Source organism: Psittacula echo, assembly GCF_963264785.1.
Source record: "Psittacula echo genome assembly, chromosome: 5".
Classification (NCBI taxonomy): Eukaryota; Metazoa; Chordata; class Aves; order Psittaciformes; family Psittacidae; genus Psittacula; species Psittacula echo.
Window position 1 is genome coordinate 29,354,565 of NC_137739.1, and position 144,179 is coordinate 29,498,743.

General features: G+C 38.8%; 2 protein-coding genes across 9 annotated transcripts; one reads left to right on the forward strand and one right to left on the reverse strand.

Moving 5' to 3' along the window:
* The first annotated feature begins 2,058 nt into the window (after positions 1 to 2,058).
* BTBD10 (BTB domain containing 10) lies at positions 2,059 to 35,949 on the forward strand. Of its 2 annotated transcripts, none has more exons than XM_080617767.1 (8): positions 2,059 to 2,109; positions 26,236 to 26,429; positions 27,177 to 27,462; positions 29,758 to 29,860; positions 30,572 to 30,692; positions 31,779 to 31,976; positions 33,435 to 33,545; positions 34,997 to 35,949. In XM_080617767.1, the coding sequence occupies exons 2-8, from the start codon at positions 26,276 to 26,278 to the stop codon at positions 35,305 to 35,307; spliced, it is 1,284 nt and encodes a 427-aa protein (XP_080473893.1). In that variant the 5' UTR covers positions 2,059 to 2,109; positions 26,236 to 26,275; the 3' UTR covers positions 35,308 to 35,949. The 2 variants fall into 2 exon arrangements, with proteins under 2 accessions (XP_080473893.1, XP_080473892.1); XM_080617766.1 differs by lacking the exon at positions 2,059 to 2,109 and adding an exon at positions 10,224 to 10,377.
* Positions 35,950 to 36,434: 485 nt separating this feature from the next.
* Positions 36,435 to 82,622, reverse strand: BMAL1 (basic helix-loop-helix ARNT like 1). Of its 7 annotated transcripts, none has more exons than XM_080619893.1 (19): positions 82,601 to 82,622; positions 59,925 to 60,045; positions 59,040 to 59,187; positions 55,995 to 56,015; positions 54,940 to 54,978; positions 54,563 to 54,604; positions 53,455 to 53,612; positions 52,289 to 52,368; positions 51,179 to 51,271; positions 50,121 to 50,238; positions 47,835 to 47,984; positions 46,212 to 46,458; positions 44,279 to 44,385; positions 43,828 to 43,978; positions 43,128 to 43,216; positions 41,155 to 41,263; positions 39,367 to 39,460; positions 37,684 to 37,786; positions 36,435 to 37,124 (listed from the first exon to the last, which is right to left on the reverse strand). In XM_080619893.1, the coding sequence occupies exons 3-19, from the start codon at positions 59,177 to 59,179 to the stop codon at positions 36,964 to 36,966; spliced, it is 1,902 nt and encodes a 633-aa protein (XP_080476019.1). In that variant the 5' UTR covers positions 59,180 to 59,187; positions 59,925 to 60,045; positions 82,601 to 82,622; the 3' UTR covers positions 36,435 to 36,963. The 7 variants fall into 7 exon arrangements, with proteins under 7 accessions (XP_080476019.1, XP_080476020.1, XP_080476023.1 ...); XM_080619894.1 differs by lacking the exon at positions 82,601 to 82,622 and adding an exon at positions 82,442 to 82,563 and having other exon boundaries at positions 46,212 to 46,455; XM_080619897.1 differs by lacking the exon at positions 82,601 to 82,622 and adding an exon at positions 82,442 to 82,563.
* Positions 82,623 to 144,179: the final 61,557 nt, after the last annotated feature.

Here is a 144,179-nt window from a genome sequence, read left to right on the forward strand (position 1 = left end):
CACTCATGACTCATTGCAACAGGAAGCACTAACATCAATACCCATTCTAAGGGGAAGTAAAATAGTAGCATGTGAAAAAAACACCAACCCCATTAAAAATCAGCAAGTCCAAAGTCACAAGATAAACTATAAACTGTATGATCTGTAAGTAAAACCTACTGTTGCTGATTTAACTGCAAGTGATTTGGCTTTCTTAGCTGCTTCTAACTTTGTGTATATACTGCTGTTTAATATTGCTCAGCTCCCTGTTAAGTGACATGTAACATCTGACTCCCTACCTAGTTAGCGCATGCTAACAGCTTTTGTTCGGGCTGCTTGGCTGTGATTGTTCTACTGGTGGATTTCTGGAACTGTGTGGTTTATATCTGTGGCTATAGTTAAAGGATGGAAAAGAGAATTAATTTACCAAATTTTTGTTTTGCTCTATATTGCAAAGCTTCTATCTTTTGTGGTGCATTTTGGTATAGCCAAGACTCAAATCCCTGCTTTCTCGCCCCCTTCTTTCCCTCCTCTCCCCAATGTGCATAAGGTGCACAAATTGTCTATCTAATATTCCCTGCCTGAAGCAGTCAGATCTGCTAATGCCCCATGGATGTCCAGAGGTATACACTCACTGAATCTTTAGATTAATACTTAGGTGTCTCTGAAAGAGAGAAATGCTCTGTAAGATACATAGAAGCACAAGAAGCATTGGCTATACAGTTCTGGTTTCTGGAATCTGACAGCAGATTTGTCAACTTCTTCCATAAGAGGTTAAACCCCTGCTCAAGGTGAATATACTCATCAGTAGGATATAGATCCATGTTCTCTCTTACCTGCACGTTTTCCCTGGGAAGTCTGGTCCAATAGTGGCTTAAAATAGCATTTTATGAGACTCTGAGAAGAACCCATACATGGTGGCTGATCTTCACAGTGAGGCTCCCCCAAAATATCCAGTGTGCAACTAGACTGGCTTCCCACAGTGCACAAAAAATAACAGGTAAAGATTCAAAAGTTTGGGCAAAGATTTGCTCCTTTTCCTCCTCACAAACTCTCCACTAATTCAAAATTGCTTCAATATACTTATTGTCTAGAATTCTAGAGTCCTTTCACCTGATACGGAAGTCAAGCCCAGCCTGATGCTAATACAGAATATCTTAAAAAAGAGACAAAGGTTGTCTTTAGATCTGAATACAGCCTGGGCTTGCTATCAGTTAATTCTCCCCCACAAGGAGTGCAAAGGGCCTAGTGTCATCTCAACAACTGTGACACTTCGGTACACCAAAGCTGCCTACAGTGTGGGACGTGATAATTCTGCTGGGGTACTACAGAATGAAAGCCACATCCAAAAATTATATTCCTAAACAGACTGCAGGTTATATAGACTTTATATAACCTATAGGGCTGTATGAAGCTAAAAACTTACAGTTGTAATTTAAATCAGGAATCAGTTTTAGGATGAAGATTGAGATGACGGGCATTTCAGCTTGTCTAGCTAAACTGTATTACATCTTTCTTTGAGTTTTTCTTGGGCCGGGGTAGATGGCGTACCATGGGACTATGTAAAATCGCAAAGGGTTGATCCTCACAACTCCCGTGTGTAAACATTGACAGAGCTCCAGCGGAAAGGCAGCTGCCAGGTTGTCATCCCCTCAGTGTAGCTTCATTGTGGCTCACGTGCCTCATCTTTCCCAGCACCTTTCCGTGGCGGCAAGCGGGAGCCACTCTTCCCGCCGACGGGTGGCGCTCGCTCTCCAGCACAGCCTCTCAGCCCCGCAAACCGGCAGCCTCCACCCTTCGCCTGTTTGACCCCACAGACCGCGGGGGAATCGCGATGTCTCCCCCACCCAGCACGACAGCGGCCTTCAGGCAGCCTCGGCGGGGTCCGGCTCGCCACCCTCCGGCCCCGTCATAGCAACGGCCGCCTCACGGCGCCGGCTCGTCCTTAGCAACGGCGTCGCGTGGCTCCACGCCCCTCCCCCTGCTCCGCAAGTCTCGTGATATCTCGGCGCAGCAGCCTCCTCCTCTGTTGCGCGTTGGGCTGCTCTCGCGAGAGCTGGAAACAGCGGCGGTTGCAGGGCCTGGGTGCAGCGGCCGGTGGCGGCGGGAGGTGGTGGCTTGGCAGCGGCGGTGAGTGGCGGGTGGTGACTGCGCGACTGAGAGCTAGACCTGGTGGGGCTGCGCGGGGACTGTGTGCTGGGGCTGCCGGACTGGCGGCGGGCCCATGCGGCCCGACTCTCAGCCGCGGCTCCTGGGCTGTGTCCCACTCACGGGGGGCAGCCCCTCCATGTATCTGCCGGCCACTTGCCCTGTGAAGGACCGGACCGGGCTTGAGTCACCCACCGGCGCCTCGGAGCATCTCAGCTGGCGTCCTGAGGTAGAATACCGGCCCGCGGGCCTGACGGCGGGCTTCCCCGTCGTCTCAGACGGGTTGTGTGCTGAAGCTTTTACGCTGTAAAAGCATCGTAGAGAGATTACTCGCTCCCGGCCGCTGATGCCTTGATGACTCTGTTACGTGTGTTGTCGCGAGCCGGCCGAACGCTGCTTATATTACTAGCTTTAACCATATGTTGCGTATCGGAAAAACCTGCAGTTGCTGTGAAGGCTGTACAGAAGCAGTATTATTGCTTAGGACTGGCTGACAGTGATCATGTAGTTCCTGAGCACTGATTTACCTCCTCCTATGATTTCATAATGTTTCAATATCTTTATGATACTTTTTGTTATAACTGTATTTTGTTTGCAGAAAATAATAATTGTTTTTATGATAAATCAGCCATAGTACAATTACGTGTCACAATTGCCTGTCATTACCTTTTTCCTTTAAATTTGCTTCTGCTTCTAGCTTCTGCATGCTTTTCTCTTTTATCTCTGATCCCATGAAATGTATCACTTTAGAACTCTCTTCTTTAAGAATTTGGATTCAGCTTCATCACAGACCTTTTTCCAGGTGTGTTTCTCTCGCTTGTCTGGCTTCTTTGTACAAAGGAGTCATTGCATTGTATCTTTTTGTTCTGGTATGTTTTTATTTTTTTTTAATGTTGGCTGCCTCTCACAGATTTGAGTACATGCTTAAAGCCTGGCTTCATGGTAGCCTTTTGGCTGTCATCTCCGTTCTTCTTATTTTTGTGCTTTTTTTCTTCATGAATCATCTTCAGTGATTCATTTAAAGAGCCCTTATCTCTGTTGTTGCTTCACCTTGGGTGATCCTTTCCCTGGAAGACCCTCTCTTACCCTCTTCAATTTGCTCTTGAGTTAGATGATCCATAAATACAATTCAGATTATCATCTTCACACTGCTCACAGTTCATAACCAGATAGTTCACGCTTGTTACTTTTTTCATCTCAGGTTAAAAAAAAAAAAAAAAAAAAAAAGAAAAATCTGTCTTTGCATCATTTTCTGTAGGTTACCTTGATTTTCCTATAATTTGAACACAAGTATAGTCAAAAGGATCTGGCTGGGGTTGTTTATCTTTAACTGTTTCTCTGTAGTTATTGAAAACTGTTGCACTGTGTTTGTTCTGCAGGTCTGTCAGTGTGGATTTGTCTTTGATTTTGTTTTTCTAATTTCAGGAATCTGCCAAATGTCTTTGCATATTACCTTTTTATTTGTGCCATTTCTGTCTCAAAAACTTGTTGCCATCTACTGATGATGCTCTTGGTGGCTGTTCTTGGGAGTGTTTTTCAACACGTTTTTATTTGTGCTTTTGTCCACACTTAGTTTTAACTGGGGGTTAAGAAAATAAGTTAAAGCAGCTTTAGTATCACACGCTAAATTCTTTCTCAAAGAACAGGTTTCCTTTTAGGTGTCATTGCATTTTAAAATGGTAAACAGCTGATGTGTGGGTGATAACTGCTTATTAAGTTAGTCACAAATGTCATCAGCGCTGGCTTTTTTTTTTTTTTTTTGTCACTTTGTTATAAACTGTATGCTTTCCTAGATTGCAGGCTTGAGGCTGGGGCTGTTTTTCATCTTCTATGCATTCACAAAAATCAAAATCTCATTATATGCCAATTTCTTTCAGCACAGCTTGTTTCAGCAGTGTTGTTTAAATCTTGGTTCAGTGCTGTTGCTAATCAATAAAACTATGTAATATATAATAAATTAAAATATGTATAAAATAAAGGGCTACCTTAGAATTAATTTGAAATTTGAAAAATTATATGGTATTTTCTTGCTCACTGAGATACACTGTTACTGATGGATAACAGCCATGAGTGTAGACCTTGCTTGTTTCTTCATGAAATCTACCCACTACTCTGTTTCATGCTATTCATTTTGTCACTGATGCTGAGCGTTACCAAAGCCTGTGTCTGTCTGCTTTGTGTTTTATATTGGTGGGCATCAGGGGATGGGGCTAGAAGGAGTGGCAAGCAGGTATGTTCTGCTTTTTCCTGCAGTGATAACCATGATTCTGGTTTTGTGTGGGAGAAGTTGCTCAATCAGCTGAGCTTTTTACAGGTAGACTGAGGCTGATTTTGCACAGTGAATCCTAATACAGAGGCGGAGTTGGGAATCATCTGCCTCTTGCTTTTTTTAGGATTCTCATACCAGATAGGAGTGTTATTGTCATGTTCCTTTTAAGAATTAAGTTAAAGCTTGCAAAAATACAACACTGGATTTCTGTTGTTTACAGTTATAAAATAGGAATGTCATCAGTTTCCATGACTGCTTGATTTTCTTAATTTTGTTTTTTCCCCCTCATACACATTAAGAGAAGCTTCAATCCTGACCTACTATGCTAATATTGAGACTGTAATGCAAGGGGTGGTTCTCAGCTATGCTTTAATCAGCATCAGTTTGATAACATTTTGGTGAGGGTAATTTATAAAGCTACTTTATGTGGCTGGATTGTGACTGATGCCTGTACTAATTTGCAAGAAACTCACTTGGCAGGTGTGGATTTCCGTGAGATGCAGTGTTTGCATTATGAGCATGTGTACTTTGAACTGTATTTCTTAATTAGGATGTAATGTCAGTGTGCTTGCATTCCCAGTAAATCTTACTTGTAAGTTAGTTTTTGTTGTTGCTTTTGAGCTTTGACTAGAGGCAGCAAACAGGAGACTGTCACAGAAAGTCTAAATAATCTGAATCTTGGAGTTTCTGTCACCACTAATGCCAGGTTTTATCCTAGCTGGTTACTTGTCTATTGGATCTTTCAGCTTATCCTGGTTCACCTTTACAGTGTATCTGACTGATAGAGCAGGTTAGAGCAGATGAGCTTCTGAAACCTGTTCTGCTTTAGGAAATGCGTCTGACCAAGGCTTAAAGCTGAAGTAGCTGCCTGAAGTATTACGTGTTAGTTACCTCAATGTTGTCTTCTGTACTGACAGCTGGAGCAATCAGTTCTTTGTTCCATCTGGTGAGTTCATGTCTGGAAGGTGACATCTTGGGCCTCTACCTCTAAATTTCATATTATTTTAGTAATCTTCCTTAGTAAGACTCCAGAGCTTTTCATCCTGACAAGTATTCTCAATAAATATAATGTGGCTGGCCAGCTTGAAATGTATTGACATTGGTTGAGATTAGCTTTACTTCTTTCCTGACAAATTTCCAAAGATCATTTTCATTATTTTTTTTTTTTTTTTCCCCTCACCTACGTACCTTGAGTGCAGATCCTGCATCTTACAAAAATATATGTCCATTTCTGTCCCGCATCTGGTGTTGTCTAAGCATTGCTTAATCTGCTGTGCATCTTTTGTGCATTATATTTTGTCATGACACAGAACTTTAAGTGTTATTTAACATAATCTGTTCTACGGCTATCACAAGTTAGTGTCTGATACATCCTTTCATGCGCTTTTCAAGTAGTGGTGTAAACACATTAATGGCTGGTTTTTTTAATGCCTGGAGTGGCTCTATCACATCAGCTGTTAGCTTCCCAAACCCACTGAATGTCTGTCTTTACAATTCACTTGTATTTGAGTAGTCTACAACTTTGATAAATTAGTGATGATTCTGGCTTCAAGTTGATATTAGCAAATCTGAGGTGTCTTAGCTGTCCGTCTTAAAAGCTTTGAAAATTAAAGTTTGCTTCCTGATTTCCTATTTTACCCAATTATTCCGTGTGGTATCTCTTTTGGAGTATTACCTTTCTGCAGAGGAGTGAGAAATCATTCTTTACACCTGGAGAATTGCTTAGTAGCTAATTAAATTAGAATGGCAATTAGTTTGGCCAGTATGACAGTGGTTTGTGATCTACAAAGGCTGTTTGGATTTGATTTTTTATTTCATGTGCTCCCAGTGCCTTTTTGCCTTTAGTGATGTTTCAGATGCAGTTCCTTGATTTCACAGGGGGCATGTACTTTTTGCAGATTTTCTGCTTTATGCACAAGGCCAGAACATTCTGCAAAAAGCTTTTTTTATTGCCCACAGTGTGAATCAGTGTGAATTGGCAGGCTGAGAAAGTTGGGGCTGTTCAGCCTGGAGAAGAGAATACTGCATGGAGACCTCATAGCAGCCTTCCAGTATCTGAAGGGGGCCTATAAGGATGCTGGGAAGGGACTCTTCGTTAGGGACTGTAGTGATAGGACAAGGGGTAATGGGTTCAAACTTAAACAGGGGAAGTTTAGATTAGATATAAGGAAGAAGCCCTTTACTATGAGGGTGGTGAGGCACTGGAATGGGTTGCCCACGGAAGTTGTGAATGCTCCATCCTTGGTGGTGTTCAAGGCTGGGTGGGACAGAGCCTTGGGTGACATGGTTTACTGTGAGGTGTCCCTGCCCATGGCAAGGGGTTGGAACTAGATGATCTTAAGATCCTTTCCAACCCTAACTATTCTATGATTCTGTGATTGGGGGGGGGGGGGGGGGGGGGAAGAAATAGTTTGAACCACAGTTGAAGCAAATTCTTTTCTATTGCAGAACTGTTTAAAAAATAATCAGGAGGACTACTTACTTTGAGGAATGTATACGGCAGTTACTAACTGAAAATTTTCCCTTTTTCAAGAGAGAAAATAATCAGAAAATATTCTTTGGAGTATTGTGTGCAGTTCTGGTGTCAACATACAAAGGACATGGAACTGTTGGAACAAGTCCAGAGGAGGGCCACGAGGATGATCAGGGGACTGGAGCACCTCCCGTATGAAGAGAGGCTGAGAATGTGGGGGCTCCTCAGCCTGGAGAAGAGAAGGCTGCGTGGAGACCTCGTAGCAGCCTTCCAGTATCTGAAGGGGGCCTACAAGGATGCTGGGGATGGACTCTTCATCAGGGACTGTAGTGATAGGACAATGGGTAACGGGTTCAAACTTAAATAGGGGAAGTTTAGATTGGATCTAAGGAAGAAATTCTTTACTGAGAGGGTGGTGAGGCACTGGAATGGGTTGCCCAGGGAGGTTGTGAATGCTCCATCCTTGGCGGTGTTCTAGGCCAGGTTGGATGAGGCCTTGGGTGGCATGGTTTAGTGTGGGGTGTCCCTGCCCATGGCAGGGGTGTTGGAACTAGATGATCTTAAGGTTCTTTCCAACCTTAACTATTCTATGATTTACAGGTTTGTTAAAACTTAAGGAGAAAAAGAGTCGTCTAAATTACAGCAAATTATTTCTTGGAGAAGTGTTGTTTCTTAAGATCCTGCTGAGTGGAGGATGGAGGAAAGACTGTTTCTTTTTTACCAGTGTGCCACTGGTACTTCATCAGTGACAGTGCTGAGGTTCCTTGTGTGCTTCAAGCTGGGAAAAGAGAATGCTGCTGTTCATGACGAGCAGTTCTATTTGTTTGTTTCTGTCATTCTGTGTCATCTATTGTTTGTAATGGCTTAAGCATGTAGCTGCATAGCAAAGCAGATTGAGGAACTGATCCGAGCAGATTGAAGAACTGATCTACTTAAAACAATCTTTTTATTTGAAGTGTATATGAACCTATACCCTCCTGCTGAATCTGTCAGTTTAGTTAAATGAAAGATGCGGAGAAGGCAGAAAGTGTGAGACACTTAAGAAAGTGGCTTTAAATTGTCCTTTCAGCTGCAGTTCTCGTAAGAAAACTTTTACATGTCTTTTCAGTGTGAAAGCTAAATTCGAATACTGATGTCTTACAGTAATTCAATGAAATCACAGAATCACAGAATCCCAAGGGTTGGAAGGGACCTCAAAAGATCATCTAGTCCAACCCCCCTGCAAGAGCAGGGTAACCTAGAGTACATCACACAGGAACTTGTCCAGCCAGGCCTTGAATATCTCCAATGTAGGAGACTCCACAACCCCCCTGGGCAACAGCTAGGTGCTGGCTGACAACCTGTTTCTGATGAGGCATCTGTTTTGGTTCATACCTGAGAGGTGAGGTTCATAAGTGTTATCAGGTGGCTTTAAAAGAAAGCGAATTTGTGGAAACAAGAGCTTAAAAAGGAATATGTGGTGTTAAATGAGCCCATCACTGTGGTGTGTTTCAACCGGAGTTTAAGCAGGACTCGCAGTGTTCAGTAGCTGGAAGTGATTGCAGAATGAATGGGAGCTGTGGTGTACCGCCGGGAGACTGCTGGTCTTTGCTTTTTGTTCTAAACTGTGCTGTTGCCACAAGCAGTAAAACTCATATGTATCTTGCTCAAGTGATTCAATTTAATGAACACCATTTGTTTCAATTCAGGACAAAGGTGTCTTCATATTTGTATTGTTTGTCTGTGGAAATGGTATGTCATATTGCACTTAAGTTCCGTATGGCTGCTGCTGAGGTAACTTGCAACTGGATTTATAAACCAGTCTTCCTTCCCTGTGTCTCCTTAATAATACTTTTTCTGTTCTGAAATAGGTTGTAGGTTTTCCTTGTTAAGCATCTAAACATGCCTGATTAATGTGTGGAAATCCTATAATTTTCTATGTTTGTGTAGTATTATCACCCATTGACTGTGCTTTGATAACCTGAATTTTCAGGTAATACAAAATGAAACTCTTATGGGGACTCCCCCCCCCATGAGAAGTTGGGTATTTCCTGTAATTTTACATAAAATGTTTTTTCCTTTCCTGACTCTATATGGACATCTGACCATACAAATCTTCCAATCAAAGTGTGCTTAATTATAGAAACCATAACAGGAAAAAAACCCAACCCTGTGGAGATTGTATACTTGGTGTAAAATCTGTTCTCTTTGTTAGAACTGAACATGAAGGAGGAACTCGCATGCAACTAACGTTTTTAAGAAGCTTGTTCTCTACCAAGCCCTGTAATAAAAATTTTGGGGTCTAAATTTAGCTAAGAGAATCTAAATTTGTCAGAAGAGCTTTTCTATTTTCCATGACTAGAAGGGCATTTTATTTGAGAAGCTACCTGTTTTAGAGAAGTCTAAATTCCTTTTGGACTCATTTCCAAAAAGGACAAGTTTCATTGAATGTAATAAAAGTATAATAAAGCTGGAGTGGTGATACAGTGTTTCTAAATTATTTAGCTTAAAATTGTAGAGAAACATGGCAGGCTTACATGTAATTTGATATTTTTTTTCCACATGCTGTGCAATCATCAATTGTTCACTTGCAGCTACTTGCTCATTTTTGTTACCAGGTCGTTTGTTTTCATAACCAGGTCATTTGATTTGTAATAACGTCATTCTGAACTATACAACTCTCTTGACACAAGTGTCACTTATTCCTATGACTTGAACACCAGTTATTTAAAATTTGGCTTTCTTTATTGACAGTTACGAGTGAAATTTAGTGGGAGTTGAATCTAATAATGGATCCCAGTCAAGGAAGGGTAGGGTCATAATGTCTATTTTTCTATTACTTTTTTGTGACTTTTCTGCAAAAGTCAGTAAAACTGGACTACATTGGGTGTGTCTAAGGATTGCTGTTGGTTCCATTTTGAAGTAAGGACTCAGATATCTTAACTGTTAATATTAATTCCATTTTCCTCTTGATCAGCCATTCAAATTGTAAAACTGTTGGTGTTTCTTCTACAGCTGGGATCTTTCTTTGAACTAACTTTATACATATGAAAGAAAATTATGGTATGTTTGTGTTTCATAACCAGTGCCTTTTCTGTTTGGACACAGTGAAATTAATTGTGGCAAAATTGAGTTTGTCTGCCATCATTTATAGAACTGTATTTCTTAAAATATAACCTTTTAGTGCAGGTAGCAGCAAAATGTATATATTATTGTCATGCTATTTAGAAGTTGTGCTTCAGTGTATCCTGTTTTCTACGATCTTTATTAAAAAAAAAAACAAACCTAACAGCACTAAATTCTGCATGTCTAATTCTTTTCTTTTTCTGTGTGGCATTATTTAAAAGTAAACACTGCTCTCTTAATGTAGGTTGTGAGTGCTGCATGTGTGCTTTTCAGAGCAGTAGTGTGAGGAAGCTGGCAGTGGAATGGCAGGACGGCCTCATCCTTATGACAGTAACTCCAGTGATCCAGAGAATTGGGATCGGAAATTGCATAATAGACCTCGTAAACTTTGTAAACATTCAAGGTAGGTGCTATGTACAATCTCAAAAACTACAGTAAAAGTCCATTCTAAAGGCTACTGTATCTGGTTGTGGCAAGTCCTGTCATAAATTTTTGCAGTTCTTCTTAAAAGGAATGCTTCTTAATTCCTTTAAGAGATACTTTCTAACCTAAATGATGTGTCAGCTTCCGTAATCTGTGCTTAGGTTTGTTTTGCTGTGGATGGGATTTTGGTCTTTTAAAAAACCCAACAAACCAAAACCAAAACAAAACCTTGTGTGCGTAACAAGTCACCAGTTGAGTGACTACGTGTGTGATTTTTATTTACTTTTTTTGGGGGTGCTTACTAGGAGTTACTTTGTTCATCACTTAGTTGTTGGTGCGCTCTGTTAAGTAGCATATTTAAAGTATGTGCAACTTGTTCATGATGATAACCAGTAGGTGCTTGCATGTAAGTGTCACGCTCTATAGCACTTTCTTTGTAAAGCTGTGTGTCAGATCTTGCTTTTGCCTGCATCCCTCACTGTAAGAATCTTTTTAAATGCTTCTTGATTTTGAAGACATTATGAAGCTAATTAGTGTTTTTCCAGCACATAGTGTTCTAAAATGAATTAAGCAAAGCAGTGAATCACCTAGCAAATGTATGTCAAGCAGCATGGTGCTGGAAAAATATACATATATATATATGTATATATGCATCCAAATAAGTGTGTATCTTCCAAGTACTTTGCCCTTTTAGAAGTGCTAAATATAACTAAACCATCTCTGTTAGCAAGCTAAAATTGTTAGTGATTCAAGATTTCCTACTCATAAGATGATAGGAAAAGAGCTAAGGAGCACATTCAGTACCAAGAACTTAATTTTCATTTTTGTTGCATAGATTCACATAAACTGGACTCAAGGGTTGTCCAAAGTATTCTACTAACAATTAATATTGTGGGTTATTTTCCTGTCATTAAATATTGGATAACTGTGAGGCATCCAAGAGGGCAGGAAAAAAGAATGCACCAATAATTAAAAGGCTTACAGGGAAGCCCACTTAATTATAGGCCTGTCTGTGATATGAATAATGGAGCAGTTAACACAGAACTGAAGAGGATGGCTGATGCTGCTGGTCAGTATAGGCTTATGGAATATAGCTTTGTACAATTGTTTTTATTAAGGTGGTGGTGTCTGGTAAGTGGTTGATGTGTTCTTCTTACTTATGATCCAAATCTGGCACAGTATCAGTAAATGAACAATATAGATAAAATAGGGCATTGTATGTGAGTTGAGGACTGTTCAGACTCAGGTCTCTGTGATTGTAAATGGGTGATTCATTGCTGAGTCCAGTTCATGTAGTTCATCTCTGATCCCATGTTACTTTCCATGACTGGTGATCTGGAATAAAACCTAAAACTGGTATTGATGAGATAACGTATGATGGGGAGTGTTAAATAATAAAGAAGAACTTGCTAATAGCATGTGATCTCAGTAAACTGGGTGCAAATAACCATGCAGTCTTCATATGACTAAGTACAATGTTAAATATGTAGGAGCAAAGAATGTAGACCTGTTTGTTTGTTTGTTTGTGTGGTTTTTTTTTTTTTTTTTTTTTTTAAGACTGCTACAACTCTTAATCCTTGATAGTATTAGCCCTATAGAAGACACTGTCTCATTGGGTAGTCAGTTGAACTTACGTCTCCAGTAACATCATATGGTCAAAAGGGTTAATGCGGCTGTTGGATGTTTGGTGGAATTATTTGAAGTCTGGTATCAGCAGTTGAAGGAAATTTTTGATTAGAGGGGATTCTGAAGGCATAGAGAATGAGCTAGGTGGGAAAAGACCTTTAAGGCCATCCTTACCCTAGGACTATTAAGGGCCTCATCTACACATTTTTTGAATGCTTCCTGGGACCTACCAACACTTCCAGGATTCATAGAATCATAGAATAGTTAGGGTTGGAAAGGACCTTAAGATCATCTACTTCCAACCGCCCTACCATGGGCAGGGACACCTCACACTGAACCACATCACCCAAGGCTGTCCAACTTGGCCTTGAACACTACCAGGGATGGAGCATTCACAACTTCTTCCTTGGGCAACCCATTCCAGTGCCTCACCACCCTTACAGTAAAGAGCTTCCTCCTTATATCAGTCTAAATTTCCCCTGTTTAAGTTTAACCCATTACCCCTTGTCCTATCACTACAGTCCCTAATGAAGAGTCCATCCCCAGCATCCTTATAGGCCCCCTTCAGATACTGGAAAGCTGCTATGAGGTCTCCACGCAGCCTTCTCTTCTCCAGGCTGAATAGCCCCAACTTTCTCAGCCTCTCTTCATACGGGAGGTGCTCCAGTCCCCTGATCATCCTCGTGGCCCTCCTCTGGACTTGTTCCAACAGTTCCATGTCCTTTTTATGTTGAGGACACCAGAGCTGCACACAACACTCCAAGTGAGGTTCCACGAGAGCAGAGTAGAAGGGCAGTATCACCTCCTTCGACCTGCTGGTCACGCTCCTCTTGATGCAGCCCAGGATACGGTTGGCTTTCTAGGCTGCGGGTGCTCACTGCTGGCTCATGTTAAATTTCTCATCGACCAACATCCCCAAGTCTTTGTCCGCAGGGCTGCTCTGAATCTCTTCTCTGCCCAGCCTGTAGCTGTGCCTGTGATTGCTCCGACCCAGGTGTAGGACCTTGCACTTGTCAAGGTTAAACTTCATAAGGTTGACATCAGCCCACCTCACAAGCATGTCAAAATCCCCTTGGATGGCATTCCTTCCCTCCAGCATACAAACCGAACCACACAGCTTGGTGTCATCGGCAAACTTGCTGAGGGTGCACTCAGTCCACTCCACTCTCCATGTCACCAACAAAGATGTTGAACAAGACTGGTCCTAACACCGATCCCTGAGGGACACCACTTCTTACTGGTCTCTAGCTGGATATTGAGCCATTGACCACAACTCTTTGTGTGTGGCCATCCAGCCAGTTCTTTATCCACCGAGTGGTCCACCCATCAAATTGATCTCTCTCCAGTTTACAGTATCACACAGTATGCTAGAGATTGGAAGGGACCTCAAAAGATCATCTAGTCCAATCCCCCTGCTGGAGCAGGAACACCTAGATGAGGTTACACAGGAGTGTGTCCAGGTGGGTTTTGAATGTCTCCAGAGAAGGGACTCCACAACCCCCCTGGGCAGCCTGTTCCAGTGTTCCATCACCCTCACTGAGAAGAAGATTCTTCTCAAGTTTAAGTGGAACCTCTTGTGTTCCAGTTTGTACCCATTACCCCTTGTCCTATCATAGTTTGCCACTGAGAAGAGCCTGGCTCCATCCTCGTGACACTCCCCCTTCATATATTTATATACACTTATATTGTTTAGAGACAAGGATGTCATGCGGGAGAATCGTAGAATGGTTTTGGTTGGAAAGGACCTTAAGGTCATCTAGTTCCAACCCCCTGCCATGGGCAGGGATGCCTCACACTAGACCATATCACCCAAGATCCAGCCTGGCCTCGAACACTGCCAGGGATGAAGCATTTACTACTTCTTTAGTCAACCTATTCCAGTGCCTTACCACTCTCACAGTAAAGAACTTCTTCTTTGTATCTAATCTGAACTTCCCCTGTTTAAGTTTAAACCCATTTCCCCTTGTTCTGTCACTACAGTCCCTGATGGAGAGTCCCGCTTCAGCATCCTTCTAGGCCCTCTTCAGATATTGGAAGGCTGCTATGAGGTCTCCATGCAGCCTTCTTTTCTCCAGGCTGAAGAGCCCCAACTTCCTCAGGCTGTCTTTATATGGGAGGTGTGCCAGCCCCTTTATCATTCTTGTGGCCCTTAGACTTGTTCCAACAGTTCCATATCCTCATGTTGAGGACACCAGAACTGCATGCAGTACTCCAGGTGGGGTCTCACGAGAGCAGAGGGGCAGGTTCTCTGCCTTTGCCCTGCTGGTTGATTCCACCACTTCCCTAGGAAACTTGTTCCAGTGCCTAAATATCCTTTTGATGAAGAAATTTTTATCCACACTAAACCTCCCCTGGTGCAGCTTGAGGCCGCTAGCTCTTGTCTTATTACTTGTTGCCTGGGAGAAGAGACCAGCCACCTCCTCAATCTGTCTTCCGTTTGGTAGTTGTAGATAGTGGTAAGGTCCCCCCTGAGACTTCTCTTCTCCAGACTAAGCAACCCCAGTTCCCTTAGCCATTCCTCAGCAGACCTGTGCTTCAGACCTTTCACCAGCTTTGTTGTCCTTCTCTTGACCCACTGCAGCAACTCAGTATCTTGCTTGTAGTGAGGCGCCCACAACTGAACACAGGACGTGAGGTGCAGCCTCACCAATGCTGAGTACAGGGGGGTGATCACTTCTCTGGTCCTGGTAGCCACACTATTTCTCATGCAAGCCAGGATGCTGTTGGCTGCCTTGGCTGCCTGGGCACAAGCTGGCTCCTGTTCAGCTCTGTCAGTCAGCACCCCCAGGTCCTTTTCCATGAGCAGCTTTCCAGATGCTCTTCCCTAAGCTTGTAGCATTGCAAGGGGTTGTTGTGGACTGAGTCCAGGACCCAGCACTGAGCCTTGTTGAACCTTGTACTGTTGGCCACAGCCCACTAATCCAGCCTGTCCAGATCCTTTTTTAGAGCCTTCCTACCCTCCAGCAGATTAACACTGCTGCCTAACTTGGTGTATTTAGAGGTTACTAAATATGTTTTGAGGCAGGAAAACTCAAAGGTTAAATAATGACATCTTGATTATCTGAAGAACATTGCAGAAACAGCATTATGACGATGAGTCAGTAGGCAAATTTGTAATAAAGTATAGTAGTTGGAAGCTGAAGCTAAATCCAATCCAGAGAAACCGTGCACATGTCTTACCATGTGTAGTCTGTTGTGGATTATCTGTTTGAGGGAAATGTTTAAAAAAAAAAAAAAAAAAAGGCTGTACAGCTTTCTGAAAAGGTTATTTGATGCAGATAGGAGTTAATTCTGAGTTTGTGGCCTATACTTTTCAGAAGGCTACTGTTGATCACTTTGTGGGGTCTGAATTCAAGGTTTGCACATCAGGAGATATGAAATTTGTGCCTCTAAAATAATGGCAGTTAAGTTGGATGTCTTTCTGGCAAAACACAATTTGTATTTCCAATAAAAGGTTGAGAAGCCAGTGTTTTATGGAAGCTTTTAGTGGGCGTGGTAGGAATACAGTATTCAAGATCAATTCTGACAATTTTATATATATATTTTTTTTAATAATGTAGACCTGTTTTTTAGTAATCTTTGTGAATGAGACTCCAACTAATAGTTTGAAGTCATAATAGAATAGGAATAAATTAAGGAGAAATATTTTGTTACTTTGTTCCTTTGAGATACTTGATTATTCCAGAGAATCCAATTATTGGAAGATAGTATACTCTATTCAAAAGCCTAACTAAAATAATTGGATTTTGGGTGGCTGAGTATAGACATATTACTACCATTTCTGACTTGACACTTTTTCTTCAGACAAGTAAAAATCTGTGAAAAATTCAGTGTGAGGCGGGCAAAATGCTTTTGGAGACGTTTTTTCATGATACAGCTTGAACAGAACTCTTCTGTTAAAAAGTTTGAGTACTACAGTTTTATTAGTCTTGAACATTCAAAATATGCCTTGTTATCATAAGGAAAAAAATATTCAGGTTTGAGAAGTGTAATGGTGAAGTAAGAACTTTATTATAAATCTCAACAAGAGAGTAATATTTAAGATAGATGCTTAGCTTGTCACTTCCTGGTGCATTGACGTGTTTGATCCTCCAGCCTCAACATTCATAAAATAGCTTAGATAATTTTCTAGACTCAAAGAAAACATAGTCTAAGACTGTGAGCCTTCCGTGTTTAAGGTGTACGTGGCAGCAAGGAAAGCCACAGGACTCTGCTCCCTTCACTGTGCTGTTTGCTTGAGGCAAAGGATATGTAGCAAAACTCTATGTATTAAACAGTTACTCAGGTTAGCATTTTATCTGTTTCTTTAGTTTGGCAAGTGTCCAATTTTGTTAAACCTCTGGCAAGTTGTGCCGTTGTTTTCTCTCCTCGTTTTTCTTATTTGTTCTGAGATGGGCAATGTACTGAAAAACTCAAAAAGGAGAGTTTCTGAACATAAGGACGAAAAATATAACACAAATGATCCCTGACATAAAAGTAAAGAGCTTGACAGAATGGAATTATATGGTATTAAAGCTGACTGTAGATAACAATACAGAGGGTTTTATTTGTCCAGGCCATTTCAAAAAATCTTTTGAGATGCTTTGACTTACCCAAATAAGATGAAGGATGACTTTCAGGAGCCATATGTTGACTAACCAGTGACTAAGGTTCAAGTAAATGGTCTCTGAATTTGTATTTTCATTATTAGGTATTGCTGGCTTGTATTTTCTCTTTAATTTTTTATTGGTTATTGGCTTCCCACATGGAACTTCTCTTTAGTGCTATAGTTTTTGTCATTTTTGGGAGACTTTAATTCTAATTCTGGTGTACCTGTGCCTTCACTGGAGTTGTGCTGAAAAATCTGTGGCTTAAATTTTAGTCTTCCTGAAGATTTGTCCTGGATTTAATTTTCCAAATCTGCTTCTGTTTTAGTTCCATTTGATAGTTTCTTGTTTGTTCATTCTGTTTAGGTAGTATTAGATTCAAAGTCCTGCCTGCCCTACTGTGTTGGTGAAGAAAACATGGCTGTACTATGATTCTATTGTCATGACTCTTGAACCTCTAAAATTTTGGAAAATCTTCCTCTTTGAAAAGTTTTCCATAGGTGACAAGTTATTGTGGAGATTCTGAATGCTGAGATTTATTTTTTTTTTTCCCCTAATATTTTAGCATGCTGAGAGGATGCATTTGTGGCAGGGGGGCTGGAACTAGGTGATCTTCAGGTCCTTTCCAGCCCTAAGTATTCTATGATTCATGGGTTGTGAATGGAAGTGCCACTTGCCTCAGCATTTTGTGTATATGCGAAGCATCCCTGGAAGGGTATTTATCTCTGGAATGATATCAGACTGTATAATCTGTTCTCCACTGCAGGATGGGTATTATTTCTCTTCACATAAGTTGGATTTCTGCAGTTGAACATTTTATAGCATGGGGCAGGCCTAAGCAGTGTACAATGTGAAAACAATCAGGCCTACTTTTACCATGAGCTCAAGTTATAGTCTGTGAATTACTGTGCATTGTCTGCTTTAAGTTAACTGTAAACATGCCTGCTCTTAATTGAGATCTGATATTGGCAGATCCAGATCTCTTTATCTAGATTTTATTGGCACCAGGATGTAAAGCCCTCAGAAGAAACTGAGATGGGCTGAGAAGTAGAACTGGAATTGAAATTTCTTGGAATCTAAAAAAATGGGCTGCACTCAGTGATGTCTTTCAAAAGCATCAGTCTACCAATCTCTTATAAGGTATCTGTGGTATAGTGAGTAGTCTTAAACAGTTGTGTGTTTTGTGGTGTAGTTTGTTTTGTTCCTCCCTTCCCCACCTTCCTTTTTGACATCCTTTATTTCTGAAATGGCAGCTTGTGAACTCTTCTGAGAAAGAAAACTCAGTGACTTTCTGTGCAAAAGCACACTAAATCCCCTTGAACTTCTCAGCACACAAATGACCTTTTCCAAAATATCAGTGGATATTATTTGGGTTAGACTTGGGCATCATGCAGAACTTGATCAGACCCTGACTTTAAGACACAAAGCATTTTAGAAGTGAAACAATTATGCTGCGAACTATTATGCTGTAGAATTTTTATGGACAACTTTCTTCTGAATTGCTGTTTGCTCTTTTCTGCTCTGGGAGTAGAAACTAATGGCTAAGTACAGGTTCAGTAGGTGTTTGGACCTCTTGAATTAGAACTTCTGAAGCTGGTTTTTAATACATCAAAGGTATTTTCTAGTTTGAAGGAGGATAATATGCTTCCAAGTTTCTTAAACTGAAATTTTTACTGAACATCCCATTTTGAAAATGGAATAGGAATTTGTATATAAATAAAGGCAACCAATATTCTTTTATGGAGGAACATGTATTTGGGTAGCTTGACAAAAGTCATAAGGTGTGAATGTATACCTATCTAGAGGTTAATTCCTTGCTGCTTGAAAGATCACTTTAGCAACTGAATGCTCATGGGATTTTTTTGTTGTTGTTGTTGTTGTCGTTTCTTTTCTGAAGTGGAACTGATTTACTAAGAAATATATTACTCATGGTTCAGAGCGCCCACTGAAGACCAGAATTATGTGAATATTTAAGATTTTGGAGCAGGCAAGTGTTCACAGAGTTGCTGTGTTGAGCTGAGGAAAGATCTGTAGCAGTCCCCAAATAAATCAGAGAATTCTTTCTGAGGGCTTTCTTACTGGAGATGAAGCCCAAGTTAAGCATGACTGCTGGACTGTGGTTCTGCAAGATTTTGGTGGATGCATGTCCTGGCCTGAGGGTAGTTTTATGGGAATTGAGAGCTAATCCACCCATGGCATGTTATTTGTACCTGAAATAGGAGTAAAGGAGAACAAAACATTCTTACTCAGCTATGGAGAAAAGACCCCATATGGGGAGCCAGTGCTGAAAAAAACTAGGTGCACTTTCACTTTCTTGTTGCTGGGGGATTGTTCTATTGGAGGCTAAAAAAAAAAAAAAAAAAAGAAAAAAAAAAAGAAGAAGCCTGAGAAGGGCTTTTCCAGAATGCTTTCTATATATAGCTTATCATTGCCATGTCTTCCATAGCTTGTTTTGAAGGGAATAAAAGGCTTACAAGACTGCAGTGGCTATTCTGTCCAAGGGCACGGGGTGGGTGGTTGTGTGAACCCTCACAAGACCCTAAAAATAGGAGAAAATGCATTGGCTCAAGCAATTGAAGTTGTGTGAGCAGAAATTTTCTTTCCACGTCTGAAGAGCTGACTTCAGTTTAGAATGCCACTGCTCTCCTGTCTTTTTAATCATGTCTCTTATTAACTTCCTCTTTACAACAGCAGTCTTTTGCTGAACAATACCTCTTATTCCTTCAGATGTCATCATATTTTAATTTCCTTCATTCTACCACTTATGACATCTTGATTTTTATTTATTGTAAGAGTTGCTTTTAAGCTATTTCTCCAGTGTACAGTGGCTCCTTAAAACAGCCTACAGACATTCTAAAAAGAATATTAAAAAAGCTGTAGCATAGTGCTTACTTATCCTCCCCCAAAGAAAAAAACCTTTAGAAAATTTCATTCTGACACATGCATTGTGCTCCGTGGGCTTGACTTGTCAAGCGTTTGATGACCTATTGATGTGAAGATATACTACATCAGGACTTGGTGAACTGATTTCTGATATTTATTGTCACAATGCATAGTAGATTTTTTTTTTTTTTCCTGGCTTAGACTTGCTGGAAAAGGGATGCCTGTAGTTTAAAAAATGGAGGCTGTGCTGCCTTGTTCTCAAAAGGCTATTGTTGTACCTCCTTATGAACTTTGTGCAAGGTGAATTAATTTTAAATAGTAACCCAGGCAGACTTTACAAGAACAAATTAACTGTCCTCTGAAACTTGCATGGATTTGTGTGTCTTGGATAATCATGAACACAAACAAGAGATGTGACAAGAGAAAGTTAGCAATAACCTTTTCAGATGTGGTGTTTGTGTGCTGAAACCTGACAAGCTGGCAGGAGGACTAGAAATAGCTTCGCAGATGGTACTTGGCACGATAGCGAGCAGCTCCGCTCTCGCACGCTCCCCACCCTGCCTGTCAATCGTGGTACCCAATGGCTGCTTAGAGATGGGGAAACAGCAAGTATGAATTCAGCTCACAGGAGGCTGCGAGGTCAGACGTCAGTATTGCACTACGCATGGCTGAATCAGTGACTGTGAGAAATTGAATTGAATTAATATCTAGAGGGGGTTTGCGTCTTTGAACACTTAATGGACTGTATAGCTACAATCTCTTATCCTTGAGGGGAAGATGATGGAGGAAAAAGTAAGGCTCGCTGATGGTGCAGTGAACTACTGAAGAAATTATGGAAATACCAAATATGCTGAACTTAAGTAATGCCAAAGGATGCTGATCTGGCTTTCAAAGCTGCCTTTTTGGAAGGAACAGAATTCCTTTGTGCTCTGATTTCAAAATTGTTTCCATGCTTTTGTGTTTCCTCCCTGATAGATACAAGAGGAAGGTGCGTATCTGTTAACAGGAATAATCTGTGGGCATTTTTCAGGAGAAGAATGAGGAAAAGGAAAAGCACTGTCCTTTGTGTGCACTGGTCAATTGAAATGTCTGCTGACAAAGAACAGACTTCAGGGGGAGGAAGAGGGGCATAAGCATTGTCATTGTGTAAGTCCTAGCAATTTGAGCAGAACAGATTGCTTTTCTTCTAAAGCCTTACAGCATTTTATCTGTAACTTAGTGTATAGATAAAGCTCTATATCCCTATTCTATAAAGTGCTGATTATGTGAATCATCCTAGGAAAGGATTTTGATGTAAGTTTATATTTTAAGAGGAGTTAGTTAATACAAGTTTTGGAAGATAAAGGGAGGAAAAAAAAAGAGTAAAAACCTTAGTTAATATTCCACCCCTGATTTCTTTTAATTTAGATCAGGTTTTAGGGTGGCTTTGGGAGGTAATAAGTATATTGGTTTAGCACCATAATTCTGTGTAAACAAGAGCTAGTTTTATAAAACCAGTATGTTTATTGGCAGTATTCAGTAGGATGCACAAGAAATTTTTGTATTGGAATAAATGCTAATTGTTTTGACAGTAGAATTATTTTAATTATTAGTAATCTATTCAGAGCAATATGTTGTTATGTATAAAGACAAACTGAAGCTCTCCTTCCACAGATGACTTCAAAGCGTCATTTAAATTGAAGAGCATTTACACTTTTTTTTAGGAACAGCTCTCCCCTTATTGCAAAAATAGGAAGCATACCAGTATGACAAGTGTGCCATTTTGACTGGTACTCTTTTTCCTCCTTTACATGATGTTAAATAGGTTTGCTTTAGTAAAGCCTTGAGCTTACTTGGCTTTCTTTGTGAGGCAGCTTCTTTTAAAGAAAATGCCTCTTCCCTTTACAAAGGCAGAGCTTTCTTGATCCCTGACTGAGGGGGGGGAAATAAATTCTGTCATTGGTTTAAAGTTCTTGAATGGGTGCAGTGCTAGTGTTCCTTTGGAACCAGGAAAAAATGCATATTGAATTTATGAAGATTATCAAAATATACCAGTATTCATAGGGTTGTGTTCTGGCTTGTTTTGGGTTTTTTTCCTTTCCCTCCTGAAGGAAAATAATTGATAAAGCCAGACTCTTACCTTTCCTGCATAAACTTTCAGGTACTAGATGATCTGCATATATGGGTCTTTTTTCCGGCTTTAGTGAATGAGGAAATGAGGCTGTAGGTTTAAAATGTTGGGTTTGTTTTTTCTTTCTTGAAGTTTTAAATTAAATGCAATGTGTTATTAAGCATGCAGGAGAAAATTTTGCATGTTGTACCCCAGTCAGTACCCATGACTTCCACAGTACAGTGTGCAGCTGGCAGTCATTGGCTGGGAAATTAATTGAAAGTTGACATTGCAGATACTTCTTTTCAGAGTGAGATAGAGATCTGAAACTATAATGACTTTCTTGGAGGCTTGAGGTAATGCACTGTGCAGAGCACCATTGACTGTTGTAGGCTGAAATTACAGATGAATATAGTACAGGAACCAGGTGCCGCAGGAGACCAGCGGCTTCCGGGCACTTTTCATTATCAGCAGTTCTCTGCTGTTTGAGAAGTACTGGTATTTTATCTGGTCTGTATAATGCTTCTGGGAACCACAGTATCCTCTAACAGTTTGCCTGTCTTTGCAAATGGGGCAGCTCTGCTTTTGTCAGTCACCTTTCCATTGGTGTATGTAGGTAGATGTGTCGACACAATGGGTGGAACTCCCCAGTGAATGCCAGTTGGCTTGTCTGCATCACTGGGGACAGGTTTGTAGTTCCACACGTTGCTGCTATGGAGTGAAGGTTTTTTTTTGTATTTCCCTGCAGAAACAACAGCTTGTCCCCAGTGGCTTTGTTAGAGGGGGAAAAAAATACTATTAATAAGTTCTAGCTAAAAAACTGAAAATATTTGGTAGTTCTGATGTTTTTTTTTGTTGTTGTTGGGGGTTTTGTTTATGTGGGGTTTTTTGTTTGTTTGCTTTGGTTTTGTTTTTTGGTTTTGTTTGGTTTTTTTTTTTTTTTTAACACTTGCGACTTCTTCTAAAGCCTCTGTTCAGGAAAATGTAAGCCACTGGTTGTCTTTCATTATGTACTGGCCACAGATGTAGTTCTTTCTTCAGCCTAACTCGTAAGAGTAGATCAGTGATAGAGATCTGCTAGTCAAGTATTGCAGGGTAGAGCCAGTGACTGTCTTTTCTGACATGCTAGATTCTACCTCTTTATCTTCTCTTTGTTCAGATTTAAACTAATTTTAGTTGTCTTGTTTGTTATAGAGCCAAGTTGTATTTCAGTGGAGTCATTTATCTGAGTACATGTGCTGTTGAACAAATGGAACTTCAGATTTTGTCAGGTACATATCCAACAGCTCAAAGGAAGTTGTGTTTTTTGGTGGGGTGTTTGTTTGTTTTTTTTTTTTTTTTTTTTTTGGTACACTGTGACTCAACAGTGATAAGATTTAAGATTGACATTTTAGATTGCTGTTATTAAGATGAGTGAAGATTTATGATTCAGATGGTGCTGTCTCAAGCCAAACTGCTTGAATTCTGAGAAATCTTTGCCATTTTGGCTTTCATCTTTCATCTTCTGGCTAAGAGATAATGTGCCAGTCTCACAGTTAGCATTTATCTGTATATTAAAGGGAGGAAAGTACAAAAAGCAAGCAAATGAATGGTGTGGCCAGCTGCAATCTGAACAGCTCCTTGAAATTATTTACTGATCTCTCTGCTTCAAAAAGATTGATTTAGTATGTCGGGATCCTGTCCTCCTCCAGCTGGCATCCTCAGCCTCTCTCATAGCACGATGTGCTGAATTGATGGTTCTTGTGTCAGTGCTCCAAAGGGACAGACATGGCTGGCAGTGGGAGGCACACTGCCCCTGTCCTCCCTGGCATGTTGTCTGTATGTACCAAGACAGAAGTAGCCCCAGTTCTGATACTGGGAAGGTATAGGTGAAAGAGTCGTGCCGGGCATGTTTGGTCCTTTATTCAGACATGATTAAGGAGGAAGTATGATGCCAGCTGAGTCAGTGTTACTTCCTGTAGCACCTGTTCTTCTCAACTCCTGTAAAGATATTATTAACTAGTGTTTGCCCTACTTTGTGATCTCTGAGTCACTGTTTAGAGGGTAAGGTGGCTTCAGATTTTTTTTGGGTGAAGAGTCACATTTTAATTGCCTTTTCTGATAAAAAGTAATTCAAGTCTGCTCTGCAAAATACATGATCAGCCTGCATATCCTTACAAAGGTTCACTTTCATTTTCTAGTGTTTTTCCTTATTTAAAGCAACTAGAGTGCTTTAGCTATTGAGAAATAGTGAGTCATGCATTTTGATACTACAAAATGTGGCACCTGCAAAACTCTGGTTTCTCACAGCATGGTTAGAAGTATTATCAGGGCCAGGATCAAAGTGCTGCTTTAACAAAGGCCACATCACGTGGGGTTTTATTAGGATTTACTGAGATGCATACTTTGTCACAGGACTGCTATGTGAGTACTCCAAACACATCCACACTCATCCACCCGCCTACTCTCTGTGGGATAGTTGGTTATACCATAATGCACAAATATAAATGTACAGATGGGATACGGAGGGGGGTTTATTTTGTTTTTTCTTTAAGTTTGACCATTTCTTAGGAAGTTTAGCTGTAGTAGTAATGAATATCATAATGTATAAACAGGATCAGACTTTGTCTTCAAGTTAGATTTTAGTTACAGGCTGTAATCCACATTTCCTTTTTACATTTCTGATAATTTGTAGGCATATTTTATACCTATAAAAACAGTTATGATTTTTATGCATATATATAGAAGAAAAGGTGAAAGGGTTTTCCTGTATGTTGATGTTCTTGAAAGGGAGTTATGCAGGTTTCTCTCTTGCTAACTTTTGCATATTTCACTTTGATAATACAGAACTTACCTTTCCCTAATAGAGACGTAAAACAAGTAAGGAGACGTGAGTCATGCTGAAATGCCTTATATCTCAACACCTTCACAACTGCATTGTAAGGCCTGAGGAAAATTGTATTTCCTTTTGATGAAAGGTGTTGGCTCATCTTTATTCTTGGACTCTGAATCTGAGTGTTTCCAGCCATTAGCAGGGCTTGCAGTTCTTATACCGTATTCCATGGAACTTTGGCTGACTTCACATCCCAAAGATGCATGTCTTATTGCAGTATATTTTAAGCTTGGCAGGAAACAATATTGCAGTAGATTGTCTCTGCACCATACTTCTGCTTTATAGGATACACTGTCCTTCCCTTGTTCAGATGGGGTGGGGGGAAGCTTGTTTTCTGTAGCTAAGAGGTATATTTCTTACTCTTTGCATTGTGCTAATACTCATTTTATGCCAATGTAAACTGCATAAGATCTATCATAGTCTTTTTGTTCTGATTTAAGCTCCTCTTCTCATCGGTTCCAGAAGCGTGAAGCTGCAACCTATCATGGTGTTCACTTTTCTGGATAGTCATGATTTATTTTTTTTCATTACTTCTAAGAGGACATTCTGCTCAACTTGATTGTACAGGTTTTAATAATTTGTTGTGCTTTTCTTAGGTCATTATTCTTACTTCTTTGTGTTCTGAAATCCTAGAGCATACCAAACAGTCGTATTTAAGGTCTCTTGGTATAAACTGTGGGATTTGCAAGCTGCAAGCAAGTAGGGCATTGAGGCTCCTGTGGGAAATTCTGTCCCCTCTTTGTCTGTCAGACCTTGTAGCTGTGCAGGTGTCTGTCTCAGTTATCCAGTACCTGAGTCTTTTGGAAAGTTCTTCAGTTAAACCCATAGGTAAGGAGCGTTGTCATGCACACCACTGAAGGTCATTGAATAGCAAAGGAACTGATTTAGCAATTCCAGTGGAGGTGCAAGGACACAGATATATGCCTGTGCTGTCCTGAATCAAAAATTTCTGTTTTAAAGAATAAAAATAAGAGGTGGAAGTATTTATTTTTGTAAAAATTCAACAGTAGCTATTACAAGTTGATATTTAATTTTTACATAGTTTGAGAGCACTGGATCTTCCTGGTTATGTTGGTGGTTTTAATAATTAATTGCAAAATGTAATCAGTAGCTTGATTTAAGCAATGTAATATAACAGTCTAAAAGAAATATCTGAAACTTATGTTAAGATTTGCTAGTTCAGAACAAGTGTCCTAATTGTTACTTGAGCGCTGTAGGTCTTGACTTTAGTAATATAGTTCGTATGCTTGCACTCTAGGTTGTGGTGCTTTACTGTTGCTCCTCCTAAGAGTAACTGAAAATGTAAAAGAGAATGTGCAGAAATAAACCCTTAGTTGTTGTGTCTTGATGTATCAACTAGTTTAAGGCTGGCCGCTTCTGTAAAGGGCAGGTTGCGAAATAAGGCAGATCAGTACTAAAAGCCTGTCCTCTGAGAAGGGTTTTCCAAAAGGAGTTTCATTGGGGAAATTGACCCCCAACTTTTGATTTCATGGTTTAATTAGATCCTTTAATTTAACAGAATCAAAATAAAATGCTCAGTTGTGCAGGTTCAGCAGATCAGGCAGTGTCTCTGTAGATCACACAGCTATAACAGTTCTTGCTACTTAATGTTCCAAATCATTGTTCATGTTTGTAAATATAAACAAAAGTACAGCAAAGAAAATGGTGGTGGATAATATTAATCTTCAAAGTATGTACATGGAGTGTGAATGTCTTTAAAATTTTCAGGTATAATGTTTCTAAAATTTTTAAATGCTGAACACTTCTCCTCTATGTTTTCAGCACCTCATCTCGTATTGCTAAAGGAATAGACTATACAAAAATGAGCCTCCATGGTGCAAGTGGTGGACATGAGAGATCAAGGGACAGACGCAGATCAAGTGACAGATCTCGTGACTCATCCCATGAAAGAGCAGAATCTCAGCTCACTCCATGCATCAGGAATGTTACTTCACCAACAAGACAATATCATTCTGGTGTGTTCAGATCTATAGCATTTTGGGATTAAAATTCTTAAACTTGACTAATGGTTTGTTAAAAGAATAGAATGAAGAACATTATTTGTTGAGGACACAATAAAAAGATTTTTTTTTTATGTGTGCCCTGGGCTGGGACTACCCCTCTTTGATAGGTCATAACTTTTTCTTCATCTGCAGTGTGTATTCCTACATGATGATTTTGGTTCAAGTCACAGGAGCTTGCTAGTTTCTCTAAGAAGATAATTGACTAAGGACTTCCCCTTTACTTAGTAGGGTTTAGGTGGTTGGAAATATAGGAAGCACTTCACTTGTTTTTGTTTTTGGTTTTTTCTGTTTGTTTGGTTTTTTGTTTGTGTTTTTTGTTTGTTTGGTTTTTTTGTTTTGGTTTTTTTTTTGTTTTTTTTGGTGACAAAAGTTGGTTTGTTTCTTTGAACTAGCACCAACTGCAGTGCATAGCTTCTGTATAATGCTGAGTTGCTTTTTCAGTGCTAGAATGCTATTTTTTTTCTGATAAAGGCTTTGGGGAGGTGAGGTGGCTTTGTCTAAATGGTAGAAACTTCAGGTTCTCATATATGGGCAGTTATCTCTGAAGGTTTCTTTAACTAGGATAGATATAATTGAAAGAACTTGTACTTACCAAGTTGCCACATTTTATGCCTAGAAAGCTATAAAGTGTATAAAGCTTATATAAATCTATAATTTTATTTCCTGTTTTTTCTCCTTCCCACGTCATTCACACTTAAGATCGAGAAAAGGATCACAGTTCATCGCAGCCAAGCAGCCCTCGTCCTCAGAAGACTTCCCCTAACGGTTCTGTTGTTAGCATGGGGAACAGCAGCAGAAACAGTAGCCAGTCAAGTTCAGATGGGAGCTGCAAGACTGGTGGGGAAATGGTGTTTGTGTACGAAAATGGAAAAGAAGGAGCTCGGAATCTAAGAACTTCTGAACGAGTAACACTCATAGTGGATAACACCAGATTTGTTGTAGATCCTTCTATCTTTACTGCACAACCTAATACAATGTTGGGCAGGTTTGTATCTTTTTCTAACCTTTGGTCTCTAACTGTAAAAAAGAGCCATAAGTGCTTTGTAGATAATAACACTGTTTAAATAGCTGTTGAAGTCATTGCTACAGCTGATCTGCGAATGCCTAATGTTACCAGTTTGCAAAGGTCTGTAAGTAAAAATCGGGTATTAGTTCTCTGTATTTGGCAGATATACCAATAGATGTCTATTACCAAGAGACAAAAGAGTTCATAAGTAAATTAACATTTCCTGATGTACTCATTTCCTTCTGCCTTGCTGGGCTTTGCTTTGGTATTCAGTCTGCCTCAATCCATTCCTTGTTTTTCAAGCTAGTTGCTTTATAAAACAAAGTAGTGAGTATAGATAGTTTGTTTCAAAATAGCAAGGAGGAAAACTTTGAAGAAATTTATTTTGCTTAATATGCCTACCCTGATAACACTCAAGCTTAGGACATTTATCTTCTGACATGTTTTTTGGACAGGGAAATGTCAAATAGTATAACAGATCAGAATGTCTCAGCAAAGATACGTAACACTCAAAATGATTGGTAGTTGAATGAAAGTCCACAATATGTAATATGTTCTGTAGAAACTATAATGAGCAGCATATTTAACATGTTTACTTGGTGGGAAGAGATTCCTTGATTTACTTGCTCAAATACTGGCTGGTTTTGCTTTGTCCAAATGTAGAGAGCACTACTTGCAAACTTGTGGCAAGGAAGAAATGAAGGTTTATGTCTGTGTCACTTTGGATTTGGCTTTTTCTTTAAAATGTGGCTGTTTCTCACTCCATAACAATATAATAATTAAAATGCACATATATAAAGCTATTTGCCAAGGTACAGGTAACAAATATGATTAAACAGTTTCTGCTTTATTTCAGTCACCACTGTGTGGGACAAGTAGTACCTTGGTTCCCTGTTTTGTGAAAAGTCAGGGAAGAGTTACAGAGAAAGCAAAAAATGCTTTTCTGTGTAAACTGTAAAGGGAAATAAGTAGAAGTAATTATCAGTAGAATTAAATCAGTGACTTGAGGCATTTATATATGTGTAGTACATGGATATATGTAAATGGTCAGGCTACCTAACTGGGAGGGTATTAGTGTGAAGTTATGTGGCAAAATAGTTTTCTTTTCCATGCCCAGCCTCGGAGTAAATGGTGCTGCCTAATGCACTAGATTTATTTGTGTGTGTGTGTGTGTGCACGCGTATGCGCAGTGCTGAGTTATTCTCCCTGTGGGATTGGTTCAAGGAACAAGCTTTTTTTATCTTCTGCTAATTCAAAAGTAGGTTAATAAAGTTATGAAAATACAGTTCTTAAAAGGCTAGTTATTTATAAACCTACTTTCCCCCAATGTCAGTTCACAGGACACTAAACAGGAACAACTTAGCTGGTATATTCTGGAAGGTAAAAGTAACTATAATAAGGATGTATTATTTGCCTTAAGCCTATATATAGACTGTTTTTCCTAAATATTACTTCTTGTCATGAAGAGTGGTCAGAAAACACATGTCAAATCATTCGGTGAAAAAAGTTACTTTGTCCATTATAAATGGACACGGTACACCAGCTCTTGTTTCTCTGGGTTTTGTGTGTGAAACCAAAGCTTTGCCATTGGGCTGTATTTGTAATTAAAAACAAGAATAGGTGGCAGTACTTTTTGTAAGCATGTGGTGTAATTCTGCGTCAGAGGTGTTTTAAAAAGTTTGGGAAATTTCTGGGAAATACTTGTAGTTTTCCCTTAGTGTAACTTCATTTTCATCCTAGCAGGGAGAAACACATGCTACCAGTAAGTATGGGTATCTTCTTTCAGAATGTTTATTTTAGTTTTTGAATTAACTAAATCTTATAAATGAAATTGAAGCAAGTTGCATGGACCTTTAACCTAAATTCTGTTTCCTAAACTACCTTGAATGTCTTTAAATAATGATAGTTCAACAACAGGAAAACCCTTTTTCCTGCTACTTTACCCTACAAATGCCAAAGATCACTTGTTTTGGGTTTCCCCCACCTTTGGCACTGGCAAGAAGTGCCTGATCTAACTTTTGTTTTGATTAAAAGATATTAGCAAGTTAAGGTTGAAGAATAAAACTGGTTTCCTGAGTTACACTATCCTGCTTTCTATTTTCTAGAAGTCTTGCTAAACGTAAACCAAACTGAGCAGTGTACATATATATGAGCTAGAATAGACTGGGTTTTCCTTGCCATTTCAGTACAGTTTTTCAGACTTTACTTTCCAGATTAAAAAAAGAGAAAAAAATAGTAAGGAAATCTAACCACATTACTTTTATTCTTGAGCAGGATGTTTGGATCAGGCAGAGAACATAACTTTACACGTCCTAATGAAAAAGGAGAGTATGAGGTTGCTGAAGGAATTGGTTCCACTGTGTTTCGTGCTATTCTGGTGAGTTTTTGATACTGTTTAGGACAAGCACTAGGAGTATTAAGAGGTATAACCTCTTGATTTAGGAGTACTTGCATATCTGGACTTTGTGGATGGAATAAATACTGTTCTTCTCTATTCTCTAGAGAAGAAATGATGTTTGATATGAAAACACCCCTAGGTTTTCTGGACATGTGCATGTGAAAGCCAGGGAGAGAGAAAGCATGCAGGAAATGAGCCAAAAAAACTACTGTCTGCCATAAATTTATCTTCTTATGCGTCTAGTTCAGATATATTCAGCCCTTTTGATGCTGAAATTAGATCAAATGAGTACTGGAAGTTAATTTACTGCAGGTAACAGGAAAAAGGCAAACTTCAGTCTTAAAAGAAAATGTGTCATGTCTACACAAAGAAGTAGAGCTGCCGTAGTGCTTTGTCAGCAGAATCAGAATAGCAATAGCCACGTGAATTACAGCTAAAAGACAGTATACATGCACCAAAATGATCAGTATTAATAGTTGTCACTTAAATAACAATTTTAACCAGAACTCACTGCTCTCGAAAGCAGCTCAGAAAATTGATACATTTGAGGACAGTATAATTCGCCAAGTTTAACATATGTTGCTGCTTTACATTTTATGGGGTTTGCTTATGTAGAAAGCATTATAAATGAAATGACAAAATGTTTGTCAGTGAATTTTGAAGTGTTCTTTGTTTACTTCATTACTGTAGGATTACTACAAGACTGGAGTGATACGCTGTCCTGATGGGATATCTATTCCCGAATTGAGAGAAGCATGTGACTATCTCTGTATTTCTTTTGAGTATAGTACTATTAAATGCAGAGATCTCAGTAAGTACAGAATTTATTAAAATAATTTGAATTATATAGACTAACTTAAGCAAATATGCAGGGGTGGGGTGTTAATTCCAAATAGTGTCCTTTATTGAGGTAAGGAACATGGCTGACACTACATGAGCAAAATCCATCCTTTTTTCTCTCTTATACAATAAAGACCTAGAGACAGTGGGCGTACTCCTTTTGAAAAATAATGTTTCTGATATTTCAGGATCTGATATTCAGGTATTTTTCTGCTGTGGTCAGCTCTGTGGGATGCTTAAACTCTGCTGATGCATTTTCAGTACAGATACAGAAACATTAAGTAATATCTTTTTTGCAGATGACAGGATAATTTATTCAGCTCACAGCTTAAGTGAGTTGAGCTGTGTTGCCAGCAAAAGCAGGAGAGCTTTGCTGATGGTGTAGGGTTCACCATGGTTCCCAGTGTGTAGTATTTCTTCAGCTTGTTCCTGCCCTGAGCACAGACAAAGCTTTGGCCAGTGTTTAAGTGACCTGGCCTGCCTCTGGTTGCTATGATCTCATGTTTGCGCAGCGCAGAGCCCAGGGCCAAGCTGTGGCATTCCATCCGTGAGATCCGTGTGGGGCACCTGTGCCATCACCGTAGTGCTGCGGGCTGTCAGCGTGCCACCTGCAGAGTCATGCACTCCATGTACTTTGTCCTGAGCAGAAGGATTTAGCAGCTCATGCTGTGAGGGTTTTGAGAGGCTTTGTTTTTAGCTACCACTTATGAAAAGTGGGTTGCATGCTCTACTGTATCAGCAACTGGCTTAAATCGTGTTTCTTTGGGGAAGCCTGGGAGGAGTCTTATACAATCGACAAATGTTTAGCAGTAGTAAAACATGAAAGAGGTCTCCTCAAAGTCACTCCTCTGTCTGCCCAACATTATGTTAGTATCTGCAGGACAGCTCTATTAGTTTGAACTTCTGGTAAGCATTTGGAAAAAGTTCTGATCTTATACAAACTAATAGTCTAAGTGTCTTTACAGCAGTCTGCAGTGAATCCTGCTAAATAAACACAACTGCTTTCAGTTTTTTTACCAAGCTTTCAAATGTGCCTATGCTTAAAATGTCATTCCAGGTGCTCTCATGCATGAATTGTCAAATGATGGTGCTCGCAAACAATTTGAGTTTTATCTAGAAGAAATGATTCTCCCATTAATGGTAGCCAGTGCCCAAAGTGGTGAGAGGGAGTGCCACATTGTTGTGCTGACAGATGATGATGTTGTTGACTGGGATGAAGAGTATCCCCCACAAATGGGAGAGGAGTATTCACAAAGTAAGTTTGCTTTTATTGTTTCCCCCAAGCCACGCTGTGGTAGAGGTAGCAGTAAATGTGCTGAGTTAACTGTTTTGTACGTAACTGCTGTTAGAAAAGTCTTTACAACATCCTAATGACTCACAAAAAAAAAAAAAAATCCCCTTAGTTTAGGTAGTTCTGCTGAACATTCTGCTTCAGAGGCATATCCTGTGTGTTAAGGTTCAAATCTTAATTAAAATAGAAGCTAATATTTATTATTAAGGTTTTGTTCGCCAATGAGGGGGAAGGAGATATTTTTATACAGAACTTTATGAGAAAAATGGATAGGAGCCGTGTTTACCATTGGAGAACAACTAGAAGGGTATTTTGAGGGGGGTATGGGGAGGGGAGGTGTCTGTTAACTGTTAATATTTGGGTACATAGATTAGTTAAAGCACCTGTGAATGGAGTGCCCTGCCTTGCATCAGTGCTGTCCTTGTAGCTGAAGAAGTGCCTTCAGTGTGAAAACTTGAAATTTGAGGGTTTTGTGGGGGCACGTGGGAGTTGGAGATATTCCTTATACTCCAGCCATACCAAATCTTCTTAGAAGTCTCTTCAAAATATTACAGTTTTTCTTGTTGGGTGGGTTTGGGATATTTTGGTGGTGGTTTTTTGTGTTGTATTGTGGTTTTCTTTTTTTTTTTTTTGTGTGTGTGTGTGTGCATGGGTTTGGCTTTTGGGTTTGTTTTTTAAACACTAATTGAAAAAAACAACCCTTACATTTTTGGAGGGTACAAACATGCAGCCCTTTCTAAAGAAAGGAGGATGAATGTGAATATCGATCAGATGTGGCTGTTCTAATGTAGTAACGTAATCGGCTCAGGTTTGTAGGATCTTTATGTCTCAAAGACATAAACACATAATTAATCCTACCCATAGTTAGTTAGACACCTCTTACATTTATACTTTTCAGTCCCTTCTTTTAAGGTGCTATAATTTAAACGTTGAAGGTGTCCCTCTTGTTCTGCTTCACAAGTCTGGGTTTTCTGAAAGCGATTTGCAGATCTCTCACATAATGGCAAGCAGAATGGAAAGGGGCTTTTTTAATGTCTGCAGGAATTCCAGAAAAAAAGAAAAAAAAAAATTTTTTTTTGTGGAAGGTGGGATTGGGAATACTCTCACTGTGGTTTGCTCTGTGAATTGTCCTATTACATTCCTAAATCTAACATCAGAATCCCCAAACCCACCCCTCAAAAAAATCCCAAACCAAACTTAAGTCTGTAAACCAGACTAAATAGACAGGGGGAAAGACTTGTGCAACTGACCCATTTCACAGTGTCCTCGGCCATTTTTCTCAAGTTCTTAAGTCTTTCTCCTTATTCTGAAATAGAAATATGAGAGTAAAGCAGAACAGTGAAAAAGATAAACTTTTGTGGTTTTAAAACTACAAGTTTAATCTTTGAATAAATTTTCTTTCTCATTAAAATGTGTTTTTAGTTATTTACAGCACAAAGTTGTATAGATTCTTCAAATATATTGAAAATAGAGATGTGGCCAAATCAGTTCTGAAGGAAAGGGGGCTCAAGAAGATCCGACTGGGCATTGAAGGTAAGAAGAGCATTGCTTGCACACAGCTCTTTGGGGAAGGGGGTCTGCAGCACCTCTCCAATTTGATTGTCTCTGCAGTTGAAAACAATAAGGGCTGGTGTTGTCCTCGATATTGTATTTAGGTGATAAAATGTCCAGAGGGGAGTGGTACCAGTAACAACCGGTCCAGCTATAGAAAACCTGATTACAGGCTTGTCTGCAAGATTACAGGCAGGTCTACAAGATGTGCCTAGCTGCTAGGCTGTTTGCAGAGACTTAGCTGCTTTCTGCTGACTTACAGCTTGCAGCTTGTGCCATTTGCCCTCTAGTTTTCACGCAAAATCTCCTCTACTTTATTTGAAGTAGTGATGCATTTTTACAGCTCTGTGTATTCTGTTCTTAGTCTAGTGTCCTTTCCAGGGCTGGAAATGTGTGTTAAGTAAATATTTTCTTTCAGGAAATGTGAAACTATCAAATGGACCATTGAAGTGCAAAGAAATACTAATCTGAAATAAACGTCTTGTAAATTATTGTAAATCTTGTGAAATCTCAAGCTCTGGCTTTGCAAAAGACAGCTACATTAAGTAGTCTTAGATTTCTTTTTTTTTTAACTGGATTTCTTTGCATTTCATTTTACTTCTGAGTGTTGACCCAAATATTTTAAAATCTACCATTTGCAAGGTTTCTTATCATTCACTCACTAAGTTGTCATAGTTACATTTGTGATTTGACAACCAAAAGCAAATGTTTTTAACCACTTGTGATTTCAAAAATAAGTAAGTTCATTCAAACAGACGGACATGCTGTTCAGCTGAGAGAGCTGGTGGTATGTGTAATGCTGGCTAATAGCAGATTTCTGCTGGCATTCCTTGTTTTAGATGAAGAACAACTGCTTGACTAAACTATAGCGCTAGTGCCCCATAATAATATGTAACTTTCTAGTAATGAAAATTACTGCTTAAGCAGAGGAGGGTGATGACTTGATCACAGACAGCATAACCAGAATCCAGTAGTTGATATAAAACAACGCACTTCTATCATTTGGGAAAGCTGGAAGGAATGTGATAGGGTTGTGCTAGGGAACTTAAACTAGTTGGAGTAATGCTGTCTCTACTTCTGAGATCTCATTTCCTGCTTTCCAGATCACAGTGTTTTAGAAACAGCCAGCTGCTTTTGGCTTCAGGAAGGAGCAAGTAGCTTTGCCTGTGAAGTTTGGAAGAGTTGCTTGATGACAGTGTATTCACTGTTGATAGCACTGTAGCCTCTTCCCTTACAATTGGATAGCTGAACTGCTGACTGTGTTCTCCTTGCATAGACAGTATTAAGAACACATAGCGTCTGTTTCCATTCAGGGTGGTGATGGTGACAACTGCTTATCTTCACTGTGCCTCCACACATTGCCTTTTTGTGAAAGAACCCCCTGACCTGAGCAGTGCAGAAGATGTTAATGTCTGCTGTGCTTGGTTCCTTAGGTTACCCCACGTACAAAGAGAAGGTGAAAAAGCGACCAGGCGGAAGGCCAGAGGTGATTTACAACTATGTCCAAAGACCGTTCATTCGGATGTCATGGGAGAAGGAGGAAGGGAAGAGTCGGCATGTTGACTTCCAGTGCGTGAAGAGCAAATCTATTACAAATCTAGCTGCAGCAGCTGCAGATATACCCCAGGACCAGCTTGTGGTAATGCATCCTACCCCCCAAGTAGATGAGCTGGATATTCTGCCTATTCATCCTCCACCTAGTAACAGTGAGGTGGATCCTGAGGGACAAAACCCACTGCTCTGATCTAGACTCTTAGTAAAACAAAAGCATGCTACTTTAAAGCAACTCTGTACTTGACTCACACTACACTGCAATTCCAGTTTTTTTTCCATTGTGTAACAGTGTTTAGGATATTGCAGTGCGGACCTTTGAAAAGACCAAAGGGAGTGCCCAATTGTTTTTGAAAGAGTACAGATCAAACATCCTGGGGTTACAGTTACATACATGTATGTGTTTACCAGTAGGTTTGTGACATTGGTGATTTGTATGCTGGACTGTCCTCACTCTGAAGCCCATCAGAAGCAATGGGATGCCAGTGGCTGTTGTTACACAGGGTTAGGATGTGGAATTGGAATGGATAGTAGCACTTTATAAATGGTTGATAAATGGAATTTGAAGCCATTTTTTATAAATGTGTTGCACAATACTAAAAGTGCTTCTATCGAAAGTATTAACTGTAAATAGTTTTGCTCTGAATAGGTTGACCCTTTTAAAGTTATTTTAAATGGTTGAGCACAAAACTACTTACTATTGGGTTTTTGGATTGAGGACATGATTCAATTACCCATGTAACATCTTGTTAAACTCAAAGTTCTTCAGTGAATTTTTTCACTTGTTTGCAGCGTGAGCCATGTTCAGAACTTGTGAACAATGGATAGGGGCTTTATCTTAAATTTTGCCTTACCTTAATCTGTTCACAAATATTTATTTAATACATTTTTCATAAGCGTCATGAAATAGGGAAATGCAGATGGTTCATTCTTCATTTATTAATGATTGTAAACAAGTTTTTCATGCAAATAAAGTTTCCATTATTTTAATGGGTTTGAATTATCTGTGATTGAGATGAAGTATACAGATGAATTCTGAAAGTAGCTGCTTTTCCTTCCTTGGAGAAGGGTGGTCAGTATTAAGTTAAATATTTGTTTTTCAGGAGGAATCTGGTCATGTCAGGCTATCTTAACCTACCTTACTGTTGTGTTTTTCCGAGTACAAATTTGAACCTAGGGAGTAGGTAACAATAGCTCCTCTTGAAACGTACTGTTGTGGCAAAAATGGTGTCAGTGTATATAAGGGATTGGTTGTCTTCCTTCTTCCCCCAAAGCTAAAGAAATCATAAATACCAACTGCTTCTAGCATGCACCTTCAGCAGAGTTTTATCAAATTTATTTATCAAAGTAAATGCTCCATCTTAGAACAAGGGAAACATTTATTTTAAAAATATTTAACTGTCTAATACATTACACTTTAACAATATTTATAGTAAAGGATTCTTACAAGAAAGAATAAACAGCTTTATGGTACAATTAGTATAAGAAATATCCACATGGGGACTGTTTTGCAGTGTAAAAACACACCATACATCTGAAATGGTCATTTGCATATAAAAGCTACCACTGATGCCAGTGAGTTGCACAGTGATTTAAAAAAAATTTCAAACAACAGAATCCAAAATATACAAGTATTGCAAGCTATACACGGCTAACCAAATCAACACAGAACACTGGAGCAGGTTATTCCACTTTGTCTGAAGTTACACATGGTAGGATGAGTTGCATTCTGATACAGCTTTTATGAAATTCACACATAAAAGCTGCTCAGTCAAACAAGTTTCACAGACTGTAGAACTCCACCAGTAAATGCACTTTGATATTTGGATTTTGGAGCCAGGTGCATCATTTACAAGGGCCATGGCAAGTCACTGAAGTCCACAGGGCCACCAAGGCCTGCGTCTGCTTCAAGAAGGCTCATGATTACTGCCATTGCTGCTTCGTCATTGCTAGGGCTGCTTGATCCTTGATCATTGTCAATCATATCAATGCCTATATGAGAGTTCTCCCCTGGAAGCATAAATACAGTAAGTTACCACAAGTTCAGGGTTATTCACTTGCTGCAGGCACTTGCCATATGACTTGAGGTAAGAGTATCTGAACAGGTTCAGCTATATTGGGAGTACTAATCTGTTTGATATCCAGGCTGCCAGAGTTCTAAGGATACCACTGATACCTGGGTGCCAGAGGACAGAGGCTGATCAGAAATGATCAGTACATGGATGACCTCAGGTGCTATACCTCAAAATTCAATCTAGATCAGCCTCTAGGTTTTGGCTTAGCCTGTCTCCTAGTCTTCAGTTGTTTAAAAGCAGTCATAAAACCAGGTAAGGAGTTTAGTTAATTCACACTGATTCAGCAAGAGAAGAGAGGCTTGTAAGTACTGACTTAAACCAAATTACAACATAAATTAAGCAGCAAAACAGACTGCCAGGCAGACAGTGGTATGTTATGGGCTTTATGCCTCAGCTATAAGCTGGCAGGTAGCAAAAGCAAGTTATTGCTAAAAACCACCATGTTTTTATGTTTCACTGGTATTGAGGCACCTCAGTGTGTGACTTGCACTTACCAAGAATAGAGGAGTTGTCAGAATATGGGTAACCAGAATTATCTTGGATTTGCCCAGACAGTAGCCCAGCTGAAGAAATGTCTGGAGTGCCACCGTTCAAGATCTTGAAAGGAAAAACAGAAGCCACAAAACAGCATGAAATATTGCATTAAGTCTAAATTGCCCTGTATTGGTATTTTTAATATAGGGAAGATGGGCTTCCTGACACAACACCTACAGCCCAGCTAATCAAACTTGTAAACCAGGAGCTACTTCTTCTGTGTGATGCCCATCAAGCAGATATCAGATGGACTGTACCCCAATTAGAAAGGAAATCAAGTTGGTACTATGTGCTAAACTTCTGAAAAGGTCATAGAAAATGTCCTCAGGGGATTTCTGTGGGTCATCTTTGTAAATGTTCCATCTGCAAGTAATCGTAATTACACTATCTACAGAAATACTTCTGAATTTACAAATATGGTGTATGTGAAGTCCTGTCAACTAAGATCCTTGATTTTAGGAGTAAAATCCTCCCAGACAGACTGCATGAGCTGAGCATTGCTCCTGGCTGGCAAGTCTAACCATGTTTTGGTATGCAGCAGCATGGCTCCAGAGCACCAGAGTTCAACAGAAACAGAAGAACCTTCTCCGGGATTCTTAGATAACAAGGGAATAGCAGAACCTGAGCCATAGTTTTGTACCACTCAGAGGTGTGTGCACTGGAAGGTAAGTACTTGGGAGCTGTTAATGGCAGCGTCAGATAGAACTTGTGTTGTTTCTAGCAAATACAGTCTTCTGACTAAGGTGATAGATGGAGGGGGTGGGTCCCCTCTTGGAAATACCCAGCTCTCCATGGGTATTTGCCTTTATTCCATTACAGCAGCCCCTCCTCTATGCAGGTGTTGTATTACTGTAGAGCAGAAGGATAAGAGTAACTGTTCCTAGAATTACATACGACTCAGTTTGTTCCAACTGCAAGTTTTATTTCAAAGAACAAAGAGAGCCAGAAATAGACAGAAATAATTGCTTCTGTTATATACTCCAGTACAAGCAATTCCTATGTAGAGTCATAAGTTCTGGGGGGAAAAGGTAAGTCTGAGGCAGTGTTTGAATGCACAGAATAAGGATCTGGGTAAGTGCTCTTCTTGCCTTGAACGTAACTACCATAAACAGCAATTTGCAAGACTTAAGTGCAGTCAGTACTAGCCTTCAGGTTGTTATGTATTGGCAATGGTATGTAAGTGCTACTCAAGCAGTCTTAGAACAAGGCATGCTATGTGGTATTGACTTAAGCTGTCAGTGCACAGTAAAGCATCTCATTGTCATATTTTGTGCTACAGCAGTACAGTAAAACTGCTGAGATTTCATTTGAGCACTGTGCTCAAACGACAGCACTTCCAGTGTTTGCCAGTACGTGGTGTTAGAGAGTTTTTGGAGGATCAAGAGGAGAGCTGTTGCAGCTCTGTTAAAATAGAAACATCTACAGAGCAGGGGGGTTCTAGAGCTGCCAGTGTTTAAGAACGAGTGGTCTCTGCACTTCAGGGAGTACTGTCCAGCCATTTCTACCACCAGGATACTCTGACTTGCTGCCAGGCTTTTTCAACCAAGCAGCCAAGAGGAGCCCAACATCATGTGTATTTTTACACACGATCTTGTGTTGCTTCCCACCACTGCTACAAGACTGGTTGTAAAGCTTGCTCTTACCTTCTTGCCTCCTGGGGAGGATGTGTCGGGTGGTGGTGTGCTAGTAATGTTCAGTGGACTTGAACCGCAGCTAGAAGGTGATGATCCTCTTATCCTAAAAAATGCGTAACACAGGGAATGAATTTGCCAGCAACTTTGCAACTCAGGCACTAGAGACCTGGAGTTCGAATGCTGACTTTATTGTCAGGTGGCATAAGGTGTTAAAAGCATGACCTTCATTTCTGTGATTTTTCTCCTTTTTTCATTGTCACTCAAATCAGCAGTAGCAATGTTTTTATTTGCAGTTTGATAAACAGCTGGGTGTCAATTGTCCAGCTTGCTCCTTGCTCTGCAAGCCTCACCTCCTCCCACCCCTTTGCTTGCCCTTGTACAGCCTTCACAGGGAGTCAGAAGGAAAAGGTCCTGGGTACTGAGGAAAGCCTCATCTTTTGTATTTTACCTCAATTTAGACCAGCTAAGGATTTGAGCTGCCTCAGTCCCAGTAACCTGGGCTCCTTAAGTGAGCTACTACTGCAGAAATACATTGGACATTTGACAGAGTTAATATTAAACTGCTCAAAGCAGTTTTTTTCACTTCAGTTTTCCATAGCTTGATCAAATATAATTTTGCTATTAATGAATAATGTATTAACTGTAGAACCAACAAGGAGGAGGAGCAGTTATGGAGAAAAGCAATGGAAATGGGAATCTTATCCTTGGCAGAGCTCCCCTGGGAAAGCTGAACAGAAGGCAGCTTTGGAAAATAGTAACAGCTGCTGAAAAAGGACTGGAAGTAACCCAGGGTCTTGAAATGAAATGAAAACATGGGCGGTGAGCGATACTACTACACTCACTTGAGGCTAAGTGTGTTACAGCTACTGAAAGGGATGGTTAAGTTTCAAAGTACTGGTTTGGTCTTGGTTTATCTGGGTTTTTTAAATTTCTATTGGTCCCTTAAACAATGATGCAAGTAGTCTCTGGTCTGCAGGAGAAGCAAAAGTATGGGAAATGGAATGAATGTTTTCCCAACTTGCAGCTCAGTATGGCTGAATTACTGCCGCTAAACATCTGCTGGATTAAGACCACTTTTACAGGAAAGAGAACAATTCCAAAGAGGAAGTTCATGAAGAATAGGGACTGTTAGCCAGTAGAAATAAAGTGATACCCACTGGAAGTACGTCTCACCTGTGTGAGGTGGCTGTTCTGAGGTGCAGCTCTATGTTACTACAGTCCCTTACTGAAGGGTGCTACAAGACTCGTTTAAATCGAGATGTACGTCTTGGCTCTTAGAGCGCCCCTGGGAAGGCAGAGCCAGCTTAATCCTTGTGTCCTTGCTTCAAAGGGCTCTGGCAGGGCAGCACAAGCTGAACCTACGCATCTACCAACAGTAAAAGCATCTGAGCAAAGTGAAAACAAACTATGTGCTTTTTTGGCACAGAGTCAATAGCTTTGGCAGTTGGAGGTTGTGCCACTCACACCCTTAAGTCACTGCAAAAAGAATAGCCCGGAAAGGAACTTGTTTCTAGTTAGCTGTTCTTTTTAACTACTGTTTCTGGTAAACAGGTAATTGTCACCATTGCAAAAAAAGTTCCAGGATTAGTCTGTTACAGCAGAAAGCTGGAAGGCTGTAACTTTTTCATTCCTTCACTATAGGCTTTTTGACTGCCTCAGGTGCTCTGAGTCACCTGTAGCTGTCTACTGATAGAATACAATTGTATCATTCTGTACTCTGCTTCAAGAAAGCCTTCCTTAATTTTCTCCTGGAGAACAACACTCATTTTCCTCTAACTTCATACCATTTCCTCTCACCTGTGAATCTCCATGATTTCTTCAGCAATCATCCTCCCTATTTTACCTGCCCCGGCTCTCGTTCCACCTGGAATTCCAGGCACAGTAGGATGGGTCCTTTTTGGGCCACCTGTGATAAGTAGAAAACTTCAGGTCAGGTAAAAGCTTGCAAACCTTTTCCAAAAATCATCTGCATTTAGATGTGTTTTGACAAGCTGCAGGACCTTCTGACCCCCATTTATTTACAATTCCACCAACTGGTGAGTACCTTCAAATGTATGGAAAGCCGCAACTCACACTGAGCCATGCTATGTCTCTCAAACAACCCTCTGCTCCAGCAGGGACGTGTCATGCAACACATCCTGACTCTTACTGGAATCTGGGCATTTCAAGCATCTGGTAGCACTTCTTGTGCAGAGGTGGTACACAATAGCTTGTCAGACCAGCTTCATTCTGTGCCTTGAATAGGCTCACCTCCGAACATATTCTATTCTATGATTCTATGATTCTGTGTCTTTCTTTCTTTGTGTAAAGAACTTGCCAGCAGATACTCCATTCAGTAGGGGATAAACCCAAGCTACCCGATGAATATAAGCCCCCTGAAGGTATCTGCAAGTATCTAAAAATGGAGGAAAAACATGAGGTCTGAACAGTCAGAAGGTCACTGCTACTTTAGCATGATTTGATACTTGCACAACACTTGAGAGGCAGGGAGGAAGGAGCCTGATATACTCAAAAGCGTAGCAAAGAAAAATCATGTACTGAAAGGGAAAGAAAGCCCCTAGCATTGCTTATCCATAATGGGTACTTGTCACCTTTTAGAAATTCAGACTCACCAGGAAGTGATAAGGTTCACGTAAAAGGTCATCAGATACTTAGCAGAGCCAGAACCACTTGTAATTAAACTGCACTTAATTCACTTTTCTAGGACAAGAATTGTCAGTATGACAATATTCTGCATCTGTTTCCTTTTCAAAGGCTACATTGTAAGAAAAAATCCTTATCCTATTAGAGAACAGTTCTCTATTTTTCCCATTCTCAGGAGGCCCCGACACCATGTTATTGCTGTTACTCTACCTTCCATTACTAACCATCATGCCTACCAGCAGCTTCTCTTCCTCTGCTCTCAGCTGTCTCATGCTTTGCCATCTTTACTTCTCCACAGCTCCACTTTCTGAACCTCATCTTTCACAAGGAAATGTAACTGAAAAGCTGAAGTCTTGCACTCTAAGTGTATCGCATACAACTTATAATGTAATTCCAGACATGTGTAACATCCTTGCTCTACAGTTACAAAGGCATACCTGACAAGTACTATCTCCTGAACAAGGTCTTTAAAAGCAATGGGTCCCGACTCTTCGGCCAGGATCTCGGTATTATCACCATCTTTCATCCATAGGCTGTCACCACATCTTTCTATTCTACCTCACTTTCACCCAGCTCCAGTAACACTTCATTATTAAGGTGTGCTCTGCATTATGCTGCACACCACCTGTTATACAAGATGGTTCGGTGACCTGCAGCATCCATAACCAGCCCGTGATGATTACCAGAGGTCAGTCTTCATGTCTTGACAAAAAGTCAAATCCAGGGCAGGTGAGGAGTGATAAGCCAAATGACCAACCTGTATTTATGATACATTCCCCCTCAGAGGAGTCATCTGCACTGACCATGGAACCTCAAGTCACTGTTGGGTGATGCACAAATAGCACTAGCCATGATGCAAACATTTGTCCTTTATGTCAATCCTCCAACCCCATTTATACTTGTTTCTTCTAACTAGCTCATTTGCGTGTCTCTGACCAGCTTACATCCAAAGCTGGTATTTAAGTTCAACAGGACAAGCACTACATTTGCACTTTTTTGCCCCCCCAATTATTTTTCTTTAGGACATTAACAAATTCTCAGCGCAAAAGTGCAGCAGATTTGTGCATGCAGGATTAGCTGCTAACAAGGCATGACTGCCAATGATTTCCTCACTGTACAGTGGTTACCTTCTCCAGCCTGAAGCACACTGTCCATGCTGTGTGGAGAAGCCGCAAGCTGGGGAAAGGCCGAGTCTCCACTATCAAGTACGTTGGCACTGTGGATATCAAAAATTAAAAGAATCAGTGACAGAAAACCCCTGTGTAACAGTCTCTCTGCCAGTGTGGCAGAATGGAATGCTTCAGGGTGTAAGCAATTTGTGAGTCACTATCACCTCTGTGAAAGCAACACCATGACTGACACCAAGGCTAGATAAACAACCAAAATAAACCTCCATGTTATGATTCAAAGTGTGCAACGCAGAACCAAACTGCTTCTCTCCTAAGAGAGTTCCTCTACAGCAGCTATTCTACTGCAAAGCCACTGTACCTGTACAGAACCCACAAGGAAAAAGAAGAGCAGAGGGGAAGCCATACGAAAGCAAAGAAATGCACCTTCTGTAAGTCCCTACGAAGACTGGAACCGCAGCTTTTCCCAAAGAAAGAAATTGTTTGGATTTCTGCAGGCTTTAAAATAAACACATCTCATACTAAACTATTGTAATTATTAAACTAATTCCCTTCTCCCCAAGGATGCAGTTCTGGGTGTTATCTGGAGAAGACCCCTATTGTGATACAGAAGACATGCACATATTTAGGTCAAAGCGCATCTGAACACAGGGTAAAGCATTCAGCATGTACCTGCAGCTGCTAAGAGAAGAATACTCACGAAACGACTGTGTTTGTTGAGACAATGTATTCTACTTCTTTGGTCCAAGGGTTCATGAAACTGAACCAGCGACTCCGCAATGTAATAAAAGAGCCATCTTTTATTTTGAACTTGTAGCAGTTAGTCGTTATTTTTTCTCTTGTCTGCAAAACTAAAGACAGGCAGCAAGGAACCTTTCGTCAAAGAGGCACCACAAGTACATGAACAGAGCACTTATCTTCTTTCACCCCTGAACTAGACTGCTATTTCTGCAGACACCCCTCTCACCCAACCAGAACCTCACGTATTCACTAAACATCCATGGAAGTTGAAGATAATCCTATTGTTTGGCACAGGCTGCACAATGTTCTTGACTAAAGCGTTTGCAAACAGAGAGATATCCACATCTGAATACGCAATTGTTCCTGGTAGGATTTACAACATTTCTTCACTAAACTATTAATAACCGTACCTTGCCTATGACATTCTGCAAGATGTCCTATGTCATCTTGATGAAAATATTCGTAACATGAAGTACCTAGAAGTTCCTGGGGTAAGTATGCCAGAATGGCTGTTGCCCTTGGGAAAAGAAAGGAGAGGGAAAGAAAATAAGAGGAAATCATTAATTTCAAGTTGACGGCATCATTACTGAGAGATTACTTAAACTCACACTGACACTGGGTAAGACTTAGACTAATGTGGAAATGTGTTTTCAGCTTAGAAGGTAAAAAAAAACCCCAAATCATTAATATTCTTTTTAATTCGCAGGTAATTAAAAAAGTAGGAAACACCAGCAGCCCTCAGGTATTACATTTGAACTACCACCACTGGAAGGGATGTAAGACTTTCTAAATAGCTTTGGAGGTACACTGTAATGTTGAGAATTTAAACCTGAAGAGGAAAAGGCAAAGCAGCACTGTAGGTAAGTGACAGTGAGCTATACAACAGCATAGCATGAACTGAAAGGGTCACTCTTGAGGAATGTAAACAACAGCTGGAAAACCATTAAATAAGAGTCTATGTGTTTAAATCCAACATTTTGAGTCTTACTATTTTAGAAATTCTTCAGAATTATCCACCTGCAGAATACTTCTGATCTTTTGAAAGTGAGACTCATTCACAAACTGCCATACCTTGGCATGACAGAACAGCACACTCTGAGCAACAGAAAGGCTAGGAATGCTCTCACAGTTCCCTCCATGACCACCAGCTCTAAGCACTGCTGCTGAAGAGCTGGTACGTTAAAAAACTTTCCTTCAAATTAAAAACAAAACCCTCCAAACAGCTCAACCAAAACCTGCAACCCCCCAAACCCAACCACCCAGACAGCATTCAGATAGATTCTCCTTACTGCACTTCCTCCCAAGACTCGCTCTATTTCCTCCCAAGACTCGCTCTATTTCCTCCCAAGACTCGCTCTATTTCCTCCCAAGACTCGCTCTATTTCCTCCCAAAGTCCACAATCTCAGCTGACAGACCAGACACATCCCTAAACAAATTCCAGAAGGCAGATTCTGTCAGCATTTGGAGCCTGGGCTTTTCTATGCTGTAAGCAACTAAAATTAAGCCACAGTCAACCTGAAACAGCCTCATCTGAGCAGTCTCAATCCATCTTGACAAGGCAGGAAACGAAACAAGCCCTCTCCAACCAACCCTATATAACTTCTCCATTAGCATCCTTCATCCACCTTTTTTCCCTTAACAATGCCAGCTATTTTGAAGGAAGACACAGGTCATATGTCTCTGCTATTTAAGAAAATTCAAGCAATTTCTTTTAAAAAAGATAAAAATTAGCCTTTTAAATAACAAAAAAATTATGTTTGAAAGAAGATACCACACTGGTACAAGTTCTCAAGCCTTTTCCCCTAAGTAAAGCTTACAAAAAGCTTGTTTTCTAAGAACTACAAAGGATCACATACAGAAGTACTAATTTAGCAGAATGCATCCAAGTATATAGTTAAATAAAGGTATATGCTACCAAAGCCTAATGCAGCCTGTATAACTACTGAACTACGTAGTGTTCGCCAAAGTTTTCAAACCACAAGAAAATTAGTAATCACAGTCCTGTTTCAAGATAGGACGGCAGATTCTTCTGAAGATTATATGCGTACATTCCAAATGGGATTCCACTTAACAAATGGGCAGAAATGATCCCTAGATTATTCTAATAAACAATATTTTGGGAAGTTTGGGGTTTTTTTAATTGAATCAGCAATACTGTATAAATACACAGTAATAGCTTTGAACTTGGTCTCAAAAACCAAAATAACCTGCAGTGAGGATTTAGTAAAAAGCTGAAAAGAACAGCTATTTCATATTCCAATAGTATTTGCACTGCTTCAAAGCAGCCAGTAAAGCAGTGTTAGACACTGACTTATTGTGGAAGATATTACAAATATTCTTACCTCTGATCTACAAAAACAAATTTCCCATCTATTGCGTGTCGAGAAACATACTCTGTGGGTTTCACCCTGATCTCACCGTTGACTGGCTGGGGTACTACGTGAGGATGCAGCCGTCCAATTGCAACAAGACAGCTTAAATTACAACCCTCATTATCCGGTTCATTATCTTCATCCAGTCCCATTTTTGTTGGAGGCCAGCTTTTTAAATATCCTGTACTATGAATAGTGCAAAAGCTTTTGCGGTCTGCTGCAAAAAGAAAATAGAAAAAAAACAAAACAACAAAACCCAAAAAGAGCAGTTAGGTCATGGATACTGTTTTAGAGAACTTCCTCACAGTTCTGCTGATAATGCATCTCCTCTCTTATCCAGGAAATTTGGGACACTGTTCACTAAGGGATTTTTCAGCACTCCTGCTTCAACGCAGCTAATCTGAGATAATCTGATATACAATTTATCTCTGCAAAACCATGGTTGGTACCGAAACACCACACAGTTGGGACCAAGGTTGCTTTTGATAATCTTTAAGTAGAAATTGCATAATGTTTTATTATTTCAGCAAAGGATGCAAACAATCTCAAGGATTGTTTGAAGAAATTAGTATACTAAATAGATAAACAGGATGCCTCTTGCAGCTTAACATCAGGCTCCTACAAAAAACAAGAGCAATTTATTTGCCAGAATAGACACTGTTTGGGGTATAGAGGGGGATAGCTCTGCACATAGAGGGGAGGATAAAGATTCACAATGACAAGTAATACAAGAGGAGAATTCATATTCCTCAGCACTGACCAGGCCTTAAAACTGCAAGGAAGAAGACTTTCCTAGAGAATCAAAGGTGTATGCCTAACTGCATAAAGTGTTTTCCTCAGGGTTGTGCACAAAAGCATGATCTAAGATTGAATCTGTATCTGAAACCAGCAGGAAGTACTTGGGGCAGCTGTCACATCATGAGACAAAACACTGCAGTTAACTTCTGTTCTCTCGTTGACACTTTCCACCTTAATACTAAATGTATTATCCAAGGTACTCAAAGAAGAAACTTTCAAATGTGGTCTAAACATATATTCCAACATGTCCAGAATAATATGCCGCAAAACAAGAAAATACTATCAACTTTGATAATGTTATGACCGAATAATTCTGGTGCAGATACGCTGTTTCCAGTACTCAGAATGTACCAAAACCACAGATGAACTCAGAATAAACTAATTTTTTAAGTTGGATATCCATCCAAACATCACTTGTCAAAGATGGAGCAGAGAAAGAGAGTAACAGCTCCCCTTTGTTGCAGGCATTCACTAGAAGGTCAGTATTCAGTATGATATGATCAATGTCTGAAGAAGATGCAATAACCACACCAGAATTGTCAGCACAAAGTGCTTGCAAAAATGTCAAGAAAGCAGAGAGGAGAATTTGGCTTTATATGCTAATACAGTGTGTAACAGCTACTGGGAGGTGGGTGGGGTATGAAGAAGTAACAGACCTAGACAGAGTTCAATATATTAATAGGAAACATTGACAGTGTTCAATAAATGTAAAACATTTAAGCACTGCAAATGAGCAATTGTATAAAAAAAAGGCTGACAGCCATTACATTTGGCAATAAAATGCACAATTTTTACCTTTCTTCTTTGAACAGGTTGAAGGAAAATCCTTTTCTTCTACTTTCACAGAAGGTCTGTTGCACTTCATCCTACAAAAGAAGGACCGTCTTGCTCCAGAACACAGTCGTGATGGCCCAGGCGTTATATCTGTTTTAACTGGGAGTCCAGCTGTAACAAAGAGAGAAGTGAGGAAGCCTTCTTCATCAGGTACAACATTAACCATATGAAGGATTGTATCATACTGCCCAACTGTACAAAGTTTCAACTTTGCCGGGACTTGCACAGAAGTCCTTTTACATCCTTCTTCAGAAACAGAAGTCCCATCTTGGAGATTTTCATGGAATTAGAGTATGTGCAGGACACAGATGACCACATCAACATTATAATTTGTGATTAGACTTTCTAGTGTGAAAACAATGATGCAAGATGGAGAACACAGGGTTCTAAATGCAAAGATTAGCAAAAGATTGTACAAACCCACATGAGTTTTGCAATAAATTGTGATTTCTTTGAACACTAATCAACTGATCAAAATAGAGATTATTTAGCCATAACCAGGGCAGTACTCCATACATGGTCACTCAATAGGCTCTTGTCCCTTCCGACTGAAAGGCTTTTCTATCACAACACCCATTCAGAGATCACATATACATGTATAGAGCAGAAACAGCACAGTGCCATTTCAGGTCCATTTCCCTGGTATGATTTTAGACATCAGTTTTCACTGTTATGACAGCAGGTTGAAAAAAGGCAGCGGTGACCTACACAGGTGCTGCAAATCCCCAAGACCACTGGTTATATGTCTGAAGTCTCTCCAGCCTCAAAGCAATAAATGCATATGACCATGCCCTAGCAGTTAAGTCCTGACCTTTATCATATTCTTGCAGGAGATTCTTGGATTCACTTCTGTTCTGTGGAAAGTAACTGGAGACACAAAGTACCAAAACACACATCAACTCTGGCAGCCAACAGCAGGGTGCTGGTACAAACCAAGCTCCAGGAAGATGCCTGGCATGCATCAAGAACACAGGTATCTGCAACGCCAGTGATGAAGCTGGACCTCCAGGGGACAGTGCTCCAAGAGCCAATGGAGGATTTAAATCACATAGCAACTTTTGCTATCCACTTCAACCATTTCTGCATGGGGATATGTATAAACAAACAGCTACAAACACGTACAAAAACTTCTAGGGCCCTGAAGGCATTTAATGTAAGGAGAAAAACAACTATGCCAAAGTGTAAAGTGTGCCTCCCTTAAACTTAGAATTGACTGAGGTCACATGAAGGAGCTCAGACTGTCCTGCAACCACATGCACTCGAAACTGCTGTTCAGTAGTGAGAGTACAAGCTGTGCCTGAGTCACTCATGCCAACATAAAAATAAATACATACGTACATATTAGTACTCTTTAAGGATATGGGCTCTTGAAATTCTACCAATCAGTCTACCATAGCAGATGGGAAGACTGTAATTCACAGTATTTATTTTTGCCATAACTTTGTCAGAGGCACACAAAAAAAAAGGAGCCAGCACTGGATATACATGCTTGACAACCAGACAAAACCAGGAGCCAGAAAAACTTCAGCTGATCCAGCTGGAGCCTCTAGGCTCTCCGCCCTGGAATGATCTCTCTTGGCTTCAGTTTCTGAAAATGAGCTGGTGGCTTCTTGAAGATGACATCCTAGAGGTCTGTGTTCCTGACAAGCATGAGACTTAATGACCTGGAAATCTGGAGTTGTAAAATACCACCTTCTACTCAAGCAATGCAGACTCCTGCTAAGAAAGTGAATTAAACACCCACTCACCTCAAAAGCAGCAGAGATACAGAACAACTTTAAAATACCAGAGTGGAACAGAGCTAAGAGATGGAGTAGGAAATTATTCCAAGGACCAGTGTAAAAAACTTTAAAGAGAAAGGTTAGGTCATTCATGGAAGTGGCAATAAAAAAAAAAATAAACAAACCAAGAGAATCCTCTACCTTGAAAATATCCAAAATAATACTGAAGTGTACTCTGCCATTGAGAATGATGGATTAGAACAAATGCTTCATAAATTTTAATGGGAAAAACTAAACCTCTGATGCCTGGAAAAAAAAGAGGATACCTCACAGGTGAAGCCAGTTAAACTAATGCATCTATTCTGCAGCACACACCAAGCCTACTAGTTTTGACATAGCTAAAACTTCCTTGGCATGACACATAAACCAAACATCACACCACACACACACTTTTGACATTAGGCAAATATTCAGCAGCAGTGAATCTGGATACACGACACAGTTTTTCAAAGGTGGCAATACTTACTTTTTGCATCTATAAGCCTTTCTCGTGGTGCAGTGTCAGAAGAAGAGAGCTGCTCCTTCACTTTGGCAATATCTTTAGGATGAAGGTAATCAAATAAACTTTGACCAATCAGATCATTCTGTAGAGATTGAATATTTAGTAAGAAAAGTAATTGTTCAGTATATTTCCTCAACTTTAGCACCTACTGTAAGCAATCCTTTTACACATAGGTCTAACCAAGGATCATTAAGCATCCGAGATTCAGGATTTAATGCAAGGTATGCTTATGTTTTCTCTGTATATTTAAGTTATGACTACATTATATAGTAATTTATTTCACTATTTTCAGTAAGAGCTTAGCAGCAACAGCAGGGTCAATCCACCACCACCAAACACTCCAGTTTCCCTTCCACGTTTCTTCATGTGCCGCACATTTGAACGAAAAAAAATAATCATAATTGCCAACGTTCTCTTCCAGTATCTACAATGTGAGTAGGTACTCAGCATATACCTAACACCAAAGACTTCCTGAAGAAAACTTTTGAAGCTAATACAGTTTTCAAATTTGGCAACAAGGGCAGATGACAGAACGAATGAAGAATCTTATTTACACAATATATGGTGCAAGTTAAGCCTCCCGTTAAGCATGTATTAAAATCTTGGCTTTGGTATAATTGCTTCCCAGTTCCCATCAGTAAGTATTCTAGCAAAACCAGAACAGATAAAAGAAAATCAAGTAGAAAAATTCATGTGAAGCAATTGGAAGAACCTGAGTGCTTTTTCAATATTTGCTTATGCTTCCAATTAGATAATGATTTTGCAAGCCTGAGGGTAAATGCCTGATCAGAATGCACCAATCAGTGAGGTAAATTTAGTTCCTTTTCACCTTCTTGGCTTGAAGGGAAACCAGAAACAATCTTCTCTAATGACATGGCAAAGAAAAACCTCTTTCTTTGCAAGAAATCTCAGCTTTCAAGACAGACTATTTACATAAATACCCCTCCATATAAGCACATAATCATAAAGAAAAGCTTTTCAATCTTTTAAGGCCTAACAGTACCTAAAATAGAAAAGAATACCTGACTGTAGTTGAGGATCTTGAAGACAGATTCTGAAACAAACAGTATTTTCCCTCTGTCACAGCCCACAACAAAAAGAAATCCATCTGCCGCCTAATTGGGGAGGGGGAGAAAGTTACTAAGTTATAAATCCTCACTGCGTCATTATAACCTTTAAAACCACTTTGAATACAGTAAAATTTCTACACTAGGAGAGCTGTCTTAACATTTTGAGATAACTGAGTCAACAGGCAAGATACTAAATTACAATAAAGTTTTTTTAGCATCTACAAACGTTTTCTGCATAATTCTGGGCATCATGCCCAGAATGTAAAATCACTTTTACAGGAAGAAAGAATCCATGTCTTGTCCAATAATATTATGATTATGTTTCAAATTCCTTCAAATTATAATATTATTTTAATTGTATTTATTCTATAGTTTCTCTTTTAGAAACCAAATGTAACCTGGGTATTTACTTATGTGCCTGTAGGCAAGTAATTCCCATTGTGACTCTTTCAGTCACATATAAGCATGCAGGATTAGGCCCTAATTTTATAGCTTCAGAGTCACAATACTGCACAAATCACATTCTGCATATGCTGCATCTGGACATTAGAGTGCACAAGTTACACAAGCTACCAGAAAAGCTTAACTACTGACAAACGATAGATACTCTTCACTCTGTAAAAGAAGGATACAGCGAGCAGCCAAACATACTAAATCATGTTACACCAATGACCTCAAGAAAGGTGTTTGTTATATCATTGTTCATCGAAAATCATGTCAAGGTAGCCAATGACAGAAAGTCTGCAAGGAAACTATGTAATTTTGCTTCAGTCCATGAAACAGCTGGAGATTCTGATGGTTACCATCAAAATACCAGAGTTTCTTCAGCTCTTCCTCTTAAATCTTCCTGCTTAAATTAAGAGATGCTAGTCATTGTTAAAACCCACTGACTTTATGCAGAAATTATGCAGAATTATGCAGAAATCTTGTAGATTTCTTCATCATCCTTTATAATCAGAACATTCTTAAGCTGAGACAAAAGGCAGAAAAACACTGGTGTTTTGCTTTGGAAAAGTTATATTCACAGCCATTAATATCTCTTTATTAAAAGTTTAAACATACCCTGAGAATAAGATGTTTTAACTCATCGTCTGATAGAAAAGAAGGCTTATAGTTTGCTTCTGTATAAGGGTTTGTAGCACCTAAAAAAAACAAACAAACAAACAATCTCCATATCACAAACTTAACAACACACACTTAAAAGAGCAATTTTCCTTTGGCTCCTTCTTATACTGTTATTCATTACAGGTGTTCTTTAAAATAGAAGTTGCTTTTTGATTTTGATTTACTATCAACATGAGCTCTGTTGATATTAACTTAAAAAAGGATGAAGCTTTTTTGCTAGACCACAGACACTGCATTATGTAGTAATGCAAATTAAATGTCTTCTGAGATATAAAAGTGTTCCTTGACATACTTTTTAACTCAAATGCTGTACTATGAAGTACTCATATAATCAAATGACAGCTGCAGAAGTTAAACTTTCCAAAACGCTAGGATAAATACGCCTGGAAGACACCAGGTCTCCTAGAAATTGGAACAGTCGTTCTTCCCTTAAATTAGCTGCATCACTGTTTTCTCATGGGCATATTTCTTGAAAGCTCTTTCAAGATCATCACTGATTTCTTATATGAAGCTTTTAGACATACAGAAATTTGCAACAACCCCAACTCTTCCAAACCTGTGTGTTTCCCTTCAGGTGCTCGCAACAGAAACCCGTTAAAAAGAATAAAATTGAGCATTAAAAGTATTCTACATTATTTCACACACAGCTGGAAATATGAACACAAAATCTCAGAAGTCCTGTAGGAATATTCCTTACAGCTAAAACCTAACTTCTTTATCCAAAAAGTTTTGCACACTACCTGCTTAAGAGCACTGCACAAGATTCAACTGTGCACTGCCACTTAAGCCCTTCCCCCAACCTGCCTCAGCTGCCTTCCTTTTGTTGAATCAGCCGATGGTGACCAATCGGGTCAAATGATAGAAGATTATTCTTTCTCATCCACAAATTTCCCAGTTGGATCAGGATATTGGACCATGAACAAATAAGCTATAAATGAATGCACAGCATCAAATGCTAAAAGTGAGAAGCTGACCCAAAACATATTAACTTACCCCTTTAGGCAAAGGGATAGTGAGAGAAAAAGTAGGGCTTTAGGGAAAATCCCATTTTGCCATCCTCCTCTAGCCCTGTCCATGCACCCCCTTTACCCCAATCAACTCACCACGTAATGTTTTCATGTGCTGGACTGCCATTCTCAATACAGTGAGTTTATCTAGCTTCCGAGACATAGCGTTGCACGTTGGTACCAAAGATGCCAGTTCATCTATAAAACTGTTCATTTTATCTCTACGCCTTTTCTCAATTTGACTGTGAGCCTCCCTAAACAGGGAAGGTGGTGAGGAAAAACAGAAAAGCATGAGAAAATAAATCATGTTAAAAAATCCAGTATAACACAAGCAAACAACCTCCTCCTCATAATTAAGTCACCTTCTTAACCTCATGCAGAGGACATCCACATACAGCATTCTTCAGACATTTTATGTTCATTATTTGGATGAGTAACAGTTATAAGCAACAGGTAAGGCTGCAGCACATGGTTCTAGTTTACCAGAAAACACAGATAATGTTGGCCACACAGGACACTGAATCTGTTCTGAAACAACTCCCTAAACAGTACAAAATCATGTGGAGATTTCTACTGCTGTACACTATTTCTGTTCTTAGTACGTACACTGAAACATAACTGGAATCATAAAGGTCATGGATAAGCAAATTTATAAATATCTAAATATTTATAAATATCTAAATATTTAATAAATCATTCAATTATGAATTTGAAATCGGTATACTACATGAACGTACTAAGTATTTAAAACTACCTTTTGCTGTGGCAATATAAGTCTTCTACTCATCCTATAGCTTTCCACTTCAAGTACTTGAGATACCTCTGAACTAAACTCTTCCTAATCAAGAAAAATTGTGATAAATACTAAGTAAGTTAATTTTTATGTTTTCCCATATTAAGGAGTCACTGTTAATACATTCACAACCCACTACTGAGTTTGAAAGAAACAAGATGAAAGAATATAACATTGTCAGAAACACAAATCACAGACTTCAAATTTCAATGTTAATGAAGTAAAACCAAGTTACCTACCAAATGAGTATAAGCAGTTTACACATGAAAAATGTTAACAGTGCAAAGATATGGAAAAATAAGAGGTCAAAGCTAGAAAAAATTGTTTTCAGGATAAGATAACATGTGCAAATATTTCACGTATAGGAAAAGGCAAGAGAATTCTTTTTTATATATTTGTTCAGAGTATTACCTTGCATTTTTTATTCTGCCTTGTTGGTCTGTATACTCCAGTCTGTTGAGAAACGGTATCACAAAGACAGTATTGAAAACACCAAACCAAATTATTTTAATGCATCTTATATACCTACTGATCCTCATTAACATCTGTTTTAAAAACTTTGAATATTTATTTAACCTTTCTTCTGAAAAGATCATTATTTATAGTATTGTGGCACAAAGTGTTAGGGTTTTTTGTCTGTTTTAATTTGTTCAGTGATCTTAAGCCTTTGTGCCAGCAAAGAAACATTTGAGACCCATGACCACAGTGACACCCAAAACAGGTATCTACACATAGGATCCTATGTCAGTACCATGGAACTACCATTTTAGTGACTGTATCAATAGTACCTTCCATGTTGGTCATCTTTATCTGTATCCATACCTTCCCTGCAGAAACAGAATAAAGCAATATATCACAAATTAAGCAGGATTAGCAAAACTGTTATCAAAGTATCATAAAATTAGACTAAAGTATTCCTGTCCTCTTTAAATCACAAACTTAAAAGTAAGAATATAAAAGTGAAAACCTGGAAGGGCTAAAGAAGCTGTGTGGTTTTTACAACATTAAAACATTTTCTTAAATTAGTTGTTTCTCCTTTCGAGCGAACAAAATGGCACAGCTTGATGTGTTTGACAGTAAAACATGCTGCGGTTCAAAGATATCATCTGTTATAAAAACGTTTTTCAGTTAACTAGAGGGGAAAAAAGGACAAATCACAGCAGATACTTTTCGTGCCTTCATCAGATAGGGCTACTAACTTGCATTTACTACAGTTAAAAGTTCCACTGGAGGCAGTTATCAAAGTGCCTAGCATAAAATTCACAAATTGCCCTTAATTACTCTGTGCTTGTGTGTTCTGCATGTTAGTTTGCCTTATGGTAGTTCATTTTGGGGTAGGAGATGATAATAATCTAGACCAGTGAACTACTAGAGATGGTCAAATGCACAACAGAATGAGGGACTGTATGAAACTGACCAGGAACATTTTAAATTAGTTCACCTTTCGGTGTAGATACACGGTTTACTTTTGTCTCAACGTGAAAAAACTCAAAAACAAAAAGAATGAGGAATGTAGAATAAAAGGGATTTGCCCTTATTACATTGTAATATTAAAACCATATGTACAGAAATAATGGGAGGAAAGCGTAAGTTTTCATAGCCATATCTGATAAAAAAATTTGAATGCCTACGATTACAGCCCTGTTAGACAAAAGAATTAAGAAAACCCTGTTTTGATATACTGAAATCTGTACAACCGTGCTTAAATGGACACTCTGAGGCCTGGCTTATGCTGGTTTAATTTTTTACCTGCAAATTTTAAGTAAATGGGAGGGAAAGGCAGGGAAAAACACCAAGCATCTCTCTTTCAAGTGAAACCAATTATTAAAATATTTATACTTACTCAAAAGGAAAGCCATCAAGTCTGAAAAGAAAGAAAAATAAAGAACACCATATATAGGAAATAAGAATTGTGTCTTACATTTTCTGTTGAAATTCTCAAGCTAATTTATATTCTATTTGAAATGAAAGGTACAATGAAATAAGACAATAGCAGTGAATGTATTCTAAGGCAATAAGCTAGTTCAAATCAATCTACTTTCTGAAAGAATAGTTCTGCTTTCTAAGAAAAGCTAGCATAGTTCATTATACTTAACATGAAAGACTAGTAAAACAACTAACCTAAATTGTGTTATGCAAATCATTGAAATATCGTTTCATCTTCAGAAAGCAAAGATCCGTGCTTTATGTGTGTTTCCTTTGTGGTTACATAAATAGGATTTATTTCAGAGGACTCTAAGGCCAGAAATTAAAAGCAATTTTTAAGAAAAATACCGCAAGTTTCTCAGGTTGTGATTCTGCCCAGCAGGACAGATAAACTTTTTCTTATAGTCAGTACTAAAGTCCTAATTCTGAACTTTATACAGACTTTATCGTACCATAAGGAAATTAAACAGAGTTTCTACATGCAAGCTAACTGCTGGCATCACTTCAAGATTGTAAAATGATCTGAAATACCACTGAACTTTAACACGTTAAGAGCCTATGTTTTCTAAAAGCCTTATGAAAAATCTCATATTAGCCATTAACATAGTAGTTATGCCTGTTCAACACTGGGCATTAACCTTCTTAAAAAATAAACATGGCAGTCATTCATATATTCTCCACTGCATTTTTTGATCAATTATCTTTGTGATTAGATTTTAAAAGAAGTTCAAATAATGCTAAAGGTTTACTTTATCTCTCCATTTGCACATCTGAGTTACTGTCTAAGTCAATGGCTCAAAGCACTTTTGAGGCTCACAAAGAACGAGCATGCAGATCTAGAATAGGACTTAGAAACAGAAACGAGGCATCAGTTTTCCACTTGCAATGCCATCTTTAGCTACAGGATGCTTATTGTGACAACATTCGTTTTAGAAAAAATCCACAGAAAGTAAAATTTCAAAGAGGTACAAGGTAAGCTAGAAATTCTTCTGGATAGTTTCCTTATTATAACCGAAAACACTACTCCCAAGAAAAGAAATTAACTGTTTATAGGCCTGTGCATGAAATCTTGGGTTCCAGCATTTGACTATAACAGATCGTAGTGGAGAACAGACAACCTTTGCTGAAGGGATAGCAATAGGCTGGACAGGAATTTTCCTGGAGGAATGGAAGGAGAAAAAAATTGAAAAGAAGCTGCTGTAGAGAGCTGAAAGCGCAGCTGATCAATACATTTGCTTGTACTTGAGAGGTGAGCAAAGAACCATACTAAACCAGTCAGGTTCTGCCTTTGTTATTGCCTGGCTTCAGTGGTAAATGAAGCATAAAACTGGACACTTGTTCATGGGCAGCAAAAGCTGAACAGGCGCATTTCTGAACATTTACCAATACATACATACAGAAGGAGGGATCAAGGAAATCTACCTTAAATTCTATTTTCAAATAGGAATATTTACTAGCCACCATTTACTCTGAAACACAACACAAATTGTGGTATAACAGCTGTTGTAAACTTATTTTGCTTGGGATTCAAGGAAACAGTGTCTTCACTTTTTTTTTTTTTTAAAGGCACACACAAACTAAAGGGTGGAATTATAACCTAGAAGAGCAAGCTGCTTCTGGAAAAAAGGGCTTGAGCAATGCTTCCTACCCAGGAGAATAAAGATGGAGAAATCGTTTCTACAGAAGAGGAAGCTGGTAAGATTGAGGCTGTTCACTGACTTTTGTACTAGTCAATTCAACTAGAGGGAGTAATGAACTTCTTAGGAACACTAAACGCATGTAAGAGAAGGTACATATGCTGTATGTTTGTGGTCTTTCAATAGTGCTTAAAGTTTCGTGGATAAGTTCTCCTAAAAGGAAGTCCTAAGCACAGGGATCCTAATTCTTAATTGTTTTGCTCAATATGGTTTAAAAATCCTACCCCTCCCTGTAAAAAAGAACTGCCAGCAATCCAAAGGCCCAGAAGGAAAAAATTTGTGATGTTACATAAAAATGAGTAGGCAGCTGTATTAATAATGGATGGGACCCATTCACAAGTTACCCTGCAGGTAGACTTTGTAAAGTTACAATACATATGAGGTTCACACAGTGATTTAGGAGTAAGTAGGTTGGTCTTGGTGTACCTAGCACAGAAGACATTACACATCTGAAAATCTGGCAAGCTTTACTACAACCTTTACTATTCTAAAGCAGAGCTGGTGTGATTTCTATTTCAAATACCTGCCCCAGGACAGAAGCTATGGCTTGGACAGTGCTTCCAAGCACTGTCATTAGGAAGCTTCCCTTGAAGAGAAGCAGCTTTCTTGAAACAAAACTACCTATCTACTACCGATTTAGAAGAAACCTGGTTTTTATTTTGTCAGGAATAATAGCCTACAGTTGTGGGCCAATACAAGATTAAGTCAGTTGATTGAATGAAAGGTAGTTCTACTGCCTCAAACTAGGGACTATTCAGATTCATATTCAACTGGGAGACCAAAATAGCTGCATCAGGTGAAGGCTGGCAGCCCACTCATATGAAGTAACTAGAAAGGCAAAAAAATAGGTGAAGAAAATGAACTATCCCCAGTTCTGCTTTTTAATGAATTTATTAGCTTCCTTCCCATTGCTCTGACATTCTATTTCCTATGTAAACAGTCAACATAATCAACCTTCACACTTTACGTTTCATTGGTATCAGTTTTCTTTCCCCACTTATCAGCCAAAATTTTCTCTCCTCAGCCATAACGCACCTGATAGCCCCCAATTCTAGCTGCATCGAGATGAAGACTTTATTTTTATTATTAAATAATGGACTTTGCTGTTAGTGCACAGTAGCTTTTTTCTTTATAAAACCTTTACAACAGGTTGTCAGGAAAAGGTTATTTAAAAATAGCTGTAAATATTACTATCATCTCCCCCACTGTATTGTTGTGTTACCACCTCTTTTTAGCAGTGTTGAATCAAGAGAAATACAACTTACTGATAATCAGTAGAGCTTCCCTTTCTTTTCCTATTACAATCCATTCCTGAAGTGCTAAGGGAACTGGAGATCAAATCAGCTGGGTCTGGTGACATAAAGTCACTAATTGTAGAAGATATGTCCATCCTTTGGTCTGCCATTGGATTGTCTAACACCAGGAAAACAGACAAAAAAGTAAATGAAAACCATCAACCGAAATACCACTCCATTGATAAAAGCAGAAACTTGCATGTTTTTAACAAAAAAACCAAACAAACCCAAAACCAACCCCAGATCTCAAAATCAGCATTCTTTAAAACTGCAAAAATCACAGTTTTTATTATTTCCTTTTGCGATTTCTCCTTTTCCAGTTACTGGTGTATTGAGCATTGCACACAATCCACAACCATTCTCAAAACTCATTACCTAATTATTTTCAAATAATTGTCAATGTGATCTTTAACTAAACCAGGTTTACTCTTACGTTAACTGGCCAGCCAACTGCTTCTACATTACATAAGTAAAGGGTAAGTTCTGTCTGCCTCTTGCTGACTGGGAACACTAACTTTGGTGTCTCTCTCCATTTGAAGATCATATTATCAAAGTTCATAAGCTTTGAGAGTTCTAATTCCACTGAATTTCATGGAAAAGAATTAATATTTCCATTAAAATAAGAGGTTAAATAAACACCTTCACCACAGCAGACCCCATAAATAAAAAGCTAAATAACCCAATGATGGTTTAAGATTACTAGTTAAAGGTACAAATGAATCTAATTCACTTTTTCATCCAAAATATACACATTTTAATCCTCTAAACTGCAAATAACTATATAGTTGGAAGAAACCCTGTGAGAAGTTGATTCATTACTAAATGCGATCAACCGTCAAACAGAAGAGTTTTTACCTGAAAGCTTGTCTTGAAAGCCTAGATCCTCCTGGGGAAAGATTATGTTCAGCTTGAAGCAGCTGATCACCTTAAAACTCTTCCATGCCTCATATTCTGCTAGTCAAGTACTTCCAAAAATCTGAGTAGGAAGAAAACCAGCAAGCTTTAAAAATACTTTTTAAAACAAGTTTGTTTAGAACAATTGTTTTAGACACAGTTTACAACACCAAATAAATGTTTCCTACACAAGGGTCGAATTTAAATTTCTTTATAAAGTGTAGAAGCTTTATCCATCATCAAAAAGGTTAAATGTTGGGATGTGTATCTCAAATGACGCAAACTTTAGACCAGAAGGAATCTCTTCAGCATCACTTCCTTTTGGGCTGTGCTTATCCTTCTTTGGTCTTTACATAAAAGCCCTCGTCTCACAAACAGCGGTTAGATCTGCACACATTTATTGTCAGATGCTATCAGAATGAGTCAAACTGCTGTTACAGTGTGAAAGACAGACTTACCCTTCACTCCTGGCTGCCTCACTTTTAAGGTGGACATAGCTGTAAGACAGCTTGGGCTTGGCTTACTATTTTATTTTCCCTTGAAAGCACAGTTGGCATTTTCAAAGGAAACGGGGTTAAACACTCTTCTATTCTGCAGGCTTCAAGTTTTAAATAAAATTCACACCCTGTACCATAACTCAAGTCCTCAACTGTGTCTCCCAACTACACTGTAAACTTAGTGGCAGGTCTGCATATGGATGTCCTTTTCCAGACTACCATCACAAAACAAGTTTTCCAGCAAAACTTACTATGCAAGACTTAAAAACCTGTTCTTAATCCGCCTCCTGCAAAAAGCTTTGAAAGTCTTTGGGATACACTGTTTTCTGGTTAAAGCATCTGTGAACATCGTGACTGTCTTTCCAACCTGTGATGACAGCAGCATTTCCCAAGTACACAGATCAGCAAGTTCCCATGACACCCTCAGAAGTTTACAAGGCAAACAACCCATATTCTGTCAACATGACATTACAACCAATTCCACTGAATCACATGTATCGACACATCAAAAGTTATAAGCCAACAGAAACCTCATAAAATCCAAAGTCAGTGGTACAATTTTCTTCAGTTCTGCAAAAATAGCAAGTTCATAATTTATTTCAGAATTTTAAATTACCTAAATCATTTTAGTTGTTTAGTTTGTTTAGACTGTTACAGTAATAACAGTCAGGATCACAGCTCTTAAATCTAAGGTCAAGGCAAGTCACTGCCTTAACACCACCAACTTTTCAACAGAGGATCACCACTGTTCTAGAAGCAGAGCTTCCAAACTGCTACTGACAGCCCACTGTCCATCTCACCCGACACCTTCCCTGTGATCCTTTCCCAAAAATGGAAGAGCCATCAGGCTATTTGCAAATGTATGGAAATACTGATAAGGGCGAGTGAAGAGGCCACCTCACACCAAACAGTCACTGACAAAAGCTAAATCATTACAAATTTAAGTTAAATTATAAATTGAATCTATAACCACAGATTATTTTACAAGGCTTTAATTCACACAAATACAGTTACTTGTAGATCAGGCCTTACTTTCTTCCTATATCAGCCTTTTCCTAGTTGCTTCCTTTGTCTCTCTCACTCAAAGTAGTCCAACAACAATAAACGCGATTATGTTACTGTGGTTTATGAGATTACTGCAGCTTAATTTATAAGCCACCAGTTAAACCACAGTTCCGAACCATTTCTCTTTGATTGATACAAACACAAAACCATTATCTTCAACCTCATCTGATATGCAGAAGTCAGTTAAAGCTAAATTTAGTGTGGCCTGTGGCTAAGGCCTATGAATCCAGTGATAAGTCTGTTGCATCAAACTACCTACAATACCTCTTTTTCTAATGCCAGTTACTGTGCATCTGTGACTCAGCCTTGGAACCCAAGCACTCCATAATGCACACACCAGAAACAAGTATGTTTCTAAAATTTCTGTCCTAGACACCCACAATTAACTTTCAAACGTTCCTGAACATCTCTACATGTAAGCATACTTGTTGAACTCACATTTTAATGCTTAGTATAATTTCATGGACCACTTATGATGACCTCAGATAGAAGACTGTGATGAGCTGGAATTAAAATAAAAAAACGGAGAAAAAAAGGGTTTGTAAGTTTAACACAGTCCTTTCCCTTTAAGAATACCTGCAACAGTCAGCATCTTAGCTTAATAATCCGAACACTGCACAAGTCACTGGTTTACTTTGATGGGAAAATAAAAACTGCTTTGTTGTTCATCTCAAAACAAAAACTTCAAAGCTGTTTTATAGAAAAAAAATCTTGAAATCAAGTACCCATTCAACTGCGCTGCTGTTTTAAATTATAACCAAGTATCTATATTTGATAGCTACAAAGCACTCTTTTAAGTATTTTGACCATTTAAGCAGAATATGGAATTCTCAATTTCTTTTCTTTCTCCACCGTGTCCCAGATGCTCATCTCAGTTCTAACAACCACAGCCCTCCATTTTAGCATGTCTCTTGAAATGAGGTTTAAAGTTAAGAAAATGTCAAAGCAGTGATGAGAGCAAATATCAGCATGCCCCACTATAATAAACAGTGAACAGCTCAGTGTTTTGTTGCAAGACTCCTACAGTTCTGAAAAACTGAGTACTTTGCTACCTTTTCAGCCTCCAGCTGCTAGTTGTTCAATGACTCAAAAAACTCCTCATTGAGAAGGAACACAAAAGTTACCCACATATATCAGCAAAGTTCAAATCTTCCCTTTATGAATACCCAGCCTGTTGCTAAAGTACTCCAAGGACCTACTTGAAAAAATGCCATGTAGTCTCCTCTCTGATTAAGTTCTCCTGTACATAAGAACTGAATGATATCTTGTCATTGTATTGCATGACAGTGTGTCTCCACAGCCTGTTTGGGACTACTTCCTTCAGGATTCTCCTCCCTTGCATTCAGTCTTTCTCCAGGCCCCTCTAACAAGGCCAATGAGAGAGTAAAAACAAATCTCACTGCTCATCCCTTAAAAAAAAAATAAAAAATTAAAAAAAAAATAATAAAAAAAAAAAGTTGGAAACCACGTGACTGGCTTAATCATGCAGCAAAGCTGATCACGAGTACATAAACACCTCTGAGCAAATCAAGGTCAGAGCTAAAGTAGGTCAACTATGTCTGCCAAGCACCCATACAGGAGTCAAGACCTCTTTACAGAAGCACCACCAGTTCCAGTTACCCTTAGGCAGGAGTCAACTATCTCCAACACACACATATACTTATTCTAGAAGAAATGCAGTTTATAGCTTTATGAATCAGAAGTGCCTCATATCTTAAAAGCACTATTTTGCAATGACAGAGGAAAACTGTGCTGTGGTTTCCTTAAGAAGTAATTGAAAAGATATTCATTGTCACTGTGCGTAACAACTGAACCAAAAACAGCTACAAAAAGGAAATCATCTGCTTCCCTTCACAGCAATATACCACCTTCAAAGTTAAACTGTCACAGTACAAACTAGTAAGAAATAGAATAGGATTATTTATCTTCACTATGTATTTCCTCAAGAGGTGTATGTATACTCCAGATGTGCATGCACTCAGTAACGGTGGGAGATTTCTGCTCAGCAAAGGACTGCAAGTATCCCCATGATGATTTCAATACACATGCTGGCACACTTGGATATGGCTGCAGCAAGTAACAAGCAGTTCATACATCAGAGTCTTTATCGTGAAATACTCTGCAGGAATTGAAGGAAGATCTTTAAAATAAAGCAGTGGTATTTTCCTTTTCTTTCAATACTTAAGGAGCAGCTGTCAGAATACTTCGTATTTGCCTAATACATTGGTGGTGTTTCGTTCCAATGGCACATTTGTGCTCCTTGAACCCCCTAATATTACCCGCAAGAACACTCTGTACTCCCAGACCGTAAAAAGCCCTGTGGCTTCCTCTCACATCCAGGTGCATCTCACCACACCCTCTGGAGCAAAGAAGAGATTTTGCCCTGTTTGCTTGTTGAGGTCATCTTGTACCCCTCATTCATCAGCATGTTCGCCAACTCGTGACAGCCTACAATCCACATCTGAGCTTTGGAACTCTTCCCGACCCAAGCTCTTAATGACACCAGTAGCTCATGTTTCGACCCAATCCTTAACCACACACACACACGCAGCAACAGCAATCCTCCTGCACCTCTTGGGTTAGCAGTTGCTGCTACCCAGCCCCTCACAACAGGGCACAAGTATCCCTTGCTCTGCTGAATGCAGAGGCACTTGAACTGCTCAAGAGACTTACTGTTTCATAGATGCTCCCCATCTTTCCAAAGCAAAAAGTAGCTGAAGGGAAGCAGCCATGAATCTAAACCAGTCACAAAGCTACAAGATGAATCATTTGACATACAGGTGTCTCCAATAAACAGAAGAAAAACACTTGCACAAAGAACGTCTTTCAGCTCTAGGAAGTTAACATAAAGGCAGTTTCTCAACAGATCAATATACTGTTCACATGCATTCCCTTGCCAAATAAGTCTGTTCATCACTAGCATCTCTGAGGAAAGATAGAACGAGCCATCTCGTGGCATGACACCCCAGGAGTTTTCCAGACTGTCCGAGTGGCAATGGAGACACAGGACAATATTCTGAATTCTACTTTGTTCACAGAACACTTAGACTTTTAGTTCAAGGGAGGCCTCAGATCCCATCTCTTCTTGCTTAAAAGGGGAAGTACTTAAAACTTTAACTTCCAGCTATTTTAACAAAGGACTTCTCTGTTGCTCCAAACCCTGGAATAAGTGGTAAGTAAAATCACTTTCTCTTGCATGGAAGGGCTTAGAACTAGATCCAAGAACACAGAAGTTTCTCACCAGTGCTCAGTAAACATGAAGGATCACTTCCCTCAGCCTGCTGGCAACACTACTCCTAGCACAATCCAGGAAGCTGCTGGCCTCTGCTGCAAGGGCACCATTGCTGGCTCACAGACCCTCAGCCAAGCTCTTATCCAGCTGGTCAGCCCCTTGTCTGTACTGGGGCATGGGGTTTTTCCTCTCCACATGCAGGACTTGACATTCCTCTTCACTGAACTTCAAAAGGTATTTGACAAGGTTCTTGTCAACCCTTTTTACTGGTCCGTGGAGATCCCTCTGATTGGTAGCACACCTATGCAACATATCAGTCATTCCTTCCTGTTTTGTATTGTCTGCATCTCTAAAGTATGAAGCTTCAAACAGCATGGAAAGACAGGAAAAAGGCTGGATCTTAAAAGAGAACCAAACAGATGTAACAAGCCTCAAAATCCTAGCTCATGTTCTTCTCTCAGTGAAGCAGATAAATTTTCGCTTCAAGGCTGGTGCTGTCCCATGAGAAGGCCTTACGGATGGAGACATGGACAACAAAAACTGGAATAAAACCAAAACCAACCTGTGCCACTTCCAGGAATCAAATCTGTTCAGGCTGAAAGGGATCTGTCTATGCTATGGATGAAGTTATTCCCCTGTCTAGTAGAGGACTGGTACGTACCTCTAGCGACAGAACTAAAAGTCTAATATACAACTCTACAGAATAGCCACTGGGTCTGGAGACAGTACCATCACCAGAAGAGCATCCTGAGTAACCAGCTGACTCTCAGACACAGTAAATTTCATTTCCTCTTACGTCTTAAGACCATTTGCCTCTCTACCTATTCAGTGAAACTCAGCTAAGACAGTGTTTCAACAAAGCTTGTTAGTTTGAGATCATTATACAAAGCTTGATCTAGTAGAAGCTTCTTGTCCGCCAAGATTAGACTCTTTGAGCTCTTACTCTTTGAGGTAAGCTTTTCTGGATGTTTCATTTTGGGCAGCCACCAAAAGCAAACAAAGGAACTAATCAAGCCCTTGTTAAAAGGTGATGATGCACACTCTTGAAAATCAGTACTAACATGCTGCTGTTACAATAATAAATCCTTTAGTACACATACATCTTAGGTTTCCAGAAACCACTTCTGCAGGGAAAACAAAATGGACACGCCTTTCCTGGATGACCAGGTTTCGAGGGACTTCTGCAGCACACCTACCAAATACGGCTATTACCTGCACATGAAGCAAACTGTATCCTCTCCACAGCCTTCTGGAACCAACAAGTATTGATCTTCATATCATTAGATACTGAGCAGAAATACCGGTACTAAAGTCATTCCTAAGCTCAGACACAGTGGCCAGAATGAGATTGACCAGTTCAGATGTCTCTACTCAGAGCAGGAACTAGTGAATTCTGTCCAGAGCTGTGCAAACATTTTACTGGGTGCCTTATGACATTTTACAGACACACCAATACCCCCAACAGGTATATAAATTGTATTTTCAGATCTCATCTTGAATGTCAAGAAGATGGATATTTCAAGGAGACTTTTGCAAAAAAAAAAAAGAAAAAACCAAACGTATAGTGCTCATACAAAATATACAAGATAAAAGCCAATCTCCTATACAGAGGAAGAAAAAATTACACTAAAAATTACACCCAGATATAACTATCAACACAAGATCCACTCTCAGTTAGCACACTCCTTCATGACTTTGGATACCTTATGACAACAGGTCCTGCTGATCAAAAACATACAGTTTGCTTTCACTGGAAATGGATACAACCAAAATGGAATAAAAATCAGTTACTCTGAGAACAGCTGCTTGTAGGAAAAGGACTAAACGCAATATCATAAGTGGTTTAATGATTAAAAACCAACCCAAACAAATCAACAAACTTACTGTAAGACAATTGCACAGGCGTTTCTGTGGAATAAGTTACAGAACAAAATAATTATCATTTACGTTTTAAAAAAGGGTCCACCGATGTTAAATGCTGGTAAAGTTCACAAATCTATGTTAAACCATGGTACTTAATATTCATTTATTCCAGTCCTTCAGAAGACTGTGCATGTGTGGGAAGGAACAAAGTATTATATTTTCAGTATTGGGGAGGGTGGGAAGTCTTAAAATTAATAGACAACAAAGACTAAGTCCTTTGGGCCAGATATCTACTTCTACTAATTTAACATCAAAATCATCTATTCTTTTAGTAATGACAGACTCATTCACAGTTAAAGTAAACAACAATCTACTCTCTCAACTACTGAAATATAAACTTAGCTGAAGTTCTTAAACTGAGTTTCCAAGCCAGGTCCAGCTTCCAATGTGTGAGGGACGCACTGTTTTACAACCACCAAACGCAATCTTGGCTCATCAGCCCTAAGCTATCCACAGGATTTGGAGGGGGAAATGGGAGATGAAGGGGGTGAGTGAAAGACAGAGGGAAATCCATCCTACCACGTGAGTAAATCAATTACCCAGCATTAATATGCTTAAATAAAAACATAATCAAAGTTAATGCTGACTTTAGTAGCTATGTACTTCCAGCATGCTTTGATCAGAAACCTTAAAAAACCCAAACCAACCAACAAACTACACACACACAAAAACCCTATCCAATGACAAAACCCCAAACCTACCAAAAAAACCCTAAACCACAAAACCACAAAAACTCTCTCAATTGAGGTAGTGGCTTTGTGAAGTCCCCCAAGCTGTACACATTGCTTCTGATCTGCCAGCAAACTAAGATGTCTTATGTGGTGCACTGTACAGTCAACTTCAAAGCAAAAATTTTTTGAAAATTAGGAATTTCTCCTTAAGAGGACTGTACACAACCTGGACTGACATTTCCAGAGCAGGAGAAACATACAAGGTAAGAAGTAGGCAAGCTACTTAATTCACTCCTCATGCTTATACAGACAGTGGGAATTTACAAATCAGCACATTTTTAACTCTTAGCTGGGAATGCCTATTTCTTGCACTTGCAGTCCAAAAGATAACAGCTTTCTGTTTCAAGATTTCATCTGACTCCTAAATATGAACACTAGTTTGTAGCAGACAGATGCTTTAGGTACAAGTTTTAAGGATATCTTACTCAATTACTCAAACTGAACAAGCTAAGTTTTATGCAGTCAAATATACATCTTCTAATTTAGAGCTCACAAACTGAAGTCCAATAGTTCATTGTAAGTATTATTATCACTGTAATATGCTCTGGGCAAGTTTAATTTCCTTACTGCAGCTCAGCGAAGCTCCTGTATCCTCACAATTCGGCAGAGATTCTTCCTGTAGTCCTAAAACTCCAAAGCTGCCTTTCAAAGGCAGGAAGGCAAAATCGTCTCACAAGCAGTTCTAAGGAGCACATTTTCTAGAAGGTATCCATCTGAAATACCAGTCTAGCAAAAGAATTCCTCTGTATGCTATATCCTACACTAATACTTAACCAGTCCAAGCGGTCATTTGGCACACCAAGCAACTCATTCTAGGATTTCTTCTTCAAGCTTTTAACTTCAGCTTGTGCTTTAATATAACTTGCAATAGGATGTTCTTACTTGAAATCTTCAAATCAAGAGAAGCTTTAACTGAAGCCACTCTTCCCACTGGTAAAGCACTATTTTAGAACTCCACTACTTATTTCACCTCCCAGTCACCAGATCCTTCTGTGCTTTTGTCAAGTTTTCGTTTTTGTCTCCCCTCCTCATACTGGAGCCTTGTAGGCATCAAAACTAGACAATACATTCAGGCTCTGGCATGACTAATACTACCCAAGTAATATTTCCTCAGTTGACTTTTAAAGTTTACCCGATTAGGGGTGTTAGCCACTTTTTCAGCTTAATAGTTTGAACCACAACTCACTTTTAGTCTCTTAAGTGCATTTATTAAGGTGACATATCTAGTTGATTCTGATTTTGTGGTTGTAGACTACAGTTGATTCTGTTTTCCAGTCACATTATCACTACAACAAACCCAAACACATTTGGCATTTGTGAAGCCTTCCATTTGGAGATTGACTGCCAAGCAAACTACAACTAAAGACTTTGTATCTTCGGGGAACAAAAGCATAGAAACAAAAGGGCAAAATATCACAAAAAGAAGTGTAGACGCAGGTGGTTCTGTTTATACCTTATACTTCGATTTCCAGTTTTTGCACACTCCCTCTGGTCCTGTTAAATTCCATCTCTGGCTAGAAGAAGCCGTCCCTGCTCTCACCACTCTGCCAGCATGACAAAGAAAAGTCAACAGGCTGTCAGTTTCACTTCGATCCTAAAATAAGCCTTAGGAAAAGGAACATATTCTCAGCCTGTCTGGAACCAAGCTGGGGTATTCCCCACTCAGCTGCCTCTCTACTGTTTCCTCCAGCACACGTATCCCTGACAGGTTCATTTTTCCCCACTGGTTTCTTAAAAGCTTTTTTGGACTTAACTTTACACAAAATTAGATGCCAAATGCATATGCATGACACCCACATGAATATTAATAATTCTTTCTTCAGAATATTTCAGTACTGTATCAGAGGTTCTACTTAAGTTCCGTTCTCCCACTACATCACAGTTCTTCGGATAGGAAGGCATCACAGCATTTTGTTAAGCGTATGAGTAGGTAGTCTGCCAAAAAAAAGGCTGCAGAACAGCATACAATGATGGCATAGCTACTCTATGTGTTAAGTTAGCAAAGTTTATGTGTGCGAATTGAGAAACTTAGAATTATTTACAAATGTCCTGGTTTAAGAAAATAATCCCTCCCCACACACACTCATTCATATAGCCTCAGCTACCTGTCTCTGCACCCAGAATCCTTTTGGTATACGTGGAGCAACAAGAAACACTAACATAAATAAGCTCAGCAGTTTGATTTCCTGAAGTCACACATTATTTGCCAGTTAAATCCAAATCAAACTTAGTGAAAACTGATACACTGCAACAATTCAGCTCCTGCATGTTTTCTGTAAAACATGCAGAGACACAAACATCAAAAAAAGACAGACATGACATTTTCAGTCTTGTTCAATGGTTCAGATGTAATAACCTCCCCCATTCCTGAAATCCTAGGGTTTTTAAATGAGCGATCTGCTGCTAACACTGAGAACGCAACATTTCAGAGTTCTGACAGCTCATACTGTGGCATTATCTGATGCTCTGCTCCTCAGACAGATTCACATGAAGTAGTTAGGAACCGCAGCAACAGCAAACATTGAGAAGTAGGGCAAGTTCCCAACACCCCGCTATGGCCAGCACTAATACTCATAATGTGCTTTTTGAGCAGAATGCCACAGCTGAAGACTACCCATTCAGCACTCAACCAAGAGCATGACTAAAAGTCATCTTTTAACAGGACATTAGAAGTAAAGTTAGATGTGTCATCATAGCATACCCTGAATGTGTAAGTGATATCCTCTTGGCTGCTTCTGCCATAGCACTAGCTACTTTTTATGCTCCCTTCTGTCTTACTTGGATAAAGTGGAATTTCTGTGCAATGTGACACATCTCCAAGGTGAGTCCCAAATATCCTACAACGTGCACTTCACTAAAGCCAACATCTAAGAAATTTTTGCTTCTGAGGCTTTATAAATCACAGCATTCAAAGACACAATTTGTGGAGCAAATCCAAGTGATAATTTAGGGAGAAACCATGCAGGATATTTCCTGTCTTTCACATTCATGGCCAGAGTGGTAAGTACCTCACTAACAGCTTTATGGGTTGGAAAAGTTGTATTTGTCCAGCTCAGGGTAAGCATGAGAGGTTGTTGAAAATCTCACAGCAAAGTTCCACAGAACAGCTGATAAAATACCTTACTGCCATCAAAGAGGTAGCTTCACACCCTTTTTTCTTCTCTTCCTTGTCACTCTTCCCCCAGATTTCACTTTCAGTACTCCAGCACACTTTACACACTCCTGTCTGTACAGTGTGTCAAATTCATCAGGCTGTCATTTTGTGAATGACAAGTTATGAATATACAGGCACAGTAGAGGAGTATTCCTATCCACTCTCTATTCATTGCTTCAGGGGGAATATATGCCTTATTTTCTTGAGAAGGCCTACAGCAGTAGGAAAGCCCCTTTCCAGAAATGGCTGATAAAATATATTAATTTTATTTTTGTCTATACATTAATGCTGATGTTGAGAATCACCAAATTTCCAAACCTGTGACATTCAGCTGCCAGAGGTACATTTGGATGCAAGCCTCAGACTTGTATTTTTCCAGACAGGCTTTTAAACCTATGATTTCTAATTTAAATCAACAGTCAAGTTTGAATGCTCTTACATTACAACTGAAACTGAAGAAGTGTTTTAAAATTGCTGTTGCATTTAGAACAAAGGCGCACATTACCAAATCATGACAGCCCTTAATAAAGGCAGAGAAATGATTCAGGAAACACCAGCAATTCTATACTACGCAGGCATCTTGACTGTTACAAAAAGGAAATACAACTAGTGGGGAAGAACAGCGTCATCCTCACATATCAAAAAAACCCCAAAACACACAGATTAAAAATCCTGCCAAGACCAAACATGGGCAAAAAGGAAAACTTGTTCAGAAACACAAAACCTCAAACCACACAATAAAACACAGCCACACACACCACAAAAGGGCTATTGGTAAAACTGGAGGCTGTATTTTTTTAATTATTGCTTTTGCTTGGATCACAGATCCACCCATGCAGCAACCCCCTCCCCATCCAAATGGAAAGTAGACACAGCACAGAGCACGGGGACATCTGACTAACAGTTGCAAGCAGAAGTTCTTCCAACTCATTGTTTTATTCCAAAAGAGAACATTCCACGACCTACGCAGTCTGATCCCAAAGGACCTAGGAAGGATCATTAGACAGTTCACATTCCTCCACAGAAAAGTTTAAGTAGGTTTCAATGATCTTATTTCCGCAAGTACCAGACTTGTGCCAAATAATAACAATGCAGTCCCTTAGTTACCACTTACAAACCCTCATAATTATTTACAGCTCCTGAACAGTACAGAGGACAATCTGGATATCATCCAACACATCCACAGCAATAAGATTTATTAGAAAACGGAAAACTTTCTAGTTTTACTCGGTGGAACAAGACAGCCAATGAGTTCTGCATAAGGAATAATGAAATTAGCTAGTACTCTTCAGCTTACAAAATTGAGGAGACCAAGGTTTAGAAAATCATCAAATGTCACAGGGACATCAAACAAAGCTTGGCTGAAAGGTTGAAAACAACACACCTCTTCACACATGAGGTGGCAGGCTGTGGCAACTTTCTGCCAAATATTGGGAAGGCTAGAGGTTCATGTGGTTTCCAAAGAGAGGTAGGACCAGTTAATGGAAAGGAATTACATTAATTGGCCTCGAGGGTTAGCAACCACATCTGGCTTGTGAAGTCCCCGAGCTGAAAATAGCTGCAGGCCAGTATCAGAGGACACATGGTTGTCCTAATCTTCCTCTTCACTAGGCAGCCACTCAGCCACTGCTCCAGACGAGACTCTACAAGAACCAGGCCTTCATTATGGCATGCAACAGTCACTCTTGCCTTCTTTAAGTACTAGCAAAACAACATTATCTCTTAGTATCCAGAGAAAACTTCAACTTCCAAGTATGACATACATGAAATACCCACAGTGACAGTGTACAACATCCTCAAAAGACCCCTGTGGGTTACCTCTGGTTTAAGTCAACGAATCTGCAGTTATCACCATAACATCACTGAACATAACACCAGGTGAAAGATTCAAATTCAATCAGTACACATTGCATTAATTTAGCAAGGCAAATGTAAAACCTTAGCTTATCAGAAAAAATCCTCTAATATAGGAAACAAGATTTACATGCTCGGTATCTGCTTTCGTAAGTGGAATTTCAGACTCATTTTAACTAGATTTCTATGCAGTGCTCAGAAACAATAGCACTGAGCAGGGAACCATGTAAAAGTTGGCAGGCACAAACCACCTGAACCAAACACTCAGAATGGCAGTTCCATGCTTCACCTTGCTAAGCACTTCAATTCTCCACTCACTTGAAGTCTTGCCTATAGTATGAAATTAAATTTCAAATCAACAAGTAGAGCTCACAATTCCCTTTTAAAGAGGCCAAAGGAGCCAGCAAAGTAGGGAAACTGTTACTGATAACACATGGGGAAAATCCCAACCAGACAAACATGCTTAGACTAGAACAGAAAAGAAAGCATCACATATTTCAGGGGATCATATGCCAGGTACAAACATTTCTGGCATTTTTCCTCTTTTTTTTCCCCAACGTTCACTTCAGATCATGGTCTAGAGTCTCACGCACTATTTTGCTCTGACTAATAGAGAAATACATATCCTTTCTGTATAAGTTTTTGCCTCCATCCCTCACCATCCTTGGAAGCGTTCAAAAACCATGTAGATGAGGCTCTTAGTGACATGGTTTAGTGGTGGACTTGGCAGTCCTAGGGTAAAGGTTAGACATGATGACCTTTCAGATCTTGTCCATGACCTTCCTGTTAAATCACTACATCTTTGTTTTCCTGAATAGGGATATAGCTCCTCAAGTTTCTCCCCGCCTCTGCCTCCATCAAGTACCAGTGCTTGAACTTCTGCTCTTGAACAACCCAATACTCTTATTTCAAAAATACATAAATGTTGCCTTTTATTCCTTCTAATTACAAAGATTACAGACCAAAAGCGAGGTTTGTTTTGCTTTTTAGTACTGCTGTGCAAATCTCTTAGGTATTGCATTTTATCTATGCCTTACAGAATAACAATATGAGAATCCCCAATAGTATTTTTAACCTTTTAAATTGTTTTGAAGAAAGGTTGCAAGAGTTTTTCTAGATCTGTGCCCTCTCTCTGCTACAAGTCCCTCTGGCCCTGCCTCTCCTTCACAGACTGGTTAAAGCTGTACGTCCTTCAGCTTCCTTCTGCTTAAGCACATAGTAGCATAGAGATAAGTACGTAAGTTTTATCTTAATATGGATACCAGAATCATTCAGATTTGTTCCCTCATATAATCCTGTATTTGTATCTCTTCTGCAATGGAAGGCAACCTCATCTACTATTCTATGCAACAAACTGATATGCTGTAATTCAGGCCAAAGTTTATTTTAGAAAGATATCCTGGATGAACTGATCTGTTACAAGAATTTACTCGCCTTCTCTTTTCTGTTCCAGAGCTTAGTTCCTCTTGTTCAAAACTTTCAACTTTTCTAGTCTGAATTTGAGTTGGCTACCTATCAGCTCCTAAATCTCATTTCATTTTCTCCTACCAGGTAACCTTATCAGGTCATTAACTGAAAGATGAATCCAGTGAATTGCTTTCTCTTCCTTTAAGTTCAGTTATGTTTCTCGGATCTCACCCTGTAAGGTTATGTTTGCAAAACACAGTTCATTCCTTAAACTCTTTTCAGTTTTCTACCAACACTTTATGAAGTCTGGGAAAGTATTAAAGTTGTGACATAATTAACACATGGATCAAATTACCTTTGAATCCAGCTTGATGTCCTTGTTTCCCAAACCAAACGTTCATTTATCCACATCTCTGTAACACTGCACTGGGAACTGCCAGTCAATAAAGTCCTCCCACCCTCAGACACTTCAAACCTTCATCTTGTGTGATACAGAGACAAACAACTGTTTGGCAACTACTTGGAAGTGGTACATACATTTCTTAAGCAAGCTGTTAGCAAGCCACATAGACTGTTGGAGTGGTAACAGACCAACCTGCACCACTTGGCTCTCTCACCCGCCAAGAGTCTCCTCTGTCACCATGTAACAGGTACAGATCCTCACTCATGTAACAGCAGGGACAATGCCAAGTAGAAATTGCCAGAAACAACACTACTGACTAATCCTAGATCACAAACAGTAACTGTATGAATCAGTTAGCTAGTTTATCTAATATGGGGCTACGTGGATTTTTACACTGCAGCACAGACCTCTCATTGGGAGAGTCGGGTGACACAATTCTCCTTTTTTTTAAGATGAGAAGTTGTAAATCTAAACATTAACCCTTTATAACTGAAGAATTACTGCAGGAGTTGTTAACCTCCTAGCTTCACCTTTCAGCTGTGCACTCCCATACAACGCTAGCACTCACCTAACCCCACAGTGAACTGTTCAGAGATTCAAAACAGATTAAAACTAATCCTACCAAGAAAATATTTTTTTTTTAAAAAAAGCTACAAATCTGTGTAAATGACAGCAAGGTGATTCAGGGAGTTAAACAAGTACCAGCATTGTACACGGGGGGAGAGATGATGAGCTCAACAGTGACTGTATATGTAACTTGCCTAAGCAAACACACACCTGAACATGAGAACACACAGGTTAACTTCTACAGGGTTACTACAGCAAGAATAAGCCTACAAAGCCTCCAGTGTAACAGACGTATTCAAGAAACTGTCTGTCAAGTGGTATTTATGTTGTGAGCTGCTGCTTTGAATAAATTTACTCCTTTCATAAAAGGCTTTTTTTATCAAGACCTGAGTTAAATCAATCTCCAATACACAGGAGCATAGTCAAGACAGAACTTGTATGAAAGCTATTCAACATCCAGGTAAGCCAAGTTTAAGACAACATTGTTCTGTATTAGAATGGCACATAAATGACTGATGTTTACAGACTGAAAAGTAGGAATGTGAAAACTAGGAAGATAAGCATAACACAGTACAGGAAGCCAGCAGGAACTGACTGCCCCTTTTAAGAGTGGAAGACAATGATTAGCTGACATGTGGAAATGATTCTGATGAGTACACTTTTGGAAGGATGCATGGAAAATACAGAACTACACCATAAAGAATGGCTGAAGAGAAACTTAGGTACTGTTGCCAAACAAAGACTCAGCCAAATTACATCACAGGGAGGAGTTAAAGGGGATATGCAGTGTTGTATTTGAACGTGGAAAATTATGGCACTTCACCACAACATGCAATTAGTTTTGCTAGAAGGAGCAATTAAAGTTAACTGTATTTATTCCTAATGTTTTTTCTTTAAGTAGAAACCTGCTAGTCGACCAAGATTCCTGCAGGAAGGCCAGGAAGTTCCTTTTTCTGCTTCCCAAAAGTCTCCGAAATCCACTCAGCAGCCACTCCTACAGACAAACCTAAGAACTTGCACCAATCGCATCCTCTGACCTGGTTGCCAACACAGCATCATTCCAAAACATCGCCACTGCCACACACACTAAAAGCACACACACTAAAAGCAAACAAAGCATTCACAGAACTGAGACAAAAGGATAACAGAAAGCCACACACAAGCAACTTCAAGTTGTGTAAGTAAAGTCAAAGACCAGTTAAGAGACCAGGTTTTCTTATCACCAAAAATAAAAATAAATAAAAAAAAAATCAGCAGAAAAAAAAAGAAAAAAAAGGCTTCATCGACAAAACCCAGAAACCAGTACTTTTGCAGGTTTGTCAAGGAACACCATCATTCCCATATGTTTAGGGTTACCGGGAACTACAAGCCACAGAAATACCCTAAAACTGCAAGCCAAATTTGTTGATTGACAAAATATTTGTTTTTAAAAATAAGAAGTATGCATCTGAAAGCCATACCAAAGGAAGTAGATTACACAAGTTTTACAGCACATCATGAATGAATCCATGGAGGCTTACCTACTTGCCTGAGCAAATCCTGTTATAAAAGGCATATTAATTTTCTCTAAAAAGCACCCAGAACTCCCTTAGACTTATCTATGTATTTAAAGGTACTTCAAAAGTCTTGTAAGGTTGAATGGCCAGTTCACCTAGAGACAAAAGGCTGTCGTTATGCTACAACACTATCAAGGTCTCTAATGAGGTATCAGTAGGCACTTTTTCCTGGATTTTTTTATTACAGGGAGGATTTTTTTTTCATCCTGCTTCTTTCTGAGATGTGCAACTAATTGGCCCTGACTAGTGTTCATCTGCTCTAGGGAAAGAAGAAGTCAGTAATCCATTTTAAGCAGAAGGTACAAATTCTCCTCTTATCTGCTAACTTAAACCTTTTCCTGCTTTCCATTTATACTCCAAATTAAGATCAAGAGTTTTACTAAACCTTTTCTTATTTTTTAAAAAAGGCCCACATTACTATCATACAGAAAACAGATTTTCATGTCACAGAACACAAGAACAGTTCTCCTATGGCTCTTAGATAAGAATACCAAGAACAAACTAAGGTGCCAATATTTCTCTAAAGGGAAGCCCAAGTAGGTTTTAGGGAGTTCTGCTTCCAGAAAACAGAACATGCAGACAAACTGACAGCAAGATGAGATCTATGCAAGTCAGGAAATCATTCTTAGACAGTAATTCAAGATTATATATATATAAAAAAAAATATAAGTATATATATATTTTTTTCTTTTTTGTGAACAGACAGCTTTACTTCCCCAAAGGGGAAAATTGGTGGACTCAGGTCCAAAGGGTGTATTGTCTTGGTGGAAAAGAAGCTCTTCCTTCCAGTCTCCTTCCTATACTCGACTTCTTCCAGATTTCCTGGCAAGCCAAACTGGAGACATTGCTGGGTCTCTGCAATTTTTCAGTAAATTATCAGTTTGACAACATCTTGGACGTGTAAGTGTCTAGCTCCGGTACAGTCAGGTGATGGTGGTAAATGAGCTCCTGAGAGATCTGCATATCTGAAACACTTCTATATTTGTTCAGCTGGAAACCCAGAAACACATGGACCAGTAAGGAGAAAGGGAACAGAGTCAGAGATGCAGCTGAGTTATTCTTTCTTGTTATCAAAAAGATTTTTTTTTTCCTCTTTTTTAGTGGCACAAAAAATAGTTAAAAGCTCTAGTACAGTTACACAGTTCAAAAGAAGCTAGAACTGTACTAGAAAAGCTCCAGTACAGTTCTAGAGAAGAAAGTAAAAAGTTGCTTTTTTTTCTGACTTCTGGATATCAGCATCAAAACCAGATTTTTAATCAAATTCTTATGTAGATTTATGAACGAAATGACCAAACACAGCTTAATCCAAAAATACTCTGCCACGGCTCCTTTCCTCTTGCTGTCCCAACTATAAATGAACACATGAAACATGAAGGATAAAAGTTTCATTACTTTTCAAATTGGAACAGAAGTCCTAAATTTCATAAGGTTCCAAGAAAAATCCATAGACAACAATGAAAAATCCATTCATAACTCAAAACAAAAAAACCCCAAAAAAATCCAAAACAAAGAAACAAACAAAAGCCCCAAAAGACAAAAAGTCTATTAGTTTTATTTTCTCTCTCTTTTTTTTTTTTTTTCCCTAGGAAGTAACTTTCCTTTCTCACTTCACTCCATTACTGTTCTGCAGTACAGCATTATTTAGCAATTTTTACCAAATTCTGCACAAGGTGCCTCTAAATTGCCTTGTACCTGCGTAAAAAAGAGCCTACTAACATTTGCAAGAAAAATACTGCCAAAATAAACAGGAAAACTATAACCCTCTTCCTGACTGCGTACTTTCACATGAATGGGTTTCTTTAAAGTCAGTAGAGAACATCAACATCTTAGACCACAAGAAATACGGCTTGTTATTGCACCATTCTAAAATCCTGCCAACAATATTTCTTGCTCTATAAGTAGCCTACTGGCACCATTCCCACAGAAGACCAACCTACTAAACTACAGCATGGCTTCAGCTCAGGGTCACAAGTTGTTCTGACACCAGCAGCTGACCTAGAAGCATGTCTGACATCAGAGACATTGAATAACAGCTGCTCAAATGGCAAGAGACTGAAAAGGTTACAAATCCTGTGAGCACTGGCTAAGAAATAGCTTTTTGCAGCTGCAAAGGAGAAAACATTATCTGAACATAGAGAAGAGGGATGAACTCTTGCAGACAAGCAAAGGGCAGGGAACACAAACAATCCTGCACTATACACATGATGATGACATTATCAGCCAGTTCTTGAATTAAATTATACAACTATTACAGGAATTTTAGGAACAGATAAAACAAACTTGAAATAATATCAAATGCAAGAGAAACTATCAATTCGATCTTCTCTGGAACAAAGACTGAAATGTCAGACTATTTTTTTTTTTTTAGTTAATGAATATTCCAGACTAACAAAGCCTGAAGATGCTGTTTTGATCAGTGTTCTTCTGCTGAATGGATTAAAGAAGAAATTACATTTCTCAACATCTGGTGAAAGATCATGTTTCCAAGGAGATGAAGTCTGGGCCTTGGATAAGTAGCCTTTCTGCATTATTCCAACAAATTGAGGTAAAACAAGGCAGGTGCAATATGCTGTTCATGCCAGTGAGCTATTCACCTCGATGTCCACCTCACTGAATGTAAAGGTCAATTAGATACACACCACAGGTCATCTGACAATATTCAAAGTTACTAAAACCAGATAAAAATAATTTGATAATTACAACTGGGATCTCCTCCTATTACAATAAAAAATAAATAAATATTGCAAGCAAAACTTACATGTGCTTTATCAATATCTCAATACACTAACTCTTAAAAACACTCTCATCCTGTAAGTGCATCATTTTCTGTTCTGTTTCAAGTGTCTTGACCGTCCCCTACATAACACCACAGGAGTATGCAAAAATTGCCAGTCTGTATTTGATCTAAATAAGCTTGGAACACATTTACTACTGCAATGCAAGACTACCACACAAACATATATATACACGTGTATATATTTATATACACACAAGCACATACCGCAGGCAGAGTATACCTCTGCTTTACTTTAGCCCATCAACAGCCCATTATCTAAAATCTATTTATAGCAACTTAACAAAACCAAAAATCCCAGATTGAAAGCTCTTGCACTGCTTTTGAAAATGCCATAGAATGCCTTATTTGCATCTTCAAACACCTCCAAAACATAGACACTAATTTCTCCAGGCTGATCAAGCAGAGCCTTCACCAACCTTACTGAGTGTAAAAGTTAATGCTGCGCTCCAGTCAGTATCAACTCAGCAGCTACATTTATCAAAACCAATTGTTTTAGTCTGAAGTCTTCCAAGTACACCGCCACCCAAAAATTAAAGTTTCAAACCATATTTAATGTATTAAAGGAAACAGTGAAACTTTTAATATTCTTTGAGTTCTGTAAACTTACTGAGAACAAGGAAGCTACGCAAGCTTAGAAATATTTATTTTGGGCTTTTCTTTGCAGTCATTTGCATATTATATGCCTTTAGACATCCTTTACTGAAGACAGCTAACTTCAGAGAACTGTCTATTAATTGGGGATATAGGTAGCTGCTTTTTAGTACTTTTCTGCCCTCTTTCAAGATCAGAACTATGGAGAAAACTGAAGACAAAGGTTAAAAAAAGAAAGTCACAAAGGGATGCACCAAAATCCCTCTGTTTTTCTCAACAACAATGTATTTCCTCAGGTTTCCTTGTACCTCCTGTCAAAGTGCAACCACACAGACAACTGGCTCTGTGCTGAAAATAGCTTTAAATATTGAATTTGAGCATAAAAACAGCACTTCCGTACTCATCTAAGCTAACTGACCTACATGTTTCTTGGTGTTTCCAGACCCCTTGTTATGAAGTCATTTTGAAAAAGGGTCTTATTCATATGGAGCACTCAGGCTGCAGCTATCACATAAGGTCTCAGCTTTACCATCATAGTCTTGCATACTGTTAAGGAACTGTTTGCAACTTTAAGCTCTGCCAAATAAATCCAATGAATGTTCACTTCTTCCTACTACTGGTTTCCCAAAAGAATCATCAAGAGCAGGTATCTGAAGGAAAAAACAACTCTCTAATAAACTCCCCAATACAACCATCACCTTCCTAATACATCCTTAGCAATGGCCCCTGACTTCAGCTCTGGTTTTGTAGAATCCCAACTACAGCTAAGTTAGTTTACTGACACACCTGTGTCCCCCTAAAAGGGCCTTGCAGGAAATAACAAAACCAAGTAGCTATCCGTAAGATCTCTGTGGTATTTCTTTCTGCTCTAGGCAGTTTCCCAACACACTACTTTTACAGGTCTGGAGTCTACATGGCATCATACACCACAGCTGTTGTGCAGATGGACAATGTAAACAAGCAGTGTGGGAGATAATATGCGATAAAACCAGCATATTAATCTGTAACCACTGTATTTTATTGAGTTATTTTACACACTCCATTTCTACAAGTAGGCATAAAACCTCCATAAATGGTCATGAGAAGTATACCACCACAAAACCCAGTAGTAAAGACTTTCTCCTTAGCAGGCAACTGCTTTAGAATATTCAGATGAGGGGTCTATAGCTTCTGACTCTACAAATAGCTATTTGCATTTGCATGTTCCTACAGCATACAAAACATACATTGTTTTGAGGGCGGAGTTTAACCTCGGCCTTCCACAAGATCATGTACAGAGACTGTTGGCCAGTATTAATAGTTAATTAAAACAACCAGACTTTCAATTTACCCCTACAAACTTAGCAGCAGCTTGTGTATTTATTATTGGTTGGTCCCATTTAAAAAACATTTTTGATAAAAGATACAGTAAACAGGCAAGACAGGTACTTTAATACTAACGTATTAAGAAAAATGAAAATGTAGTTTCATTTTGAATGTCCGAGGACCAGCGTTTTGGAAAAAAAAAAACCCAAAATAATCTACATGAAGACTGAATTAATTTTGTAAAGAGATTACGTTCAAAATTGTTTAGAAAGATGATCACTTTCTGCAGTTGACCCTTTTTAGCTCAGAAACTAGGAAAATACTTAAAGACTGCTGCAAGCATATTTGCTTCAGAAGCAAGAAAACACGCCCACTTGTTTCCTCACCGTTATTTTCAAGTACTAAAATCTTTCTAACGCTGTTATAATTGAGGCACTGGAGTAACAGAAACCTCAGCAATTAAAGATGCAAACCGATTCCCCTGCCTCCCCAGGCGCAAAATGCTGATCTTGGGAAGCCACCTTACCGTTCCCTGCGGTACAGTCGCTGTTGAGGAGAGCCGTTTATCCTCCTTTTGACAGCAGCAGAGATGCACACGCAGCTGTCAGAGACAGCCCGCGAAGGAGCGGCACCACGGAGGGTTGCCTCAGGACCTCCGGCTGCACCACAAAGCCTTCAGGAGACAACTGAGCTGCGCTGTCAGGCTGCGAAGAACCCACAGCTGCGGGACTGGCGAGTTCACTCCAGCTACTACAGCTAGACAGGCCACCGGGCAACAGTCTCAAAACCCACAGCAATCTCCTAGTGCTACCATCATTGAGGGGTTTAACACACACTCTCCTCGGGCCTCACGTAGAGCGGACGGGATATACTGACAGATCCACGGTATCAGCTACGAGACAGGTCCAAGGGACCCACTCCTGGTGCAGGGGAAGGGGCACCATCACCTATGCTCGGTGACTTACCCCAGCCTCCACAAACCCGGCAGGAGGAACAAGCCTGGCACCGACCTCCAGACACCCGGGTTCGTCGCCGTGCCCCCACCCCACCGAGCCGAGGACGCATCGACGGCAGCGCCCCCAGCCCCAGCATTGCCCTGGGGGTCCGACGAAGCCGCCGTGTCGGCAGCGGGCCCAGGGCCGGGTGCGAACGGCCGCTACTCGCGTCCGCCCCGTCACCTCCGGGTCCTGTCACACCGCCGAGACAGCCCGCCGGGGCAGCCGGAGCCCCCAGCCCCTCCCGGGGTAGGCAGCTCCCCGCGGCCTGCCGGAAGGCGGCGGCCACTCACCTGCCTCCCTCCGCTCCGGGGGGCCGCGGTCTCCTCAGCCGCCGTCGTGGTCGGCCCTCAGCCCCCACGCCCCCCTCCCCGTTCGCCTCCCGCCCGCTCTGGGCTCACCGTGAGCTTCGCACGTCCCCTTTCCGCGCCGCGCCGCGGCTGCCGGGGGTCGCGGTGCCTGGGCAGCGCGCGGCACGCGCGGAGCGGCGCCCGGCGCAGGCAGCCCCCGTCCCTGACCTACTTTCCGCCTGGCTTGCCACCCAGCGGCGCACCACTAACCTACTTTCCAGCCAATGGCACCCTCCTCCGGACCCACACCGGACGCGCCCGGCCGCCAACCGGCGAGCGGCTCCCCGGCGGCCTTGGCCAATAGCCGACCGGCAAGCGGGCAACGCCCGCCCTCCTGCTAATCCCCGGGCACCCTTAGAGCCAGAGCTAATCAGAAAGGCTGCTGGGGAGTGTTGATCCCGCCTCCCGGCCGAGAGAGGAGCTGATTGGTTGGAGGGCGGGGCGCTTGCGCGGGTAGGGGGGGGCGGCCATTAGTCGTAGGAAGGGACCCGGATGTGGCGGTGTTTTGGCCGTGGCGTCCTTTGGCGGGCGGAGCGTTATCGGCTGCGCTCTGCGGCTCCCGTCCCTGCCTCCATGCCTCCGCTTCAGGCGTGTGACACCGGCTTGGACCGTGGCGTCACCGTGTGAGGTGTTCAGGTCAGCACAGCAGCCGTGTAGGCCGTAATTGGCTGCATGTGCCCGGACCTCGCTTCAGCCCTCAGTGGCAGAAACGGGGCTGCAGCCCGCTGAGCTTCCCTGGTCACGTCAGGGAGCGCTGGGGCTGCTTCACGCCGGACGGGAGGACCTGTCGGCTGGTATTCCTGTGTTGGCATGGGCTCTCCGTTCTCGCTTTGCCCCGCTGCGAAGTCACCATCGCTTTGTGATGGCGGTGCATGTCTTCTAGCCCACCGCTGCCTCAGCTGCATCCGCAGGCACGGGATGCAGCGTGGCTCCTGACGTTGACAACCAGCTTTGGCAAATCAAGCCTGTGTGTGCCTCACAGAACACACAGTGTGTGCCTGTACACAATGCCACGTCGGTAAGTTGTAGCACTGCACGCCCTCTTTTGCAAGTCCTCACACTGTGGCTTTCTACACCTTTCAGAATGTCTCAGAAGCACGTCTATGATCCTGCCAGTAGATTCACCACCATAAATTTATATAAATAAATAAATGGGCCTGTACTGACAGGACAAGGGGGAATGGCTTTAAACTGACAGAGGAGAGATTGAGATGAGACCTTAGGCAGAAGTTCTTCCCTGTGAGGGTGTTGTGGTGCAGAGGTTGCCCAGAGAAGCTGTGGCTGCCCCATCCCTGACAGTGTTCAAGGCCAGGTTGGACAGGGCTTGGAGTAACCTGGTCTAGTGGAAGGTGCCTTGTCCATGGCGGGGTGTTGGAATTAGATGAGTTTTAAGGTCCTTTCCAACCCAAACCAGTCTGTGATTCTGTAAATGCTTCATCATCTCCCAATGTGATCATATAATGCCAATGGAGTACGCAGCAGTAGCTTTATTCAGCATGTGCAAAAGGCCAGTGATGGAATATAGATAGTAAAGCTATCTATGTTGCCATGTTATAGTCTAAATTTAGACAATCCACGCAACAGTGCTGGCGGGTAAAGGGAATGTGTTGCAAGAACATAATCACAGCATAGCTGCTTTCAAATGCAAACATTTGCTAAATGTGATTCTATTATTGCTACATAAGATTATCATTGCCACATTATAATTGTCTTAACATTTCCTGTCCTGTGATGTCACACAGGACAGGAAATGTGCATCACAAGTGTTTGGCTTACATTCACTAGTGTAACATCGCTTGAGTAGCTTGTATTGCAGTGTTATCACAGCGTGGTTGTGGTTATTCCAATCCACTATGGCAGAACATGAACTCGGCCTGTGACAGAGTTAAGGTTTGGTTTCCACCTAGTTGAATTAGGACTAAACACAGGCAACAAGTGGCCCGTGGTGAATGCCAACTTCCTGTTCACATCACGATATCCCTACTTAAGGAGAAACCCTCCAGCAGAACAAGTTAAATAAAATACCGTAGATTACCAAGATGGAAATATCTACCATGAAGAGCAAGGAGGAAATGCATCCTTTTTTTTTTTTCCCCAGCAATGTTTTTAATCTGGTTTAGTGCACAGAAGTTATGGAGGTGGTGAAGTCTCCTTGACTACTTTTTTCTCACAACTCTTTGTAGTTTTCATCGTTGTTTCTACCCATCTGTAGAAATAATCTTCCTTATGGACTCAATCACACACTGTCTGTTTTAATGGGGCCAGTGACTGTTGTAGGGAATGATGCCAGGAGTAATGATCTTTAGCTATTTCTGTAGGAAAGCAGCTTAACAGGCCATATGTCATATTTCCCAGTAAATGATTGTTTTGAATTGTTTTTATACTGTCGTTTCCATTAATGAAATATTACAGAAAATAACATCTGGTTAATCAAATTCTGATTTTTAACATACGATAATATATATCAATTCTATTCTGTGAGTTTCTTTAAAATAGGTTTAAGTTCAGCGTAGGGAATTTCTCTCTGCAGGTTAGTAAGGCATCTGTTATATTGACTGTTATTCTTCAAAGTTTTAAGAGTGCAAAAGAGCTAAGAAATGATAGTTTGAGGTTTAATAAGACCTGAGTTCAGCTATTGTTGCCAGAAAAGATTTGGCATCACCCTTCTATCCACATTTTAAACACAAAAAGCAAACAGAAGAGGTAAGGCTTGAGCAAAGGTAGAATACTTTCCCTTCAAGAGTAGTACTTGAAGGAGCACTTGAACCTGAGATCACACCACAAATTTTGGAACCTGCTGGAAAGACCGGCTCTGTTGTGTGCTCTGCTTGGGGCACTGTGCACAGGTGTGTCTGATACAACAGCAAAAGCATTTCCTCATCTAATCAACTCTGACCTGATTAATTTTCAGATTTTATGCTTCTTTTAAAGCAGGTAGTAACTTAGATCTAAAGCAGGAGTTTAGCTTCCTCCTTAACTTTGTCAATATGTCAGTGGTTACACCATACTTAAACATCAGAATTTGGAGAAATTTCTGTCTTAAAATTATGATTTAAAATCAGGAGGAGAGTGTGCTGTTAGTGACTCTGCTGAAAATTGTGTTTTATTAATAGATTATTGGAACAACTAGCCCATGTTCAAACTGGTATTTTCTCTGCCTTATTCACATTTGAATGCTAAAGTAACCACTTCCCTGATCTTAAGATTTTGACTTTGTGTCAAGAAGGGTAACAGGTATGATCTTCATTAAATGTAGCCTACCTAATGTATAATAAGGTAATGCATCAGTGGTTTCACTTTAGAATCTGTGATTTGTCTTATATATATATATTTTTATTCTAGCTCTCTAGTTGCAAGCACAAAAAGGAATCTAGTTTCTTAAATGATAACAACTGATAGGGGTTTTGTTTATTTGTGTGGGTTTTTTGGGCAAGGGTTGCCTTCAGACAGTCTCTAATATATCTCTGGAACAGTAACAGATGTTCAGAAGTAACCTGCCAAATTGGTCCTTTGATGTTTTAATTGCATTTTCTCTGAAACATGATTCATGACCCCGATCAGAGATAAAAGAGGGACACAGATCTCTAGGTCTTTGGAGTGTGAGTTTTTGTAAAATATTTTTGCGATAGTATTTTACATCTTTACTTTTTAATGTCTTCCAAAATATGTCCAAGATATGCTGTGTATTTTAGCACCTAACTGTGGATTCAGCTGCTTTACAGCATTTCAAACTGCTGCTTTTTGTTTATAGGTTTCCAGACATGCAATATTAACTTGCCTGTCTTACACTTTTATCCAATGTCTTCCTCCATTTGACTCTTGTTACATGAGCTTTGATGTTATCTGCAGTGAGAAAAATTATAGCTTATAGAAAATAAGCAAGACTTTATACCTGAATACCTGGATTTCTTGTTCTGTCTATGCTTTAATAAACCCAGAGACATACTGACCCATATTTCTCAACATTACACAAAGCTGCTGCCATGGTTCAACCCAGTTACAAGAGCAGAAGAAACTAGAAGCTATGGCTTGGCCTGTTTGCAGATTTATGCAAAAAAACTCACAGTCGTGGCCTGTTTACTAAAGTCTGTCACAGCTCATGTGGCTGGCTGAAACACCTCTAAAACCAAAGTTTTGTATTAATAAGCTATTGCTTACTCATTCTTTTCATTGTTCTCCAAATTCTTGAGTTGTTTCAACCCCTAAGCCCTGAGAGTAGTTTTTCTGCCCTTGTTTGTATAAACACTTGTTACTTTAAAGAGTGTATCTCCAACCACAGTATTTCCAAATTCCAGCATTAAAAATCATAAATATAAAGCAATAAATGTTGACTTTTTCACATGCCTGCTTCCTTCTGAGCTCTTTAAAATCCATTCTTCTTTTTCCCAACCTTTGTCATAATTTCAAGGGCTAGAAGCTTCTTTCAAAAAAAAAAAAAAAAAAGAGAAGATTCTTATACAATCCATTGATTTCAGCCCTGTGGTCTCTAAGAACATCGATTAATATTCTCAGGCTCAATAGGAACTCACAAGAGTTTGCAATCCAATATCTGGCAGCATAACAAAAACAGGAAGAAGAATCTAATGAGGAAATGAGGCTAAAGCCAGGGAGTTAACAAATTCTATGTACTTCTTTGCAGTATTTTTTCAATTGTTATGGAAGGCTCAGGACAAAGAACTTCTATCTTTCTCTGGATTCAAACTTCATGGAGGTCAGAGCACTTTGAGAGTTTTTGCTTCGTTAAAAATATATGCAGTTGATTTTTCAGGGACTGGAAGTCTGAAGTTGAAGCAGAGATGGTAATTTTTGAATATGTTAATTAAATTTTAGTGAATAAAATATTTTAAGTTCTAAATCTTGAAGGCTACAACCTTTTCAAATAACATTTTTCCATTAGGGGCTTTCTTCCTACTTTTTTTTTTTGCATTTTTCTAAAATTTTATGAAAATGTTCACTAAAGTTTTAGTTACCATTTTGGTTGATAAAAAAATATATGTGTCAATTCTTGGAATAATTTTGATACAACACCATATTAATTTCTGTATTTTTTATGCAGAGTGCAAAAACCTAGAGTTGGTTGGTATGAGATTCTTCCCTCCCATCACACACACAAAAAAATAAAATAGTATCTATAAGCCATTTTGTTAGAAACAAATTAGACCAAAAACACTCCTGAAATTGCTGGCTGCATTTCAAGATTTGTTGCAGGTACTAAGATTCAGGATAGAGTTTTACTGCCTTTTCTTGGTAGAGGGTATTAAAATTTTGTATTGTCCTTTGGCAACTACATCTTTGAATAGGACTAATCTGTTTCTTACTAGCAAGAAAAGCTATAGCCTTTATAGCCCTTTATTTTCTTTTTTCCTTACCTGTCTTGCATCCTTCTAAGAGTGGTAGAAGCTTCACTTGAACAGTGCTATGAGAAAGATAATTTTTCTCTTAGTACACTGAAAAAAGATGTGCATTTCCAAGGGGTCACAACACTCCACTGTGGTAGGGTGAAGCTTAATTTATTACTGGAATAAAGCTTCATTTCATGGTAGCAAGATCTATCAATTCTGTAAGCTAAGTTTCACAGAATAGCTGGAGCAAGGCAGTGCATATGCAGCTTTAACTTGAAATGAGGGTAAGAATCAGTGAGGAAAAAAGGGAACAAGAAGTCTTTTTCTCTTGGTAATGAAATGAAGAGAGAAAGCTTTTCAACCAGCCTTCATCTACTTTAAGGGTAAATGAGAAGCAAAATCAGTTGAACAGAAAGGAATAGCTGGAATTTTGAGTCTCCTTCTCTGGAGACATTCAAAACCCGCCTGGACACATTCCTATGTAACCTTATCTAGGTGTTCCTGCTCTGGCAGGGGGATTGGACTAGATGATCTTTTGAGGTCCCTTCCAATCTCTAACATACTGTGATACTGTGATACTGTGAATTTTAAATGTCAGTTAATATTTGAAGAGTTTGGGTTTTTTCTTAAATCATTATCAGCCACAGACTGTACTAATTAAATAAGTTTAATATTCTCCCTTTTCCAGATTGGGAAAACAGGCCAGGAGATTAAATGAGTTGGCCAGGGCTACACCCGCATACTAAGGCAGATGCAAAGCCACAATTAGAAGTGGAGCACCTCACTAGCAGCCTTCTAAAGAATTTGGTAAGCCACTCAGCACCTCTGGTGATTTTTTCATATCAGTTAGACAAAACATTTTAGCTGTATTCCAAATACAAGGAAAACATGATGCTTCGGGCACATATTCTGAAAAGAAGCGATGAAATATTTAAACACTAGGGGTTTGTTGCTATTTGCACTTAGTGCTGATAACTTTAATAAAAGCTTAACTATCCATGGCTTTAGTAGAGGATGGCATAATTTGAATTCATTCTTTTAGGATTTCCAGATTGACGGGCTGTAATATGACAATAGGACAGTGATTTTATTTTTTGGTGTTTCATCTTTTGAATATACTAGACCTTATTGTGAAGTTTTTACTTAATTCTTACACAGTCAAAATTCAGCATTGACTTCATGGTAATTCCGTTAGGCATTTGGAGTAAGGCCTGCAAGGTTAAGCACATGACATAGTGTAGTTTTCCTCAACATTACATGTTTCTGGACTCTTTACAGTGTTTTAAGGTAACATGCTTTATAAATTTAGCTATAGACAAGAACCATCTTTTAAAGAGAAAGAGCAATTCATCTTCTATGTTCACAGTGAGCTATGATTTCTCCACTGTCAGCAGACAATTAGTTTAGTAGTCTATTAATGTTGCTTTGATACATATTAATGTTAGACAAACAATATTTTTTTTCCTAGAGAAAATGCATGCTATTTAAGAACAGAGCAAAAGCAGACTGTTTCTGAGGCTTATGAGAATATCAGCCAGTAGGTGTTCCTGGCATGTTGTATATGGGAAAGGTGGGAAGATTCTGTCTTGTTATTAGTACATGTAGAAAGACAGGAAGTACTTAGGGAAGGTTTCCCTCTTGTTCTGAGTTCCAGGAATGTTAATCAGCCAAACATATGAATCACAAAGCAGACCAGGAGGGAGTTTTTGTGTGGCATGAAAATAACTGCATTTTAAAGCTTGAAAAGTTGAAGAATTTGGTACTTTTGTTCTGCTGTGGGTTTTTCATGGAAAATAACAAACCCAGGAATATTTGACAGTGAAAAGTCTTAGTGCATGAAATGTGAAGTTTATATAAGAGACGCCATCTTACTCATCAGCTGCTCTATTTTAAGCCCTGTACAGCATGGGGACTTTTGTGATCTATTTGGACAGCAGCTGGTACATTAGTTTTAGCTGACATCTTTGCAATCTACAGGATATTTAACATAATCCTGTAAAATCTATTCTCCTAATTGTGCTCAGTCACTCATATTCCATCTTAGTGTGTTGTCTTTTCCCATATACATTTTCTGTTAATTTTATGTTAACAAAAAGGTCAGTGTGTCTACAACATTGAAGTTAGACCACAGTAATGATTTGCTGTGATGTGATCAAAAGATATATATATATATATATATATATACAGCATATGTCATAAAATGGATGTGCTGTTTCAGTGACTGAAAAAGGCAACAAAAAGGAATCCTAGTAACATATGTTGGGGATAAATTCCACTGACTAGCACGAATCACAGAAAAGACAGTACGTGTTAATTATGTACTAAGAAAACCTACATATATGATTTGGATTCACTTGGAAATATTTACATTGTGTAAGCATGAAATGGATGCCAAGTTGCAACCTAATCCCAAAATCTAGCAATTACCAAGTGGTTTTCATGTTGCCATAAAGTTCTAGGACTAGGACTTCATCTATGCGATCATGCTAAGAGGAAAGTTTTGTCCATCTTTGTGGATTTTAAATCCCAGTCAGCTCTAAACAAAGGACAAAATAGCCTTGAGAGAAGCTAAAGACTTCCTGAAGATGCTTGGGAAAAGATTGATGAGAAGATAAAACAAAGTATAGGCACTGTTGAGGTATGGCTGGCATTGGACCCTTGTACACAACATGAAATGGAGCTACCTGTCCAGCCAGCTTGCAATGCTTTTCCTTGTCTTGCCACATCTTCATAGACCATCCGTGGTTCCCACCAGCCCTTGAGCCCTGATGTCCTCGCTAATCTACATGCTCAGGGGCTATGCACTAGAGTATGTGAAGAGTGGAAACTGAAGCTGGGAGGTACCAGTATGTCACACTGATGAGTTCAGGTGCTGTAAGAGTAATTTGACTCTTTTCTCAGCAGCAGAACTCGGCTAGTTAATGTGGAAAGCTACTTCGCACATTTTAGTTCACTCATGAGTGAACTGGCATCCATTGTGTTTTGTATGTTTAGCTGACCTTGGTTGTTGAAATCTTATGCACCAGTGTCATACTAAATGAATTCTCACCAGGACTGTTGCTACAACTTCTTGGGTTTTAATGGGAGGGATTTAATAAAGAAAAACAGGGGGACTTCAATCTGCACTTCTTCACCATTAGTGATAGCCAGGAGGTTCTGAATCCTGTGACTCATAGTGCATTCACACAGTCATTCATGTGGACTTGCATTGGCCACTTGTTTCTCCTGCAGCTGCCTGAACTACAGTCCCCAAACAATCTGGACTGACTGATGTTGAAGGCAGAGCCCAGAGTTCCACCTTCATCCTGCTTTTTACTGTGTGTAGTATGTGCTTCTGAGTCTGCAAGTTATTTGAAGTGAAGTTTGCTGTGAGTCCTGACCTTGTTACACTGCAGTAAATTTATACTGAAGCAACACTACCACATCTGATACAGGTCCCACCCTCTCCACACCCACTTTAGTGACTTCATAAATCTGATTATTAATTATGTGCATGTCACTGGGAGTGGCATAAATTTTAACTCTTACTGCATATTGCACTTCTGTGGTATCCATCTGATGTTCATATTTCCATAGGTGGCCACGAGCCTGATAATTAGTGCCTTTATAGAATGATTTCTACTAATATAAATTATTTTTCTATTTTTTGTGAGCAGTTACGTTTTTCTCTTCTGAAACAAACCCACTATTTCTCAGGCAGCCTGAAGAGCAAAAAGGTATTCTTCAACACTGTAGGATCAGAAAGATCATGAAAGTGACCTGATATGCTGTTCATCTTTGACATAGCATAGACCTACCCAGTCATCCGTAAGCATGTGTTTGGAGACAAGCAAAGACAGGAAAAGGAGGACTAGTCTGGATGATATTCATCCTGTTCTTAAGGGAGCCCTGATGCAGTTTCTTGAAAGTGTGAAAATGCAGCTTGAACATGGAGTGAGTGGAGGGAGCACGACTGAAATGTTCATTGTTGCCAGATAAATCAGGGGCCAGGAGGCTGCCTCATGGGCCAAGAGCAGTGCAGGTGTCACAGTCTAAGCAGATGGTTATGGCTTGCTCTGAGTGCAACAGGTTTCTTGAGGGTATGTTAATCAACACATTTAAATAAACAAAAACCTGCTATGCTTTTTGTTAAAAAATGCCTGTGCTTAGTTGCACTTCTTGTCAAGTATTACTTCAGTGATTTTCACATAGAGCTAATAGAATTTAAGATACTCTTCCTATTTATTTACTATGTTTATTTCCATCCAGCAGTTCTTTGCTTGCTTGGATGAATGAGAAATTGTCTCTATTTATTTAAAAGGTTTGTCTTCTTCAGGTGTCCTATGGGTCAACATATGTACCAGAGATTGGGAAGCAATGCATGAAATTAAAGGGGTCTCTTAACAACTTAATGACAGACAAACTTGCAACTCCCAACAAAATAAAGTCCTATTCGGTGGTTCTTCAGATGCTCCTCCTGCAGGCTGTTTCTGTCAGAGAGCTGAGCCAAGCTGTGTCTGCCTCTGTGTCAAAGTTCGTATGATACCTATGACTCTTTTCCTTCTATAAAAAGAAATTCCATGCTAGAAGTCTTCTCGGACTTTTTAGGAGAGTAATCATCCTTTTAGGTGTGTGGTTTTCTACTGTTATTTTAGACTTGATCTTTTAATTAATTCAAACTCCAAGTTGGAAATACAGCTTGGGGTAGCCAATTATTTTGATATTCTTTTGGTTTGCTCCCCTAATCCTTACGTTGTGCCTTAATTACATTGATGGCATAAAGTACTGTGCAGTTTTTCCTACATAGCTCTTTTAATTTTGTCGTGAAAAATGCTAAGCCTGTCATAATTAAGACCTATATCATCCCTATTATAATTTTACTTAAATATAATACAACCACTAACAGTACAGTTTCATTAGGCTGCTTTTACTCCAGATTTTTAATTACAGTTCTCTAGGGTAGTGTTTATGGTTTAATACCGGCTATTGGTTACATGACTACAAAATTTGTGAAAAAAAAAAAAAGATATGCTGCGTGCATAAATGCCAGGCATGAAAGGATTACTGAACATAGATGGAAGATATTCATTGCAGCATACACTTTACTGAAATCAGGACTTGAATGTCTGCTTTTCAGAAATCTGATCTACATCTCATTAAGTAATTGAAAGACTCCCCTAAGTGATCTTTGGATAGGGTCTCTGGTGACAGAAGGAAAGGTTCTTGCGTGTTTCTTTCAGATTATGTGTTGTATTGAGAACTGGATGCAAAGCTGCTGTTCAAGCCAAAGACAGTGCCTGTAAATATGCAGGTCAGGTTACTAGTGGGTAATGAAACGCACACAAAAAGAGCCAAAAGATTGCCAGTGTTCATAGCTTATCACTGCACAATTAGGCTCCTCTTGTATTTTTAGTAGGACATACCTATTTAATAAACAAGTATTTGCTACCCATGCTAATGGGTAGCAACTGCTAGAAGTTGTAGGGTGATCTCATGCCTTGGACACAGAAGAGATCCACAGATTCTTTCTTTTCAAAGCAAATTACTTAAACATTTCTGAATCTAGTTTTCTGACCTTTGGTTTAGTTGTAGTTAGATGGGTCCAATATTACTTTACTTTGGGCATTGCTTCAAAGCACCCTTTTAAATGTTTTTAAAGTCTCTCACAATCCTCCGCTGGGATACGAGATAAAAATGCAAATTGTCGTCATGCTCTTTGTGCCAGGGTTCTGTTGTGGTACACCTAATTCTTTTTTCATGTTGCCTTTTTGTTTGTGATATTAGGTACAAGCTTGAGGTTCAGAGGATAAAAGGCTAAAACGCCACAAATAATAATTTAGCATAATCAGCAATTATATTAACTAGCCAATATGAAGGTTTTGCCACTAATGAAAAAAACCCCAAACTTCTGTTATGTGGCCTCTGTTCAAATATTTCTACCTCTTGTATTTGGTATTTCTCATGAATATTGAATCAGCAAGTTCCCAAATGCTAAAAGAAAATAATAATTTATCATATACAAAACTGAAATATGAAGTGTAGCCGAGGTTCTCTTGGAACACTAGAAACTCATTCTGCTGTAAGTTACATCTCATGTAACCCTATGGAATCCATTTGGATTTTGTAATAAACCACATTTTTGTGTAATATTTGTGAGATGCTACTGCTATTGCAGGAATTAGTATAGTGCAGTAGTAACTCTTATTAGGAGTGGGTTCTAGTATGCCAGATACTGCACCAGCAAAGTAGATAGAAAGGTAATATTTTTTGGAAGTGTTTAAGCAGCATAGGAACCCATTCCAATTTAAAAAGCCCCAGACTTTAGGCACTTGGAAACCACCATTTTGTTGAAAGCCCATAATGCATAGTATTTTATGTCTACAGTTCATTTCAAGAATGGAACAATGGGATTTCTTCAAATTTCATCTTGGTTAAAATGTTACAGTTTAATATGGAATTTGGAGATTTCCATAGACTTAATAATGAAATTTTTAAGAATTAATGTAATTAATATACCTTTAAGTAAGAGATCTACAAAGGTACGCAAGGCAGCTCTGAAACTGAAGATTTAAGTAAGATGACAAATTGCTAGAACACATTGTCCTGATAATATCTTTTATTTTTCATGGTGTTAACCTGATCCGAGATTAAAAATTTCATGAAAACTTGAAATAAAATTGTGGTAAATGGGGAAAACAGATAGTAGTATGGTGAAGCAGATAATACATGTGAGAAATGGTGAATGTGCATTTCACTCAGCTAACACAGGCTGAGAAGATCTCTTCATTTTTGGCATACTATTAGTCCTAATCATGTGTTGAGTTATAACTTGGTGTCTGGGATTCCCAGCATCTTATCTAAGGCATTTTATAAATATTTTTTTGCAAGTACAACTACCAGTAGAATTGTATTCAAATTGATATCTCAACTATTTACAACCCTGGTGAGCACAGGCGTGCTGACAGAAATCTGCAGTATATTTATGACCTAAGGGTCCGTGCTTTGCTTCCATAGAAAACAAACAGACAAATGGACAAAGAAGACAAGGACATTGTGTTAATCATTAAAGTCTGCAGAATTCATCTATCATTCTTTTTGTGTCCCTGGGAAAGTAAAGCTGACAGACACATCTTAGATACTATATGGAATTCTGTGGGCCTACAGAAAAGAAAGGGCAAAGCAGGTTTTCCTTAAGGATGTTGAGCCTTGTGGATCCATATGCCTTCATTGCATGATTTTAAGCTTATATACAAGTCTCTGCTGGGCTTATTTTAGGAAGTGTGGTATTGTCATTTGCATCATCTGTGCCTCAGAGATACTGCTGTCTTGGAGGTGAGCTTGGCCTTCCTGAAGCCAGACAGGGGACTGGAAGAGAGTTCTGATTCTGTAGTTATGACTCTGCTAAAAAAAAAGAAAAAGGGCAAAGAGGGAGCTCTGATCAGTTTGTCTAGTGATGCTAATGCTATAAGAGTGAGAGTACCTGCTTGATCATGCTAACACAATTTGGTTCTTTTGGGTCATTGCACACCTGTGTAATGTAAGTATTGTGCACTTATGTTGTATTTTTTCGCTGTGTATATTCATCATTCTATTTTCCAAGTAGATGTAATTTATTGAAATGTATTACTGGAAAGATTTTTCTTCTGCTGTTGCTTAGTATAGCAAGGAATATATGTTTTTCTTTTTTCCAAAGGTGTCTCTTTTTGAGGATGGCTGTGCCACAGGATTATAAGTGTGGCTGGTTAAATGATGATCTGTGGGTTTGGCATGTCACAGAGAAGGCTATTAAAAATGCACTTGCCTTGTAATTTTAAGGCAAATAGTTTGGTCAATAAATCATCAGCTGGGTGATTGCTTGTCTTAAGTATTTCTATGTCCGTTAAATTTGGGGCTTTCTCCAGATAATGACAAAATATTCTTGATGATGCTTGGTACAGGCTAACTCAGATGTCACTGGCCATTAGTTGCATAATCTCCATAACTGCAATCTTAGCTTAAGAAAGCCCTTCTTCAACAGGGCCTTTTTTAGTCTTTCCATGCATATGGTTGCTGTTCCTGTTCACATAGTAACTATTTCTGCCTCATTTTGTCTTTGCTTTTAAACTAGTTCAGATGCACTCAGTGCTTTAAAAACAAACCTTTAAAGGCATTTCCTTTATTTTCAGTGGGAAGCCATAGTAAATGCTACATGCTTTTAAGCATTCAGAAGACTTTGTAGACTTTGCTTTCTATGTTGTTAATGCAGTTGATACAGATTTGGCCAGCTTTCATGTGTAGCAAATTCATCATATATCTATTTTCTGTCTCTCAGCACCTCTGTTAGTTTGATGTTGGGCTCTGACTAGCTCTTCATATTTCCATGGTTACAAGTAGTCACAAGGGTTCTGTTAACCCCTAAAGGCAGAGTGATTATGTCTTTTTTTGTTATAAAATGCATAAAATTAGAAAATTAGACTGTATATACATATGAAAGATTGTTTTAAGCACTGCAATAAAACCTCTTAAAGTTCATCTTCATTCACTCAAAAAGCGTTCAAGTCTTTTTCCGCTATTATCACTATGTCACACATTTTGTAAAGATGAGTTTCAATTCAGAAACCTGGAGGATCTTTTTTTCTCTCCCTTTTCATTTTAATTGAAATTTGCAGTAGATTTTGAAGGCAGTGCATTTAGCACAAAAATACAGGTTCAGACCTGTCCGTTGATTAATCACTGACAAGCATTTATCAGTAGTCTGTGTGCTAAAGATGGAAAAAATGGGGGTAAGAATCACACTGACTTGCAGAATAACACAGATGCAGACACATCCAAATCAGGCTAAGAATTTCAGATCTCAAAATGCTGTATTTCTTTCTAGCAAAAGATTGACAGGAAGGCCTTTCTGACTTTCAGACCTCATCTCTGCTCAAAGCCTAGGTTCTTCCCAATAAATTAAGTGCAGATAGTTGCACTGTCTATGAGCAGATAAGAGATGTTATAGAAGCTTAATAGGAGAAGGCTGCTGGAAGGAACATTGTTTTTCTGAGAGGCTTTCTTTAAGTAAGATTAAAGCAGTAGCAAGTCTGAGGATTTTTGTAAAGAATAGACTTATGTAGCTGTGCTTTGTTAGAGTCTTTTGCAATGAAGAGCTTTGAATCAAGGAGAGGTTTCTGGATCTTCCCTGGCTAGAATAGATAGTGAGTTGCTGAGGACAGAGAGGTGAGAGAGAGTGATAAAAGAAAGCTGAAGAAAAGTCTCTAATAGGAAGAGAAAATCTTGTGTACTAAAAAGGTTTTGTAGAGCAGTGGAAGCATTGAGATATTACAGAAAATTACCCTGCCAAATAGTGAAACAAAGCTCTACCAGGGAGACTCTGTCATCACCTATGTAGAGTTACTGCATCAATGCATACACTAGAATCTTCCTAACTGAAGAGGAAAAAACTCCCTTTTTTCCTTTTCTTTCCACAATTTTCTTTTTAGTTGGAGATATTAAAATTGCTGAGTTGCCAAGTCAGTAGAGGCATAAGCTGCTTCCCTGGTTAAATAACTAGTAATTCTGTAAAATAGCTAGTTGTTTAAACAGTACAGCCATAGGAGAAAGAAGTATATTAATGGGGCAAATGGACCAGAAAGCATGTATCATATGATATCTATTCATTTAAAAGATAGATAATAGTAATGACACAACATTACTTATGATCAAAGTGTATTATGAATATTAACAAATATTCAGACTCCCAGTGGAGTGAATGTACACACTGGTTATATTTAGATACAGCATATAAGAGGAGATACATATATTATTATACAATGTATCTAAACACTTTCGAGCATAAACATAGTCCAAGTACAGATATGAGCAATCGCTGTAAAAATGGAACAATAAAACTCTTAGCATGATAATTGTGCTGACTACTCCCCATTGGTCAAGAGTGTAACTGTTATATCCTTCAGATGTAGATTGTTAGATAATGTGTGTAAGTCTTAGATGCTTTACATGGCAGCAGTGATTCCTCACATGTGTGGAACAATAATAATTATGTATAGCAAATGTCAAGACCAGTCAGTTCAGGTGTGAGTACAGGGAGCAGGATTTGATGTATCTGAACCTGACTGACTAGGTTGGGGCAGGATGCTGCAAATGCCACAAAGCATTTAAAAGGAAGCATAATAGTGGCAAATAACAGAGTTTACTGATGGGACTTTTTAACAGCCTCTTTCAGATCAACCAGTGACTTTAACAGCATGTTTTGTTGAATTTAATGCCAAGAAGTGGCATCTCTAGGATCTCAGGATTTTGTTTCTGATAGGTTCAAAGTTCTTACAACTGTGGATATAATTAGATTGCTCCCAAAAAAAAGTTTGGGTGTTTTTTAACCAAGGGTTGCATATCTTAAAGTCAGTGGCTACTATTCCCTTCATTGTTGAGTTTTCTTCTAGTAGTGCACTTCCAAGAGAGGTGAAAATGTGCCCCCACTTTTCTGTGACTGTATTTTTATTGAAATCGGAGCAGTCTGAGTACATCTGTGAGAACAGCAGCCTGTAAAAACAGGATATTCAGAATGTTCCAGTCAGTAATTGCTTGGATAAAACAGAAAAGCAAGGTATTTGGTAGATGTGTAATTAGCATGGAATGATTCTGGAATCCTTTAAATTGGCATGATAAATTATAATAGGGTATGGTGAAACTGATTTCTTCTGGCTTCAGGGTGAGAAAATGATATCTCTTTGGAATTTAAATGGATCTTGAAAATGAATTAATTCTAATCTTACTATATGCTAATGTTTGATTAAGATATTCTAGTATTTCTAACATTTCATTGCATCAGTGTGAAGTGCTTCTAAAGTGATTAGTATTGTTCAGTTCTACATCTGACTGCAGTAGAACTTGTGAGTAGCTTGTGAATCTATATGTATAAATATGAATTTCCCCACTCAGAGCAGTAGCTTTGCTATTTGCCTGGAAAAGATCCTTGACCTCTCTTTATGGCAAAAAACATTTTCTAAAACTGTAGTTTTCCAGGAGATGAAAGAAGTGATACCTCTCTCTATTTCCATCATAGCCTGTGCTAGCAAAAGTCCTGACAAAGATAAGACAAAGACTGTTTTCTTTAAAAGCAAGGGGAGATACTGTTCTTAGGGGAGGTTACAGCTGATCTTTCTGCGTGTGATTCAGAAGATAGTGAGACTTGGAGTTTCTGACTCTTCTTCCAGTTTTGGAGTAAGTCAGTCTTTGGCATAACTCTTGACCATACTATAAATATGACTATATGACTACCTGCTTAGTTGTTTATAAGCCTTTTACTAGAATATTTACTTTTCAAAGTGGAAGAATTTTGTTCTTTGGTGCCCACAAGAACATTTGTTTGTTCTAACCTCTCCTCGTTTGTGTTTTTCTTGTGTTTAGAAATATTCTTTTCTACCATAAACACTTAAGGAGTGATATATCAAATTCCAGAGAAGTGATTGTAAGACAGTTGAGTGCCCTGTAACCTCCAGCAAATTAGCCTATGATCAGTCTTGCTGTACTCTTAAATCAGTTTTGTGATGTCTCTTGCATATGTTGAACAGACCAGGAGGGGGCAGAACTGCCTAAGTGTAGTCGCTTGCGTGTGACTTGCAGGCATTTGTGTTATGTGTTTAAATGAAAATAAGTGAGGAACTGATTTATGAAAAGATTTGGTGATAATTGTAGTTCAATTTTCACCTAAAATAAATAATTCAGATTTCAGAAACTACTTATATGTATTTTCTACATAAGTCTGTCACTGCTGCTATGCTGTCAATGACCATTTCTAAAGTTAATGCTTTCTGGGTTTTAATAGCACTGCTAGGGGAACTCAAACATTTAACCAGCCTATTCAGTGTACACTTGAAACAGAGTTGTCATTTCCAGTATGAAAGGTTACTGTGAATCTTGTTTATTTTTGCCCTCTTTTTCCCTTTTAATTGTAGTCTGGTTTCTCTTATGGTTTCTAAAACAATTAGTTTGGTAATTTTTTTTTTTTTTTTTTGCCTTTTCAGGTTTAGATTAAAATGTTTAAAACCAAAGCATCTGTTTTTAATATGTAGTAAAATATTAGCCACGTTAGTTATAAACCAGATTAGAATCAGTATTTTTCTTGAAAACTTTAATGGAATGGATGGAATGGAATGCATCAGTCATTTTTATTTTCTGGACCTGATTAAAGGCCATTCACTAAGAGTGATTTAAATCGATCAATGTACTTTGGGTAAACTGAGCTGTTGATCCAGTGGAGTTGGTTTCATAATGACAGCTAAGCTTCTTCCCAGTTTGCAGTTTGAGTAAATAGAAGGGATGGCAGTCACAGAGCAGGTCTTAGGGCAAAGGGGAATGAGTGGGTGAAGGACAGATGTGAAGACAGTGAGATTCACTGGTTGTTTTGATACATTTTTTTCTTTATTACTGTAGGCTCTTTCTAGCAATAGGGCCTACTTCTTTTCTTCCTATGAATTAGATTGAAACATGTAATGAAAGAGTGCTAATATTAATGCTCCAATAAAAATTATTCAAGCTAATGGTAAGTAGGTTCTGCTGTACTAAACCTTATTGTAAAAGAAATCTGCAAGTATTGGGTTTGAGCCTTTCGGTGACTGTTTATTCTAAAAAATAGCAGGAGCGTGCTAAAGGAAGTTCTTGAGATCTACAGAGTAACATAGTTGGCTTAATATATTATCAAAATGAAGTGGCTAAAATGGTGACCTTCATAGGCTGTAAGAGTAGGCCGAAAGATTCTGGAGCTATTTAAATCGCTCACAGTAAAAGCAAAACAATCTTCTGGAGGCAAATAATAGCCATATTATGCTATTATGTTGTAGAAGTGCTATTTTAGGAATGATAAATAGTCAATATTGACCTCTATCCAAGCAAAGAGGGAATTATTTGGTTTTTGTTTAAATTTGTGGATCAGGAATGCAATCTTTGATATGAAACATGCTTTGCAGATCATATGGGAGCTGTCTAAACCTAACAGCTGTCTCTTCAGCAAGCTGGAAGATAGTTTGGTCTTCCAGAATCTCTGTTCCAAAAGTGTTGTCAGTTCAGATCTTTGCATCTGAGCTTATTGAACCAGTATTATATCATCTGTATAGTCTGTTTTTACTGTATTGCTGTTTTACTATATAATTTCTACTAACTTGAAATTTTATTACTGCCATAATTCCTTAAAGTTACTTTTTTTCATGAGCAATAAGAATATTACTAGCATTGTGATGTGTCGTTCAAAGGGCAAATGACTTTTTATGTGCTATGTTACCTCTGTTTTTAAAATTCATGTGATAAACTCAGAAAGTTGCGCAGTATTTTTATACCAACCCCATTGCAGTACATTTGTATCTGTGAGATGTAAAACCAACACCTATCTGATATGAAACAATTAAGATCCATAATATAGTGCAGGCACAGAATGCACATTTTCCTGTAGAACCATGCAACAGGATCCAGGTGGTTATTTTAATGGTGTTGTTATGTGAGAGGACAAATCTGGAAAGCCTGAACTGAATTGATGCAACTTGTGTTCTTGCGTTTGCGAGTCAACATTTGGAAAGGGCATCTTCCTTTGGCTTTCAGGTTGTGAATTTGGCAACCCAAGCTAGACTATTCCTATTCCTATATTCATTTTCACTTCAAATCACTTTAGCAAAAGCATCCAGCCAAAGTTTAAAAATGCTTCTAATATGGAGGCCCTTCTTTGGCAAATTCACCTGTCAGAACTTCCAACTTCCTGTTTAAAATTTTCAGAAGGGAGTTGTAGTCTGAAGTCCAAAATAACACTATGCTAAAATTTATGTATAGGATCCAAATAAATATAGCATCTTGAGCTAATTTTTAGTTGTTTGAAATGCAAATCAACACAAGCTTTACTAGTCAGTGTGTAAACTTGCCGGATGATTCAGATGAACAGACAAAGCTGAGGCTATAATTTTCTGAAAACATTATTTTGATAATTGAATCTGATTAATGTTTTAAAAGCCTTTTCTTCGACAGACCTAGGACAGTATTTGCCTTTGTGTGTAAGTGTATTCATTGCAAGGATCTTAACAGGTTTAGATACAAAGTGCATTATTAAACTTTTTGAAGTAAAAAATTGCTAAAATTAATTTATCAAGCCCCCAAAGTGAATTCTTGTATTTGAATCTCATTCACTGCAGGCTTTTAATACTAGAGTAATATGGTTCCTGTTTTGTGACATATTTGCATGAAAGAAAGTAAAACATACCATAACTGGCAATTATGAAAGCTTGCGTTTTCCCCCTCAATTAAAATCATGGCTTATTTCGCGTGTCATCTGTGTAGTGAAACAGTACTTAGATTTACAAAAATGGTGCTTCATGTCAGGTATTGTATATAGAAAATTATTGAGCAATGATTTCTGCTCAGATTTATCTGCTGTCAGGATCTGTAACTCCTTGCAGATGAGGTGGAAACTCATTAAGTGACAGTGGAGTTATTGATCTTATCTCATGGTAGATGTGGTCAGTATTATCAGAATACTAGTAAGAAGGTTGAGCAAAACCTCAGTAAACATGGAAAAACTGGTTTCTTCCTAGGAGCTTTGGCTTCTTCAGAGAAACAAGATGGTTTATGCTCTTTCTAGACTTCATGTAGCCGAGAATGATGAGAGTGCTTTTTCCATAACTTACTTTCTTAATCTCAAAAATTTGGTGACAGGTTCTCATTATTTCAGATTAGATGTTCATGATTTGTATCCTGCTTCAGAAGAAGCAAGTTTTCTTTCCTTAGTGAGAAAATTACAAGATATGAATTTCTCTTTGTTCCTTAGTTTGCCTCTTCCAGTTTGACTGTAATTTTAGTAGCATAATAATTAAGTAAAGTTACCCTTATGTAAATATATTTTTTGGTTCATGAATTCTAATTCAAAATGTTCTAATGTAAATTATTAGTGAATGAATAATGTTCGAAGCCATGAATAATTATAGTTGATTTATTCAACTTACTTTCACCTGTATTCTGGCATATTTTGTATTACCTGTTTGGAATTTTAAAACTGCCTCAAGCATTTCCTCTCATGTTCTCTTTGGCAGATAAATTGCCTTGTAAACTAATGAACTTCAGAGAAATTAGCTTGCTGAGATCCTGTTTATTTCACAATTCCCAAGATTTGTGCTACAATTTTTACTACCTTGGTCTCTCCACCAGGGTAAAAACTTCATTACTACCTACTATCAATGTCCTAGCCAATTTTCAGTCACTTTTTCAAATTAACTTAACCTGGAAATGTTTCTTGAATGAGTGAAAATTGCAGGGTCTATTCTCAAATACAATGATTTTGTTGTATACCACATCAAACCTAATACAAGTTATCTTTAGAGTGAATTTTTCTGCTTGAATTTCCATAAGTGACTTCTCAAATGTTCATTTAAAGACATGAACAACAGACAGTAGCTGGTTTGTCCTTTGTCATAAGAAAATGTCAATTATTTTCTTCTTTTGGAAGATGAGAGTGTTTCTCTAAATTCTTTAATCTTGTATCTTAAAAACAAATGGATGTCCTACTGCTAGAGGTCAATATTATTGCATCACCCGGTTCTAGAACTTCTAGCATGTTTAAATTCTACCTGCATATTTCTGCTATTTCTAAAAGCAATAGTTTGTTCCCTTGGTGTTATAGAACATACTTATTTTATTCTGAACATAAACATAGATACACATAAAAGATGTGTATCTATGAATCTATGTAATATCATACTTTGCTTCTTCAAGTCTTACCTTTTTGACATGAAGTGGGAGCTTATTTTAATCTTAATTATGTGGATAGTACTTAGCCTTGCTTTTAAAAGGCAAGATGCCTTCTTCGGCTTCTGACTTTTGAAGAGTTGCAAGGATAAACATTTCCTAAGAGTTTAAATGAATTGTAAAACCTTTAGGTGTTTCAGAATGTCACCTTCTGTCATCCTTTGTTCATAACTATCTGTAGTTTTGCCCAGTATCATTTTGAAGTATCATCTCACACATTTTCTACTCAGCCACACCTCCTCTCCGTCTGAGATCAGATATTCTGTTTCCCAAGCTGGCATTTTTGAGGGGTAAGCTGCTTAGAGGTTTTCTGGTTTAGGGCAGCTCAGGAAACACAAGGAAAGGATCGTGCCCAACTAGCAGTGCTTTACCAGCTGGGTAAGAAACCCCCAACAAACAGAAACCACACCAACAAAAAAAAGAAAAGAAAAAAACAAACTCACAAAAAAACCCAACCAAACAAAACCCAAACAAGCAACCATAGAAACAACAAAAATAACCTCCCCCCAAAAAAACCCAATAAAACCAAGCCACAGGGGTTTTTGGAGTTTCCACTTTAATTTGCATTAAGGAGATGAAGTCCAGGATGGAGAATTCTGTTGGTCTGCTAAGGCACAGGAAGGGAGTTCACTCTCTTTCCTTCCTCATTTAGCTTTTGCTTCAACTTTCTCCATTCTTGCTGCCTTCCCCCACGCCTTTCATTGTTAGTACATGCTCTCTCCTCTGCTTTTTACTACATACTCTAAATACTAAATACTCTGTAGTATTTGTCCATTTCTGGGCAAGGCCATCAGGAGCTTATGGATAGGGTGAAATGTTGAGATGTCAACCTAAAATGGGGCTATTCTTTAAGATGCACTTTCTATTATTTATGGAAAATAAGGTGAAATTTAAGTTGGTCAATTCTACTTCAACATTCATTCTTCTGCTGTTGCTTCAGCTTGTGTGGAATATTGCATGAAGCCAGATAACAAAATGGAAAATGACAAACAGAACTTTGCATGAGATAAATGAAAGCTTATAGGGAGAATGTTGCATTACATGAGATATTCCTGCTTTAGGAAAAAGGGTTGGCAGCTTGACTAACCCTGTTTTTTATTCTCTGACGAAGTAACTTACGACTTTGCAATCTGGTTATTGTGCTCAGTTTCAGAACAGTATCTAAATACTTGAAATGTTGATTTCAATTTTGAAAAACTACGAACTGTTGTTCTTTTTTGTAAACAACAGACGCTAAATCTTTTTGGTTTTAATCTAGTTGTTTCTGTGAATGATGTTTATGCTAACTGCTTACTAGCAGTATGTCTTAATTTTGGCCTCTGTCCACCTGAATACTGGCTAGTTACTTTGTTTTCAAACACTGCACAGCAATGCCGAAATCTGTAATTGGCACTATAGCATTATATATTAATTTCTCCAGTGCTGAATAATTATTTTCCCTCTTCATTTCCTTTCAGCCTTCTCATTTTTGTGCTCTAATGCTATAGTCATTAGTTTCTTCTGTTCCCTTTCTTTTTGATGCAAACTACCCCTGGCCTTGTGTGTGTGTACATGCCTGCTACCTTTACTGGGAAAAAATGATAGTACTTAGAAAGTTGTCCAGCATCACTGTCTTAATGGTATAGTCTGTTTTGAGACTGATAAACTGAAATACTATGAGATCTTTGTATTTTACACAGAGACAGGAGGTTAGAATTTAATTTCATGCCTAAGTTTTATGAAATAGAATTGTATGAAATTGTATAGAAATTTTCTACCTTTCCAATTAAGCTTACCTCATTAATGGTGGAGATTTTTGCTCCTAAGTCACTCAATTTGTTTTGAAAATCGAACCTGCTAGTATTTGAAGAATTAAGCTTCATGTAACTACGTTCAGGTTGTTCTTTTAGGCAGTTCTTAATCTTTGAAAGTATAGGCATTCAAACTAGGAGTAAAACAATAGAATCAGATTGTGTTATCATCTGACTGGGGGGATTCCTAAACTATATAATAGTTGTATAATATTTTTCAGTTATTTAGAATATTCCCTGTAAATCTATTAATATTTATAGTAATATTTAAGCATTCTGTTGAAGCCTATGAAAAAAAGAAAAACTGGAACTCAATTATGTAATATATACATTATATTATATTATATTATATTATATTATATTATATTATATTATATTAATATTATATTATATGTAAATCATTTGTCCTAGAAATAGGAAATAGTTTTTCTAAATTAAATGTTTTAATGAAGATAAATAATTTCATTAATTTCTTATGATTAAGTCTTTATCTGGATAATCTAGCATTTTTATTCCAATTGATATCTACTCTTAAAAAAATAAAATGTAATCATTGCTTTTAGTATGGCTTGTGCGTTGTATGGATGCTGGATTCCAAACTGCCAAAGATACTTCCTCATCTCCAATTTTACTCATTCAAATATGTCTGAAAATTAATAACCTTACTTTTGCTTTTTGATAATTTGATACAAATTTGATAATTTGTATTTTTAAAGTTAATCAAAATTTTGTTTACATTTTAATTTTTATATTTTATCTTGAAAGATTGTAGTCTGTGATAATAAGAAATTTTTTTTTCACTCTGGGAATGTTCAAGTCTTTCTACTCTAATGATTGGAGGGAAATCTTTGATTGCTTTTAATGGTTTCTGAATGTAAGCATTTTGTATGGAATTTTGTTATGCTGAAGTGTCTGTGTTTGCATGTACAACTGTTTAATATTTGATTTTATCTCAAGAAATATGAATAGCGGCTTTTTCATTGGGTTTGTGAAATCAGGAGTTTGTAGTTGGCCTTTCCATCTGACTCCACTGCCAGATGCAGTCCTTTCAAAGGCAGCAAATTTTCTAAGTCTGACACTTATAGTACCATTACTATGAGATATAGTGATTTAGTGTCAGTAAAAGAGAATTAGTCAGATCTTTAATATTGTCACACATATTCCTGATTAGTAATATTTACTGAAAAATACTTAATCTGGGATTATTTTAAGACATTTCACTGGAAAGGTATTATTCCAAATATTTTTGTTACAGAAAATTAAAAATATGAATCATAATAAAATCATTTGTGTTTTGCCGTAATAATTATTTATATATTTTATGCTTGAAATCTGTTTATATCTTATTTTCTTTCTTGGTTTACTGTCATTAGTATTTCCAATTTTTTTTTGCCTTTTCATTTGAATGCATTTATCTGCTGCTAATAGGGTTACTAAATTTTACTGTATCACATGGTTATAGCTGGCATCACAAATAGATGTCCTATTTAGCAGTCATAACAGCTGTGCAGTTTTATAGTGGTTTACATGTGTGATTATTAAGTACACAATTTTAAAGACAAATGCAGGCTCTGACACTGATTTGGACTTACTGGTGTGGTCTTATTTCACAAGAATTGGTAGGTTTTTAGGCGACTTCTGTGGAAACTTTGTCTCAGCATGCTCACTATCATAAAAATGAGAGCAGCACAGATCTGCTATTCTGCCCCTGTGAATGACATAGGGCCTACTGCAGCATCAGTGGTGGCAAAACTCCTCTCTGCCCTGTCCGTGCACTGCCCAAAACTTTGATCACTAATGTTCTTGAAATTTAACAGTGTGTTTTGCCACATTCTCAGGTTTTACATGCACACAAGCCTAAAAATTAAAAAGCACTGCTTGACTTGTGCTTTGTTCCAAACATACTTGCTGCAATGAAGGCGCCCCATTTCCTATCTCTGTAAGCTAAGAAAAGTCACTAGGATTTTCTAGGTACCAAGCATGGCCCAGTGCCACCACATCATTATGCAGATTCAGGGCTTAGAGCAATCTTGATAAATGGCATGTTATGTACATGTAAATAGTCAACAGTTTTACTTCCTCTTTTTGCATTTTGGAAGTTAACTCCCTTGTGAGCATCCCAGAAATGGCCAGTGGGTTCTTGATACCTCCAAGCAACACTTTGTCTTCAGTCATTTATATCCTTAATTTAATGGCTTCTGACAATAAACTATTTTGGAACCCCTTTCCCAATGGGTGGAAATACATGTCATTTGTAAAAGTGTTAGGCTATCAGCTGTGCCAGGAAATTCTCTGGCAAGCAACTAATTATGTCCACAGATAGAATCTGACAAAAAAATTGCTTCAAGCCACAAGTCAGAGGCTTAACCACTGTTTGTGTTGAGTTACTTTACAGCTTGTGATTTCGGCTGGTTGGGTGGGAATGTGGCTGTGAAGCAGTGTTCTTTGTTTGAGACACAGGCCCTCGCTTTAGCCAGCTTATAGAGCCATATGTAAAATGGCCTCTTTGCTTTCACTTAACAGGACGCCGTTCACCTTTCTGCTCTGCTGAGCACCATTTCATGACTTCACAGCCCAGGAATTAAACCCAACACACAAAGCAGCTTTACCAGTAATTGTCTGCAGATTAAATTAAAGGCTGTTCTTATACAGTGTATCTGAATTGTATCAGAGCCACTGCTCAGTTTACACACTTGTTCTTGTCAGTAAGAGGCAGCTACTGAAAAATGTTGCAGTTCTTACGAGTCTGTCTCTTTAGTGATTAGATGAAAGTACTGGGGATTTTGTGTGTTCAACATGATGTTAATTCTATTGTGTGTCATAAAGACAAAAAATAGCTTAGTCTGCTGGTATAACATCAGTGCAGTTTACTGATGGTAGCTACTGCCGGTAGCTCTGGTTTATGCTGCAACTTCCAAATTCCCACTGTCAGAGCATTTGGCAGTTGGAAATTTAAGGTTTATCTTTGTTCAGAATTTTGAGGAATGAATAAAATTCAGATTTAAAAAAGTTAGATAAATTTGCATAAAATAATCTTGACTAGTTTAATTAAGGTATGCTTTTTTCCTTTCATTTTTGTGCATTATGTTTTTATATGTGGAAAGCATAAAGCTATTAATTTCAGGAAGAAAACATTTAAACAAAACAAAATTAAAGTGCCAGTCAGTTTCTGCTGAAGTGGATTTATGTATTTCTTCTATTTTTGTTTTCTCATGATTGTTTACTGTATAACCGGATTGTGCAACTGTTCCAGAGATTCTTGACGTAGAATGTGCTGCAACCTGCCTTTTACTTTAAAAATATCTCTCTCTCCTACTGTCCAGCTGGTGCAGCTGATGAATAAGAGTTTGGGGTTTATCATCTTTTTATAAATTTCACAACCTCGAATTTCTCATTAACAGTATGCTTTATGATTGCCAAACTTAACCCCCCCCAATCTTTCAAAGGCCAGCAAATGATCACATTACTCAATATAATGGTTGCATAGTTTCTGTAATGATGTTATATGTGAAAGTCATCTCAAAACTTGAGTTTGGGACCATATTTAGTAAAGATGCAAAGGGAATATGTACTCACCTTCCCATTTCTTAATGCAGGGGACTATGGTGAAAAGTTGACCCTAATTCATTCAACCTCAGTCAGATTTTACAAATGTGATAGTTTTGTTCAGAAAAAATGCCAAAGATGACTTTTTTCAGAAGAGTGTACTCTGTAATGAGCAGACAATCTTTGCAGTGAGCTCTTTTTTTAACTTTAAGGTTTTAATTCCCTCAATTCTCAACATGTTCTTGTGAAACAGTTAATTGAAGGGACAACATTGAGTCATTTTAAGAGTGATGCAAATTAAGGTACTTTTTGAATTGTACACTGCTTTCTAGTCAGATAAGGAGATAGAATAGACTTTTGAAAATGAAATGAAGGCTAATTGTTTTCTACTAATATTTTGGTTTTTTTAATAAAAAGATTAAGCTTTTTTAGTTGCATAGAATATAAAACTACTTGCTGAAGCAAAAGAACTTATAATTTTTTTTAATCTTTAAATTGATTGTAAAGATTTCATGGATATCATGCCAGGAGTCTTATGTGTTACCATTAGAAAAAAAGACTTATAGTAAATGAAGTAGTTTATTTATTGCTGTACAGTCCTTTTCAGGACTTTTCACTTTTCTTGCCTTTGTTTTAACTGATACATCTGGAAATGACTGGTGAGTAGATGGGAACACAAGATCCTCTATGAGGGCTACTGCAATTCAATATTTTGGCGAAAGGTCTTTCTTTTACTCCAAAATTATGACAAGTTTTTACAAAACGGTTCTAAAGTGAGAGAATATTGATGTAGCCTTTCTTGAATGAAATGCCAGGATGTATCAGATGAGTATCTACACACTTTAAATCATGGGTTTGTCAGAATTTGGAGAGGAAAACTGCAATATAGGACTGTCTCCATCAGCATAGTGGTGGACGTATTTTTGTCAGCAACACAAGAAGGACTTCAAGAAAGAAAAGGAAAATATGAAGGCTATATTTGTACCAGGACATCGAAGTACTTTCTTGGGAAACACCTGGGGATGTATGCCTTGTGTCTGCAGAACCAGCTGCATAGCCTCCTTCCAGCACATCGTTTGTATTTTCAGCCTGGCTTTGCCAAAGGTATCTAGTTAGCAGGCTGAAAGTACCAGCAAAACAAGAACCCAGTCTAAAATGTTGTTACCTTAAATGCCAGGCTATCAGGTTGTACACGATCACACATGCTATTCCATGCTAGACTTCATCTCATTGCCTTTTACTTAGATTTACTTCTTCCTACTCAATCTCAGTCTGATTCAGCCTTTGTTCTCCATTCACATGACCAGAACTCTCACTCAGGCCCTTATCATTTCATGTCTTGACAGCTCCAGTCATCTTCATTCTAGTCTTAACAAATACTGACTTGCAACTTGTGTATCTTTTAAAATATTTTTCTTGTTCTTTTGATGTTCCATTGTTCCCTCTCTTGTACTGTGGGATTATTTTCTTTAACTTTTTAGGCCGCACCTTACCATCTCTTACACTCTTGAATTGCTGACTGTATGGCACCTGCAATGACAGCCTTTACTTTTACGTGTTTACAACACTTATCTTTAAGTTTCCCCCTATGCTATTTAATGCATGGTATTAACTAAAAATCCTTAGTGCTATTTCATTGTCCTTTTGTTCCTCCCTAACTGGGACCTCTAAATTCCACTGCAGTTTTACTATATAATAATAGTACCTGCCTACTGTAATACTTTACAAAGCACGTAGCAATTCTTGACTACTACCAAATGACATTCTAGGACTAAATTCAACCAGTACTAAAGTCAGCATGACTATTACTAAATACACTGTAGTCACATGCCTGAAGTACAAAGCTTACCAGGAGAATGTTATAACTGAGTGTCTCATCCATATCAGTCCCTCTAATGCACTTTTCTTGATAGTAAGTTGATAGTAAGAATGTATTTGTGTGCGTGTGTGTGTGTGTGTTAACAGGTAAGTTTATTCGTATACGGCTATGGTCTTTTACCTTATGCATGCCAGTATAGCATAAGGATCTGCATTGCAGTTTAGATACCTCAGGCTAACATTAGATTCTTCTGATATCCTCAAAACTACTGCTTACCCACAGTTTTAAAACAATAGGCACCCAAATTCCCTGAATATTATCTATTCTTTTGCATACCAAGTTAGCTAAAAAGTTTGCCATGCACAATGATCCCCTGAGCAGCATGCTGATACAGAGCTTGGCAGCGAAGCCCCCTGCAGGTTTCAATGCAGTGTTCAACTGTCTCATTACCTCCTGGTAGAGTTCTGTCTGCCAGCACAAAGGATGGTGACTTTTGAGGCTGATGTGCTACATGCTTGCCTTGTTCTGGTTGGGTTTTGGTTTGAGTTTTGTAACTGTGAATTATGACTTGGTTCAGGTTCTTGATGCTGAGAGGATTTTCATCTTGGACACAAGTAAACTAGTGATGGAGCAGGATATGAACTGTCAAGTTATATTCTCCAATGTTTTTTCTAATGACTGGCAGAGTTAAGTTTTTCACTTTACTTTCTGTCCTTGATGATCTCTTTGTAAGGTGCTTCACTTTGCCCAGGCGTTTTTTGCAGGTCCTGGGTGCCTGCCTTAGAGTGCCGATTTCCATTATGTCACAGGACACTCACAGTTAGGCACTGCAGTGTTGAATGGAACAACACCGAAGCCCTTTTGTGGATTCTGGTATAAATCTCTTCTGAGAATGAGAATTAGGGTAATTTTTGCAAGTATCTAGAGATATCTAGTGATGACTCATAGAATCATAGAATAGTTAGGGTTGGAAAGGACCTTGAGATCATCCAGTTCCAACCCCCCTGCCATGGGCAGGGACACCCCACACTAAACCAGGTCACCCAAGGCCTCATCCAACCTGGCCTTGAACACCGCCAAGGATGGAGCATTCACAACCTCCCTGGGCAACCCATTCCAGTGCCTCAACACCCTCTCAGTAAAGAATTTCTTTCTTAGATCCAATCTAAACTTCCCCTGTTTAAGTTTGAACCTGTTACCCCTTGTCCTCTCACTACAGTCCCTGATGAATAGTCCCTCCCCAGCATCCTCATAGGCCCCCTTCAGATACTGGAAGGCTGCTATGAGGTCTCCACGCAGCCTTCTCTTCTCCAGGCTGAGGAGCCCCCGCATTCTCACCCTGTCTTCATACGGGAGGTGCTCCAGTCCCCTGATCATCCTCGTGGCCCTCCTCTGGACTTGTTCTAACAGTTCCATGTCCTTTTTATGATGAGGACACCAGAACTGCACACAATACTCCAAGTGAGGTCTCACGAGAGCAGAGGAGAGGGGCAGGATCACCACCTTCGACCTGCTGGTCACGTTCCTCTTGATGCAGCCGAGGATACGGTTGGCTTTCTGGGCTGCGAGCACACACTGAAGCTGGCTCATGTTCATTTTCTCATCGACCAACACCCCCAAGTCCTTCTCTGCAGGGCTGCTCTGAATCTCTTCTCTGCCCAACCTGTAGCTGTGCCTGGGATTGCTCCGACCCAGGTGTAGGACCTTGCACTTGGCATGGTTAAACTTCATAAGGTTGGCATCAGCCCACCTCACAAGCGTGTCGAGGTCCCTCTGGATGGCATCCCTTCTCTCTGGCATATCAACCGAACCACACAGCTTGGTGTCATCGGCAAACTTGCTGAGGGCGCCCTCAATCCCACTGTCCATGTCACCAACAAAGATGTTGAACAAGACAGATCCCATCATAAAATGTCTTGGGTTGCAAGGGACCTTAAAGCTCATCTGTTTCCAACCATCTGTCATGGGCAGGAACACCTTCCACTAGACCAGGTTGCTCCAAGCCCCATCGAGCCTGGCCTTGAACACTGCTGGGGGTGGGGCAGCCACAGCTTCTCTGGGCAACCTCTGCCACTGCCTCACCACCCTCATTGTGAAGAATTTTTTCCTAAGATCTAACCTAAATCTCCCCTCTGTCAGGTTAAAGCCATTCCCCCTTGTTCTGTCACTACAGGCACTTGTCAAAAGCCCCTCTACAGATTTCTCAAAGATAGCCAATTAATGATATTTCCAACAAAGTATAAGCAGCTTATATTGTTTTTACATAATTTGCTATTTTCACAATTTGCTAGGGCCTTCGCTCCAATTTCTGCCTGCCTGTGAAATCGCACAATTTTGTAAGAGGCAAAATATTTGAGCAATGAGCAAGTGGAAAGGAAACTTAATTACAGTTATCTACTTATGTATCACAGTGGCTTTGAGCTACTTCATTATGTGTTCATTAGTTCATGTTACAGTTGATACCAAGTTAATCCTATTAGTATTTAGTATGTTACACAGCTTTGGAAGTGATAATATGTGAGACTTCTGGGAAGAAATCATTTGTAGCCTTAGATAGCTGTGAAAGACTTCTTTTTATCTTTGTTCCAAGCTGGGAGAAGGCAACCATGGGCAAAGACTCTTAGGGATCATGAAGGAGATTACATTATTACAGAAAACAGTGATATCTTTATTAGAAGCAAATGAACTATAAGCTACCACAAAATAGTAATGTATTGAACTAGTACAAGTAAATTTCCAAAAGAGGGCAATGGCAACTTTGTAAGTACTTATTTCTCTTTAATCAATGATAGCATGATCCAAGAAGCTGTTTTCCAGATGCAGTAATTCTTGGCTTTCACTTTTGATTTAATTTTGAAGAGTGAATTGTATTGAACATCTCTTAAGTAATTTAGTTAAGATTTCTGTTTAGCCTGGACAAGATAATCATAGAAGCTAAGTTTAGAATATCAGGGTTAATCACTGCTGTGGCTGAGGAGAAGAAAAAGTAGAATTTCAAAGTCAGCAAATTTTAATGTGTTTAATTTGCAAATGTATAACAGTACTATACGTCAGTGATTTCTGGGAACTTGTAATTGTGAAAAGGCCTGTGGGAAAGTCTTCTGAAATTAAAATACACAGGTAAGTATTGGACCAAGAAGTAGTGTAGGCTTGTACAAAAAGTAGAAAGTAAGGAAAACATGGCAATAAAAAATGGTGGGATAAAGGCTTTCTATAAACTTTTCTATAAACATAGACATTCCATGTCTGTAATCATTAACAAATGCAGTCTTTGAAATCTGCAAAGTTTTTATTGTATCCTAAGACTGGGCAAAACTTCATTAGAAAGTGTTTAGGTAAAAAATTTAGCATATTTAAAGAAACATTCCATAAAGAATATTCGGGATTGAAGACTACATTTGTAGACAATATGATAAATGCAAGAGGGATGTCTTGTGAAATGGACCTTTATTAAGTTTTAGTACTTCAAAATAAAAATCCAATTAAGGCATTGAAAAGATAAAGAAAGACCATCTGTGGGGGACTTTGCCACAGATCTAATGGTAAGCTAATTTTTCAGATAAAGTGGGTACTGTACTTTGCAGGGGATGAAGTAGAGAAGTTAGAAATAATTTTAGATTGATTTTTTTGCCAGGAATATGAAAAAATTGGATAAAAGCAGTAGAAACCACGCTTGTAGGTCATTTAAACACAAGGTTATAAACACATTGTTTCTTTCTAAGCGGGACGTTGCATTCCACCCTGTTTCTAAAAATGCTTGAGGCAATGCTGTGGGAAACGTGTTTCTTACCCTGAGACGTCTTACCTGATGTCTGAAAGCCAGCAGTGACCGTATGCACTAAATTTCATTTTGTCCCAAAGATTACATTAGTGTGCATGGGATAATGAGTTTCATGAAGATGGAGCAGACGTAGCTTTTGTATTGCTTAACTCAAGACTGTTTTCCACAAACAGACTGGTTCTTGGTTGATTTTATATAAACAGAGGAAGATAAAGTCTGGTTGGGTTCTTTTTAATTTATTTATTTATTTTTTTTTTTTTAACAGATGAATTTTCAGGTTCTTGTAAACAAATCTATTAACCAAGAAAAAGAGATTGTATATGTGTAACTTCATAGAGAGCTAATTAGTAAGCAAGGTTGAGTGGTGATTAGAGTGTTTCACGTGGCCTGGTCAAGGTTAGTATACTTGTCATCATGACCTGCTTTGTTGCTCTCACTGCACAAAAGGGGTTGCTGAGAAAAACTGAGACATTTGCTTAGAGCTTAGCCTAGATTAGATGAAGGTATGGTATTGTAGGTGCTTTCTCAACTGCTGAACTTTGCCTGTCCAGATTCATAAGTTGTGTAAATGAGAGTTTGATTTGTAGGTGAAAAACTTTCAAAATTGTCCTTTTGGTGAAAGTAGGAGATTTTCTTATAATAAGACCCTGTCATGGGATTTAGGAAGACAAAATATATTCTACAAGGAATGTAAGTATGATAATAATCACTGAGATATATTTTTAATCTCTGAATATAAAATCAGCTCCCTTCTGATCACATCATTCTACTTCTTAATAGTGTTAAGCCTACATATATAACATTTTTGTAGTTCTATATTGGTAATATTATTTCAAGGGTGTCTCTAAATATGTCTCAGTCTTTGTAATTGGCTTCTTTATTTTATTCAAGCTTTTTAGGTATATTTAAATATGTTTCCTATGACAGTCAAAACCACAGGTGCCACCTGCCATGGCAGGACTCATAACTAATCCAGTATTTGTTGGTCAAGTAAGAAAATGTAGTGTTGCTGTAAAGTAAGCTGCTTAAGTACTTTGCTGTGTCCATCTGGTCTTTTTTTTTTTTTCTTTTCTTTTCAACATACAGGCACTTCCATACCACAGCTACTTTTGATCCTGTCAGCTATTGTTTTTGTTTAACAGAGAGATATGTTGCATGATTTCATTGCCCAAAGTGTATCTATTTATTTTAGTATGTGTTTGTTTTGAGTTTCTCTTACCTTCTTAATACCATGGCAGTAGCTTTAGCACAACCTATTGCAGAGTGTCTCTGCTCACATTAGTGAAATCAAGAGGCAGTGCAGGAGACTCTTTCAGATAAAGCTTGCAGAATTAGTCTCTGGAGCTCTTTTACCCCAGATATTTTGCTTGAAGCTGTTTTTAGGTGTAAAATGATTCTATGATTCTATGATAAAGCCTCAGTTCTGACCTTTGTGAGGAAATAATGAACGGTAGAGAGTTAAAGGCCAAATGCCAACCATATTTGTCACCTTTTGCAATACTGCTTAAGTAAATTAAGTTTGCAAGAGCCCTAAACCAGCTCTTAATTCAGAGGTGACTGTATTCAGACATTGTGCCATCTTTCCTAGCAATTTTGGTTTGTGGTTGGCCCATCTGTGTGCCACAGTAATCAGACTGAATCCAAAAGAATTATTGTGGATTATGTTAATGTCACTAAGTTCAGAGGCTGGACCTGAAGTACATGTATGCATGTATCTCTGTTCTTTCTTTTTTACATTTTTCCTATATAAAAGTTTGGCCTAATATATTCACTTACTTTCTGCCCTTTTACAGTTCTCAGTGATTATAATAACTATGCAAGCCTTAAGACACACTGTGTAATACATGCAGTATTTTTCTATTCTTAACATGCCTGATTTATTTTATGTCAAGCCATTGGCTTCTATCTACCAAAGCATTTACGGGATTCTATAATATAAAACCAGTGGACACTTTGTTGGCATTTAACTAGTGTCACTACTGTATTTATGTAAAATTAAAACTGAGAAAAAAGAAGAAGTATTTTGAGCTGTGCATACATAGTTTTGATAGCCCAACAAATTCTTCTCTTTAAGAGCAATTGTCTTAGATATGACAAATGAGATACATTTTTCAGTTTGGACACAGTTCTTGGTCATTGAAGAGAAAATAGAAGGGATTTGCTGATAACTGCTCCTATCTATCAAAAGGTGAATAAAAATATAGGAGCTACATTCCTGCACCAATAGAAACTGGTATAAGATATTATTATTATATAGAAGCCTCTCTGATTTTTTGTGTTGGTCTCAAAGATGCCTAGCTCAAAACTTGATGTCAGTAAGCCTACTGGCATTTTACAAGCAAAGATGATCCCTACCAATTTCAGATAATACACTTAAATCCATAGTCCCAAAGAAACACTTATTTTTTAATAGTAGTAATCCTTTAATTGACTGGGTGTGGAAACACCACAGGGCCTTTCTGGGTTCCCTGGTGAGAGGCTTTCTGCATATAATCTGTTACAGATGTTTAAAAAAATTTTAAAAAGCCCTGTTATAATGCTCAGTGAGTTTTTAATCTTTTCACTGAATATTTGTAAAGCTGCTATGTCCAATACATTTGATGATACAAATATGCTTTATGCAATGAATATGGAGATGTAGAGTAAGTATTGGATGAATAAAAGAGTTAAATGGAAGTGTTTTGGGAGAGTCCATTGGGAGAAACACTGTTTTAGAACTGTATATAAAGAAAATATAAATTATCTTGGAAAGAGGAATAGAAGGTAAGAATGTAGGCTTCATTTTTATTCACATTTGTCACTTCAGAGGAAGTTTAGAGAAATCATAAAGGCATAGCAGTGGATTTGTGTCTTTTAGGCACAAAAACTTGTCCTTTCATTGGGCTCCAAACTCTTTTCAGGTGTCCTGCAAACAAGTGTGACATATTTGTAATATTAAAAAATTTACTAATAATCTTGTTTGCTATACTATCTTTTTGAGCTGTCTTTTTTTGAGTTAAAGCACTCTAGGAATAACCAGCAACATTTTTTGGCACACAGTAGGTTGGACCAATAGAATGATAAAATCATCCTGGCTATCAAGAACTGGAAACTTTAGATTAGCTTAGAAAACCTTATGCAATATCTGCCAAGTGCATGATCACTTTACAGTACATACAAGTGCACTGAAATGTACCTTACTTCATGTAAAGTTCACTAAATACCTTTCTTAGAAGTTTTTTGCATTGCAAGGTATTTACAGGTAGTGAAAGTATTCTTTCTTCATACTCTGGGAGTTTAAAAGCTCATTTTAATTGACAATTTTTTATTTCAACTGGAACTTCCATAACAAGCTTGGAGTAGCACTGGCTAGAGCTAATTTTAAGAGTGAAAAAAAAGTACTTTAAGCAGAAAAGATTATTGGTAAAATAGGGCAAACATTTAAGGAAAAAAAAAGCTACCACCAAAAATTTAATTTTAATCCTTTTTGTAACTAAATTTCTGCATTTGTAGCTAACTCCTGCATTGTAGAAAAAAAATCAGTATCTTTTTCTTTCTGTTCATCTTTTAAAATATAATTTAAATAAATTGTCTAAATTGGAGAGGCATAAATTTGACTGATGGACCACTTGGTGGATAAGGAATTGGCTGGATTGTCACATGCAGAGTTGTGGTCAACAGCTTGATGTCCAAGTGGAGACCAGTGATGAGTGGTGTTCCTCATGGGTCAGTGCTGGAACCAGCATTGTTCAAGATCTTTGTTGGTGACGTGAACAGTGGGATTGATGCACCCTCAGCAAGTTTGCAGACAACACCAAGCTGTGTCGTGTGTCAGCAAGTTTGCAGACAACACCAAGCTGTGTCGTGTGGTCAACACACTGGAGGGAAGGGATGGGATCCAGAGGTACTTGGGCAGGCTGGAGAGGTGCAAACCTCATGAAGTTCAACAAAGCCAAGTGCAAAGTGCTGCACCCGAGTCAGGGCAATCCTAAGCACAAATACAGGCTGAGTGCAAAATGGATTGAGAGCAGCCCGTGGGAGAAGGACTTTGGAGACTGGCTGATGGATGGTCAGTGTGACCCGTCAACATGCCTGTATGCTGGGTTGCATCAAAAGGAGCGTGACTAACAGTTCAAGGAAGGAGATTCTCCCACTCTACTCCACTCTGGTGAGATTATTCTGCCTGGAGTACTGCGTTCAGTTCTGAGGGCAGCAACACAAGAGGGACATGGACCTGTGGGAGCAAGTCCAGATGAGGCCATGAAGATGCTCCGAGGGCAGGTGCACCTCTGCTATGGTGACACTCAGAGAGTTGTGCTGTTTCAGCCTAGAGAAGAGAAGGTTTCATGGAGACCTTAGAGCAGCTTCCAGTACCTAAAGGGGGCCTACAAGAAATCTGGAGAGGGGCTTTTTACAAGGGCACATAGGAATATGATAAGGTGTAATGGTTTTAAACTGAACAAGAATAGATTTAGATTAGACATTAGGAAGAAATTCTTTACTATGAATTCTTTACGGTTGTGGCTGCCCCATCTCTGGCAGTGTTCAAAGCCAAGTTTGGATGGGGCTTTGAGCAACCTGCTCTAGTGGAAGGTGTCCCTGCCCATGGCAGGTGGTTGGAACCAGATAAGCTTTAAAGTCCCTTCCAACCCAAAACATTTTATGATTTAATGATTTTATAAAATCAAATATTGTAATTTCTCTCAATGTAAATCAAGTGAGAGTATATATATTCAAAAGCTTCGTATATATATATATATTCAAAACTTTTCATCCTCCATACCTCTTTCCTCCTTATTTCTTTTCACGCACTTAGGGTTTTTAGTTTTGATAAGTCTCACAATTCTGCATAGAAATTTCTTTTTCATTTTTCTTCATTTGTCCCACTATGAAGACTATTTTTCCTTTCCAAACCAAGTAATCATAATGTCTTAAAGTCCAACCTAGTGTGCTGGCTGAATCATTAAACCATTAAATCCTGAAAATACCTTTTAACAGCTGAAATCTTCAACACAAAGAATAATTTTAAACTTCTTTGCATCTTTTTGTTGTGATATTTGATGATCTTTTTGTCCAGATATTTGATGATCTTTTTGTCCAATACTATGTTTAATTTTGCTTTAATACTGTTTTTCTGGAATTAGAGATTAATTCCCTGTTTAACATCCCTTATCTGTTCAAGACACTTCTGCCAAGATGAAATATTTTGAGAGAAGAGAATATGATTTCATCCTCGATTTTATATACTAAGCCATTGCAAAGAGACAATATCTTTATACTGTAATAAATATTTGAGAGATGTACCTATTTCAAAAGCTATTGATGCTACATGAATATCAGTGGTTTACAAGTCTCATTTGGGGAAAAGCTGCGATCATGTCAAAGAACTACCAGGAAAATCCTTATATGAATGTTATGTGCACCTTAATTCAGTTCCAAACAACATTATGCCCTAGCTACCACTGAAGTTGGTGTTAGCAAAGACTAACAACTTGCCATGATGGAAGAAAAGCTAAAATACAATTAAATGCACTGTGCCAATATTCAGCGCTGTAGTAAGGACCTGAAAGACATTGAAGGCTGTCCAGGATAGCATTCTGCTTGCAGAATAACTGAAAAAATGTATATGCAGTAATTTGAATCCTGCTTGGGGCTATATCAATGACTTCCTAATTCCTCTAAGCAGTTTTAAAGATAACGTTAAACAAATTTTTAATGAAACTAAATATCTAATTGCAGTTTTATTAAAACTAGCACTGGAAGTAGAAGTTCCCTGATGACATTGAGTGACATAACTGACAATGATTAGGAATTTCATGCTATATTCTTTCTTTTTACATTTTTGAGAAGTTTGATCTATATAGATTCTGAAGTGATTTAGAATTTAATCAAAAGACCAGGCTCAGGGTTTTTTTTTCTGATGCATGCAAACATAAAATCCATGGACTTTCTTGTTCAGCTTCCTGATCGGTGGAATGGGAATAATACTGTGCTGTGATTTTTTTAGAGTTGAAGTTTCTGAGAGGCTTTGAAGATTATGTACAAAGTGTTACATTCATAAGCAAAATAGGAGTAAAACATGCCTGAGGGAGAAAATGCTTCTCTTGGGCACATGTGGTACTGCTATTTATGTACAGAGATGGGGCATCATTCTTGGTTGTGTTACTGAGTGCAGGACTGAAGAGTTACAGGTGCAGTAGTTTGGTATTTGGAGCCCAGGGTAAATGAAATCCAGGTTTTACTTTTTGAGTGGCTTTCTGTTTCAGTCCCCCAAGACTGCTGCTTCATCTGCACTGGATATACAACTCTTCAGATGTTGGGCATAGCCCTTCTAAGTTTTCATATCCCTCAAGTTACACTCTAAGAGCGGTTATTCAGTTGAACGCTATCAGGGCTCTGAGAGGCTCTGGCTGCCCTAAACAGCCAGTAAGAATCCATCTTTGTAATTTTCTTCTGCAACCTCTTTTCACCATCCCAAGTGTCTAGATGCCTGTGTTTGAAGTCAGCTGCTGTGACCTTTCATCAGACTGCTGGGAAACAGTCCAGTTGTGAGAAAGAGCTGTGAGAAGCCTCACCTGGGGTCTCCAACCTTACACCTCTGCCCACTGACGTAGGAGCTGCATTTAAACTTGGGGCCTTGGCTTCCTGGCTTGAATGAATGAGCACCTGCCTCATTGCTACACGTTTGTCTCGCAGTCTGGACTCTTGCCCAACTCTGTTACCACCACTGGATTTGCTTTGCTGTTCTTGTTTGGGCAGTGGGGGACTGTACACTGTGTCAGTGAGGTCACTGCCCTCCCTGCTGTGTTATCACTCTCGATGCCTGGTTTGCCTTCCCTGATGGAGCAAGGACAACTGGAAATGTGAGATCACCAGGCAGTATTTATTTTGAAGCTGAGAAAATACTAGAAAGATTTCTGACTGCTTTTATCTTAAACCAACCTCGTTTATTTAGGTAGCATGCTGGTTTGCCTACTGTTCTATATGCTGCTCAGGTGGGGTAGTAAGATTCAGTATATTCTACTTCTTTCGAATCTAAAGAGACAGTCCTGGTCTGCATTTTTTTAAGCCAACAAATACACAAATAGTTAGATGGACCTGGATGTTTTTGTAATATAAATAGAAGCCCACCTGAAATACAGGTAGACACAGAAAAGCATAAAGCCAAAGGTATGTTCTACCATATGTTACATAGGAAAAATTAAATTTCACGTAGAGAGTAACCGTTCCCCTTTGTGCTGCCTTAGTGCAATGATCTCAGAAGTCTAAGTGAACAGGAGCTACTAGTTTGGATGTTTCTCATTCCTATTTACTGATTTTTGGGGAAATTCCATATAAATCAGCATTTTAATTAAATTGTTCAGGTAAATCTTTCTAATATAAGCATAGCTGATTTAATATAGATTATATCTTGTGCATGTATTTTCAGATTAATCATAAATTTATTTTCTGAAAGTTGGAATTCTACATGTTAAAACATGAACTTTTGTTTGCATGCCAGAAAAGTGAATTTTTGAACTATGCTGCTGTTTGTAGCTGCTAGAGAAGCAAAGTGACAAAGCAGACACATGCATGTTTATGAATATACATATTGCTTTGAGGAAATGCGTGTATTAATTTCAAATTCCTTGTGAAATATTTCTGTGATTGGTACTGTGGTTCTACCCTTAAGTACATAGCTACTCTGCTCATGTTTTATTATTAAACACTAGAACCTGTAATAATAAGACCAATACTTAAGGTCATTTTATTTTACTGGATGTTTCATTTTCTCTGTTTAACCTTAAATGGAGTAATGTGGTAACATAGATTCACTTCACAAGACTGACCAGATGATGTATGACAGGGCCTAAATTTGCTATTACATTGGTGTTTGTCAATCTCGGGAAAAGGAAAAGAGAATGCCCATCCTTAATTAAAAAAGGTTGTATCTTATCTCACATGTCTCTAAGCAAAGTACCATTTGTCCTCTTTTCAATTTTTTGCCTCTGTCTACAGACTCTAGTTGTGCTTTTGCATTTGGTCAATCAGCACAGAGGATCTCCTTTCTCATTATGCATAAAAGTTTCTCTTCACCCCGGTTTAGTGAAGCATTGCTTCTCTAGGGTCGTAGTAGCTGGCCTTACTCCCATCAGCACTGCACGCTCACTACCTCTTTCCTAAATCCTTTACCACCTCCATGCTGTCAGCATCTGACATTTTTTCTGTTGCTCAGCCTTTTCTGCTGACTAGTGTTAACTCCACTGACAGTGGCGCTTTGACTAACTGACCTGCTGGGCCTTCAGCTCTAGGTTTCTTCTCAGCCTTGAATCCTGTACAGCTCCTGCTTTGCATTAATGCACTGCTTCTGTGCCAGCTTATAGGTTCCTTTATTGTCTATTTGCCATACTCCCACTCTTGGCTTGAGTCACAAAGCTGCATTGATTTTCTCACTTTTTCACTTGTTTTTCTGCTTCCATGTCTCACTGATCCCTCTCCTGCTCCCTTCTTTCTGTCTTAACTTTTCTTCTGTCTCTATGTCCATCTGTCTTCCATCTGTCCATCCATCTTCCTACTATCAGGAATATTCTTGCTCCTAGGTCCTTATCCATTGCCAGCCAATCTCCTTTATTTCTTTCCTCTATACATAATTTCTGGCCAATATGCCATATCCAACTGCCCTTTTTCTTTCCTTCTTTTTGGTAATCATATTGACTTGTGCCTAATCTTAAATTATTGAGTTAAAAGGTGAAAAATCTGAAATGAATATGAAACATTATGTTTGGGAAGCACATTATTCATGGAACACCAATATGACTTGAATGGTATTTCAGTCAGCAATAAATCATCTGCTGATGTGGATAGGGGAAGTTGTATGCTTCGCATTACCCTAAAGCATGTATTTATATCATGCACTGTTCAGCTGTGGGACTCTTTCTTTGTGTTAGACACAGAAAAGCAAGTGAGACCTGGTCTGCAGTCCTACGAATTGAGAAGAACACATCTGCCCTGATGTTTAATAACTTCCGTCATATACTTTACAGTCTGTAAATGTTTTCCAAGACCGGAATCAATTACCTTTTAAAAAACAGATTGATAGATTACAGAATAGATGTTGCTATGAATTCTTGACATTCTGAAAAAACATGTGTAACCAATAAAACTGCTATGTGTTCCTCTAAATGTTAAGGCAGAATTTTTAATTCTCATCATAAGTTTACCCTAAGTTTTAAATACTTCAGAAGAGATAGCGTAGTTCTATGAACATCTACCAAAAAAACCCTCAGTTTGTGCTCTTGGATATGATTATTTTTATGCAGCCCATGCAATAAAAACAGCAGTTAACTGATACATTGTTGCTTACTTGTATGCATATACCTTTTGCAGTACTTTTGTGACTCATGGCCTTGTTCTAGGATAAGTTCCCAGTGAACCATTCCCTTTCATTTTGTAAATGTGTGATAGTCCAGATTCTATTTTAGAAAAGCAACTTTTTTAAAGGCCCTCTGTCAACACGGCATGTTGATTTCAGATTACAATTTTCACGTGAAAGTTCTTTTTAACTAGCAGCTCTGCAAGCTTGTTCTGGTTACTTGAAGTCAAGGTTGTGATGCATCAGGCAGAATGTAGGTACCAGTCACAGAAATTGCTTCACAACCACTTATAGACTTGGGACACTAATTAACAGCTCTGTTAATGATACATGAGACAAAGGAGCTATGTAAATAGATAAGGCTAAATGCGTGAGAGCAGAAGTTTATGGTGGGAATGTACTATTTTCATAGAAATACTTCTCTGACTACATTTCCATTTTAGTCTTATTAGTTTAATTAAGAATGACAAATTGTCCAACTTAAAATATGCCTTATAGAAAATGAGTAGGGGTGGGAAGTACCTTACAAAAGGAGAGGGCAGGAGAAAGGCAGAGCAGGGGCACAGGTATTCCCTAGCAGATGCTTTTTGTATACACAGCATGAGTCAGTACCAACTGGGGCCTTTAGTCTTCTGAATCCCCCCACTCCTGGTAATTCTACTGCTTAAGTGTGTGGGCAGCAGCAAGTAAGAAACTTTCCTGTTGAAGAAGAGGAGAGAAAAATCTGCTGGGCTTTACTCAGAGCCACATTAAGAGAAAAAGAGCTTGCTTCCTTGTGACATTACTTGTCACTGTCTAAGCATGTTATCCTTAGTGTATGCTAAATCATTTGCTTTCCATGAGTCATGGCTCTGAAGCATGGGAAATAATATAAAAACTGGTATTACAGTCTTAATATATGAGGAGTTTCTGACAATTAGTTGAACTGGCATGGATTTCTTTTTCTAGCAGACATCATCACACCGAGGCCTGAAACTAGTTAGGAAAGAAAATAGGATCACAGTTTATTTTTCTCACAGGTTTCTACTAGGTGATATAGCTCAGCTGCTGGCATTCCATTACATCAGCATATTTTGGCTTTTGTGTTTAACATAGTCTGTGCCATATGGGATCCCAACTACCGTGACTTTGGAAAATATCTGTAAGTCTTGCATATCAACAGGCTATCAACACATCTCATTCTGTACCTGTCAAGGTGCTCAGAAATCATGTATTGTATTTCTGCAAACATTTCTGCACTGTTGAAGAAGTATAATGCCTGTTTGAAATGACATTGAAGGTATTTCAAGTAGACCTACTGTTTACATCACAGCTGGTTAGAGAAGGATCCCTGTACATCTGCCAAAGAAGATAATGTGTTTCATAACTGACATTTCTCATTAATATTGTAGGCAGCAAACATTGCAGATAGGGCAGGAAACAGGAATAGGACTCATGATCTGATCCTGTCTCTGATGGTGTTTTTTGCAACCCTAGGAAAAACGCATAAGCTGTCTGGACTACTGACTTCTTACCTTGTATAATCAGAAACATTTTGTACCTCTTTGTCATTTTCTGGTGGCAAAAAAAGCTGCATGTCTTTATTTAAAACATGCTGTGATGAAAATCTACCTATGAAATGAAATAATGCTCTTGTAGAAAAATTCAGCTGCATCTTTGAAATTTTCGAATAAAGTAAACGACGCTTATGACAAGGGAAGAAAGGGAACTTGATGATACTGCTGCTTATCCTTTAGTTCCTGTCATAATTAACAATGAAGTTGACTGTGATCCTCAGGCTGCTTTTATGGTCGGTCAGCATCTCTGAGCTCTATAAGCTAGCAGAGAACAAAACAAAACTTAGGTCACTCCCTTCCTTGCAGACTCTCCAGTAACTGTTGTCACAGTCCCTCTTCCCTCAAACAGCAAGGCTTTCCCACAGAATTTGCAGAGACCAGAGAATTGCTTTACATTAGTTAGTTTTTAGACTGTGGTTCAAGGCTTTGAGATTTGTCATCTTGCACTGATGCTATCTCTTTGTAGCTCATTAAGCTCTGTAACCCAAATGAGAGACCAAAGGATTTGTCCGAGAAGCAAATGCACACTTGCTTCTTGCTGTGGTGTTACAGTGCATCTAATGCTGTGTGGTTGCGTTGAATGATAACATATTTGGCAGAGAGAAGAAAATAACTCTGTGGAGATAGTGGAGAGAGGGGTTTTCAATCTGAACTCATGTCACCCTTCTTTTTGTAGCTTTTTGTCTGTTGATGGATTTTAAAGAGGCCCTTAAGGATTTGGCACAGAATAAAAGCGTTATGCTAGCTTCTCAAGTCAGACTATCCCTTTACCTTACTGCACACCCAAACCTGGTTTGTGTTGCTTGTTTTTCTCTTAGCTGGACTAAGGAAGGAACTTACATGAAGAAGAGTGAACTGGAAATTGTTATTAGTATCATTCTGAGAATCACTTTTTTTATGAAATTCTGATTTAAGATGTTTCTGTAAAACTCTCTCCATAGCAACTAAGGTAAGATTTTGTAATTGGTGCCACAAGCAGCTAAAGTGGTTTTCCAGCATTGTAGTACCTCATGCAGACTGATCTTCAGAAGCAATCAGTTTGTTCTGATAGAATTAGACATACCTATGATGAGTAGGAAGCAGGCTGGACCAGTTTCAGTCTCAGCATTGCTGAAGTTTTCTCGTCAAACTGAGAGTGCTCTGCCTCTTTTCTATGTATCACATTTAGTAAGTACGTAATCTGTACATGGGAGTATTGTTGATTTATATTATCAACTTAGAAGAGAAATTTTTGCATCTATTTTTCACCTGTGTTTTAAATTCTGATATAGCAAAGGCTGTTTTCCTTCAGTGCCTAATCCTGTAGGTACCTAAACCTGTCTTATTTGCTTTTCCACAGCTGATAACTTTACTGTCACTTGTTACACTCCATTTTTATCAGGAAACCTAGTGTAAAAGATATTCACTAACTATTTAACATCCATAGCAGATCTACAGTAGCTGTAGTTTTAGCAGTAGTTATCAATACATTTTCATATATTTAGGATACATTAAACCCTCAATAGCTGCCTTTGATAGTTCTGGCATTGAGTATTATGTGGCAGGGAGGGCTAAGAACATATGTAGCAAGAAGGATGAATACAAAGTGGAATTCCTACTTAGAGCAGGCACCTCACACCATACAGGCTATAACACTACTATTACCAAAGACTCCTTATCTTTAATGCAGACAATCCATTAACCAGACAACTCAGTAACACCATTTCGACTGTTCTTTCCAGTTTTCCTTCCCAGCTGTGGGCCCTTATGACCCCCTGGCATAGCTCAGGGAAAGCGCCTTTCTTGCTGTCATAGCTGAGGCTGATGAGAACTGATACTCAATGGAAAGCTGGTGGGCAGTCAGAGAAAGCTGCTTTTCCTTTAGCCCAAGTGGAAGTTTGGGTTGATGTTATTTTATGCACTGGCTGATCTCCAGGGTTACCTATATTAGAAATGTAGACATTTATTGGACTTCACAAAGACAACAGCAGAGTTTTTTAGGTAAGGATGTGTTGACTGGGTTCTTGTTCTTCAGGTAGTAGGGTACAGAATGCAGCTGGGAACAACTAAAAATGGTAGGATTTTGTTTTTCTGAGTTGGCAAGCAAATAGTTTGGTATCTTAAGGACGTATATTAAATACTTTTGGATTGTTTAATGTTCTAAGTTTTGTCTATCCTTGAGAAGACATGAAGGTATTCAGTATCTCTGGGAAGTGCTGAGGTATTTCAGAGCTAGTCCTTAGTATCTATGTTGGCATATTTATCTCTGCTCTATTAAAATGGCCTTGGTGTTATAGACTGTGGTAGCTTAAGTGCAAGCACAGATGTGTTGCTATGTTAACTGTTAAGGGATAGATTGGTATCTTTAGCTCAATGTGTATTAGGTAGATACTCTTTGGAATAATTACTTGCATTATGTTAAAATAAGAGATGGGCCAGAAAATGAAACAGTTTGTGAGAGACCAGTAGCTGTGATTGTTCAGGTAAATTTTAGAACAGTCTCTGGGCTCTAATGAATTCAAAACAAACTCTAAAAGCTGCTGTGCAGGAAACAGTAGTGCTAAAAAACTTATGTGGGCTAATGAGTCCTGACTTTTTTCCAGAGATTTCTGCAGGGTTTGTTCATATGCCATTGAAATATGCGTCTCTGGAGACTTTACCTGTTTAGGCTGTTATACCCCTTCAATCTCTTCAGCTTTCCAGACATGTAATAACTTTCTATTAGCATTTTTTATGTTTCTCTTTGCAGTGGTAGCTAGAATATAGGGACATCTTTGTCTTGGTGTTACAACTTTACTGCTAGGCTTTGAAAACAGTACCATTTTCTGGAAGGCTGATCTCCCCTTCTACCATACCCACATACTCCTCAATTTTTTTACATCCTTTGGATTTAGAGACTTACAACTGGGAAGGCCTGAATTGCTGGTTTATTTGATCTTGTTCTAATGCAGTGCAGGGGTTACACTGGTGGAAAAACTGCAGTGATATGCCTGGGGTTTTCGTCACCTGACTGAAAAAAATGAATGTATTTTGATTCACTGTTACTCCTTGAGCAATATTATGTCCCTAAATTTCTTTGAAGCACAAAAAGATTCTCCAGCATGAACAAGTTCTTGTAAAAACATTACTAGAAAAATTTTCCAAGACTTGACACATGGTGGAGTTTACCAAATTACCAATACCCTATTAATCCTCTTGGAACATGACAATTGCCACTTTTAACATCCATAAATGTGGAGTATGTTCATAAGGGTTTATCATCTCTCCCTCTTTCTCTTCCTTGTTTGAGTAGGGGAGGCACAAAGAAAATGCCATTAGCTATTGAGCAGGAATAAAGTGGAATTCCTGTTCTTGCAGCAGTTGCTGGTGGCAGGGAGTGAAAAACAGGTGGTGGCTCTAGGTCTGGGCTGGCTGCTGTTTCACAGAAAAACAAAGCCTTGTGTATTCCCTCAGACACACACAAATACTGCATTTACCTAATCATCCCATGCCACTTGAAACTGCAGAAGTCTACAGAGTAACTCAAATACCTGACATTTAAAAAACCAACCCCCCAAACCTGTTTTCCTTGAAACTCCATCCATAATGAATTGTGTTATGTTTTGTTGTGTGAGGATTTTGATGGGCTTTTTTTTTTTTTTTATTTTATTTTTTATTTTAAGGGGCAGTAAAGTTATAAAATTTTTCTCCTACTTCACATTTTTCATGTGATAGGATTTAACATGAAATTCTGGTTTGTTTTACCCTTTGATAGCCCGTCCGAGTGATTTATAAAAACTTTTACAGAGGCACCACCATCCTTCATGCTTTGTTGGGAAGCCAAATCCCTCCAGGTGGCTTAGACAGATGCTAGCACCTTGACTACGCCCTAGTTTGTATACTGTTTTAATAGTTACTAATTACCTATTCAATGTCATTACCATGTTTCTGGTTTTGGCTCAAAATTACAGAGCAAGTTACAACAGCCACGCAGAAAGATCAGTTCGTTTGCTGCCAACAGTAGAAAATAAGAATTGTTAGGGTGCTTGCAAGGTATGTTGAAAAGTTAGTGTGTGTACTTAGCTTTTAGAACGTGTGTTTATTTTGGATTCTATATGATTTGTTCCTTAACTGGAATTGAAGAACCTGAACAATTACTTCTTTTTAAGTGCTAGAGAGCAAACCTACTTTGGAGAAACAGGATAGATTTTACAGTTTGGAATTACTTGGTGAACAAAATAAAATCTCCTCAGACACTCTCCAGAAATCTTTGAATTCTCAAAAGGTGTAGTGCTGAATACTAGTCTAAGATTGACATTATTAAAGCAAAAAAAACCTTAAAATACTCACAAACCAAACAACCCAAAACCAGTCACTTATATTTTTAGAAAATATCCTATGTTGTAAATTATATCTTATTTTACTATGGAAGTAAAAAATCCTTAACAAGATATAAAGTAAAATAAGATCTCTCTTCATTTACAGCACCCATCTCACCCCCAACCCTGCTGTGTATATGGGACCCATTTCATAGCAAAGGTTTTAAACCCTGTTAATTCCCTTGTTCATACCCCTTTCTGAAATGTGTTTCCTGGTGGACGTTCTGTAGAAGGGAGATGGTTTCAGTAGGGCTAATTATTTGGGGCAGATCACCATGTTAAGGCAGAGGCTTCTACTTTTTTGTTTGCCACTGCCCTGTGGGTATGTGCCCGTGCTGCACTGCACAGAGTAACCACACATGGAACACCTTTCACTGCATCTTGGGTAGAACTTCTGATCTCATTAATTGTATGTCTACAGCAGGAAGTTTTCCTGGCATAAGGAGGATGATTAGTGGTGTGATTTGTTTTGGAATCATTACTCTGCTGATAACAGACTGTTTTATTTTTACAAAATGCTCAGTGGAAACACTAAGAGGGTTTTGGCTTGCTTAGTTAAAGAGAAAAATATTTTAGTGAGAAGTCAACCAACCCCCTTCTAGTAAGATCTTATCTGGAGTGGAATACTTAATTTTTATGTTTAAATTGCTGTTTAGCTTTCAGAGTTCACTTCCACATGAAAGTTACAATTAATAATTACCAAAAGTATTGTCTGGACTGTCTTTAAAGGAAAAATCTTCGTGCTTGAATTTATCAACTTGTAGGCAGTTCACATTTTGAAAAGTAGCTTTTGCATCTCCGTGATCTATTGAGTTTTTAATTCCTCTGTCCTTGGTTTATGAACAACACCTGGAAAAACTATAGTAGTGTTCAGTGTGAATAAGAGTAAAGGAATTGGGCCCATCATGTATAAAAGAAAGTATAGATTCTGGATCACAGAACTTGAACCTAGCCGTTTCCCTTTACTGCTGCCAGAGGGGAGCAATATGCCTCAGTCAGCCCTCAAGGCTGTAGGAAGCTTTCCCTTATGAAGACTTTTCTGCTGTTCATTTTATGAACCTGTTCCTTCTGATTTCTCATTGGTGCTTTGTCTTGAATTCTAAACAAAAAAATAATTAAAAGCTTGCAAAATTGGGGAGAGGGATTTTGTGTTACTCCTACAGTCACTATCTGACAGTATGTTTGCAGTGCAGGCTTGATTTGGGGTACAGCTTGCCATAAGTCTGGGTTCAGGGTTTTTGGTGGTTTGGCAGATTAAAAGTTTGTTGCTTATTCCCACAAATTCATTGCTTTTTGCTTTCCTGTAATTTCTCCACCTGTTTTCTGGAGCTGCCTCATAAGCTGAACTAGTGTAATAATTACCCTCTGTCAAGTGCAAGCTGTGGATCTCTGTGAGGGAGGGAGTGGAGAGCTTCAGCTGAAGGCTGTGGTATGGTCTCCCAAAGGTATGGGAGACACCAGGGTGCTGTGAGCTGGCTCCTCCACCTGCAGGGAGGAAGGTAGAAGTAGCTGCCAGTCCTATGTCTTCATCATCATAGTGCAGAGATGTAATTGAGTTACTGTGTCTTCAGTGTGCTCCTGTGTGTATCATTGGTTCTTCTGGAAATACATCTCTCTTTTTTTTTTTTTTTTTTTTTTTGGGGGGGGGCATGGAATATCGAAGTTACCTTGTGGGTTTTTTCACAATGAATTGTGGGGAAAGTTTGTCTCCTTCTAAGTAAATCGGGAAAATTATGTGGGAGGTCAAGTAACAGCAATGTTTAGCCTTAGGCCCACAGTCCTTTTAAATATGAAAGGAAAAATTTTTTTATTTGTGGGTGAGAAAGGGCAGCAGCCAAATCGGAGCCTTGGGTAACTGCATTGAAAGCGTATCCTCGGGGTAACACTGCCAAGAACACAGCATACACTATTCTTATACTGTGCTTATTTTCGAACTGAGTCTTCTGATTTATGGGCTGGTATTCACTATAGGGCTAAATCAGAATGGAAAGTTAAAGTATTCTGAAATAAGAATATATGAAACTCAACTTGCAGGCTAAATAACAAATTGTACTGACTTTGTTAAATTCTTCTTTTTGGCTTCTCTTAGAAGAAATTTGCTTAAAACTTTATTTCTATATTTTTATAGTTATTGCTGAAGCAGCGTTCATTTCTTGGCAAAGTTAAGGCCATGCAGGCATAGTTAGAATGTTTACTGCCTTTAATGGTAGTAGGAGTTAGAAGCACTTGGAGCCGGTACGTTTGTTGTGTTCCAGTTAAGGAAGCTGGCAAATGATGTTACAAATTTTTCGAAGAATTGCGGTTTTACAGACAATGAAAGCAGTAGTTAGAGCAACACAATGTCTAGATAGTATTGCCGAGAACATAATTATGATTGGTTTTCTGTTGTATACCTGATAAGTAATATGAAAACCTCAAATAAATTATAATTGTAGGATGATACAACAAACAGCCCTCAAGTCTGACATTTGCAAGATCAAAAAGGCTGTGTGAGATCTTGCGTATTTCTTGTTTAAAGAAACAGTTCCATGACATGGTAGCTGTAGGCACTGTACCATTCAGGTAAACAAATCTTGCAAAGAAACTGTCTGATTTAGGAGTAGAGTAATAGTATGCAATACAAGATCTGAAAATCCAGCATATACTAACATTTGTTTAAAATGTTGGCATTTGGAGATTATTATTTTCTATAATTTTTTTTTAAGTGCTTTATGGTTTTATGAGGTTATATTTACATCACAGAAAGCCCTGTAAGTGCCTTGTAATTATTCTGTATGCTGTCTGGGATATTTTTCATTTAAAAAAATCAGGTGGCTTTGCTTTGCAATTACATTGCAGCAAAGTGCTTTGGGGTTAAAACGTTCCTTTCCAGTACATTTCCTCATGCAGGGTTATTTGCAGTTTTTCTTGTACAAGATTTGCTTTTATTTTGATATTTGGAAGTTAGAAGTGCTCTGAGAATCAAGAGATTATATAGCCACTGAGTACATCTGTTACTTTTATTATAGAAAAAAAGGAAAAAAATCGTATTTGCCTTCTGTCTATATTTGTTTAATCAAGACAATAATAAGTTCAAGGATTTTAATTTCTGAAGTAACAGGATAAACTAAGAAAGGACTGCTGACACCCCTGCCAAGTATTTGAGTTCCCCCAGTTATAAGCTGAGGGAAGTGTGTTTGGCTTTTGTTAATGGCTGTTATTGAAAGAGAGGAGGAAAAAAAAAAGAGAAAGGATGCCTATAAAGCTTCTGAGATACTGACAGATGAAATCAAAGGTCTGAGGCAGCAGAGAGTAGCATAACTTTAATTTTTAAGTGTAATATTTAGCTGATTTATCTGCTTTTCAGTTCAGATTGGAAGATATGAGTGATAGAAAAATGAACAAGGTGTATTATCATCAAAAGAGAAATGTGCAAACATCTAGGCTGAATCTTGGTATAGAAAGAAGGTAATTTAACAGTTTTGGATCATGGATTTCTAAAATTCTTACTTTGGCTACTCTAAGTCTGAGGAAGTTCCTGCTGAGAAATCACACAGGTGAAGCTCTTAAGAAGATTGCCATCTCCACTTCATTAGTTACTGCTAAAGTATTATTAATAATGTAAAGCATAGTAAGGCATGACTCTAACAGATGGTAGATTTCATTTTTTAAAATAAAAATTCCAAAAAATTTCCCCTATTGTTAACACATTTTGTCCAGGCAAATCTATTTACCAGCAAGTTATAGTGTCTGCAGGAGGAGTTTTCATTTAAATAAATCAGTCACGGATCTGTACTTGCTTTACTTGCTTACCCTGTTGTTGATCACTCCATGTTGTAAAACAGGCATGTTCTCTTGAAATGAAAAGCTGGGGGAAATGGTCACAGGAGCACTTGCATGTCTTTACCTTAACTAGCTGGAAAACTGCAGATTCTCTTGCGATTTGCACCTGGTACAAGTGTATTGCTTGTGAGATCAAGAGGAATGCCCACAATGCCTCCAGAAAATTAAGGTTATAGCAAGGATATCTGATTTTCATCGATAGTTTCTGCTTTTGTGTGAAGGAGTTTTTTGTAGCTAGTGACTTATCTTTGATTAGAATGGAACAGACAAGTTTGGCTCTTTGAAATTTTGTTTGTAGCTGTTCTTGGTTTGTTCTGCAGATATTTGCATCAATGTGCACACTTACAATTCAATTAAAATGCTGTCATATCAAACAGTGATTAATTTCAGTTATATATGCATTTGGCAAGGAGCTGGGATACTGGAGGTAGTGAAACACTGCCTAAATAAGTAGGCAGATTAAATACAGATTAAATAGTACAAGAAAACAAGGGGAAGATGAGCTGACAGTGGAAGTTCTTAAATGTTCTTGGCCAAGTAGAAGAAATTACACAGGACTATAATAGAGGGAAAAGCTATGAAGCCAAAATTACTGAAGTCTCAGAAATTATAAGGGAGTGATTTACCAATTGCATGGTGATGGAAGAGCTAATTCTTTGCAGAAGTTTCTCCCGATATTCTTATGTTGGTCATCCTGCTGTCCACTTAAAGTTGACATTTAACTGGGATAATATTTAGTCCCTTGTGTAAGATTAGATGCCCATAAAGATAAAATCCCAGAATCATGGAATGGTTTGGTTTGGAAGGGACCTTAAAGACCACATAGTTCCAACTCCTCTACTGTGGGCAGGGGCAACTTCCACTAAACCGGGTTACTTCAAGCCCCATCCAACTTGGCCTTGAACACTGCCAGGGATGTCTTATCATATAGACAGTATTTTCAAAAATATTTGAACAAAGTGCAGTTATTGATTGAACAAGTTGGCTTTCATGTAGCATCAGTGAGACTTCTGTTACCCAGAAGTAACCACAGTGTGATGGAAGAGAACCATAATATCTTTTAAATTCACCTAACTTAATTTGAGGGGTTCAATGCTGCTTTTTTTATTAAGTAACTTATATTGATTGGAGGATGGGAGAAGGCAGCACAGTCTCCATTAAAAAACTGGGGAATGGTGAGGGACAACCTAATGGGCAAAGATCTTTTCAGCATCAGGAGTTGTCTGGAGCCAAGGGAAGATGTGTTTTTGCCCCCTGAGGCTATAGGCTAGTCATACATGTTTAGCTTTTCATAAACTGGGCAAATGAGGCCTCTTGAGATATAAGTAGCCCCAAATAATCATGAAAACTACTGAAGTTCTGAGTTCTTTTATGTTGTAATGTTAATCCAAAGGAAGATACGCAAAGTTAGAGATCCTAACTTTATTCAGAGTTTCAACCAGTTTCAGCATGACTGTTTCTTAGATTTGACACTTGTATGTTACTTGTTAGTAAGGTCTCTTTTCATCTGAAATTCCTAATTTGCAAACACATAAACCTCATTTTACAGCTGATTTGATGTAGTGAGTCCCATACCGTGATGGTATGCCAGCATCTACTTACTCCCTTAATATGAAGCATACAACCAAAATGTAGACTATAATGCAGTTGTGAAAACTCACAGCTGATATATGTGTTTTAGTCGGGAAAGGGTTAATCTATGACAGGGAGGCATTTTTAATTTTAAGAAATAAATAAACTGTTTGGTCTTAACAGCTGGCCAAGAATACTCAAAGACTTGCAAGCTCCTGCAGCAATTAATCCAGATCAAGAGAGGATTAACTTTGAAGTTTAAAATATCCTCCATGCCTGAGGAGGGACCAGTTTAAAGTGCTCAGGAATGGGGTAGATAGCTGATTTGTAAGAGTGGGAGTTAATTTATGGATATGAAATCTGCTTTTTGACTTTGCAGTCTGGACTTCTAGATCTTAATCTTTTGTAGTAGATCAGTAGCCTGGGTGAATATGGAGCGAAAAATATCACAGATCATCCTAGATTAGTGTAGACTGTAAGAAATATAAATTAGTTGACATGCTATGTTTAGTGCCAGAGCCAGGAGTTTGAGTTTTCCAGCTTTTGATAATCAAAATTTCTAAGTAGAACCAATAGTAAATTTTAAAAACTTAAAATACTTTTGGTAATTTTACAATTTTATTCTATTTTATCTGGAAAAAAAAAGGGTTGTGTTTTGGTGGGTTTTTTTTTTTTTTTGTTTTGTTTTTTTGGGGGGTTTTTTGTTTTAAAAAAAACTTTTGGAACTTTTGGTGGAGTATCTGGAATGAGCAGAATATCCTGCTTGTTATAGAGTGAATCTTGGAAACTAACCTGCGAGGGTGTTAGTAAACTTCATGCCAATTCATGAAGATTTTAATTTTTCTGGAAACAAAATGGTAGAATTACAGAACGGTTTGGATTGGAAAAGACCTTAAGATCATCTAGCTCCAACCCCCTGCCATGGGCAGGAGTGCCTCACACTACACCTTGTCACCAAAGGCTCTGTCCAGCCTGGCCTTGAACACTGCTGGGGATGAAGCATTTGCCACTTCTTCGGGCAGTCTGTTCCAGTGCCTCACCACCCTCACAGTAAAGAGCTTCTTCCTTATATCTAACCTGAACTTTTCCTCTTTAAGTTTAAATCCATTGCCCCTTGTCCTACCAGAGTAAGCGACCAGTCACGTGGAAAATGTGATAGATTTGCATTTGACTGTTCTGAGCTTTGAAAACTGCAGTGAGATTTTTCGTGTTTTGAGCAGGAAGCTTCCCTCAGTTTTCATGTTATGACTTTGCATTTTAATGGGAATATTCTGTTCTCAGTCCTTGCCAGTGTTTGCAAGAGACTGAGTGTTTCATGATTAGTTTCTGTCTTAAATCAATGAAACATCTACTGCTCTCTTAATTCTTTTCACTGTCCTCCTCCCTCTGCACAAAAGCAGAAAGTGAAGCTATTAAGAAACAGCCATCTTGTAAGCAGAGGAAACTACATCCTCTGACAGCTTGCCCCTGCAGACTGAAATTCTCTCCATCTTTGTCTTCCCACACAAACTTCAGGTGCCTTTTTTGACGTGAACATCATCCTTTTGTGAAACTTCTTTGTGCGCCTTGGTGAAATTGTCAGTGTTTTCTGTAATGCCAAAAGCCTCACATGACAATAGAAAATTGGGGAAAGGTAGTTTAGAGAAAGTACTTGAGCCAACATGTCCATACACTGTTTTATTAAGACTTACTGTGTGATCTCAGACTAGGGGGCATGATAGTATGTTTCTGAGTACTTCTCAATCTGTATGACAAAGTACTGCAATAGAGTTGAAAATGTTTTAAACATCTCTTTACCAGGCAACCATGGAGCATTATCACATTAAGCACTGAGAACTTCAGTGTGTTGGAAGGGGAGTGAGGAAGGGGTTTAACTTCAGATAATGTGGAAGGGTGTGGGAGATGGGAATGGAGATGAAGTTGTAATCACTGCAACCACTTCCAATTAAAGTGTATCATCAAGCTGTGTTCCAAATAAAATAACGTGTAACAACAAAACCAGATGCTGGCTTTGAATGTCAAGTGGGAGAGGAGGGTGAGGAAGAGGAGATTTGTCTTGCACAAAAAGACAGAGAGGGTAATTAGTACAGAAAAATCCTGTGGATGGAGCTAGGTAACCAAGAGCTTAGGCTAAACAAGATCCTGGAAGAACATAGGGTCGTACTGTAAAATATAGAATCATAGAATAGTTAGGGTTGGAAAGGACCTTAAGATCATCCAGTTCCAACCCCCCTGCCATGGGCAGGGACACCTCACACTAAACCATGTCACCCAAGGCTCTGTCCAACCTGGCCTTGAACACCTTCAGGGATGGAGCATTCACAACTTCCCTGGGCAACCCATTCCAGTGCCTCACCACCCTCTCAGTAAAGAATTTCTTCCTTAGATCCAATCTAAACTTCGCCAGTTTTAACCTGTTACCCCTTGTCCTGCCTACTACCGTCCCTAATGAAGAGTTTGTGACCAGCATCCTCATAGGCCCCCTTCAGATACTGGAAGGCTGCTATGAGGTCTCCACGCAGCCTTCACTTCTCCAGGCTGAGGAGCCCCCGCATTCTCACCCTGTCTTCATACGGGAGGTGCTCCAGTCCCCTGATCATCCTCGTGGCCCTCCTCTGGACTTGTTCCAACAGTTCCATGTCCTTTTTATGTTGAGGACACCAGAACTGCACACAATACTCCAAGTGAGGTCTCACGAGAGCAGAGTAGAGGGGCAGGATCACCTCCTTCAACCTGCTGGTCACGCTCCTTTTGATGCAGCCCAGGATACGGTTGGCTTTCTGGGCTGCGAGCGCACACTGAAGCCGGCTCATGTTCATTTTCTCATCAACCAACACCCCCAAGTCCTTCTCCACAGGGCTGCTCTGAATCTCTTCTCTGCCCAACCTGTAGCTGTGCCTGGGATTGCTCCGACCCAGGTGTAGGACCTTGCACTTGGCATGGTTAAACTTCATCAGGTTGGCATCAGCCCACCTCACAAGCGTGTCGAGGTCCCTCTGGATGGCATCCCTTCCCTCCAGTGTATCAACCGAACCACACAGCTTGGTGTCATCGGCAAACTTGCTGAGGGCGCACTCAATCCCACTGTCCATGTCACCGACAAAGATGTTGAACAAGATCGGTCCCAACACCGATCCCTGAGGGACACCACTTGTTAGTGGTCTCCAGCCGGACATTGAGCCATTGACCACAACTCTTTGTGTGCGGCCATCCAGCCAGTTCTTTATCCACCGAGTGGTCCACCCATCAAATTGATGTCTCTCCAATTTAGGGACAAGGATGTTGTGTGGGACAGTGTCAAGCACTTTGCACAAGTCCAGGTAGATGACATCAACTGCTCTATCCCTGTCCATTGAGTTCCGTAGCCCCATCATAGAAGGCCACCAAATTGGTCAGGCAGGATTTCCCCTTAGTGAAGCCATGCTGGCTGTCACCAAGCACCTTGTTGTTTTTCATGTGCCTTTGCATGCCTTCCAGGAGAATCTACTCCAAGATTTTGGCAGGCACAGAGGTGAGACTGACTGGTCTGTAATTCCCTGGGTCATCCATTTCCCCCTTCTTGAACATAGGGGTTATATTTCCCTTTTTCCAGTCATTGGGAACTTCACTTGACTGCCATGATTTTTCAGATATGATAGACAGTGGCTTAGCAACCCTTGATACTGCTTTTTCTTGTAACACTTTAATTTTTGTAGGTTGTCACTTGGATCTTAATATTTTGCTGTTTTAAACTTTGACTTAAATTTTCCTGTTTGAGCATCTCTCTTATTGAGTGTGTTCTTGGGTGAAGTTAACAGGATTTTTGTTACTCTTGCCTTGAGTCTAGACTTACATTTAGATACATGCCATGACATGCTTTAGAATCTAGTCCACTCGTTTTTTGAGGTGTTTCTGCTTAGAACATGTCAAGTCTACTGCATAGGGTTAGGATGCCCCTACCTGTGTCTGTGAAGCAGAGCACAGGAAAGGAGGAGCTGATGTATATAGCATGTGTGTTTTATGCTGACTTGCAATGCAGTTGGGTCGCACATCCAGATCAAGATTTAGAATGTAATGCTCGAAGGTGTAGAACACAACCAATGTAGTTACTGCAGAACAAATTAATCTATTTCAGTATCCTAATGTGAGGTTGTAGTGGAATGTAAGTGGAAACGAATGCAAACCATATTGAATTTAGGAATTTCACATGTAAGGGAGGTTTAGAGAAGTGAGAGTCTTCAGAGCCAGAATTCCTCTGCAGCACTGCTCAGGTAAGGGGAGGTTAGGACATGGGCTGAGCTCAAGATGGGTCTGCTGCTCAGTGTATTTTTGTAGCTGGACTCACCTTTCTGTGCTTCAGTCTAGCTTTAGGACTAGGGAGGCAAGGTCTTCTGAGCAGGATTTCCAGTGGAGTCCTGCTTCACCTGCAGAGTCAGGATGGGGCTTGGCTTAGGATGAGGCTGGTAGGTCAACGTATGTTTGGAGCTAAACAAGCCCTGTGCTCTGCTTTGCGTAAGGTTGAGAGCTTTCAGAGATGGAATTGCATTGGAGTTTTGCCCAGTCCAGAGAGCTGATGGTGTGGTTTGAAGTTTAAGTAAAGTTTATCACTGAAAATCATGTCAAAGGAAAAATCTGCTGTAAGAGAATGAGCCAACAGTTCATGCTTCTGGCAAGATGTAAATTCTTAGTTATTGTTGTTTCTCATTTTAAAGACATTTTCTTCTCAAATCTGTAAGATTGAAAATTGTACACAACCCTAGGATATTTTTTTTTTGCCAACTATCAGTGTGTTGAGTGGTATATCTCTATCACCTACTTAAGCCTGAAATTCTGCACTTATTTTTCATGTTATTTATTTTGGAAAACATAGTAAAGTGCTCTTCTCTCACTAGTTCAAACAAAGGAGAGCAACCTGGCATTCAAACTGAATGACTTTAGGGTTTAATAAACATTCATTCAGCACAAGCCAAAAGCAGGAGATTTCAGAAAAAGTCAGGATCAACATGTAATGAGAAAAAAGATTTCAATTCATGAATGCAAGTCTTTTAAAAGAGAATTCTGCAAAACTTGGGCTGTATTGCGCATTAGCCCCTGCCTGGTTTAACTTACCTGGCAAGTACTCAAAGTCTAATGCTATTTGATCATATTACTCAAAAAAAGGGGGGAGGCATATCGTCTCTACATACCCCTTCTGTGTCATAGAACAATATGCTGACAGATGGTACTTAGTCACTTGTTATGTCTGATTATATGCTTTGATCTAAAATTTATTTTGCTCTTCTTGGCAGCTGAGCTGTTTCTTAATCCATTGATAAAAACTGCTTAATAAGCACTTACAAAGACATTGACATCACCAGGAACAGTCTGTGTTGGTGAAATCATGACGTGATGCCTGTAAACCCCAAAGAAGCCTTGTATTCGGGGCTACAAGCAAAACGCCTTTTTTTTTTTTTTGGAGAAATAATTACCAAGCAGTTTTAGTTTTGCTTTGCACAGTTAAGTCATACGCTTCCTTGTATTTGTTTTAAATGTATCAATAAGGACAGTTCAAATAGCTGCTTTCTTATGAAGAATCTATATCTTTCCATGCTAGAAGCTTCCTTTCCTATGTCCTAAGACTATTTGAGACATTATTTGATCTTCCTTAATAATGTGTGTAAATACAACTTCTTGCCAGGAAACAGCTTTAAAAAGATATCCATTACCTTGTCTTAGGGTGGCTTGCTGTGACTGGGCAGAGCTGACAGTTTGCCATGAGAAGTTATAGGTAACTAAAACATGTCTTTTTTTTTGTTTGGGCTTTTTCTTGGGTTTTTCTTGGGGTTTCCTGCAAAAGGTAAAGCTTTCTGTGTTTTTAGTTTGATGGTCTTGTTACTTATTAAATTCCTTCTGTAATGACAGTGTGACTAATAAGGAACAGAATAATCATAGTATATAAATCTTGGCAAGGGGGGGTTAGAAAATTTGGATATCTTGAGGACTATTGCATTAGCATTTTAGCAAAATCAGTTCTTTCTGCTAAGCTGCATGACCATCTCTGGCCAACTTCTACTGTCACCAAGTTTCACTAAGAGGAGGACACAGAACAGTTTCACTTGTCATCAGTTGGCTGGCAAGTGCCTTCATCCAATTATCAGGGCACATTTTGTCAGCATGTAAGCAGTGTCTTCTGCCAGCTTTGGGAGCTTTCCAGTCTTGGAGACCTGCGAGGCTACAATGTAGGAAAATTGACTTTTGTTTGGCATTCGTTGCCTGAACAGCTTGCTTGATGTCCTGTGAAGGAACACTGGAGAGAGCCTAGGAAATTAATATAAACTAAGTGGGCAAAACTGAAGTGACATAATACTGTAAGAGATCTTCTCTTAAATAATCCATCCTTAAAGAAAATATTGAGGTTTCCCCCAGAAAGATGTTAGCTTCCCTACAGGGAAATTATGTTCATTTTAATGCAAGAAACACAAATTAAGAGAGAAGATGATTGTGGACAGAATTCTGGAATATTTAATTCTGAACCTCGCCATAATAACACAGCAAGTGTTGCTGCTTAGATTCTCATTGAGTTGCATTCAGAAAAGCTCTTCTTCCTTTTAAACTCCAGTGACAAGGAAGTTAATTATTTTTCTTCATTGTCCCCTATGACTGTTCACTCAAAACTAGGATCAGAGTATTTTTATAAATTTTACCCTACACAATGTTGTAAGTGAAGTGCTTAGACCAGTATTTCTATATCCTGCTAAAGCAGAGTATCTTAAAAATCCTGAGCAGGTGTTAAAAATGAGTTCATATTTTAAAGTTAATTTTCAAAAGTACAATTTTTTCTTCCTTCCTTTTTGGTTTAGCACAGGAAAGGCTGATTGTAAAATACAAGCTAGAGGACTATTAGTTAAATGGTAAAATACTGAGAAGCATGTTAAGGCATGACAGTGTTGCACAGTTAACGATCATTCTCTTTTGGCATGTTGCCTCTAGAGATGTACTAAAAAAGGGAGGAGAGGAGGGTGAAGCAAGCAACTTAGAGCTTACACTTAAATATATACAGATAGGCTTAAAAAAGAAAAAACACCAAACACAGCAAACAACCCTCCAGAAACTCCCCAATCCCTGGAAATCCATAAGAAAAATATTCCCAAAACACAAAATGCTGTTCTTCCTTAGATATTTTTGCCTGCCAGAACTGGGGACATGTAAACTGCCAGACGTACCATCTGTCAACACAGCCATTTCAGTGTTTGGCACTGCCAGGAGTGTTTGCATAGCTCTGGGAGGCTACAGCAAGGGCTAGATGAATGCTAATGTGGAATAATGCTCACTTGGTTTTTCTAGAAGAAAATACAATTTGTATGTATGTATTAGGGAAAAGGTAGTATGTATTTTACATTAGGAAGTTCCCAGGTAAAGAAAGAATGGACTTTGTGGGGGTTTTGCTTTCTTCTTGGGAAGGCTTTGGGCTTCCTCATGAATGAACATGAGGACTGAAAAAAACCCCACAACTGAGTTTAAACACATACTTCAGGAATTTTTAAGAATTAATTGTTGTGATAAATGTTCATCCTTTCTGTAGTGATTACTGCAAATATCTATTATTTTGAATATTAAAGAATCTGATATTTAACATCTGACTGATTAATATATGCATTTAAGAGGTATAAGAAAGTGAATATATTGGGGGCAAGAATCTAATAGTTGTATTCGGTCTTTTATCCCCCCCCCCCCCCCCCTTAATTAGGAGAGTATCCCAAGAAATGTTAGGCTAGAGGAAGATATTTTCTTCTCTCCTCGTCTGACACTACTTATACCAACCTTCCAGCTCTTCTTCTGATCCTCTTTGTTAGGAGCCTTGTACTTTCACCCAGATGCCTTCCCCACCCACATACATATAAGGATCTTCAGTCGTATCTGTCCTCACTCTCATGTACAAGAAGTGTTCAGTTACTACTTCCATCTCTCTTTCCCACAGATCTCCAGAAGTCTGATGACTGTCCTTACACTTAGTTTCACAACATCTCTCCATTCCTTGTGTGACACTGCCTGTGCTCACTATGCATCCAGTTGCTGGTAGTGCAACACTGAATTGTGTTGCCACCTCTAGTTTAGTTTGCAAAACTGAGTTTTGTCTATGCTAACGGGAGTCAATTTCAGGTGCAGCAGAATGTGCCTCAGCTCAGCTTTGACATTGCTGTAATTCAATGTCCATTAACATCATCATTTAGAAGCTGCTGTAGAAAGTCTTCTCGGTGAGCCAATCCTCAGTTCACAAGGAAGGAATTGCAGATTTTCAGGACTTCAGATGAAGCCAGCTATGCAGTAGTTTTATACGAAGGATCTTAATGAGAAGATGCAATGGTAAATAAAACAGTGAAAGAATGGTTTGGGTTGGAAGGGACCTTAAAGCCCATCCAGTTCCAAGCCCCTGCCATGAGCAGGGACACCTTCCACTAGATCAGGTTTCTCAAAGCCCCATCCAACCTGGTCTTGAGCACTGCCAGGGATGGGGTAGCCACAGCTTCTCTGGATAAGTTGTGCCAGGGCCTCACCACCCTCATTGTGAAGAACTTCTTCATCTAGTTGGATAAATTCACTCAATGCAGTAATTCTAGATTATGTAAACATGTTTTTCTTGATGATGTTCCCACATTTACAGAGTTTTAAATGTTTTAATTTTAATGTTTTGCACATAATAAGTTGTCATGATGATGTTCTGGCATCTAAAAAGGATGTGAAATTGACATTGTGGTATAAAGTAGATTATTAGTTAAACGTTATTGTGAGCATTTTTGCACATTGACTTTGAAGTTATCTTGGAGTGCACCACTGGGCACTCAGTTCAGATGACTGAACTGATTCGCTTTCCCAGAGTGTCTGCAGACTTCAAAAATTGAGTAGCTTGTCTACTACCATCTGCTGATTAGAAAATACTGATTTTCAGCCGTAAAGGAAAAAAGTGTTTAAAATTCAGACTGGAAACATGGCTTCGGCTGGAGAGTGTACTAGGATAAGTTCAACAGCTGTGGATTTGCCATATATTTAGGACTATGGCCAAGAAAACTTAAAGTAGTATTCCTGGTGGGGTTTTTGGCGGTGTGGTTTTGTTGGTTGGTTGGTTGGTTGGTTTGGGGGTTTTTATTATTATTATTACTTGTAGATAAGCAGATTTTAATAAAAGCTTTTCTTTGTGT

What these genes read in the sequence shown, in the direction of transcription:
- BTBD10 (XM_080617766.1), top strand. Translation starts at nt 10,277, where the DNA reads ATGGCAGGACGGCCTCATCCTTATGACAGTAACTCCAGTGATCCAGAG. An exon ending in CCTAATACAATGTTGGGCAG is followed by an intron (nt 27,463 to 29,757) that starts GTTTGTATCTTT and finishes ATTCTTGAGCAG; the next exon opens with GATGTTTGGATCAGGCAGAG. An exon ending in GGGAGAGGAGTATTCACAAA is followed by an intron (nt 31,977 to 33,434) that starts GTAAGTTTGCTT and finishes ATGTGTTTTTAG; the next exon opens with TTATTTACAGCACAAAGTTG.
- BMAL1 (XM_080619893.1), bottom strand. Translation starts at nt 59,179, where the DNA reads ATGGCAGACCAAAGGATGGACATATCTTCTACAATTAGTGACTTTATG. An exon ending in GGAAGCTCTACTGATTATCA is followed by an intron (nt 56,016 to 59,039) that starts GTAAGTTGTATT and finishes CTTTCTTTTCAG; the next exon opens with ACTTGATGGCTTTCCTTTTG. An exon ending in GCACATGAAAACATTACGTG is followed by an intron (nt 52,369 to 53,454) that starts GTGAGTTGATTG and finishes TGTTTTTTTTAG; the next exon opens with GTGCTACAAACCCTTATACA.